The sequence below is a fragment of the Solanum lycopersicum genome, chromosome 9, assembly GCF_036512215.1.
Source record: "Solanum lycopersicum chromosome 9, SLM_r2.1".
Classification (NCBI taxonomy): domain Eukaryota; kingdom Viridiplantae; phylum Streptophyta; class Magnoliopsida; order Solanales; family Solanaceae; genus Solanum; species Solanum lycopersicum.
In genome coordinates, this window is record NC_090808.1 from 57,724,799 (window position 1) to 57,868,977 (window position 144,179).

A 144,179-nucleotide genomic window follows, 5' to 3' on the forward strand; every position below is an offset into this window, starting at 1 on the left:
ATATAATATATGAAATTATATCTTAATAAGGTGATAATATGTAGATGATGTGAACATGTCGTGGATGGTAAGTCTAAGCCTTTTTTTTTATATAAAAAAAATTGAATTGACTACATATTTGAATGTGACAAACGTTGCGGACGTATACCATCCAAATAAATAGTTTGCACTTTCTTAAAATATATGCGCACACCACAATTCAAAATCATAGCAATTCTTTTTTCATGGCATAACTATTTTCACAATTTGAGGACTTCTTGAATGTTCTCTACCGAATTTTGCACGCAACACAGATGAAATATTTCCCAAATAAATACGTTGATGGAGCCAAACCCCTTTGCAATATCCTTGTACAACAAAATAGAGAAAAATATTCACACCAAAAGAAAAGATCTAGGGTTCTTCATTTTTAAAAAATTGAAAATCAAAATTTAAGGATTCAACTTTCGATTTTATTGATTTAAAATAGTTGTTCTGGTACTAGAAGACATTCAACACTCAAAAATATTGGTACATTATACATGTCGTATACATTATTACATGGTTTTACACATATATACATCATATACATGTTATACACAATGTTTATACATCTAATTCATACTACTATAATACATACTATGAAATGATTTAGTTGATGCATAACGCACAACAATGTATATACATTTTCCCAATATATATTAATTATAAAAAAAAGTACAAGAAATATTTTGAAATTATATTAAAGTAAAAATTCTTACGTATGAAATAAATTTTAAGAGTAATGTCAGTTGATATGATCTTGAGTTGACTTTCTTTTAGTTGAAATCAAACCAATATACGAAATCAAGTCAAATCAAATTATTAGTCGAAATTCTTTATCAAATTTAACTCAATTTATGATTAGTCGATTTTCTTTTTCAAATTTAACTCAATTTATGATTTGATTTAATTTTGTCTTATTATAATGCAGAAGTTAAGATTATAATGGTCAATGTGACTGCATCTATTACTATTTGGATTCTACCCATTAATGACTTTAAAAGCTAAAACGTTTAAAGAGTTTTGCCTATACTGGGATAGGATCTTGGGTATCAGAACATGTAATTAATCTAGCCATGCTTCTTCATTATGTTTTAATAAATAAGTGGGTTCATTTTGTTTACCTCTAACATTTCATGTAAAAAATAAAAATATTTGACCAATCTGATTCAGGTGGAACCTCTTGAACCAATATAGGTGTAAAATGTGAGTCATTTTAGTATTATTTCATGCGAGAAAAAAGATGGAATAACTATAACACGAATTAGTAATACGTAAATATTAACCAACAACCAAAAAAGCCCTAAATTGTTGTGAATGTATTAGAACACTAAATAATTGAAAGACAATGATATAAGCAGAAGAACCTACATTCCTATAACTTTAATTTCAGCTGTAAAAACACGAAAACTTTCAAGAGAATCATCATTCTAATGCGATTAGCTAAGCGAGAAAAATGGAGGGAGTGCATCATATTATTTAATAAGTGTTGATCTGACACATTCTTTTAGTTTATTAAAATAGACAAATATAACGAAATTGAGCAAGTATTATTTCATATTTCTTCTGTTTCATATTAGTTGATTATTTTTTTCACATTCATATTAAGAAATCATAAATAAAAAGATAATTTTATTAATTCACTCCTTAAAAATTTTATTGAGAATTTTACAAAGAAATGTGAATATTTAAAAAAAGAATTAATTAAAAGGATGATAAAAAATATTAATTATTTTTTTCTTGATTTAATAAGATAAAGAATAACTATTTTTGAAAAAATTATCAACTAATATGTGACGAACTAACAAGTCTACACGAATTTTCAAGCGAATGAAACTATGAGCGGAGAGGGAGAGAGAGAAATCATTGTAATGTGTGCGGAATTTAAGAATGCTGCGTGCAATGTTGGCTCCTTTAACCAACAGATGAGATTCCATGAGGGTTTGGACCCACCCTGTCAAGCTTTTCGCTATAATCTCACTGAATAGATATTCATTCTTTACTCACTGCCAAATGATTGGTCACCAAATTATTACAAAAAACGGATCTAGTTTTCTCAAACTTAATTAGTTCATCCCTTAGCACTAAACTCATATTTCTAAAATTATATATAGAAAGATGCAGTAATATTTACAATTCACCAACTGAAAAGTGGTTACCAATGTCCATATTGTGGCCCTATGAATCAAAAATAACCATTATTATAACTACTTTACAGAGCAGGGGAAGATAAGGTAATCAAAGCCCAAGTTGGGATTAGTTTAATAAGGTATTCTAATCTTGCATAATGTGGCAGGTAAAGTTCATTACTGCTAACATGTGACACACACATCTTCACTGTGCAGACAAGTTCTGCCTAATCAAAAAGATAAAAGGATAGTGAGTGCTATCCCAATTGAAATCTGCAGACAAGCAGAGACAAGTGGGATTTACTAAAACACAGTATATGTTCCTTCACATGAACTCAACATACCAAAACCCCTACTGCATCCCCAAGTTCAGGTGTATTTTCAGTTCTTTCAACTATCACATATGCATTTGTACAGCAGTTGAAAGAAAATTTTGAGACTATTAAAATGACTTACATTCATGTAATGGAATCTATCTAAATTAGATCAAATAACGAGAGCAGAAATCGAGTCATCGTTCAATCCTTCTCCTGTACTTTCTGTTTACCAGTGGGAAACTTCTAAGCATTACAAGCCTTATCGTACACATTTAGGTGGAGTAAGTGGATAATCAGTTCATTTACATGTCTCTCTAGCATTCAAGAATAGAACATCAAAGTGACGAAGATTACAAAATAATTGATTGCTTTACTTCTCTAAAAGCATAAACTGCCGCACTACCTTAACAACTGGAGATGTAATTCAAAAGAACCAACTAAGGCTAATCTTCCCAAGCCAAAAGAGAAGAGGAAATTGAGCTAAAGCAATAAACAATAGGAGATAGTGATGGCTACTTGAATCGTACGTCCTCACCTCTGCAAAGAGAACTCTCTTCATCGTCTTCACCAAGAATATTCCCATGCACAAGCATGTCCACGGCATCAAAAAGTAGTAAGAATAGTTTGATATAATTGTTCCCAAAAGAGCTATGGACAATCCTGCAAAAGCATATCCTGCGTATGAAACAATGTCAAGGAGTGGAGCCTCTCCACTACCCAATGACAACAATGTCATCTTCAGCAATGAAACTTGTAAAAACCAGCCAACCAATCCCTTGATAAACAGCCAACTCAGAGCTTCTGGACTAAACCTGACAAGATATGACAAGATTAAGAATTAACACAAACAAAAGGAAGAGGGAATAATGCAGGGATCCACACTACAGAAGATATTGCAAGAAGGTGAAATGTCACAATTTGCAGTACACTGGGAACATAAAAAAAGAGGCATACACATGGGTAGAATAAGACTACAGAAACCAGAGTCAGTAATCAAGGAAACATCACCAATTGTATCTGACATGACATACTGAAAGCTACTCCTTTGTCCATAACTAACTATCCTATTTGCTGTTGAGTTGTGCACGATTTGATTACTTTCCTAAAGAACATTCTTTCATATACTCTTTGGCAGGAGTATGTTCTAATTAATAATTCAGTATTTAGAAGATATCACATGTCCTTTCTGTAAAGTTTAATTTCAATCCTACCTTTTGGACCCACTTCTATCTAATATAACAAAATTTCAATTGTTACCTGTCATTCTGTCCAACCGAAGTAGGAACCTAGATTGGGATTGAAGAGATGACCTAAAGGACATTAGCACAAAACGAAATCATCATCTGGTGTAGCAGATAGCTTCACACAAATAACTGAATTAAGTACTGTCGCTGAAAACATTTTAAAATTTCATACACTGCATGTTCAAGTACAAAATGTCATGCCATTTGGCACTTCAACAAATATGAGGTGAGAAACCATTACCAAATTCAACACAGATATTTGATGGGTAAAAGATCACGTACTTGTTACTATTACTAATAACCACATTCAAAGCCTAAATGAAGCTCAAGGAAACAATAAGCTTACCTCCCCTGCAGACCTAATGATAAACCAGCAAGAACAACATAAGTACCAAAGGCCATAAATGGAATGTATAAATCTGGAGCATTTATGTCATAGATAGGGGGCTTATAGGATAGCCTGCCACCAACAGGCTCTGTGATTCTTGTCCAATGACCCTGCAGACAGTTGAGAAGATTAGATCTAGGGGACCATAATGCTAAGATGATACTACAATGAGATCAAGGCTAACAAAATCTTACTCTGTGCAGGAAAGGGAAAAGGATAACTTTCAGTTTGTTTCTCACGTACTGGTCATTCACTTGGAAGTAGTACTGGGGATCAGAAAAATATCTACTTATCTGTTGACATAAAAAAGTTGCAAGATAGAATTCATTTCTACCAGCAAAGCTACACAATCAGTGTCATCCAAAAATAAACTATTATGGATGGAGTGGTAGGTGTTTTTATCTGAAAGAAGACAAGTATTATGAAACGGTAGATGTTTTGGGCACTAAAAATGTTGAAATAAGGCAGTTAATGGTACTATCGTCGAAAATATCTTCATTGTGTTGCACAACCTCATTTTCCAAACATCAATACAGACTAATGTGATTCCGTGAAATACATAAATATTTTTTTCTTTATTTGCAATAACGATGAAGAAAATAGGAGGGATAGCAGCGACTTAAGTGCAAGGAATAGAAGCATGTGAATGCTCCAGTAAGAATGTAATTACCATTTAGAATTATTTAAGCGAGAGAAGTATTTGCTGAACTCCTGAGTATTTCAGAAATTAGCTTTTAAGCACTTCAAAGGCGAAAAGACATTTTTGCGGCTCATGATAATACAGAAAAATTCCTTGAGCTGAGGGTCTTTCCGAAAAAGACTTTCTACCTCCACAAGGTAGTGGTAAGGTCTACATACTTTCTACCCTTCCCCAGACCTCGCTTGTGGGATTTCACTGGGTATCAGGGTATATTGTTGTTGTTGTAGTTGCTGTTGATAATACAGAAAAATTCCTGACGCACATGAGACTTCTGTTTGCTAAAACATTTTGAAGTACAAGAGAGGAAAAACTATATTTTAGAAAAGGAAGTTCTAAAATGCTGTTGCATTATCAAACCCTACAAAGGATGGCAATTTACTGAATTTCCACTGATGGCTTCCTCATTCTTTCTTTTATTTATTTTGCTCATTTCTGCATGATGCTTCAGTCACAAAAGCAACTCTAATTAAATCACTCTCTGACGAATACATATATCATTTATGAATAAAGCATCTATATCACTTGGTATGTGAGGGAAAATCTTTTTCCCTGCCTTAGAGCGTACTTTAATTAACCCAACTGTTAGCAAGACAAAATACCCTGCAGAATCTCTTCCCCTTTTCTGGCCACAATTCCACTTCCCTCAGCATTTTGCTACTCTGTGCCCCTTCCTAATCACCTTCTACTTCATTGATCAACCATCAGGGTAATTTCCTGGGTCAATATCATTGTCATTTGCTAAATAAACTATAATCACAGACTTATGTAATGTTACTTTCTTTTTTAATGGTGGTACCCAAGTCATTTGCATGCCTACTTGACTAATCCACAGGTACCTAATACAAATCAGGTAACTCCACCCAGCAAGGCTTAGGCAGATTGCGAAAAAATGAATAAGTAAACAGATTGCATATTGGAAACTCTTCACCAACTGTTGCCTCTATTAGGACTTGAATCTTCATTCCTCATTTTGCCCCAACTCTTAGAGCGCTACATCACGCCCTTAGGGATCCCAAATAATTATGTCACATCCAAGCGTTCACAATTTCAATAGTCGCCCTTGTTAACAATCATTCCATCCGATCTGGTACGCACACTTCACATCAAGACATAACGAGAATTCAAACATCAATGTGGAGGCAAATATATATTTGTAACGGTGAATCAGAAGATGGTGTAGTAATTTTCCAGATCTATTATTAGTTCCATCTCCTTTAACCACCTATTCCTCTTCTTCTAAGCAGAGGTCATATAGTCTTTTCCTCTCAGGTATATGTCAGTTTGAGTGATACTAACTCATGAATTGCAGTGATTAAGGAGTGGAATTTTCTTCACCTTATTTCAGAATTTCAATCACTATATGATGATGGACGGAAGAGCCCGTTACATCTGAAGTTCAGTTCAAAGTTCAAAAACTCACCTAAATCTCTGTATTAGTAACAATACCTATTGAATGATGTCATCAAAGTAAAGACAGTGTGCTACTTGCCCTTGGGAATTTCTCGGTTATATAAGAAAAATCGAAGAACAAAAAAACAAATTGAAATCTTACAAGAGAACTATTATTATGGTGGAATGACTCTAGATAAAAAAAAAGTAAATAAATAAAGTATTTTTCCTTCGCCTATTTAGGAACAACATTCCTTTGCCTACTGTTATGTCATTTAACATATGTTCCACCACCAAATGAACAACTATTAACATAAGAATCATTATTTTTAAGAAACCTATACAAATAAAATAAACTATGGAAAAACTTACATTGCTTTGAACATAATGAGAACTTGATCCAAGAATTTTTTCTCCATAAGCCCCTAATCCACCTCTAATGAACCCAGAGCTCGCACCAGAGAATGCATTTCCAAAAGGGTTCGCTTGTGTATTAGCAGACGATCCTCCAGGCTGTGCTCCAAGGTTATCATACATTTCTGCAATATGTGTGGTTTTTCCAACACAAGTGTCAGTAACTCAACATACGCAAAATCCTTTTTTGATTAATGAATTGGAAGCCATGAGCAGTAGCAGCTCTCTGTTCCACTTTCGGTCATTGATAGGATAGTGTTTAGAGAAAATTTTGCAGCTACAGGAAGTAAAGAAGTCGAAATTTCAAGCAGCAAGTGTAAAGAAGGTGAAGGTACAGCTGAAGTAGTTAGTATTTACTAATCACTGCTTCAAGTCTTCACCATACCTTCTAAACACCCCCAACTAAGGTTAAAGCTCAAGAGTAATAGCTGGATAGCAAAGGAAGTGATGAAAGAAGGAGGCTTTGAATTCGTAGCCCATCTTTTGCATGCAGGTAACAGCATCAATTACACACAAACTTACGCCTAGGATATGCCAGCTTGAAATGTGATATTGATGCTTTACACACCGAATAGTGGAGTAAAAGAAGGGCTGATGGAAACTATAACCAAATTAATTACCTAAAGTCATGCTTGGCAGGCAAGTTTGACCAGTTTATAGGAGTTGGTGAAAGATTAGGCCACGTCAAGAGTAAGGATGTTTATTGGGAGAGGCCTTGTTTGAACTGCCGTCAGATGATCAAGCACAAGGGATTGGAAGGGGGGAGGGAGCTGTCCGATCTCGAGTGATGATCTATTTGACATTGGAGAAGGGAGTAAGAAGTAAATTCCACCAGACAGAGTCCAAAATTCAAAGCAACTACGAGAAGATTGCAGGGATGACAAGAGAGGAACTGTCAATCTGCCACCATGACAAGAGACTCTGGGAATGTGCAAAAATACATGTCTAATATTTGCCTCCTGAGCATATTTCTGATCTCGGATGATGAAGACAAAACCCAGTACAGCTACTGGAAAGTATCAAAGGTACATGGTTTCCTTGATGGAGTCGGAATAGGAAGGGGAAAGACTGTTTGCTGGGTCTGAGAAAGCAGAGCTTTTGGAAGATTCTATAAATAAAATTGACAGTTTCGAGAAAGAAAAATACAACTGGCACAGATTGAAAGGAACAGAGAGACAACCAAAAGAAAAATGCTAAAATCACAGGTATCAACTTTCATGAGAGTAGTAGAGGTTGGAACTTAAAATATTTAGAGTGCTCAGTCATCTATGATGAGAGGAAGAGGAGAAAATCCATGGAGGTGCGAACAAGATGAGGGTAAGGAGATGATGCTTCTGTAACCCCGTGAATAATAAAATGCTATCATGGAATGTAACAAGTTTTAAATAATTACAACAAGAGATGTGAAAAAGGCACATTGAAAAGTTGATGTCCTGATGTTTTCTACATTCAAGAGACAAAAGGGAATTGATTACGAAGCCTATAATCCGAACTACAGAATCAATTAGGGGTGGGGGTAGAGGAGTTGCATATGTCTTCGGAGAGCAGCCTAGCATACTTTGGTGATTCGGGATAGCAGGATTTTTTTTTCTTTATTGAGATTATTATGATGCCACAGTAAATATCATAAACTTGCCATGCACTAATGTGGATTTTTAACGAGTCTATTAAAGAATGAATAGAGATATCAGGTGTAACAATACATGTAAAATAAAGTGTAATGCTAAAGAGTTTTATGAACTTTTATGTGTAGTGATGGCAGGTATCATCACGAAGACACAAATTAAGGTCATCTATCATATAGTTGTTAATTTGAGATGCTAACCTTACTGAAATAGTGCTGTACAAATTTAAATAAGTGTGCCCTGTTGGCAAAAGGCAAAGCTTCACGTAATTGTGCACTTGGGTTTTTCAAATATCTGCAAGCAATAAGCACTTTTTAAAAATAAAGATCTTTAAATATCTGTACTAAGAAACTGATTTTAGTTTGTTGACTTTTAGAATTCTCAGTTTTCTTTACTTCTTTCAATAGGAGTTCCACAGTTCCTTCCAATTTCAGAAGAATCTGTTTCATGAAGAAAGTAGGCGTGTCCAAACACACCTATTTCTAAATTCTCAGCAGGCCATATTACCTAAAATCAACAGTTTCTAATAATACAGACAAGGAACAAATTTTATCTTCCTAATTGTAAACTGCCAAGAAGAGCAAACCCTTTTTGCTAAACATGGGATAGATTGCATTCATTGAGGAGACTTAAAATTTTTGCATTGCCATCTTCACAAAGTGTAAACAACAAGCGTCATTTTCCAAGCTTCCTCTATCTCTTTCTAGCAGTACCGAGATGAATAACTGCTAAAGTTAGTTACTTGATCAAATCCTAAAAACTTCGGATCCCCACCCCCCACCCACTTTGGTCAAATATCAAATCCTAAAACATCAAAATCCCCCCTACTAAAAAGAACGAAAAAGTTGTTAGGAGACTTGGTGCTCAAATAAGTAGCCACTAAATGGATAACTGCAATCCAAACATATAATGAGAAAAGATAGGTGATTAATTTAGGTCTAAGAACTCTTAGAACTAGACAACTACTGTGTGATTAAATATAGCTGTGGAGAAAACATCCATTGTTCCTCGCGAATTTTATCATCATGCCATTTCAAATTAAATTGCACCAGCAAAATATCTCATATCTTGTTACACAAAAAAATAAGGGTGCAGGTTTTACAAGTTTCAAGAGCAGAAAGGGAACCCATAAGATCAATGTTTTCAAATTGCATTTAATATCTTCTGGAAAATGCCACGGATCCATAATACCAGTACTAAAATCTCTACAATAAATCATTCCCAAACTCGATTATAAAGCAAAGAACTTACTAGTATACAGAGAAAATAGCAATCAATTAAAAGAGAAAAATCACAATGCGAAGCTTTTACGAGGCAGGATCTCATATATATATATATATATATATATATATATATATATATATAATTCATTCGTTAGTTACAATAATTAATCTAAAAATTTCTCAGTTAGGAAGAGAAAATTTCACCTTTCTGAGAGATAAACCGGAGATGATTGAAATGTAGCAGTAATGGATGCAAGTTAAAACTTGACAAATAAGGCGTTGAAGGGCAGATCCAAACTTAGAAACCAAGATTGAATTAAATGGGTGGGCAACCATATTTTTATGACCCGACCCATATTCTATAACTTTTTACTAAAATTATTTTGGATTGACCAATAGGTTAAGTAACAGAGGAGGAATTTTTTTTAAAATAATACTTATAACTTTTGATAAAGGTGTTAATTATTGAAAGGGAACTTTCACCTATAACCACTAAAAAAATAGTCTAATTACTCTTTATAACTATAGTTTGATAATTACAATTCGTAGCTATATGTTATAGGGAGGAAAGAGGCGAGTGAGACTAGGAGAGAGAGGAGAAAGGAGAGAGAGCAAAAAGTGAGAGAGAGGTGAATTGTATATGTATATTGGTTAGATAATTGTATATTATACATATGTATTTGTGTATATGGCAAGCGAGATCGGAAGAGAGAGGAGAGAGGAGAGCGAGAGAGGGCAGAGAGTGGGAGAGAGGTGAATTAAATATGCACATTAATTAGATAATTGTATATTATACATATGCATTTATATATTCTAGCGAATTTTATATATACAAATGTAGTTAATTATATAAACTCGAAGTCAACACACATAATTAATGTATAATATTAGTCGTGAGTGGTAATTATAGCAAACTACAACTGTAATGAGTAATTAAGTAGTATAAGTTTTCTTAACCACATAATTTTCCCATTATTCAATGCAAAAGCCCATAAGGGTCATTTGGTAGGAGTATTATTATGAGAAATAATTCATATATTATATATGATATTATTTAGTACTATTTGGTAAGAATTTGGGTCTATGTATATATAATTGATGGATTTGTTATACACCTTACATTGTATTAGAAGATGCATCACTAATAGGATTAAATACCATTAGAGAAGTCTATGTAAAGACAAATATCTCTCAAATTATCTTAATTATGTGTTTCTTATATGTTTTATATTTTCTACTAGTAACTTTTTAAACAAATAAATTAGCTTACAAATTATTTAGAGAAAATTGTTTATTACTAAGTAAGTGTTTGGTCATGTAATACCGTATCACGATATGAAATTGTGAGATGAAATCAGCGACATGTGATATTACGTTGAATCAATCTTATGATTCCATATCATGAGATGTGATTCCATATTCTTCAAAATCCATTATATGGAAATTTCATATCATGATTTGAGATACTTTTAAGGGAAAAGAGTTAAAAATACCCCTCAACTTTGTTTTATTGGTTGATTATGCCCTTACCATTAAAACAAAGTTATTTTTACCCCTACCATTACTAATTTCATCATTTTTGCCCCTCAATTGAATGAAAATCCCCAAATAACTTAAACTAACCCGATTTCAATTGATATTACCCAATTATCTATTTTAACTCTAATCCAAAAACGACCCACAATACAAATATTTCCTAATTTTAAAAATCAAAATCATATTTGAGACTTAACTATGAAATTGATCGAAAATTGATGGCTGAAATTTGTCCACAAGTGAAAAGCCAATCCAATATCCCTTTCTTCCTCGCAAGTCGTAGATTTTGTCATCAGTTTTTTCAGCTACCGTTTAACCCATTTTTTCTTTAATCTTGATCAATTTTACTTGTTATGAAATTTGGATATTTGTTGTTGTCAAATGTGTGCTTGAATTTAGGGGAATGTATAGCAGATGATTCAGATTGTCAACTCCGTGAATTTGGGGTTTCCCCCTTTCTAATGCTAGGTTTGAGATTGAGGTGTAGTTGATAATTGTGATTTTTCGAGTCAAAATTCATGTAGGAAATTTGAACTTTTAATGATTTTCAATATGTGGATTCTATTAGTGGGCGGATGGTTATATTTGAAGAATTTCTTTTTGTATCATCAGAGCAATTTAGATTGAGTAATTTGTCTTTGAGACAAGAAGAACAAATCCAAACAGGAGATGAATTTGGATGTTTCATACATGGGATATTTGATGAAACAAAGTAATTGAAATATGAAATTTTAGTGTTTTCGCCATTAATGGTGTTTGTTACTGCAACTTTGCCTATGTCTTTCAAGGCAATTTTTGATGTCGTTGAAAAGGAGATTGAAAATGAAGGAATTGAGTGTTAGCTTCTAGTATAGTGGGTCGGGTTTGGTTAAAATAGATAATTGGATAATTTCAGTTGATATCGGGTTAATTAAACTTATTTGGGGCTTTCCATCCAATTGAGGGGCAAAATGATGAAATTACTAACAGCAGGGGTAAAAATAACTTCTTTTTAACGGTAAGGGCATAGTCAACCAATAAAACAAAGTTGAGGGGTATTTTTGACCCTTTTCCCTACTTTGAATACAAAAATTGATTCACAAATTATATTTGTTAAAACAACACCACATTTATATTCACTAACCATTTATTTATATGTAAATAAAATTTATAATCACATCATTACTTTTTAAAACTTATTATTCACTCTGATATAAAGTGTATTATCGTCACCAGCATATATATAGTCATTTTAACTGTAACGAATGTCACTACCAAGGGGTATCCCCTAGATGTAACACAGGGTATAGAACCCTGAATGACTCCACACAAATCGCTTTAGCTTTCATAACATAAGAATAGAGCAATAAAGAGTAAAATACATTTTTGAGTGTTAAAAAGTTCTGCATAAAAGAAAGCGAAAGTTTAGACTTATCTCAACATAGCCATCTCTAACAATACTTGAAGAAATTAGATTTGGACCATACATCATATCCAAAAAGGAAAGTAGAAGAAGTGGACACTAAAAACAACAATTTCATTCCCGAACCATGAGGAATCACCAAGATCAGAAATATATCAAGTTCAAGCTTTAGCCACTGGAATGGACACCTGTCTTTCGAACCCTACATTGATCCTCAATGTAGGCAAAAGTATGTGTTAGCATAAAAATGCACAAAGTATGATAATTATGCATAAAAATCATTTAAAACATGCTGAAATGGACCTTTCATTTCAAAGCATGCAATTTGCCAAGTTCAAACGTCATATGAGATATTAGAAATTATAAGTCATAATCATGGATAAAATAAGTTAACATCATCTTTAAAACCTTTGAACTCATTTACAAAGTTTCTCAAGTAACCATAGTTCATTAATCATGTTATTATTGTGGGAAGAATAGTCTTAACTGACATAGAGACCATGTGAGCTAAAACATGATCATCTGGTGTCTCCCACACCGAAAAGGATTGTTCTACTTGCCTAAGTTATAACCATGAACTCTTAGCTTATGTAGATCCACTAGCTAGGGAACCTATGGGATGCATAGGTTATGTGACACAGAGATTGCTACTAGAAATTCGGACTCAACTAATGTAGAAGGTTTCCATTGTCATATCCCGAAATCACACTCTAGAAGTTAGGGGAAATCTAGGATTGCAACTAGCGTACTTGATCTCTCGGAGGTCTTGTACAAGCCCTTACATATCATTCATCGCATATACATAATGAAAAGTAGTGCGGATTTAAAACTTTTCATAAAACATATCATAGTCTTTAAAAATCTCTTTCATATGAAGTCATAGGAAATACTAAGTCTCAATCTCATAAAACTTAAGACACGAGAATACTTTTGGGACACGACCCATATACAATACTAATATAGAAATACTTAGTCTATTACAATACTTCTAATAGAAAATATAAAATACATATATGCCCTCGAGTCAAATGAGGACATACTTCAACTTCTCTTGAACGATGCTACGGTCCAAGTCTTCCTTCCCAAATGCTCCTCACCTACCAACAATTATAGAGATATATAAAAGCATGGAGTTAGTACAACCACATGTACTAAGTATGACATAATGCATGAAAATCATGAAAACAGACATTTAGTAGAAATATGCATCTTTTAATTTAAAAATCATATTATAATCATAAGAAAAACATTTAACAACTTATAAACACATAAGATAACATTTAAACCAAATATCATAATTATTGAAGTCACTTTACAGTAACCTCAACTCACTGTTACAGTGAATTCCTTCACTGTACAGTGAAGTTGCTTATCTTTACCTTAGACATCTTCTAGTATGTAATCATCTCACTTAAAGCTATCCTAAGACTCACTTAAGCAACACAAAGAGAGACCGCCCATACAACGTCCCTAAGCGTGCCTAATGATCCTCAAGACTACTTATAATGAGTCATATACACACTTAAAAGACATCAAACATATCAACACATGAATAATATGACATTTCATCATCAAAGGCTATCAAAAGACTTACTTAAGTAGATCAAGAAGATAACGTCCATGATTGACCTCTTTAAGACTACCTAAATAATCATTAAGACTTCCTAAGTTTAGATCATGTCCACATAATGAACATCTTCCCTAAACTAGAGTCATTCTTAAGACTCATCTAGGTAAGATACGAAGTGACAATTTCTATGCCCCCTTCACACCTTAACTAGACAACCCTTAACTACTCTAGATATGGGTAATTCACATAGAGTAATTCATATTTAAGGTTCACATAAAAGGGTTCCATATCAAGTTCATAACTCAATTACATTTACCCTATCAAAGAGGTCTTCTAGGGTTACATTACAATGGCGACAAGAAGATCATGATGACTTTCCTAAGGTTTGATATGATGCCGTTCCAGCCAACCTTAAGTCCATCATTCCTTTGCTTTGAAGAATACCATTACGGCTTACTACTTCAAGATTCATAATCTTACCACTAGGTTCAAGGTTTCACATAAAAGACTCTCTTAACTTCATTTAAGGTCATATATCATTCATACATTCAAGACTAAGAGAATTTGGCATCCTAAGTCAAGACACCACATATCCACTTTCATATATACATCAAGCAAGGGACACAAGTCAACCAAGACAAGACACCACAAACTTCACTTTAACTTACAATAAATGTCATTCTAGAAACACATAGACATAACTAATCATCTTCAAGTCATCCTATACACTATCATATCATCATCAATGTGACCAACATAGACTTATATAGTCAACTAGGAATAACCAAGTATAAATCCTAAGACTATACACACAAGGTCAAAGTCATAGTCTAACATGATCACCTAACATGAATAGAAAAACACATATATGACTTCACATGTAGATATATATTGTCATACTTCACATACTCAACTACACAAATAGCCCTATTACTTCAAGTAGTTTGCCGACAAGGTCCTGATCATCATAATACATAAAGTAACGCGGACAAGGCCATATCAATTGCAAGTAAAGCACATAACACCACCACCATAAGTGGACCATAGCAATAACAACATAATTGAAGTCTAGTTAACATCAAAATAAAGGAAATAGGGCAGTGTACCACCACAACATCCTCAATACCTTAATTCGATGCTAAATCATCCAATTAAATACCATAAGACCCTTACCAATGGCCATGAACAATAATACAGTATAGAAACTATGATAATCAATGAAACTAGGTCAATTCAAAAAACATTCATCAATCTAGTACAACCTAGATATCAATTGAATACAATTTTTACATCATTAGATAACCCATAGGAATCTACACTAGAATTCATAAACATTAAGTCAATATCAAGTAACTCATAACTTAGTCAAAAAACTTGGGTTCAGAGGTAATTTAGGTTAATTATCAATACAATAACAATTTAATCCATAACAAACTTTTAAAAACAATTAATGCAAGAACTCATGGTAAAATCATAAAATTGGACAATTCAACTTTGAAAACTTTAGAAAACTTCTTGAGAGTTGGGCTCCTTGATGAAGAGAGTTTCAAGGATCAAAATTTATAACTTGATGAATCTAATTCTTTACTTTGATGAAGAATCTCTAATCAATTCAACAATCCAAGCTCTTCCTTGACTTTGGACTTTAATGGAGTCTTAAGGATTTCTAAGAGATTTTGGAGTTTTGATTTGGAAGAATGAAATCTTCTTAGTGTTAAACACTTATATACAAACTTAAAATACCCAAAATAACCTTAAGGAACCTCCAATACTCCTATTTGTAAGTGGGGTGAAATTACAACTTCACCCCTCACTTAACAGTAAAGTTTCATGCAGGACAGTTTCACAGATGGAAGGGCTATCGACGGCTCGTCCCTTGACCAACGGACCGTCCTGGTTGTCCGTGGTCTGGGAGTAAGGCTTGTTTTTGGTCCCTCCCTTCCCAGTCTAAGTCTCAAAAGAGGAGACCCAACCAACGGGCATTGATTGACCCACTGGGCATCGACTGCCTCCGTGGTTTGGTCTGTCTTGGGCAGCCTTGACACCAACTTTTGGTCCTTCCTCAAGGACCCTTGGATGGTCTTTGGAGATGTTTTCCCAGACCTTTCCAACCCAAACATGATCGTATGCGAGTTTAGGACCTCTAATAGTAATTTCATCCGAATTGAACTCGTAAAACTCAACGAAACATGCCTAGACACACGAGGTCGTTTCAAGACAAACCTTTCGAACGTCATGGACGTTTGATCTCCAAACTCCACTAAACTCAACACACTGCCTATATACATCATAATAACTCATTTAAGGACCTTATAACCTCATGAATTATACATAAACACATAAAACCACATATGAGGCACATAATAGGTGACTTAGTCGTCGAACGACTTAGTCGCCGTTTGACGTTTGACATCCAATACACCTAAACTCTTAGACACTGCCTCAATACCATATATTAGACCACTTTAGGACCTTAGACCAACATGACCAACTTTTTAGACTCTAGTTCACCTAAGTCATTTTCGAGATCTTACATCCATCTCATGAGACATACACGGGATGCCCGGACTCAATTAAAATAAAAAACTTCCATCTCATTTCAATATTCTCTCGGTATTAAGCAAAATTCCCACGGTATATTTATCAAATCTTATTTAACGCATGTCCCATGAAAGGATACTATTGTCAACCAATCCAAATTAGTTCATTATTTCATTGGGATAACTCTTATTGATTGATTCAATTATGTGAGAATAATCTTTCAACCTAAGAATCCTTCTAAGTGAGAAAACCTTTCATATCATGGTGATAAGTATTTCATGAGAATGATTTTAGATCAACATAACAAGACAGTCAAGATTGGAACTTTACTTTTAAAGCACCCTTAAAGCATTTACATATGTCTCATAAGATCATGCATAAGCTCACACTTTGCCCTTCCAAGGTTCAAAATCATTTTAAATCACCAAATCTAGAATTCAAGCATTAAATAGGGATTTCATCATAAAGTTATTATAATTCTATTTCTTCATGCTTTAGATCATAAAAACTCATGGTTCATGCTCAATAACCCACGTTATGAGACAACAATTTGGAAAAACATGGGGCTTTTCATTGGTTAATAGGGATAACATCATAAACGCATTGTAAATCATAAAATCATGCATATTTAGACATAATTAAATCATTAAAATTAATAATCAAAAGAACTCATGGCGAATGAAGAAAACTCTAGCTAATTAGGGAATTCTACCATTATAAATAGAGGAATTTGAGGACTCCATGGGTGAAAGGAACTCATGGATGAAAGCTATCACACCTCAAACCCAATTGCCCATCTTCAGGGGTGGGTGTTTGGTTCTTCTGTTCGGTTTAGTCAAATTTTGATTCTATTCTTTGATATTTGATTTTACAAAAAGTGTGCACCGTATTTCAAACCAAACTAGATCAGTTCGATTCAATATTTTCAACTTCGGTTTGATTTATTTCAATGTTTTTAAAAAGTTTTTTCGGTGCAAATAACAATAAAGAGGGAATTGATAAAGTAACGATTGTTATTCACTTCACATTTCAAATTTCAAAGTAACAACTAACAATCTAACAATAAAAAGTAATAACATCAATGTTTTGTTCATACTTAAAGTAACAACATAAAATGATAATATCATAAAGTAGAAACACCAAGTTGTTGCTCAAACTTGAAACTTAAAATCAACAAACTACTATACTGCCTTAGACTTAGAGTGTGATTTAAACATCCAGCCAATAAATTACAACTTTACAAGCTAACAAGTAACAATTGTAAGTCGGCAAACTTTGTGTAGCTGCTACCTGCTAACACCAAGGCTCCAACCAACAAATAACATCAATGGAAACAACTTTTTAATAGTCAATCACAAAATAACATCAATGCAAACTTTATACAGTTGTTGCCTACTAACATCAAGATTAATGTCCGCTAAGATCAAGCATTAGTCAAAAGGCAATAACTATTTTTTTTACAAGTAATAACAATAACAAACAATAAAATCAGAGTATTAACAGGAGCCAACACCCCAAAACTGTCTCTAAACATTTCTAAAACATAAGTCACAAAATTTAAAACATCACAAAACTGTAAATGCAATCCACCCGCCCTTCTTTGTTGTCTTGAACCATCACACAATATTTTCAAAATCAAAACAAATGAGCAAGATTTAGGAGATATGTTTGAACTTGAATTTAATAAAAATTAAACCAAAAGGAAGAAACTTAGAAATTAGAATATCTCAAGATACAAAAAGATATCTAATATCAAATAAATAAAGTATTGAAACTCAACATTAATAACGAAAGAGCAAACTATTATCATATGTAACAATGCAAGAATCTCTTCCATTGTTTGTCATTTCTAAAGATAATTTAAGTAAATGTCAAGCAAAATAAATAAGTAGGTTAGTTTTACAACACACAAACAATATGAAACCTCACCAAACTTAAGTTTCTCAAGATACTCCAAACTTTCTTTCACACAAATAGAATTAGGCTTTTTTCTAAGCCAATCTTGAGCACAAACAAGAGATTGCACACATTAAAGAGTCAAAGAAATTCTGAATCAATCAAGAATACGTCCACCGTTACTGAATGCACGTTTTAATGCCACACTTGAAATTGAAATAGCGAATACATCATGAACTAACTCTGAAAGAATAGAAAATCTTAGAGCATTAACTTTCAGCCAACTTAAGACACCAAAATCATCATGTTTGGGCTCTTGATCTTCTTTAAGTTATCCCTCCAGCTCTGACTTAGCAGCTCGACTTTCACTATTTTCCTTTTGTTTCTTCATCTGAAGTTTAATTCTCAAAGCTTTTGTTCTCGAATTTTGAGAACAAGAGCTAGATGAATCGATAAAGTATATCTAGATAGATATGATGATATTGAAATTATTTTGAATGTTTTCTTATATAATCTTCAAATAAAATTTCCATATAAGCCTTCACTTCTTTATTTACTTTCTTTTTGTTTTCCTCTTCGAATAGTTCTTCAAGTCCAAACCTAACATACACATATTTATTGTGAGGATGTAACACATATATATCATTGAGTTCATCTTATTAGGAGGAGTGCCCCAATATTTCTTGAACTTCTTCATCATCTCATCAAACTATATTTTTCAAATGAAGATCTTGACTTGTAAGACACAATTCCAAGTATATATTAAGCTCACATATATCCTTAAAATGAATACTAGATTTAACATAATGTGAACCTAATCTCATAAGTTTTTTCAAGAAATTTTACAATACTTTTCACATTTGCCCAATCGTCACATAAAACGCACCAACAATACTTTCATCTTCACAAACATGAGTAGATAGATAAGTTATATATATATATATATATATATATATATATATATATATATATATATATATATATATATATATATAAGATGTTCATCAAAAGACCAAATCTATCAAAGAATTTTTCAAAATTTTGTGCCGCTTCCAGCATCAAGTAGGTAGAATTCCAACTACTAGAAACATCTAGCAACAATGTTTTACTACATCATATATTTTAGACTTCACAAAATTTCTTTTCTTGTCGAAGATGATATAACATACCTCACCTTTTGCCTAACCTATTCGGCTGAAATATCAATTTCTTTCAAATCTTCTTGCACAATTATGTTAAGTATGTGAGTCATAAATCTCATATAAAGATGCTTGCCCTCCATTATGTTCGTTCTCCCACATATCTAATTGCTTAGATAATTCTGTAATCATAACACTATCTGAAGAAGTCATTGTCAACAGTAACATAAAACACATTATTCAAGCCCCAATCAAGCAAACAATTACCAATAGTCTCTGCATTTGTACACCCTTATGACTAGAGATGAGGCAAAAATTTAGTATTCTCTTATACAACACCCAAATTCTGTTAACGAAATGAACAATCAAACACGTGTAATTTAATCTTTGCATTGAGGTCCATGTTTCAGTAGAGAGACAATTTTTTAGTTGTATTTATCTAAAAATACTTCTTTGGATTGTATCTTAGTTCACTATATAGTGCATAACAATCCCTTGTTATTGTTTTACGAGAAGAAATACTAAATAGAGATTGAGCTTGACTCATAAACTTTTTAAAAACCTTCTTTTTTTACAAAGACAAAAGATAGTTCATCCACAATCATCATTTCAATTAAAGCCTTCTTAACTATTTATTGTTTAATTTTTTAAAGTGGTGCACGTGCATCAGACGTTGAATTTATCTTATATTGAGAAGTAATTTCAAAAATAGACTTATAAATAGAGCACCTTGCTAAGTGTTGGTTTAATGCAGTTGTACCATTAATGGAAGTATAGGTATGAAATTGGTGCGATACATGCATTTTGCTTCACAAATATCATTCTCAACAACCTTATCAAAATGATTCCAATGTTTGAATCTTGGTGCTATTTTTTTTCTTTATTTCTTAGGTTGGGTGCTAGCACTGTCAAGTGAGTCGTTGCTATCATTTTTATTATAAGATAATTCATCACTTGAATCACCAACACTAACTCTAGTTTCATTCTCCATCTAAAAAAAAGCTAAAACAGTAAGCAACACAAAGATTCAGTCGTTGCTACACTTTTTCAAAAATCCAATTCCCTTTTCATCAAAGATTTAGTTTTTTACAAAACAGAAGAAGTTTTAGCATTGAAACTAGCTCCAATTTTACAATTTTGCATAAATATCTGCATAAAATCTTTGTTTTGTTCTCAGTAAAAGGTAGCAGATTCATGCCCAAGTAACTGCAATAGAATCCACAACTTGGGTATTCAAAAATGCGTACCATTTAGCGTCGACAATAGTTCGAGGCGAGAAGAATGAAGACTGAAGTCACGACGCTTGGTCTTAGTTGAATAAATTGGATTTTCTTTAGTTTAGGTCTTTAGGTTTTACTGTTTTATCATTTAAATTTTTGTCATTTCAGTTTAGGCTCCACAATTTAAAAATTGAAATGGGCCAGGTAAAGTTAAAAATTGAAATGGGTCAAGTTAAATATTGTGAGTCAAATATATAATACTTATTAAGTAATATAATTTAAATATTTTTAAACACATTTAATAAAACTTCGATTCTTCGGTGCACCATAGATTCGAGTCTCTTACACTACATTGAACCCGAAAGATCAAAGAATCAAATTAGTTTAATTTGATTTTTTGATATTTATGTGATACGCTCAAACTTACTTCTCAAATAAGAAGTAAAACGGTTGTATCAAGTAAAGAACCCAACTAATGAGGTTGGGATCGTTTTCACGAGAAAAATAGTTCAGACTTAACTTTAATTTATTATTACTATTATTTAGTCAATTATTTCCTATGAAAACAAAAGACAATAAAATAGGGAGTTTTTATTTCTAAATTAATGAAAATAACTAACTAAATTAAAGTAAACAACTAACAGATTCAAATCTTGGAGTTTAATCAATTAATAAAAGTAACTAGGGTTTAAGTGTTCTCCACGGGTTCCTAACTTGATAATTCTAACTATAACAATTATTTCTTAGTATCTTGCATGCAAAGTGATAAGTTATGTATTTCTAAATCCTTGGTCCGGCATCTAGAAAATTTCACTCCGCATCTTGGTCCGGCTACGTGTGTTGCTATACTAACCCTTATCTTTACCTCATATTAAGCATTGTATTCGATATTTGACTAAGTTATTACCTCGTACCAATCAACACTAGCCTATTATATACTATACACTTAATCTATGTTGATGATTCTTTTCCTATTATCTACCTCCTTGGTCCGACAAGTAGCATTAAGGCGAGTTCTAACGTTGGTCATCCGTTAAAAAGACTTCAAAATGAAAGAATTATCAATACATGCAAGACACTATTCTGGAATTGTTATTTTAGTTATATTTTACCTCATTTTTCACCCATGGTTCCCACAACCCTAGTTATGTAGTTTAGTTACCCATAGTCATAATCACAATATTCATATATTTAATATAAGAATTTATGCACTTACTTTGATGAGAAAGAATAAAATCCAGAAATTCACTTGATTAATTGATTAATCAACAAAATCATCAACAATCAATTCCGGAAAAAGTGTAAAAATTGCTTAAATTAATCCTTCAATACTTGAACAAGAGAACTAAAGATTCTCCAAAAGTCTAACAATCAAAAAGTCTAATATCAAAGAGTCTACTTACAAAAAGTGTAACCCCAAAAATGAGGTTTTTCGAACTATTTATAATAAAAACAAAACTAATAAAAGAAGGATTCTAATTACTGAAAATCTGTCAAAACGCGGTTGGATCGACGGACCTCGTGACGGACCGTCGTGGTCACGACGGGCCGTCATGGCCTCCGTCGTCCCATACTTCACAAATTCTTTTGTTGCTCTATTCATTACCCTCAACGGCAGGTACCAGCAGGACAGACCATAGTGGCTATGACGGTCCGTCACAAACTTCCATAATCCCATACTGGGTCAGACTTTCCCATCTTCCTTCAGCAGCTTCTCTATGATGCCATCTACGGATCGTCACAGGCTCCGTAAGTTATCTCTTCTGCATTTCTCGTTCAAAAACTTTCGCGTTCATCTTTGGATAGATTTCCTGCAAATAAATAAAAACTTACATAAACATCAATACAAAAAGTCTTTTGGACACTCACTAAACTTAAGGAAAAAACATTAAAAATATCGTGAAGCCACGGTATATCAATGCCCATCCCTAGTACTTAGGTTCAATTACTAGTTGAATCTTCTTATTCTTCTTCAAGTTCTAGAGAGAGAATATTTGAGAAATAGTTTTAATTTTTCTTTTAGGACTTAGGGAGAGTGAACTAATTTGGGGTGAATTTGGGGTTAAAATGATTTATATAGGGGTTCTAAATGAGGGGAAAACGATATTATTTTAATTTATTTAAAATCAGAAAAGACCCTTAAGCTTTTAAAAATAACTGCCAGCCATGATTCACTATACCACAATCAATGGATCATGTATCCACCTACGGTTTGTCCTGGTCATTCTCGTTTGTGGTCAAAGATTTTTTTTTATCCAATCGACGGGAGGCTGGACCACGGACCGTGGTCCCACCTTCAGTTCGTAGATCCCCCTATGGTCCATGCTTGGACCTTTCCCAAGTGACCAACTGATGGGCCGAGTCGAGAGGTCGTGGTCTTACCCATGGTCTGTCCAGGTGAACCGTCGCTTGGTCATTAGAGACCATGGTTTTGGGATCCCTAACCTATGTCTAAGTGTCAACCCACGGACCACACCTATGGTCTAAGGTTTAACCACGGGCCATGGCTGATCTCTGTGGCTAGTACATGCAATCTTTCATAGTCTGGTTTGTTTCCCTCTTTCGGGTACGGGGTGTTAGAAACGATCCAAACTATCATTATTTATAAGAAACAATATGTTGGGAGTAACTTGTGCCCCACTCTCCTGCCAAAGCGGGATAGCGCCTTTAGGGTGGCGGTGCTCCAACGAGAGAGGAACATCAGAGCGGAAAGGCCCGGGGCATATCTTAAATAACATAAAGTCTTGTTTTCTCATTTTTCCATAAGTGTCAAAAGGAGGTGAGGATAACCTAGAAACCCTCAAAAGGCTGCTCTAGACCTGGGAAGGAAGGAGGAAAAGATTTCTAGTGCAAGGATGATGATAGCTTGCGGATTTCTGTCCAAATCCACCGTCTCGATGTTTGAATCGTGCATGAACTAATTCCCGCCTCGTATTAATTAAGGATATGGACATGGAGAAATCTATTAAGGAGTGTGAGGGTGCCACGCCATTCATGAACTTTGACGGAAACTCTATATATGCATAGGATTTATATAATATTTATATAAATATATATTGTGCCACTCAGAGAACAAAATTGGCTTGTGTTGCTACGGTAGGAGGGTGACTTAACAAAGTTGATGTCGTGGTTTCAAATCTCATTTGCATCTATTATTTTTGAGAAATTTTTGAACACGTAAGAAAAAAAGGTTACATGCATGGGAAATTGTTGCACGCGATCTTTTAAGATAAAAAAGGTTTAAAGCACGTTTTTTAAGGATAAAAAACTAGCACATTTTTTTTAATAATTGTTATTGAATTAAATTAAATTAGTTAAATTATTACTCTTTTGACTTTTCTTTTATTTGACTAAACACAAATAAAAGTGTTCTCTTTCTCTTCAATTATTTTCTAACCTTCCTTCCTCCAAGTTATAACTTCTCCAAAGTCTTCATTGCCCCATTCTGAATTGAGGTCACTTCTTGTCAGTGCCGCCCGTTGCTCACCGCGCTCCTTAGCATTCCATCTAGTGGCTAAGTCTCATAGGTCTGCTTGTTGTTGGGTTATATTATTTTCACTTTTCTCCATCCATTTACAAATCTTTTATAGATTGTAAGTTTGTAATTCTATTTTGGTAAGATTTTTTTATTTCTATATCTTGAGTCCTTTAAATTTTTAATGAGCTATGATTGATTTCATATTAGACAAGAATTTTGCTTTGATATTCTGAATTTCTAATGAACAGTGTTAGACATTATTGGTTAAAGTTGTGTGATATGAACCATATTAATTTGAATTAACTATGACTTACCCTATTAATTATTTGAATTGATTGTGAGTTGAACTAAATTTTGATTTTTGTAGGAAAGTGTTCTAGTTTTGTGAAATGAGATGGAGAAGTTTTTTACGAAATTTAATCATTCTCAATCAAATTCAAATACGAATGTCAATCCTTCTCATCTTATAGATGATCTTAATTTAGATTCACTTGAAGTCAATCCTGAAAAAGGAGTATGAATTTCTCACTATAACCCTCCAATAAAGGATGAAGTGAGAAAATATTATATTAAAAAAGAGTCTTGTCAACCTCACATGGATTCGTATCCTCCAACTGAAATTGGAAAAGAATGCTTCAAATTTGTAAAAGGTTGTTTGAAGGTCCTATTTTGAATGGCTGGAGTATAGCATGGAGAAAGATTTTGTCTATTGTCTAGGTTGTTATTTATTAAAAGATGATTTTTCTCCACAGGAGTATGAGTGAGTTTTACACAAAAATTGATTTTAGGAGTGGAATAGGGAACTTGAAAGGTTCCGTAAATATGTTTGTGATGTTAATAATATTCATGACAAGTATTTCCACAAGATGCTAGATTAGTTCAATCATCATCAATCAATTCAAGTTGTTCTAACAAACATTCTCAAAATTTAAAAATGAGTGTGTTTGGATGCCTCAATTGATATGTCAAGACTTCTTTACAATATGGATTACCTTTTCAAGGTCATGATGAAAGTGAATCTTCAAATTATCAAGGCTTCTTTCTAGGATTTTTGCTATGGAATGGGGACAAACATTCGGATGTAGGAAATGTGATATTAGCAAATGTCCCATAAAATGATACTTTGGCTTGCCCTGTGATTCAAAAAGATATTAACAATGCTTGTGCAAAAGAAAACAATAATTGGGGACCTGAATGGAGATTGCATTGGTCTATTAGTTAATGAGTCAAAGACATCTCTCACAAAAAACAAATGACTCTTGTTTTTCGTTTTGCTAAAAAGAATGTTGAATTAATTGAATGATTATCGGTCTTGTCCATGTTGGTGATACATCGACATGTTCATTGAAGAAAGTGATTTATTCTTCACTTTCAACTTGTCACTGGGTGAATTTTTCAGCACCGTGAAGGACAGTCAAGAAGGCTTGCACGACTCTTCTAACTTCAGTCCAACCAAACGTCCAAAGAATCTAAAGTAAAAGTCCACAAGCAAAGCCACAAAACAGAAAATAAAGGCAATAATGAAAGCAAGAAAGGCAACCAAGTTTGGGAGGCAGCAAGGCCAATTTTCCAATATTTTCCAAGAGAGAGCTTCCAAGAGCTTTTACAAAGTAAGAGGGAAAGTATTTTCTAACTATCTATCTGAAAATGCAACTTCTACAATATACAAAGGCTCCAAAAGTGAGCAAAAAACGTGTGGGCAAGCATTCAAAATTAAAAGCTCCAAGTGGCAGATTTTCTGAGGCTAGAAAGGAGGCAGCTTTGTCTTCACAGCTTTACTGCCACATGGCAGATTGCTTGCACAGAATTTTGTCCTTCACCCCTTGGCTGGCCTGGTGAGCATGGCCTGTTTTCTCCATGTTGGCAAGCAACCTCCAGCATTTGGGGAGGCAGTTTGACAAGGCATTTTGGGCCCTCCAAGCTTTGAGGAAGTGCTGTTGCGTTTCTGGAATTGACGGAATTTAATGTTCCGCCTTGCGGGGCGGGACACGCTCTCCCGCCTGAACTAGCGACGACCCCGACGCCACATAGCTGCATGTACGAACGTGGACAAAACTTTGATTATGAAAAATATTCCATCAGTATATTACATTAAATGTTTTGCTCATCGGTGCATCTAACACTTGTGGCTATTGCTAAAAAACATTTGGATGTCAAAACTTTTTTGATCATGTTAGTAATGTGCTGAATGTTGTTGGAAGATCTTTCAAGTGTAGATACTTACTCCGTGATCACCAAGACAAAATGTTAGAGCAGTTATTTGAATTCGATGAAGTTAAAAAAGGCCAAGGATTACATCAAGAACGTGGACTTTAAAGGCAAGGTGATTCTTGTCGGGAATTAAATTTCAAAACTTTAAATAACTTCATTGTTATTTTCTCGTCTTCTATTCATTTTCTTTAAGTGATTGAACTTAAAGGATCAAGTGAAAGAAATCAAGCGAAATATCATTTTAAAAAATAAAATATTTAAATTTCTTTTGTATAGTTCACTTGATGTTGAAAGTGTTGGCAATGTCAAAGAAGCTGAGTACGATTTTACAAAATAAGATCAAATGAGTTGAGTAAATTTTTTTTTTAAAAAAGATCAACATATTATTAATGTCGTGGAGTTTCTTAATATTACAAAGAAAAACTTGCAAGATATAAGGGAAATAAAAATCTCTGTTGGATGATGTTTTCTCATTTTGTAATGTTCATGATATATTGATTCACAAGTTTGATGAGTCTTATTTTTTCGAAAAGTCAAAACCTAAGTCTTCGGGTATTAGTTATGTGCACCACTTGCGTGTTGAAGTCTTTTTCATTGTCATTGATGTGAAACTTCAAGAGCTTAATGATCATTTTGATGTAGTAAGTAGTGATTTTCTTCTTGGGGTGGATAGCTTGAGTTCAGTCAATTCTTTCTCTAATTTTGACAAAGGTAAAATCATGTCTTCAGCAAAGTGTTATCCAAGTGAGTTTGATGATAAAATAATTCAAGATTTGAGTTACCAACTCGATACTTTCATTATATCATATGCGAAGCGATAACCTTAAGTTCTCCAACTTGCAAGGAATTCGTGATTTGCGAAGGCATTGGTTGGAGCAAATCTTGCGGAGACTTATTCACTTATTTATTTACTTGTAAGTTGAATTTAATTGTATATATTACTACGACAACTGTGGAGAGAATTTTGACAATGAATCACATAAAAATGAAGTGCGGAATAGCATTGATGATCAACATTTAAATGATTGTCTAGTAAGTTATCTATAGTGTGATGTATTAACAAATGTTAGTAATGATGTCATTATCGATAATTTTTAGAATATGAAAACTCATCGAGGAACATTGTAAATGAATGATGAATATTTATAATATTATTAATATTACAGAAAGTTTTAAATTTGTTAACCTCATTCTTTTAGTATGGAGTGTGGATTTGTAATATCTTATTATTAATATTTATTGATTAATCTATCATATATATCAGAAAGTGAATAATTTTATCAAATATAAAGTTAATTTAATCTATAAGACTATTTGGCACTCACAAAATTTAAATTATGGATCCACCACTAGCTATGAAATTGCAAAATAAGCACTAATGTGCTTACAAAAAACATTATAAAAAATCAAATTTCTATCTATTACATGCCCAATTGGGGCAAAAACAAAATCAAGGACTATGGGAATGGGAAGTGTCTTTGTCAGACCCATGTCCTCTAGGGATGTCTCACCGTTCCATGCATCACTCAACCAAGGGAACTGCCGAAAGTCCTTTGGCTCGAGCGTGGGAAGCTCCAGCAGGGGACAATGCAAGAGAAAATGACCTTAAGGGTCTTCCATATACGGCCCATCAGGCAATCCCTTGTTAAATTCTTCTTTATCTCTTATCGAAGGTTGTGGAGGAGCATCTCAACCTCAACGGCGTGAAGGGTGGAACCAAAATTGACGTGCTAGCTTGGGAACGTCTGAATTTCCTCCGAACGGCTGCCAGGTCCTCTCAACCTGAGAACTGGAAAGAGCGGGATGAGACTGCACAGGAAATGGATCATCGACCTTATCATCATCCTCTCCTTCATCGTTTGCCTCAGTCGTTGCCCTATTGTGACGGCCCCATCAACCTTTTTTCTCTTCCTTCCCTGGGTAAAGGGTTTCCTTATCAAAAGGGAATAAAAAGGGGATCCATAGGAAATACCTCATTGGTGTCCAAGAATGTCATCACCGCCTACTTGCACATTAATGTTATCAGCCCAGGCAAGAATATCTTCTTGTTGTCTGTAGAACATCTTTTACTTAGAGATAAAGGTCACATAGTTGTGATTTCTCAACAGGCGGGTCCTCTTGTAAACCAAGTGCAGTCACCTCTTAGGATCCAATGACCAGTGAGTACCGATGATGCCCTCAGTAGTAACCTAATAAACTTGATCTCGACATGCAACCTCAACTAGTGTGTCCCGCAGCAAACCTAGATCCATTTTCCTCAAATTGGCCTTGTACTCTGCATTAGGAACTTTTGGCACCTCGAGCACCTCATTGATGAACTGGGTGCTCAAGGGGATTTCAACTCCTTAAGTGAAAATGGTAAGGTGAGGATCCTCCCAACGAACAATAGGAAGAATGATGTAGAACTCCCTCACAAATCCAGAGTGTGCATAAGGGAAAGCTTTTGTCAGTGAACCCCAATCGAACTCTGTCAGCTGGGCTTGGAAGATGGGTGCTTTTTCGGCTACGCACAGCAGGTGGAACCCCTTCTCGCACAAGAACTTGGTGTTTCGGTGATCGTGGTACCTCTTTCGACTTCCAACATTCGTAAAACAAGACGAAAGACAAGTTTTCTTTATTTATTCAGCCATAGTAGACAAGCCTGCAAAAAATCATGAAAACATACATGTTATGACTTCATAAAATTAGTTAATCATGGGCTTTGGAAAAATAAAATTTTTATTTTGAAGTTGCAATGAAGGAGGTCGCCAGAGTGGCCTTCATCTCGGTGAACTCCAGGGTGCGATCCGCCCCATCGCCCCTGACCCCATTTTAATAGGTTATTCATCATATTAGAGTATCTAAAGTACCCTAGTACCTAAAAATACAACTCGTCTACCAATACAACCCCTCAATGATGCCCAAATCTAATTTTACACCATGAAACCCATTAAACTTCCCACCCATTACTGAACCATTTTGATTGTATTTCCACAAAATTTTTGCGCTCAAAATATTGTGGAGACATTGTAAACGTAAAGGAGGTGTCTATGCTATGTTTTCTAGAAAATCAAGCAACCTATTTTCATATTTTTGAAAACTATCCCAAGGCTAGTGTCATGCAATTGTAGTTAAGAACGACGTTCATAGAGAATCGATTGAGAGAATTTTAAGGAGTTTGAAAGTAAAGGTAGAATGAAATTTGAAACCATTCCACTTTCCCCTACTAAACTAACCGCGATCGCCCGCCTCAGCGAAATTCTGCTACTCTGGCGGGATCAGGCCAGGCGAAGGGCGCATCATTTTTCTCCATGTGTTGCCTCGTTTCCCTAGTCATTTTCGGGGTAAAGACCCTTTTGTGCTCACACTTTGGAAACCTTTATCTTTTTGTAGTTTCATGACAAGTCGACCTAATATTTTTTATGTACTCCAATTTGATTTGAGCTTACTCCTATGCTTAGTCATTCGAGGACAAACAAGGTGTAAATTGATATTTACTGTCATCGTTATTCATGGTGAGAGAAACGTTAAGAGTAACTGGGTCCACTCTTCCATCACATTGGGATGGTGCATTTAGAGCGGTCGCGCTTCAGCGGGACTGGGAGCACCAGAGCATAAGGTCGGGAGCAGAATTTAAATAACGTGAAGTTTTATTTTCTTATTTTTCCCCAAGTACCAAAAAGAGGCGAGGATCACCCCCAGAAACCCTCAAAAGGGTGCTCTAGACCTTGAAAGGACGGAAAAATAGATTTCTAACACAAGGATGACGATAGTTTGCTTATTTCCAGCCAAATCTGCCATCTCGTCGTCCGGAAGCCAGGATTGGAGCTACAATCCCTCTACAGCTGCTTGGTGTCCAGGTAGGCTAGGTTTACTCAATTGAATAGTCATAAATTCTTGTTCATTGTGTAATATGATGTCAATTGACGGTAAAATCCATGTTTAAGCCTTCAGGCACGGAAAATGGATCGTACATGTACCCTAGTTTCTAAGGATGATGTGTATCGTGGAAAGAAAAGTCTTGTCTTGTGAATTAGGGATAGATGATGATTCCAATAGATCTCAATACAATATTTGGTGAGTGTATGTGGTCTATTTCGGTTTAAAAGTACATGGTTTTTCTTTTTTAAATTGAAAATTGACATTTTGTGAGTGATGTATTTATTAAGATGTCAACTATTTATCCTCAAATAATTCAAGTAAAAAAATATCAAACATGACAACAAAATTGTTTTTCACCTAGCTAGTTAAAAAGTCATAAAAATAATATTGTCCAGCAATTATCTATCTTGACTTAATTACATAATAATAATCCAAGGGTATAATTGAAAAGAAGTTTTTTATAGAGTTTTAATCCTAACAAAAGATGAGATAGGAAACAATAAACCAAACATTTGAAAAAATAAATTTTGCATTACTAATTCATGCATTACTATTTTCTGCATTATTAATCTCTGTTTTATTTATGTTTATAGCAAATGACCCCTATGTTTTAATATTTACTTATTTTGTTCGAATTTGCCTATAAATACATTATATTTGTATTTATACACATCTTAGACAAATGTATCTCGTCTCACTACTCTCCCATCTCGCTACTTCTTTGTATGTCTTCTCATTTAGATATTGAGTATTCAATATGCAGTGATGAATTTAGTGTATTTGCGAATATTAATATCATCCAGTGTAAAGGTGTGCAAAAATAAATCTATCAGTAAATCGAATCAAATAAAATGTTATCGAGTAATTATTGGGTTATTGGATTATTGGGTTAATAGGTTTTCAATGATTTTATATTAAAAAAATAGATTATTGGTTTTGTTGTATTGGGTAAATTGATCACCCATTAAGACGGTTAAGGTTGTTCACAATCGATTTGGATCGGTTATTGATCCTAACCAAAACCAAGCCAATTTAATCAGTTTTTACATTATCAAACTAAATTAAACCAAACTAAATACAATATATATCTACCTGTTTGGTTGCTAACGACTTCGATTCAATTTGGTTCGATTATTAACAATACACAATATAAAAATTAAGATGATACATTCAAAAGAGATAAAAAGACAACAATTCTTTCGAAACGAAAAATAGTTAGAACGACTAACATTACAGAACTTTCGATCACTAACTTTATTGTGAATAAATCTTCAAAAATAATCACCATTTTGACCTAAGAGAAAGAGACCGTGACATACTTAGTCCCACCATGAATGTTATAGACACTCATGTACATAAAACCAGTAAGATAAATGTTCTCGTCTTGGACATTTTTGCTTTCATAAAATTATTATAAATAAAGGTTGTTGAGAATATATATAAGATAGTTATAATTACTTTTAAAAATAATATATTATGCATGTATAATAATAAAATATAACTATATGACTTATCGAATTTGGTTATTTCTTCTTTTTAAAAATAAAATCATAACCAAACTATATACTATTGATTTCTAAAAATCTAAAATCAAATCGGAACCAAACCGAACCGATTTATTTACTACATTTACACCTACATAAATATTAAATATTAATATCAATTGGTTACTACATTTTCCCTTTTAGCTTTCAATTCGCATTATTGCACTAGTTCTTTTATTTGTGTTGCAGTTATAATGTTCTTTTCAAATTCTATTTTATGAGCATTCTGTAAAGTTATATTATTGTCTTTTCGCGCCAAATTATTGGACAATTTATATAATTATTGTATGACCATTTCTTACTAATTTCACTGAAAATCAAACTGCTAATGACGAAAAATCGATAAAAATATATATTAATTTGGTTATTAGTTTAGCATAAAAATTGAATCAATGAACTGAACTGACAATACATAAAAATGAATCAAACTCAGCGATGTTAATCCTAATCCAATCTGTCCAATATCAAATATCAAATATCTAGTGTATTTAATATCACTTTCATGTATCCAGTATCAAAAATACATAATTGTATGTAATGTATCTTTCATACATATAGATTGGTTCTAAGAGGACATTGTAGTATCTGGTCTATTTGTGATATATAAAGCATAAATGTACATATATACATTTAGCTAGTATCAAATTACATGTATCTAATATCAAATTTGTGATGTATACAATGTATATTGCATTATATACTTAGAAGAAAACAGCGAGAAAGAAAAAGATATAATTATCTAGATACACATATAGTGAGCCTTCATGACTATCTAGTATCAACTATGTAGTCATAAGTCATTTATAAGTTCAAACCCAAAAAAGAAACTTACATTCATCCAATAAAAAAAATAAGATTGTAAGGAAATGGAGGTGAAGTATAGTAGGTTTGGGTGAGGTTAAGTTAGTTCGTTGGGTTTGGGTTATATTAGGATGGTAGAGTAATTTGGGGATTTCTGTCCAAAAAGGGTACAAGTGATACGTTTATTAACAGTAGGGACAAGAATAACTTCATTTTAACGGTAAGGGTAAAGTCAACCAATATATTTTTGATGCATTTTCTATTTTTAATCTTTGATATTTTTTACTTACATCACCAAGTTTTGAATATTTTAATTGTATTTTTGTGCATTTAACATATTTAAATTCGAGAATATATTGTTATTGCTTCTTCATGCTTTCATTATACCTGGTAACAAAAAAATGGCTAAAATTGTAATTGATTAGCATATTGAATTGCATATCATCACTATTTAGGGGGATATTGGGTCATGAAAAACAACGATCCAATTAATTATTTGAATTCAACTGATAATTGAATATTAAAAGACAAAACTAAAAAATGATCAACCCATGCCATTTCTTCTCCAAATTATTATTTCCACCGTCCAATGATATTTGTCTATTATTTATTTTGTATATTTTTAAAGAAATTATAAATAAAAGTACAATTTTACTATATCACCCTTTCAATATAATAAATATAATGTCTTGAAAAATAATTATAAGAGTAAATTAAAAAGTGTAATATTATTCATTGATTTCCCACATATTGTTGTACATCCTATAATAGTATAGTTGACAAGTACTGATCAGTAGACATGCATCTATTAGGAGTGTACATGACCGGATTGGTTCGGATTTTTCAAATATCAAACCAAATTATTTGTGTCAGATTTTTGAATTTATAAACCAAACCAAACCATTAGAACTCGGGTTTTTTAACTTCGGATTTCTTTGGGTTTTTTGGATTTTTTTGGGGGGTTTTCGATAAAGTACTCATACAAACATATAATTTACCTGTACTTCAAATATTTCTTTAGTCCTACCAATATGCAACTACCTAAGTTATTTCTAATATCCAACAAAAAATAATAATAAAATCGCGTAAAACAAATATTGCAAATTAATAAGTCATAATGAAATTGATCATAATTTAATGCTAAAATAAGTTTAAATATTAAAAGAAAATAAAATTAGATCATGTATTTTAATTGTCTAAATCTATGTAAAACTAAAAATACAAATATTCAATATTATTGTCATTCTTAGTGTTGAATTGATTTTTATTTTTTTTGTAGTAGTATAAATTTGATTTGTATTTAAACTTTATTATAATTACCGACATGTATGGACTATAATCTTTATTAGATCATTAAGAATTCTAACTTCCAAACATGAAATAAATATATTAAAAAGATAAAAACTATGAAAAAACACAAGAGATATTTAAAAGTTATATCTAAGCATTTTTACGTGTAAAATAAAATTTTTGAATTATATATATAATATCGAATTTGTTCGGTCTCGGGTTGACTTTCTTTTAGTTGAAAATAAACCAACCCAAATATAGTTGACTTTTTTTCTAACACCAAACCTCTAGTCAAAAAAAAATTTCGATTTAACTCAATTTGCAGTTTGATTCAATTTGTAAACCCTACTTTCTGGAGTGCGGAGCTAAAAGGGTAAAAAAAATTGTCAAAAATTTCAAAAGGGCACATCAATTTTTTAAAAAACCAAAACGGTAAAATCGCTCACGATGTAGCGACTTTTGCCTTCTCAAAAAGCGAAATCGCTGCAATAGCAGCGATTCTTAAATTTGCTTTTTTTAAAAAAAAAAATTAAATATATCGCTCCACCCGGAGCGATTTTCAAAATAATAATAAAAAAATTACTTTTGTTATAAGTCGCTGCTTCTGCAGCGACTTCCATTAAGTTTTTTAATTTTTTTCTTTATTTAAAAAATAAATTGATTCAACTTTTTTTTAAAAAAAATCAAATCGCTGTAAAGCAGCGATTTACACTTAATTTATATTTTTTTGAAAATTTAATTAAATCGCTGCAAAAAAAAAGCCGATTAAATTAAGTTTTCAAAAAAAAATGAATTCTTAATTAACACATTTTTTGGGACTGATCTTTATATGTGTTTATAAAATGAATTCTTAATTAACACATTTTTTGCTTTACACTTAAATTTTTATTTTTTTTTGAAAATTTAATTTAATCGGCTAATTTTTTTTTACAGCGATTTAATTCAATTTTCAAAAAAAAATTATAAATTAAGTGTAAATAGCTACCTTTACAGTGATTTGATTTTTTTTTTAAAAAAACTAATTAGAAATCGCTGGCAATGATTTTTTTTTTAAACAAAAATTTGAATCAATTTTTAAAAAAAAAAAAATAAAGCAAAAAATAAAAATAAAATAAAAAAATTAGTGCAAGTCGCTGCAGAAGCAGCGACTTATAAAACAAATTTTATTTTATTTTTTTTGAAAATCGCTCCGTGTGGAGCGATTTGTTCAATTTTTTTTATTTTTTTTTTTAAAAAAGCAAGTTTAAGAAATCGTTGTTATTGCAGCGATTTCGCTTTTTCAGAAGGTAAAAGTCGCTACATGGTGAGCGATTTTACCGTTTTGATTTTTAAAAAAAATTAATATGCCCTTTTAAAATTTTTGACAATTTCTTTTACCCTTTTAACTCCACACTCCTACTTTCTGTATGTCCTTGCTATACTCCATGTATGGTATACCTGAGATGACAATAATGCGTTGAACCGTTTGTGTAAAACATTTCCAAGTGAAAGTTGAAACCCCAATAAATAGTTTTAATTTGTTGTCTGGAACTAATTTAGCCTAAGCAACTAACAGCAAATAGCCTCCAGAATATGGTAATATAGTTTTCTATCCGAATCAGTTTCTGCTGGCAAAAGGATCTAGGTAAGTCCTAAATTTGGATTATTGTGTTATTTAATGTAACCTAAGTATTATTAAAGTTCAAGTTTGGTAGAAAATACTGCTGCATCAACGACTACAAAGATCACCAAATGTATGAAATAAAAAGAGCGAAACTCAAAATACTGTAGATTTCATTAAAACCACAACATTTACTGTTTACAATTTCACCACGCACTCTCCAACTCCCATGCGGGAGGAAAAAATATGAACACACAGTTGAATAAAAGAATACAACTTTCAAAATGCACATTCACACGATATACACGACACATGAAAACATTAAAATCTCTCATAAACAAACCTACAAGGAAATCCCCTCAAAGAAGCTAGCACACCAGCTAACTGCGGTTAGCATCTATGGGAGTCCCTGTTCTAGCCTGCGATATTCTATTTGCATAAATAGTCACCAATCTCAACTGTGTGCTGTTTAGCCCTTCCAAGTATGGCAAAAATGCTTTGCCCAGCATGATGTATATGTCAACTAAACAGAACACAACAGTCTGCCAGCAAGAAAATTATACATATCAGAAAACAGCTTACTTGATAAAACCATAAATAAGTAGAGAGTGTTATCTCTTTTCATGCTTCAACAGTATACAAGACGCTAATCTGATTATAAGCAATCCAATTTTGTTACGTCACAGCCTCAACGCTTGTATTACTAAGGTTAACTTGCATGATTTATTTATTTATTTTTCTTTTTCATTTCTTTTGGGGTTAGGTACAAGGTTTTATCTGATGACCATATATCAGTAAACACAATGAAATGATGACGTCTGCGGCTCAATGCAATCTAATAAAGCAATACCTATTAACTCTGAATGATTATATTGCAGACCTAATGCTACCAATCAACTATTACTGATTACATCCTTAATTCTAGAAGCTTTTCTGGGCTCTAAAGAGATAAGAAAGAAAACAGAGGGAAAACGTAATTGGCACCTTGCGAACATCTGCACTCTGGTTTCCAAAGGCATCAAACAGGGCAGGTAAGAATGAAGATAGCTGAGACATCAGTTCTTCCTGGGAGAACCTCCCCACAAGCTGAAATAAGAGGCACAAGTTCAAATCACTACCAATCACACCATAGCTTTTCCAAGTTTCACATACTGTAGAGCAATCACAACTATTTTTCACCAAAAAATAAACTAAACACAATACTCTAACGAGTTCAGGAGTCAGATACAATCAGCAAATTACCTTTGTCAAACAGTTAATACAGGTTACAAGAGTCTTCTCGTCTTCCGTGACAAGCAAAGGAACAACAACCTGTGACAGCAGCAACTTATCAGAAATAGGAATATCAAAAAGAGTAGGCCATGAGATCCGAGTGAAAAGAAAAGAGAAAACCCAGATATCTTGCTATGCAAATACAAATAAAACACCAACACTCACACTTAAGCATCTAAATGAATCATACTGAGACAACACCGTAGTTAAACAATGCTCAGCTTCATTTGAGACCTAGACAAATATAACAACACATTAGAAAGGAGGGACGGAAATTTTCAGCATAATAACTCATCCAAGTGAGAATTTACTTTTGGAGAAACGTCCTTGGTTACGTTGAGCAATTTCTCAATTACAACCTCGACTGAATCCTCCATAGCATCTCTCTGGAACAACAGAAAATAGATAACATAAAATGACATTAAACAAAAAGATTTAAAAAGAAGCAGACAACCTCTCTTATCTATAGCTAAAGGGATGGAACAAAAATAAATTTGAAAAGCGACAAAAGACCTGATTCTTCAGCATTTCAACTATCAGAGATAGGGCAAGTTCTCTTATTGATGACGCAGAATCATCTAGCACCTCGAGTACAGCAGTCAATATCTGATTGAAGTACTGCAGTGAATGAAAGATGTTACTTCATGATAAAATCCATATTTTTTAAATTAGCAAAATCAAAAATTGATTTTCACAAGACCTTTCAAATAAAAAGGTAACAACTGAACTCTAACTAGTTGGAATATTAAAAAAGGAACTAACTACATGCTATTCACAATGTTACATGAGGACTTAAAATCTACATAAAGGGACAGCAATAACAAACAGAATAAATCTGTGACTAATATACCTTGCTCCATATGGATTGATCTTTGGTAACAGCTTCAACTAGTTGTTGAAGTGCATCATGCTTGTTGGCAGCAGGACTTCCATCATTGCCATTACAAATCTGGAAAAGGTGCCAGAGAAAGCAGGGTAAGGATTGTGATAGTTTACATCCAAAGTTTTTGCACAAATAATTTGAGATATTTATTAACCAAGGAAGAGGAGAATCACAGACAATTTAATAATAAAGTGAAACTCGACAGGCATAGGTTGACCACAGAGAACTCACTGAATGAAGAATCTGGGGAATGCTTGGTTCAGTTGCTGGAGTTAAGTTTATCTTCAGAGCAGAAAGTTTCAGGTGATTGAGTCCCAAATCAGATTCATTATCAGCTGCAGCTAGATGCTCCGAGTCAACTAACCCATTAACCTCCAGACGGGTTGTGGAAGTGTGCTCCATGTTTAAGCTGTCATCATTGCTTTTCTGTGAATTAGCCCATATACCATCACTGCCACTTGCGGAAAGTTTTGAATCCTTGGCTTTTGAAACAGGAAAATCAGAGTTGGCACCAGCTTCAACACCATGATAGAAGTCTTGAGTATCATCCGACAATGAGTGACCTACAGAACTAGTCATATAGGTCGGGTCTGGAACAGAATTCCACTTTCTGGCACCATCACTATCAACTGAAGCAGCAGAATACCTTCCAAATAAATTATTTTTCTTTGAAGCTCCTACATATCCCTCTTCAGAAGATGTGCCAGTAACGTCATATGGATCGTACTTGGAACGTTGTCTTTCTTTTTTATTTTGCAAAAAATTCATCAAATCCACTTCTATACGAGGGGTATACTGTTTCAGAGCTCGTCTTAAAGAATTTTGTTCTTCAACTGATAAGCTAAGAATAAAATTCAAAACCCCTGTTCCATCAAAGTGTGTGTACACTGATATAATGCATGAAATAGCCGCTTCTTTCAGTTTGGTATTTTTATCATAGACCAATGGTGTCAACTTAGCGAGCCATAACTTGAGGATGCCACTATTTCCAGCACCTTCAGAATTTGAAGGATGCTTGTTAAAAGAGCCAATTGAGAACTCAATTACAGCAAGTTTGGCCTTGGGAGAACGTTGTTCATCCAATGAACGGAGCAAAGCTGGCAAAAGGGAGTCGATACCATATGTTTTGCTTACAATCTCTAATGTAGTTGAGCAAGGCTGCCTCACTGATTCCTTGGGATCAATTAGCCGTGAAAAAACATGAGGCAAAATCCTCTCCATGTAACTTTCAAAAGGTTTTCTACAAGCTGGAATAAGATCTGCAAGGGTTGATAGAGCAGCCTGTGCAACTTTATGATGGGGATCATCAAGGTGCTGGAAAAACAATTTCATGACCTTCTCAAAGCTCTGCATGATTTCTGGAAAACCTCTAGGCCCCTGCTGTAGCAAAGACTTGACATAATTAAATGCAGCAACCCTAGCATTCCAATCTGAACTAGAACTGAGACCCTCACTTAATGCGTCACTTAGTGAGGCAGGTCCCTCGACATAACTTGACATTTCTCCTAGCGGGAGCTGACTGTCATCAAAGCTCCTTCTCTTGCTAGAAGACATTCTTCCTGCTGTGTTCTTTCTTGATAAAGGACGTTGAAAATTTGGAACATGATTATAGTGAGAATCCCTAAAGTTAGCATCTTTGTATGGCGACTCTATGTATTGTCTGTGAACGTGTGAGTTCATTAATCGCCTGCCTTCCCTTAGTTCAGCATTATCTTCAACAAAACCTCTATCTGGTAGCTTTTCAGAAGCCCTTCTTGCCGAATAAGAATTAAGCCCTGAAAAAGATTCATGAACCGCACTGCCTCGATAGGATGATTTAGTTGAATCCTTTGAGGCCTGGATCTGAGTAATGATATCAGACAAACCCAACCCGCCATTGCGATTCTTGCCTTTAGAGAAACCAGATGGTGCATCTACTAAAGCGTTAGCAAGACTATTTGACGCAGGAACTGCAAGAGGAAATGGTGGATCACGAGACGATGGAGGGTCAACTCCTGCACTAGGGACAGGAAAAGAAAAATTAAGTTCATCAAATTTCATACATTATGGCTAGTCTTCTATTTTGAGAGAGAATATTATAGCTACAGGGTGTGTTTGGTACGAAGGAAAATGTTTTCCTAAAAAATGTTTTCCTGGAAAACAAGTATGATTTTAAACTTATTTTCTCATGTTTGGTTGGTGAGTAGAAAATATTCTCCGAAAATGATTTTGTGTTTGATTTATGAATGAAAAATGTTTTTGAGAGACATCTGTTATTTTTACTAGAGTAGAAAATAATTTATGAAGTTGAAAATATTTTTTAAAAACAATTTTTTATTTGGGGTGTTGGTGTTGGTGGGGGAGGAGGCAGGGGGAGGGAGTAGGAGTGAAAAAATAAAAATTTGAACTTCATAGTATTTTTAAAAAATAAAATTAATTTTTTGGGGGGTTGGGGGTGGGCTGGCTGGGGGGAGGGGGTAGGAGTTTTAAAATAAAAATTTGAAGTTGAAAATATTTTTAAAAGCAAAATTAATTTTTTGGGGAGAGGTGGGGTCGGGGAGCGGGGGGCTGGCCGGGGGTGGGTGGGTGGGGGTCAGGGATCGGGTAAAAAAAATAAAATTTTAAAATTGAATTTTTTAAAAAAAATTGCTGTTTTTCCCAAAAAATGTAATTTAAAATTGGAGAGGTTTGGAAAATGTTTTCCTTAATTTTTGAAGGGAAGTCATTTTCCTAATTTTGAGGAAAATGAGTTGATTTGGAAAAACATTTTCCAAAACTTTTGTCCCAGCCAAACATGAGAAAATCGGTAAACATTTTCCAGAAAATGTTTTCCTTCATACCAAACACACTCGCAGTCTTTTTAGTTTTCTTTCAGCATCCTTTTTGCCAACCAAATATTAGAAGCTGCATGTGAATGAACTTTTAAGGCTTTCACCTCGGCACTAAAATACTACACACAAGATTTTGATATGGGGAAGAAAAAAGGAAGAGGAAAGAATTACCTAGATCCAAACTAGAGGATCGACTTCTCTCAGACATATCCAGACCTTTGAGCAAGCTTTCTATAGCAGAAACTTTCTGTTTGCTGGCATGAAGTACACTTTCTAAGCTACGTTCTGTGCCAGTACCCACAGGTTTAGTTTGTGACAGGAGTAACCCAGTTGAGAGGGATGTGCCTGAAGGTAAACTGGAACTTCTATCCATAGCAACTATTGCAGATGTTCCATAACCAGAAATTTGTGAAGAAGCGGATGTTTGAGAACCAAGTGAAAAGTGCGAACTCCTCTCTCGAACAGAAGGTGAAGCATGCCGTCTGTGAGTTCCACCATCTTCCTCATTTATGATCTGCAGAAGTGTCCCCTTTAGTACATCATCCCAAATATAAAAGCAATTCAAAGTAATGCTAATCATCAGCGCTGGAAGACCAACTTTAAGAGAAAACAGCGCACCCTTTGGATAACAGGATCAAAGGACATAAACAAACGCCTGGATCGTTCTGGCCAAGTTCTTGCAAACATTCTGTACAAAGTTCTTGCAGTTGATCGTACCTGTTAAGTTTTCAACTGAGTAAACAATTGCAAAAAAAAGGGAAAAAAGATGTATTGCGAGTACAGAATGAAACAGAGAGCCTATGTGTCTGTGAATAAGAGGGGAGATTGAATGATGCATCTGATACATAGAATTCAAGGTACATACCTCACTCATTGCATCGCCTACACAACACTTTATAAGGTCCTCATAGAGTTCTGCTGAACGGTGTATCTCAGATGCATCAGGCCAATGTTCCAGGATTAAAAGTGCGTACTCACAGCATCTGTAAGTGTTGTAAATGAGGAACAGCATTGTCCAGAAATAAATCAGAATAGACATGATAATTGACAACAAAGAAACAAACCTTGCACGAAGAACTGCATTTCGATCATTCTTTGCACAATCAGCAATTCGAGGAAGTGCACGAGCAACTTTGCAGTTGCGCAACATCTGAAAATAGAAGTAGCACCACATGACTAACCAATATACCAACTATTACCAAGGGATGAAAGAGAGATGACTATAATGGCACATAAGGTGTTACCGTTTTTATGCATGTATCAGCAGACTCTGCAATTACGAGAACAGTTATCACAACAAGCTTGAAAAGAACCTGAAATTCAAATCAGAAGTCAGAAACAACATATGCCATTTAGTTTAAGATCATTATTTTCCCTAAATGAGATGAGAAAAGTAAATATCTCCAGACATTTGTTAGAAGAAGTTACTCACAGGAATGAACATCTCAGCACATGCCTCAAAATCTCCCAAAAGCTCTTTGGATAAGAAGTTTAATAGATGGCAAGCCTATCAACAAATAAGAAGAAAAAACCATAAAGCTAGTCCATTGGAACACTTTAGTCTACTTATATTTCTCCGTTTTCATGGAGTATATGCATATGATACACTAGTGAACTTTTTTTCCTCATCAATTTTTCAGGAAAAAAAATGAGCAGGTGAAGTACAAGCCGCCTAATAAATGTACTCGGACACTCCAGGTTCCTGTATGAGGAGACAATTTAGCTGGTAAAATCTAACAGAAAGGACAAATGTCTATACGTGCATACATTAGAGATTATGTGATACTCTTTAACCTAAGAATCAATAAGCAATGATGCAAAAAATGTCCACAAAACAATGGATAAATAAGTGCAAATGTGGAGATGCACTCCTTGCTTGCATGAATGCATTGTAAAAAGAGAGGAACACAATTCTATCTGACTATTAAAAGGCCTCTATGAAGATGGCAACTGCAGTGAGGGGAGCAAACAGCATTAGCAGGTTTTTTTGGATGTACTGGGATGTAATATGTTTGATATAAACATTCAAACTTCTAGTAGGTTTTCTGTATAGATCGATCCATAAGTAGGCAAATAACTCATTTGACACAGTACAGGTAACAACGCAGGAGGCAGAAGCGAATAATTAGAAGACAGGTAAGTTTCCAAAAGACACACTAGCTGATTTGCTACTATTATTTACTAAATAACAGACCTGTTTGACAATGGTGGATCTCCGATCAGATAACTGTGTACTCAAAGGGACAACAAGTTGCTTTAGAAGTCCACGAAAACAAGGAAAATCAGTTGCACCTGATTTGATGAAACAGAAGATGAGGCACAATATAAATTGGTCAAGACATGATAGGGAAAAAATCACTTCAATAAAAGGGGACATTGTTATACAGCAAATGTCACTATAGAAAACACACCTCCAATAACAAGAGCTTCAATTCTCTGCATAGCAGAAATACGGATAGACCAGTCCTTCTCTGGCACAAGGGTAGAGGCAATCTTCTCAAATTCCCTAACCAACTCCTTTTCTGAGTACACTTTAATTGGCTCGACAGGTTTCTCCGTAATATCAGCATCCCCTATACAAGAGTATAGACCAAGTAATTGATCAAGTATACAATCATAGACTGTTCTTATTATGCATTACGTGATCGCAAAAGTTCTCTCTTTTTGCTCAAACTACCCTTTAGACATACACTCATAGCAGTTGTTTTACACAGAAAAATACCCCTACACCACCAGCAAATGATTTCTCTATGTTCTTAGACCCATTGCACAATTCTGCTTTTCTCCCTCTCCCGCTTCATCCTCGTTCATTAATAACCCTTGAACCAGGAAAAAACATGCACAGAGGATATGCAATAACCTACAATTCTAGATAGGTTAAACCTTGAAAACTTTTATATCATGTAACATGACAATAGGATGCCCACAAAAGCTTAATAAAATAGAAGTTTCCAAGGCATATCGGGTGCATGTACTAACCTCCAAAAAGAGACACCTCTCTTGTTGAGTTTTTAGCCTTTGGGCTGCTTTTCTTGGGATTAAGACCAGTGGATCTCACCTCTGTAGCTGCATAGTTTCTCGATACTCCATCTGCTAAGGGATTTTTGGGCTCAATCTTCTCTAGTCTGGCATTAATATCTTTTAGCTGCAGCCAATTATCAAGTCAAGACACAGATCAAAAAGAAATTTTGCTTGCCCCATCACATTTTATGTCAACGAAGTTACATAAAATCTACAACTGGAAAACACAGTAACTTCATATGCTAGGAAAATATTTGCAAGAATGAAACAACTCAAGTTATATACATACCATCATGGTAGGAAGATGATGGCGCTGAAGTTCATCACGGAACTGAGGTCCAGCCTGTGAATACATCTCCTGCAATGAAGATAAAACATAGAGAGAGGAACTGTTAAAAGGCATTATGCTTAATCATGGAACTAGATATTTGTTGGTGAAAGGCAGTAAATCAACATTACATCATAGAATAATATAGAGCACGTATTCAGTAACGATGCACAAACATTAACAAGCAGCAATTTGGATCAAACAGAAACCAAATATTTTCAAACATTCATCACATTCCTCTCCTTCTTCAACTTTAACCAGCTACAGAGAAATAATTACCAAGTAAAACTAGTAACAACTAATCATTTCCACACAGCATATAATGGTTTTAAAATTGTAACATATTGATGAAAGACAATGAAAAAGCTATATGCTGGGCACATGAATAAAATCTATATGGCCACTGGGCACATGAATAAAGCTGATTATCTTGGTTACACAGTTCAAAAAAAGGTAAACTAAATTCTGGGAATATACTCTTATTTTTCTTTGAAGATTATAGTTTCATGTCTTTCCAGATTGAATAGGTGTTTATAATCATACACTGTGTCCTGCAACCTGGCTTTCAGATTGAATTGATCATAGGACTCATTCAAACAATCTTGAGCCTTTGCACTGTTAACCATAGATAGGTAAGTTTATTTTTTATTTTTTGTTGGTACAGATGGGTATGTTTAATCAATTAATCAATCACAGGAGACTTTCTTCATATATAGGCATAGCCATAACCAGACTGCGAGCTTGTAAGAGCATCAAAACAAAGAAGTGAAATTGGAGCATCTTTATATAACCAATTTATCATTGAAAGGAAAATAAAGACACTGAACCTCGAAGTCAGAAACATTCAATGACTTCAATAATGAAACTAAAAGTTGATTACGGAACAGAAAAATTGAAGACTTTAAAAGTCTAGGGTAACGACTAGCCTAATTCAATTTTTATTTTTTGATGACAAGGGAAACCCGCAGCGGCTACCCTTTGGGTGCGCACAGGATAAAACAACCACTCCTATGCAATAGCTCGCAAACATAGGAGAGGTAACCCGCACTAAGCAAGCCCGGTGGACGCCTAGCCTAATTCAATTGAGGAAATGAATATAAAAAAATCTCAGTAAAACAGTTGGAGCAAGGTGTAGGCATCCTTTTTTTTATCACTTGATAAGTGAGCCAGGTGTAGAAATATCAAAGAATATGAGCAAAATAGAGGTTTATTTTGTGTTCTTCATTCCCCCTCCTGTGAAGCGAGCCCTCGCCTTGCACTTTAAGCGCGCTTTTCCACGCTTTTTATAACACTACACGTCCGTACATTGGTACCTCGGTGGTGGGAGGTGACATACCAATGAAAATAATCGGAATCCGCACAAGTTGTCACGAACACCACATCAAAAAGAAAAAAGAGTAAACTAGCATTATGTTCCCATCCAAACTCCAACGTAATGCATAACCAAAACTCTATCGTATCTATATTCAAGCTATCATTACTGTATGAAGTATATTGGCCTCTTTCGCATGTGCACTCAAGGCATATTAAAGTAAGCAACTCCAAATCTTCGTACAATAATTTTTATTAAGTATAAAATCTTACTAACAATGGGCAAAAATAGTCTTATACAAACACACCCAATCTGAATATAAAAAAAAGGGGAAAGGGTCAAAATACCCCTCAACTTTGTTTTATTGGTTGACTATGCCATTACCGTTAAAACAAAGTTATTATTACCCCTGGTCGTTACCAAACTTGTCAAATATGACCCTCCATTGGATGAAAAACCCCAAATTAACAAAAATAACCCCCCATTTATTTGAATTAACCAAATTAAACCCGACCCGACCCATCTAATATATGACCCGAGTCCGATCCATCTAATATACTACCCGTTCTGTTCATCTTCATTTTTTTGATATAAACAAAAAGGCAAAAATCAATGAAGGAAAAATACATTTTTAAAGACATAAATAACATTTTCATAACCTAATGGGATTAAGTAAAATACATTATCAACAAATCTTTGTTGTTTGTTAAATTGAAAGATGAAGGCACATTGGAGGTAGTTGACACAGTCCCTCATGTTGAAGTTGTAAGTGATCTTTTTGTCTTTAGCTGAAGACCAGACAGCTTTTGGGCTGATTCAGCAAGATGGCGGTAAAATTCAGCTTACTAGTAATGATTGGAAGAGCCATTTTCTCAAGGGAAGTATTGTATTCGACCAACAAAGGGGACTTGTGCACAAGGTCTTCATCAACAACTATGTCCGAACAGAACGAACTTATGGATTTAGGGCATTGATTGTCATGGAAGATCATTCACTATTGTTGTTACAACAAGGTGCCATTGTCTGGAAAAGATAGAAAAGAAGGCGAAGAGGAGTATTTGATTGGAAGCTCAAGAAAGTGATGAAGATGAACAGTAGAAAACATGGAGACGAATAAATTAGGCTAAAAGTGAAGAACATATGTGGACTATAGATTAGACGGATAGGGTCGGATTAGAATTGGTTAATTTAAATAAATCGGGTTATTTTTGTTAATTCGGGGTTTTCCATCCAATTGAGGGGCATATTTGACAAGTTTGATAACGGCAAGGGTAATAATAACTTTGTTTTAATGGTAAGGGCGTAGTCAACCAATAAAACAAAGTTGAGGGGTATTTTTGACCCTTTTCCCTAAAAAAATTTATCAAGCTGCAAAATCTTAATACCAATTGGACAAAAATACCCATCTCACTTTTGCAATAAAATGCCTGAAATCTTAAAATGGTCAAAGTAATGAAGCATGTGGTCTTTTGTCTTTTACAATTTACCATATAGCTACAATTAACACAAACTGTCAAAATTAAAGGCGGCAAGTCATCGGCAAAATCAATAATGCAGACAATAATTACATACAACTTTAACAATTCAAAATGGAAGTAAAACCTATCTGCTTTCCTTTCTAGAGAAAATAAAAATTATTCACTCTACACAATACGACAAATACATCAAATTGAGATACAAAAACAGTTGAACTAACCTCAATACATGATATGGCTGCATCTCTAACACCGGGATTAGGATCACTCAACATTTGCAAAATCTGACAATAGCAGCAAAAAAGAAGGATGTTACAAAATTGGATTTAAAAAGGTTACTTATTTTGTATGACAACATACAAAAGAGCTTCATCAAGTATGCATGTTGATTCACATACCGGAGGAAGAATAGTTCGTTGAAGGGGCAGCTCAGTTGATGCAAAAAGACCAATTGCTGATGTAACAGTACGAGCAAATTCTTCTCGAACTCTGAAACTTCTGTGCATCCAAGCATAAGACCCTGCCCTCTCAACGATAATAGTTGGTGAAGAAACCTGCAGAATATGTATATTAATCAACCAAATAGATTTCTAGTTTCTTCTCCTTGAGCACAAGTTGAAATTATCTCATACTGGTTCTAGTTGTGCAACTTTTGCCCATGAGTTGACCACCATGTCTGTATATTTGATAGCAGGCCTATGGGCAGTGGATCACAGTGGCTGAAAATGTAACCAGTCTTCTAAACATACACAAAAAAAAATTTGTGCCAATACTTTACTTATTGTAGGTTTACTAAAGTAAATACAATGGTATCATTTTAGATTTTATAAATAGGTGCATTTGGATTGATGGTATTACTGAGAACTGAGCAGTATTCGACAACTTAAAAAGGGAGGTTAAGCCAATAGTAGCTCTCTTTTATGTGGACATGGTAGTCTTAGCTCTATTGTAATATTTTACTTGCGGTAACAAATGAATGCTTAATGAGAGTTGGCATTTGTGACGGATTACATCACCGCACTAGACTCCTAATATATTTTGCATATAAGCATTAAGTATCTAAAGGAAAGAAAACATGTAGTCACTTGAAAAAGAATGACTAGTAGAACTTAAGTTGCAGCATTTTTGTTTGCAGGTTGGACTTTTGCCGACTCTGTACTGCATAGATTGGCACCTCTTTGGGAGGGTGCCCACAAGTGGTGTTTGGGGAAGGTAGGATGAATTCAAACATTACCTCTAATTTTCGGGGTAGAGAGATTATATCCGATATGGTTGTAGCTGTGACAGCTAACAATATTTACATCTGAAAGTTAATAAAATTAACATTCTAAAAATCCCCTTGCAAAATAAGTACTCAATTTGTTAGGTGTCTTATTTAAATCTTTGTGACTATTGAATCTGGTACCTGTTGTTGGTGGGAAGTGGCAGGTATCCCATGGAATTAGCTGAGGCGCGCGCAAGCTGGCACCTCGTGGAGAAAGAAAGAATATCCCAGTTATATTATTTTCACACACTTGGTGGGATATGTGAGGTGGTTGTAGCACTTCACAGACAATGTCATGTACTGTGAAAGAGTTGATGTTAGGTTGGAAGGAGAAGAAGATGTAGCACATTGAATGTAGTTACACTGCGTTAACGTGAGTGGTATGGACAGAGAGCTTTTGAAAGGGTAGAGTTGGGTTCTCCTAGTTGAGGAGTTCTCCATCTCTCTGATCCATTTTATTTTCTTTCGGTGCACCCATGGAGCTTCCAATAGAAGATTTGGATTTTGTAAAGAATCAATTTTTTTACATTCTTTATCTTTTTGGTATACACCTCGTGTATGGTCAATTTTTTTGCCATGAAAATACTATTTAACCTGACAAGAGAAGACATCTTCATATGCTAAATTAGTTTTACATTTATTTATTTATCATCAAGTGAACATATTTCATATCATAAACAAGGCCATAAACGACCATATACAAGTGCACCAAAAAGAGGTAAAGAATTTGCACAATCAACTGGTTCTGTACAAACTCCACCCACAATAGGGGACTATCTGAGTGCAACAAAACAAAACAAGGGAGCAGAGGCTACTTTATAACCAAGGGAAACTCAACTCTACGTCTTCAAAAACTCTTCTATTCCTCTCTCTCTCTCTCTCTCTCCAGACAACCACCAAAAAATCCTCAAGGGTTAATGGTAAATGCTCCAAAAAGGGTCCACCCCTACCCTTCTCCATTTAAATACCAGGCTAAATCAGTTACATTATAGGCAACAATCATAATAACTTCATTGTTTTGCATTGCTTTTCTCTTTAGATAGTCATACATTTGATCAAAATTAACATGTCAAGGAACATGATCATTCGTAACGTTCTGCAGTCCACATATTGAATTTTCAGTAACAGAATGGTGAACTTAATCTTGCACTACTATCAATCTTTTCATCCATGAAAGTGTGTCGGGGCTGGCTAAATGCTAAAGCCACTAAAGCATAAGGTTTAGGCCACAAATTTTTTGAAGGCCCTAAATGAGTGAGCAATTTCCTAATGTTTAGTGCCCATCACTTGCTTCGTTGTGCCCTGTATGAGGAGTTATCCACTACACTACTACAAGTTCTTATCTTTCATTAGTTAGAGTATCATTTAGCTTCCAATTTGGGAATGCTTTTTCCTTGATCACATACATCCATCCTTTCCTGTTATAAAAAGTTCACTTTTCAATTTCACTTCAGCTTTTCTTAAACAAACTTATTATCTTCGTCACATTTGATTGATTCATAAATCAAAGAGCACGTCTTTTAAGGTTAAACCAAGATACTTCTATTTTTAGTATCAAGAATTGGAAGAGTTGTAATATAGTAGTGAAACTCTATAGCACTTTCCTCCTATTTGAACTTAATGTTTTTTCTAGCATATGGTGATTCATATAATTCTAGAGCTAATTATTGTTACATAATATCAATCACGTCTCAACAAATATAGATTAAATGGACTGGATATGTTTGTTATTAATTAAACAGAAATAATTTCTTTTTGAGAAGCTTATAATTGAAAAGAAATGATCAAAATAAATTATCAATTATACCTCAAAAAGCTAGAAATATAGCTTCAAATAAAAATGTACCTGAATTTGCAAAATAAACTAGCATTTGACCATAGATTTTGATCAAATTTTGAAAAAAAAAATCAAATATTTTGACCGTGAAATTTGATCATTTTAAAAATTATTTCCTAAAAAATTGTCAAGTTCCCACGAAAGAAATTAAAATTTTTCCAAGTACTCCCCTCCATTTACTTTTATTTGGGACTTGGCACTCCCATTAAAACAACGCATGTTATTATACCACGTTACCCCTATTAGTGTTTAGTATTAGGTCTTGAAAATGATTTGCAGAATAAGTAATTAATAGTAAGGAGGGCAAAAATAATTATTTTTTTTAATATGTTAGAAGTGGATCTATTTTAGTGAATATATTTTTGAAAAAGTGGACAAATAAAAGTGAATAGAAGAGTAAATGCATATTCAGAGACAACTTCAAGTTTCAAAAATCACAACTTCAAGAACTCAAATTGTCATCAACTTCAGAATATATGGCCAAACGGAATCTAAGTTTAAAGAATCACATTAGAACTTAGATTTACGTCACAAATTTTATTGAGCTGCATCTCACTGATTTTGGATCCTTTTGAAAATACTAGACATACCCCAATCAACTGGACTTCATATATATTAAGTATTTGTAACCAGAATATAATTGGGTCATATAATTTATTTAATCTCCACCTGTTCCAATCAAACTTCAATCATTTCTACCACCTCCAACCACCCTTAACCCTACACAATAAAAAAACTAAAAAGACAAAAGAAAAGAAATCTTCAACCATTATTTAGCATTTGAACCAATCCAACAACTATGCAACAATCCAAGGTTGGCTATATGAACCCTTTATACTGATAACACTTTATGATTAAAAAAAATAAAGGGTTCTTCAGAAATCTCACAGTTATCTCTGCCCTGTCTTACAAATCTCAACCAATCCAATTAATTCAAAATTTGAAGAAATTTTTTCTACGTTCGTGTGAGGTAGTACCAAATTAAATTTGCATAAAACTCACCTCAATTAATGTACATGAAAAAAAGAAAGAAACATAATCCAATTAGGGTATAATCACAGTAAAACGCGTTCATGCATAAGTACCTGCATCAAAGTAAGCAGCAATCGCCTGGCAGCATCTCTAACCGGCTGTTTAGCATCGCCCAATCTTTCTACAACGGCAGGTACAAGAGCATTGAAATGAAGCTTAAAATGTTCACCAGATAGAACAGCAGCGGAATCAAGTGATTGTAAAGCACCCTGACAGACCCTGAAGTTGTTGTCTTTAAGAAGATCTATGCATACATCAACAAGCGAAGTAACCTCAGAAGAAGAGAGACTCTTTCTAGAAGCTTCGAGAAGTTCGTGAAGTCTCTCCACACCGGCCATTCTCTCCTTCGTATCCTTGGCTCGCGCCAATTCCAGTGCCTCCTCCATCGCGGGGGGTTAGTAGGGTTCCGATCTGGTGCTATGAAGGTCAGATCTGCGGTGGATTTGGGAGGAAAAAGTGACAGAGGAGAGTGAACTGTGAAGAAAGAGAAAGGAGAGGGATTTTAGAATTAGTACAAAAAATTGAGGGGCTATTTGCTATATTGACGGAAGAGAGGATTTAGTATATGTAATGAGTTGTATGTATGAAAAAGAAGAAAGAGTATTTGCTATATCTGTGTGGTTGGAACAGTTGATAAGTGGCTTGGGAGTTGTGACAAAAATTACTACACTATTTTGATTAAACTTCTAAAATTAATTTCAAATTAGAAATAAAGTGTCAAAAACACATTCAAATTATTCAAAAAAAAATTAATTTCATATCTAAACTATTGAAAGTATGAGTTTTATACCTAAATTATCACTTTTTAATTTGAAAAACACACCTCAATGATGTGTATAATGCACTCTCTCTTTTATATGAAAAACTTTGATACATAACATTTCATATACATAAATTATTTTATCTAGATAAAAATTGAATAATAAAAAATTAATATTAATTAAAAATTAAAGATTACGATCCATAAAAAAAGTTAAATTATTTTTCTTATCTCACTCCACCACCTCCTCCACGTACCTCCTCCTCGCGACAACTCGGTCTTTTTATAAAAAAATATTATTTATAAAATATTTTTAAAAATTTCATATTTCATCCTCCCCACCCCCGTCCCGATAGAAATCGATATTATTTTATTTTAAAAAATCTACCCATCCTATTTATTTTTTCCCTCCTAATTTTTTTTTACGTTCTTCTTATTTTGTGATAGATATGCACGTACATATATTTTTAGCAAAAAAATCTACTAGTGTACCGAATATAACATAAACAACTAAAAAATATAAAAAGTCTTGGGCCGGAAAGTAAAAAATATTTTTGATATGTATATCTAAACACTGGGGGGGAATTGAAAGCGGAGGGTTAAGTGGGATGGGTAGAATTATATTTGTAAGAAAATAAAATAATATCTAAATTAGTATTTGATGAGGGGGAGGAGATCAAGGAAAAAAATGAAATACTTTTATAAGAGAAATTTAAACAAAATAAAAAACTTTAAAAAATGGTGTAGGGTAAGAAAAATATTTTACATTTTATTTTATTAAGAAAATATTAATTTTTATAATAGTATTTTAATTTTTAGTTTTAACTATACTAATAATTTATTTATTTATTGTCAATGTTGAATATTTTGTCCACATGTAGTGTGTGATGTGAAAATTCTTTAAAATAAAAGAGAGAGAGTATTACACATACCATGATGAGAGTGGTATAAAAGAGACAAGTGTATTTCTCAAACTAAAAAGTGATAGTTTAAAACGTGAAACTCAAACATTCAATAGTTTAGGTATTAAACTCAAAAAAAGGTATAGTTTAGGTATGTTTCTGACACTTATCTCTTCAAATTATAAGAAAGTATTTTGGTCAATTAATTTGGAAAACACTTTTATTTAATAATATTTATATTTGGTGAACTTTTAACATTACAAATAAGGACATATAATAAATTTACTTGATGTCTAATGTTACTATTAAGTAGATTAATAGTTCAAATATTGATTAAGAATAACTAGTTACAAATTCTTTGAATGTGAATATCCATTCATAATTTTTTAACTATACAATGTACCAATCAAAATATATATATATATATATATATATATATATATATATATAAAAGGATCATAGTGGAGGTGATGTGGCACCTCTCTATGACTTCCATTCATTTTTTCTTCTTTTACTTGATATTTTTTCTTATTTTTTTCAATTATTTTTTTCTTATAAAACTATACATCTTCAATTATATAAATTCTATTCTTAAATTAGTAATAGTAATATTCAAAACTCTCAAACATTTCATATTCATAACCTCTTAAGCCTTTCATATTCATAACTTCTAATTATTTAATGTGAAAGGTTACATTAACACTATAAAATCATACTAAAATTGTGTGTTATTTTGTAGTCATCTTTGGTTAGAGAATTAGCGAAAGACATGTTACAATATTTGTAAGCTTTGAGGTGCATCATTTTTTCAAATATTATTTCATATATTACTTTTAATTAGCAAGTAAGGTTAATATGTCAGTATATTTTTATTTCTTCTAGATAAATTATTTTGTTTTGTTATCTTTGAGATTCATTTTAGGATTAATAATTTATCTGTTATTATTTTTCTTGACTCTTGTATATAGGATGAAATGAAAATATCCAGGAGATGGAGATTAATGAATTTTAAATTATATAGTGATTATTCTTTATTTTTTAGGTTCTTAAGAAGTAACGTTTCTATTATATTATTTCCTTTTGAATTATTTATGTTTTGTCAAAAATGATTATACGTGTTTAAATGTAATTTTCTCCTTATTCTTTATCTTTTTCTTCTTTTGGTAGATAATTTTTTAACTTATTTATTCAAGATTTGCCGATTATAGGAAATATATATATATATATATATATATATATATATATATAATGAAAATAGTTAGACATTCTTGTACAATTTGAGTTTACAAGAAAAAATAATTTGATATGTCTGATGTAATTACAACTCTTTCTTTGTTGAATCATACATTTAATATTATATGTAAGTGTTCATGACGATAGAAATTCTGAGTTTTTAAAGAAAAATATTTAATTTATTCTCTTTAGACCTCTATATGATTCTTAGACAATTGAATTATATTATAATGATAACACTATTCAAAAATAATTATTTGTTCAGGTAAATTCATCTCTCACTGTTTTATTGATAATATTAGTTTATTGTGTTTGTGGCGTATAATATTTTAAACATAGAAGTAGAAAATGAGTAAATGATATCGATATGCTACTTAAAGAAATACGTACATATACTTTCATAGTCTGGTGAAAATATTTTTATTAACAAAAATAATAGAACATAAGAATGTAAAGTTAATTTATAATTTTTAAAATAAACATGATTTTATTAAAAATAAATTATTTATTAATATTCAAAATTGCAATTCTTAATTTTTATTTTTTAATAAAAGATTTCAAGTTGTTTATTAATAAGTCTTTATATTTTCATAATGTTATTTTTCGGGAGTTCTAAAGTTATTTCAAAATTGTGATTAATTTATATTTTTTAATGTGTAGTTGATTTTCTATCTTTCTATTTACTTATAATAAAATATTTGTCTCAATAACTCTAATTTGTTTGTCTTTTCATTTTCTATAATTAATGTTCTTTATTAGTGTAATAATGTACAAATTACTCTTATTATGTTACAAAAGTTCAAAGTCATATTATGTAACGACCCTCTTAGTCGTTTTAGAAATTTCAACCATTATTTTTATATTAACCTTTTTAGTAGATTTTATATTTAATTTATATGACTTATAAGAATGAGTGACATGATTTTTAGATTTAATAAAAGATTATTTTGTTGCTAATAATAATGGGAAAAAAATAGAAAAGGAATTAATTAAATAAATGAATAAAATAAAATATATAAAAAAAAAGGGGCAAAGTGCCCTAAATTGTCAAAAGCCTGTGACGGCTTACTTGAGAAAAAAAAAACGATTTGAAAAAGAATAAAAAGGCAGAGAAGAAAAGAAAAGAAAGGGAGAAAAGAAAAGGGAAAAGGAGGCGAAAAATCAATATTTTCATCTCAAGGCGTCAAGGTTATTATTTTCATCCTTTCTATTAAGTTTTTATGTAATTAAAAGTAGATTTTTAGATTAAAACGTGTATAATTTACACTAATATATGAAACTAATTTTTAATTTTTGTGTACATGTATGCATATGTTATTTAGCCTAAATTTCACCTTAGTCATTAAGTAATTATCACCAATTGTTGATGATCATGAAACAATTATTGGGAAGGGAGGTAAATAGACATGCAAGAAGCCTTCCGTATAAAAGTATTTCATGAAATATCTTTATTTTGGTGTTCAAATATGGGTGATATAAATTGTGATCAATTTGAGATCCTTTTAATAGTTTTCATATTATCATTTAAGTTTTGATATATTAATATATATAATTAAGTATTAGGTATATGGTATAAAGTGAATGTCCTAAGATTTATGACATTGAAAAGAAATTAAAAATTTAATCCTAATCTTGAAACTTAAGAACTTAATTATAAATTTGCGTGAGTTTTTCTGGTTTAGTCTAGACACGTGCAATATGTGTGTTGTTAACTTCGAAACCTTATAGTGTTTAATTATTTGAATAGGCTGAATTTAATTTGAAAGTGCAACAAAGGAGGAAGGCTAAAGTCCCGAAGTGATTGTTCGATAAATTGAGGCAAGTGGATTTCTAAACTCTTGTTAAGTGTATGAAATGCGTGTATGTCCTTGTGGTATATGTTTGGAAGTAACGGGATTGGTGATGGGTTGACTTGTCCACATTGACTAATTCTAATGATGAAAAGAATGAGGATAACAAAAGGCAATGTGATTAATTGTTTATGTGTGTTGTGTTGAGAAAGGGTTGAAGTCTTGTTGAATCATTGTTGATGTAACTTCATGTTTGTCTGGTTGTGAACTGTGCAATGTTATGAAAATGGTCATCTCCTCATTATTTGTGTGAACTTGTCATCTGCATTATTCTGAGGCATTGGTTGTGACAAGTGTTATGTGCATTGAGAAAGAATGGGTACTAAAGAGGATGTACCATTTCGAGGGACGTATCGCGCGCCGCGATGGATACTATATTTCGAGGGACGTATCGCGCGCCGCGATGGATACTATATTTTGAGGGACGTATCGCGCGCCGCGATGGATACTATATTTCGAGGGACGTATCGCGCGCCGCGATGGTTACTATTATCGAGGGTCGTGTCATGTGCCGCGATAGATGCATGGACAGATATGTCCCCCATGGGTCCCGGACTGAGAGACAGCGGGTGTGTATCACTAGGTCAGACATGCATCATTATACTTGACATTACATTACACATACTTATCATTGGTGAACTTGATATTGTGTTTTGCTGATCTTGTGATTGCCTTTCTGCGGAATTTGTGATTGATAATACTGAGCTTGTTATTGAGGATATGTAATTTGATAAAGTGTGATTGTGGAGGATATATATATAATTTGTATAAGTGTTGTTGTAGAGTACGTGCTATGTAAATATGAACTGTGAGGTTAGACTGAATTTTATGCAGGTTGTAGTTATGGAGGTTCGGTTGGGGAGGTAGGGGTACCCGTATTTCATCCCCTTAGCTTGTGTTTAGCCGTTTACTTGCTGAGTACCGTGTGGTTTGGTACTCACCCCTTGCTTCTACAAATTTTTGTAGGTTATGAGCCTAGATTTTTGTTGTACTTGTCATTCTCTTCTTTTCCGAGGCTTCTTGGAGATTGGTCAGGTAGCTGTTTCCATCGCAACATACTTTCTTCTCCTTAATTATGATCTTGTTCTATTCTAGAAACAAGTTCATTAGAGACTTGAGTTCTTCTTTTGAATCAATTATAATACTTTAGAGGCTTGTACACGTGACTACCAGGTTTTGGGGGTTTTATTAAGTTACTTATATTTTATTTCCGCACTTTATTGTAATGGTTGAGTTTTAGGCTGACTTGTCTTGATGGGATAAGACGAGTGCCATCACACCCATTTTTGGGTCGTGACAAAATCGTATCAGAGCCCCAGGTTCATAGGTCTCACGTGTATACAAATCGAGTCTAAGTAGAGTTTCGAGGATCGGTACGGAGACGTCTGTACTTATCTTCGAGAGGCTACAGTGACTTTTAGGAAAAATCTTCACTTCTTGGATCTCTATTGTGCGTACTTGGTCCCATTTTAATTTTTATCGCTTCACTTCATCGATTCTCATTTATGTGATGCCTCATATGTAGTTCCTCTGGTGAGTAGTTGGTGTGTCGTGTATTGGTAAAATATTTCTTTTGGTATTAAAGTGGAAATGATATACTTATGAAACGAATGCGTGACCATTTTTGAAAGAGTTGAGTAAGGTTAGTTATCATTGTAAAATAGTAATAATAAATATAGTACTTAGCTGGTATAAGCAAAGTATGGAGTGGTTCTACAATTAGAAGTTAAATGTTTGAAGAATTAACTAGATAATAAATAGTGTAACCTTGAAAAATACAATTGATATAGTTGTCATACCATTAATGAGTTACTCAACAAATGATGTTGCATCAATTCAGGTCAGAATCCCTTATGTGGTTTCACAGATTGAGTGTATACCAAAGAAGGTCATGATACGACTATTACAATGGTACTGATGGGTACTTGGTTAGAATTATGGAGTGTGTTACTTTTGATATTGACCTTGCTTACAAAAGAATACATATAGCTTCGGTTAGATACAAAACTAATCTGGTAATATTTTACAGCTATTTGATGGATAAAGTGTGTGACCTATTTGAAAATGATCTTCTCAATAGATATGATCTGTTCTAGTGGTGGATGTAACGAATTTTCATGATGTGTTACTAGTGGTACATGAAAACGGACATGTTGATTGTTAAGTGCAAATACTAACTACTTTAGGAGTTATCTATTGTATTACATGCTCATATGATAAGATTTGGTGTTGAATTCATATTCAAGATACCAACTAGCTTGTTAGTACGAGTGGATGTGTTAAGCATTATTTATAAGGAAGCTTTTAGTGGTGGATCTTTGGTATGATATTGATATGTTCAGGTTGTGAAATGTATTTTGTGGATGGTAAATGAGTGGTGATTCCATCGTAAAGTCCACGAAATTGGATCAATATGGATGATAAACTTATAAGTAAAGGAAGTCTCAAAAAGTATACTTGTGTGAATGTAATTGAGAATTTCAGTAAGAATGTGCATATAAATTGAGTAAGTACCTTGGATGGTTGGCATAACTAGGTTTGGATTGTCATGTTAATGGCGAGGCTAAATTCATAGTGAGGGAAATGACGAACTAAGCATGATGATTATTTTATGACGCATTATGATTGAAATGCAACTATATGATACGGGTGTTGGTCAAACTGATTTTTTTATGGTAATGATGAATTTTGAGTATCTAAGGTTATGATTGTTTCTATTTCATAAGTAGTGTGGTTTTATGGTAATGATTAAAAGGAGTTGGGATGTCATCAAACAAAAATTGAAAAGAGCTAGAGACATAATGGAAAGAATTAGTGGTTAATAGTTTAACTTTCAGAGCGAGGATAAAACTAGGTTATTTTACATTGTTTGCAAGGGTTGAGGATGTATCTTCAAAGGAATTTGGAGAATTGGGTTCAGAGACAAGTGATTTTACCTGTTTCATCCAGATTATGATATAATAGTGTCACAAGCTCAACAGATTGATTAAACAAAAATAAACTATTGGATAAAACTTGAGAAAGGAGTGTACGGACGTTCAACTCGAGTATGATGATTAGTTCTTTTGTGGTTTTGATTTGGTAAGGAGTACTATAAGATTTTTAGAAAAAGATATGGTAGGGTCAATGAAGAGGCGATCAACGATAAGTAAAATACGTTAAGTAATTTTTTTTTTGGTATGAGCTAATGTTGTAAGATAATGGGATTGTGTTACATGGTTGGGATCAAAACTTCAAGTTTACATGGCAAGTTTAGATTTGTGATAGTGTATCTTGTCAAGGTATGAATTGGTAAGGTCAAAAATGATCGATCACACTGAGTATGAAGCATTTAGAAGGACTTAAAATTGAGTAGTACATTTGGTTACTTTTGATTGTTATACATAAGGTTTCTCATATTGTTGGCCAAAAAAAAAAGACTGGTAAGTGAGTTAGCAAAAAGGAGAAAAATTATGGTGTATTGAAGAGTTCAAGTTATTTGAAATTTCTATCGTGGAAAGATTTTAAGAAAGGCAAAGGAACAATAAGACCTCTCGTACAAACATTGGATTCGGAGGTGATGGTTGTAGTGATTTCGCCTTTGAGTTTAGATATGACTATGAGATGTGAACTAGTTCGGCACCTACTTACTATGGGTTTATTATTAACTTTTCTAAATATTAAGTTTTGATTGGATTACAATAAATGACGTAAGGAAGATTATAAATGGTTATGTCGAGCTAGATTGTTCAGAATGTGATTAAGTAACAAATGGATGTTAATTAATGTGGACCTACAGTTTTACATGATTAATGGGGATTGGAGGGGATTAAAATTATTTTGTTGACGAGACAAAATTGATTGTTATAATGTGTTACATAGGCATTTTATGGTGAGTAGAGGTTATGAGATTATAGTATACATAAATATTGGAGTGATCAAGGGTTTCTTTGAGTTATCGCATGAGGTAAATGATGGTACAGATGGTGGTTGAAAATGGTATGTGAAAGTTTAGGTGAAGTTGACATTAAGTGTGACTTAATTATTTTACCCTAAAGGAGAAATATAGATTTGAAATTAGTGTTATCGGTCTTGGGTGTGACTTATATCTATTATGGGACGCTTAAATGGAAAGATAAGAAACCATGGTTCAAAGTCTTGGAGACGACAATGTGCTTGCTAAGGAGAACGTGATACGTAATGACGGTGTGAAAGTAAGGTAAATGGTTGGTGTGGTTATGATATTTGTTAATATTAATAGTGTTGGCTTTGATGGAGTACTGTGAGAAGTATGCAGGGTTTGGCAAATCCAGCATGTGTAAAATTGTAATGGAGATCAGACTGGTTGATTTTGGGTGGGAAAAAAAATTAAATAAAAAAAATAAATAAATTGAGGGATGTAATCAGATGAATGAAAATATTGATATGGGAATTATGGAGAAAGTATCTAGTGTTATTCGACCTTGATTCCGTATATTCTTAAGTTGACCACCTACTTCGTTTCGGACATGATTTGGAGTATGATTCATTGCATATGCCCACATTTTTTTTACATCTATGGATGAATTCCTAGTGGTGGATCGGATGTACCGATCCTCTTATGTCATCTTGATAAGGTCTATGATGGTTTGTGTAATAGGTGTATGTGATCGTTAATCTAGGTTCACTTTAGATTGTAGTGGGTATGGATTCAGAACGTTATCCTTGTTATGTAAGAAAAGATTTGTTGTGATGATTGTGTTATGTTCCAGTGGGTTTCAGTTTAGATTGGGTTCATTGGTTGGTTTATGGCGTGATATGTAAATCTTCCGAAGTTTTATTCAAAACATCAGATCTTGGTAGTTGATATTTAATGGAATGTGCTAAAGATGAATTGATCACTTGGAGAGATGAACACGACTTTGAAAATCATACCTCAAGTTTTTGGTCGTATTAATAATTCTTCCTTCTCCTATTTTATGTTCGAGAACGAACATGATTTTTAGTAGTGGATATTGTAACGACCCTCTTAGTCGTTTTAGAAATTTCAACCATTATTTTTATATTAACCTTTTTAGTAGATTTTATATTTAATTTATATGACTTATAAGAATGAGTGACATGATTTTTAGATTTAATAAAAGATTATTTTGTTGCTAATAATAATGAGAAAAAAATAGAAAAGGAATTAATTAAATAAATGAATAAAATAAAATATATAAAAAAAAAAGGGGCAAAGTGCCCTAACTTGTCAAAAGCCTGTGACGGCTTACTTGAGAAAAAAAAACGATTTGAAAAAGAATAAAAAGGCAGAGAAGAAAAGAAAAGAAAGGGAGAAAAGAAAAGGGAAAAGGAGGCGAAAAATCAATATTTTCATCTCAAGGCGTCAAGGTAATTATTTTCATCCTTTCTAATAAGTTTTTATGTAATTAGAAGTATATTTTTAGATTAAAACGTGTATAATTTACACTAATATATGAAACTAATTTTTAATTTTTGTGTACATGTATGCATATGTTATTTAGCATAAATTTCACCTTAGTCATTAAGTAATTATCACCAATTGTTGATGATCATGAAACAATTATTGGGAAGGGAGGTAAATAGACATGCAAGAAGCCTTCCGTATAAAAATATTTCATGAAATATCTTTATTTTGGTGTTCAAATATGGGTGATATAAATTGTGATCAATTTGAGATCCTTTTAATAGTTTTCATATTATCATTTAAGTTTTGATATATTAATATATATATTTAAGTATTAGGTATATGGTATTAAGTGAATGTCCTAAGATTTATGACATTGAAAAGAAATTAAAAATTTAATCCTAATCTTGAAACTTAAGAACTTAATTATAAATTTGCGTGAGTTTTTCTGGTTTAGTCTAAACACGTGCAATATGTGTGTTGTTAACTTCGAAACCTTATAGTGTTTAATTATTTGAATAGACTGGATTTTATTTGAAAGTGCAATAAAGGAGGAAGGCTAAAGTCTCGAAGTGATTGCTCGATAAATTGAGGCAAGTGGATTTCTAAACTCTTGTTAAGTGTATGAAATGCGTGTATATCCTTGTGGTATATGTTTGGAAGTAACGGGATTGGTGATGGGTTGACTTGTCCACATTGACTAATTCTAATGATGAAAAGAATGGGGATAACAAAAGGCAATGTGATTAATTGTTTATGTGTGTTGTGTTGAGAAAGGGTTGAAGTCTTGTTGAATCATTGTTGATGTAACTTCATGTTTGTCTGGTTGTGAACTGTGCAATGTTATAAAAATGGTCATCTCCTCATTATTTGTGTGAACTTGTCATCTGCATTATTTTGAGGCATTGGTTATGACAAGTGTTATGTGCATTGAGAAAGAATGGGTACTAAAGAGGATGTACCATTTCGAGGGACGTATCGCGCGCCGCGATGGATACTATATTTCGAGGGACGTATCGCGCGCCGCGATGGATACTATATTTCGAGGGACGTATCGCGCGCCGCGATGGTTACTATTATCGAGGGTCGTGTCGTACACCGCGACAGATGCATGGACAGATATGTCCCTCATGGGTCCCGGACTGAGAGACAGCGGGTGTGTATCACTAGGTCAGACATGCATCATTATACTTGACATTACATTACACATACTTATCATTGGTGAACTTGATATTGTGTTTTGCTGATCTTGTGATTGCCTTTCTGCGGAATTTGTGATTGATAATACTGAGCTTGATATTGAGGATATGTAATTTGATAAAGTGTGATTGTGGAGGGTATATATATAATTTGTATAAGTGTTGTTGTAGAGTACGTGCTATGTAAATATGAACTGTGAGGTTAGACTGAATTTTATGCAGGTTGTAGTTATGGAGGTTCGGTTGGGGAGGTAGGGGTACCCGTATTTCATCCCCTTAGCTTGTGTTTAGCCGTTTACTTGCTGAGTACCGTGTGGTTTGGTACTCACCCCTTGCTTCTACAAATTTTTGTAGGTTATGAGCCTGGATTTTTGTTGTACTTGTCATTCTCTTCTTTTCCGAGGCTTCTTGGAGATTGGTCAGGTAGCTGTTTCCATCGCAACAGACTTTCTTCTCCTTAATTATGATCTTGTTCTATTCTAGAAACAAGTTCATTAGAGACTTGAGTTCTTCTTTTGAATCAATTGTAATACTTTAGAGGCTTGTACACGTGACTACCAGGTTTTGGAGGTTTTATTAAGTTACTTATATTTTATTTCCGCACTTTATTGTAATGGTTGAGTTTTAGGCTGACTTGTCTTGATGGGATAAGTTGAGTGCCATCACGTCCATTTTTGGGTCGTGACATATTATTAATCCACTTAATTACCGTGACTTTTTAATCTTAGGAATTTATAATATTAAATGTAATATTTATTTAAAATATGAAATATACTTTTTAATATTTTGTATTTAAGCCAAATAAAATTAAAAGAAATAGGAATTTTGTATGTGTCATTTTCTTGAATCTTTTTTTGCATGGTTAATTCTTTCTTTTGTTCTCTTTTATGTTATTTTTAGATTTTACATTTTTTTTCAATATATGTTGTCCCAAAAATAATTGGATATAATAATAATAATAATAATAATAATAATAATAATAATATATGAAATTTTAGCTAATTAAGATTGTTAAACTTTTTTTAATTTAAAATTTAATTACTCATTAAAAAATTATTAATACAAATATTAAATTAATCTAACATTGTACAATAATAAAAATAATTAAAACATGTGATGATTGGGTGATGACGAGAACAAGTAATAGTAATTGTGGATAATGATTTAGAATATTGTTGGCTAACTATATAATCATGAATTCTAACTATTAATAGCAGTCCGAGTTAGACATTGCCCAAAAATTACTAAGAATATAATTAAAAAGATAACAAATAAGTATAAAAGAACGTCAGATTTCAAGTTTACATAATCATATATAAATTATACTAAGAAAATCTCAAATAAAAAAGAAAAAAATGATCACAAGTTCACATTTAAATAGTTCTAATATACCCAATTCTTATTATCTTCCTTTTTTCTCTATGAAATATATTTTTAATATTTAAATTTTCGAAGTTCACATATATTGATTTCTTAATAAATTTCGTCTTTCATCTAAATATTTTTCATAGCTTCTCTTTTATAAAATTATGCGATTAACAAAAATTCTTTTTATTAAAGTAATTATTGATATTGATATGTAATTTTATTTTAGTTCTTTTCATAACCTCGTGAAGCGCGGCTAAGTACACTAGTTATTAATAATTCATATGTTAGTAGAGCTGTCAACATGGGCTACGTTACCCCCATTCAGGTTAACCTGTCACGACCCAAATCGGACCGCGACTGGCACCCACACTTACCCTCCTATGTGAGCAAACCAACCAATCTAACCCCAATCGTTTACCAATAATAACAGAAAATAATGCGGAAGACTTAAACTCATTAATGAAAATCAATTAAATAACTTCTAAAAACTCAACAACTATTATTATCCCCAAAATCTGGAAGTCATCATCACAAGAACATCTATCTCAAATTACTAACCTACGAGTATCTAAGAAGCTAGAATAAGTATAAAGCTAGTCCATGCCGGAAGTTCAAGGCATCAAGACATGAAGAGGAAGATCCAGTCCAAGCTAGAAGCATTAGCTCACCCTTAAATCCGGTGTAATGAAGACTGGCTAGAGTTGCGGTTGAGTTGAAGACGACGGCACGTTTGCTGCACTCCACAAATAATCAAAAAGAAAGCATACAAGTAGGGGTCAGTACAAAACACAGGTACTGAGTAGATATCATCGGCCAACTCAAAATAGAAAACAGTATATATCAGATAATATCATAAAATCAACTACAATACTCAACATGCGGCATTTACAAACCATAACCCTTGGTCACAACACCATGCTCATCAATGAGGACTCACGCCTCCCCATCATACTCATTTGGGAATTAGGTTCATTAAATTGAGTATATTAACATATTTCAAGATTCATTCTCTTTGCTAATTCTGGTGCCGGAACGTGGCACTCCGATCCTCATATACTATCCTGGTACCGGAACGTGGCACCCGATCCATATACTATCCTGGTGTCGGAACGTGACACTCCAATCTTCATATACTATCCTGGTACCGGAACGTGGCACCCGATCCATATACTATCCTGGTGTTGGAACGTGACACTCCGATCCTCATATACTATCCTGGTACCGGAACGTGGCACCCGATCCATATACTATCCGGTGTCGGAACGTGACACTCTGATCCTCATATACTATCCTGGTACCAGAACGTGGCACCCGATCCATATACTATCCTGGTGTCGGAACGTGACACTCCAATCCTCATATACTATCCTGGTATCGGAACGTGGCACCCGATCCATATACTATCCTGGTGTCGGAACGTGACACTCCAAACCTCATATAATATCCTGGTACCGGAACGTGGCACCCGATCCCCTAATCTCACTACTTTCGTTCATCAAGCCTTCTTTTTACCAAGGCATCATCATTAACAAAGTAGATTAGGGTTTCTTTTTCAAGATTTAGGATTCAATAGCTTCATCATGCTTATTTTATCACAATTATATAATCACAACATGCAAACACATAATTAAGCATATAAAAGGGTTTATAAAACTACCCAATACATATCATTCGCTATTAAGAGTTTACTACGAATAGTATAAAAACCATAACCTACCTCCACCAAAGATTCGTGATCAAGCAAGCAATTTCCCAAAGCTTTGTTTCCTCTTCATTTCTCCTCTCTCTCGATCATTCTTCTCCCTCTTCTCTCTATTCTTTCTATTTTTCTTATTCCAACCCTCTTTATTTTACCCTAATTAACATATAATTAAGTATAAAATATGACAAAAGAACCCACTAATTAATTTAAGGTTATCTCCTTTAACCCTCAAGAAATTGGATTATTAATATTCAACCACCAACTTTATAATTATAAGCAGGAATAGTCCAAAACGTCCCTTAAAACATTTAAAGAAATCCTACCCAGCCTGGGATTACGCAGTCTGTGAAGGGCCGTCGTGCCTACGACGGTCCGTCCTGTTGAGTCGTCATAGAGTTTAGAGACTGAAATTTACTGAAGGATCTGTGACGGCCTGTCACGCCTATGACGGTCCGTCCTGCCATTCCGTCACGAAGTTCAGAGAGTCGATTTCAATACCCAAATTTCAGAATTCTAAGTGTTTTGGAACGAGACCCCCTCGACGGTCCGTCGTGGGATCCGTCGTCTCAGCCAGTTTTTCCAGAAATAAAATCTGCTGCTCAAACGACTAAACAGGTCGTTACAATAGATACCAATTTGCCCATCGTTCGTCCCCGAACGATCACCAGGAGAAAAACAAGGGCGAAAAGGAGTACCTGAATCTGTAAACAGGTGTGGGTATCATTCTTGCATATCTGCCTTCTTCTCCCAGGTGGCTTCTTCAATTTGTCGATTCTTCCATTGAACTTTGATGGATGCAATCTCCCTTGATCTCAACTTGCGAATTTCTCTATCTAGAATGGCAACAGGTTTCCTCCTCATAAGACAAATTCTCATCAAGCAAAACGGAATCACAACGGATAATGTAGTTTCCATCCCCATGGTATCTTTTCAACATAGACACATGAAATACCGGATGCACTCCTGACAGTCCTGGGGGCAAGGCTAATTCATAAGCCACCTCCCCTAATCGCTTAAGTACTTCAAATGGTCCAATATACCTTGGGCTTAACTTACCTCTTTTTCCAAACCGCATCACCCTTTTCATGGGTGAAACCTTCAGCAAGACTTGCTCACCCTCCATGAACTCCAAGTCTCTAACCTTTCAATCTGCATATTCCTTTTGCCTGCTTTGAGCCACTAAAAGCTTTTCTTGAATAGATTTCACCTTCTCTAATGAATCCCTCAAAAGATCAGTACCTCAAGGTCTAACCTCAAATGCATCAAACCAACCAATGGGAGACCTACATCTCCTCCCATACAATGCTTCGAAAGGAGACATATCAATACTTGAGTGATAGCTATTGTTGTATGAGAACTCTGCTAAGGGTAAGAAGTTACCCCAATGTCCTCCAAATTCTATCACACATGCACGAAGCATATCCTCCAACACTTGAATTGTTCGCTCAGACTGACCATCGGTCTGAGGGTGAAATGCAGTACTAAGGTCCAACCTAGTACCTAATTCAGCATGATGTTCTCCAAAACATAGAAGTAAACTGCGTACCTCTATCTACTATGATGGAAAGTGGAACTCCATGCAATCGAACAATTTCTGAGATGTAGAGCCTGGCTAACTTCTGTGCATTATAAGTCACCTTGACCGAAATGAAATGACCAGACTTAGTTAATCTGTCCACAATTACCCAAATAGAGTCAAACTTCCCCAATGTCTTTGGAAGACCAACCACGAAGTCCATTGCAATTCTCTCCCACTTCCATTCAGGAATGGGCATTCTCTGAATTGTTCCTCCGGACCTCTAGTGTTCATACTTTACTTGCTGACAATTTGGACATTTGACAACAAAATCAACAATGTCGCGCTTCATTCTACTCCACCAAAAGTGTTGCTTTAGGTCACGGTACATCTTGGTTGCACCAGGATGTATAGAATATCCAGAACTATGAGCCTCTTTAAGAATAGTGTCAATCAAATCATCAACGCGGGGCACACATACCCTTCCCTTAATCCTCAAAACACCTTCCTCATCCATTATTGCTTCTTTAGCCTCTCCTCGCAACATTATATCCCGAATTCGGCTTAGTTTCTCATCATCAAACTGTTTCCCATTGATTTTGTCAAGAAAAGAGGATCTCACCTCCACACTGGCCAAAAATCCTCCCTTCTCATTTACTTCTAACCTCATAAAGTCGTTAGACAGAGTCTGAACCTCTCTAGCCAATGGGCGTCTAAAAACTTGTAAGTGGGCTAAACTACCCATGCTCACTGCTTTTCTACTTAAGGCGTCTGCCACAACATTAGCCTTTCCTAGGTGATATAAGATGGTAACATCATAATCCTTCAGTAGTTCCATCCATCTCCTCTGTCTCAAATTCAAATCCCTCTGAGTAAAGACATACTGTTAGCTACGATGATCCGTGTAGACTTCACACTTAAATGCAAACACTACCGTAGCCAACTCTAAATCATGGGTCGGATAATTACGTTCGTGCACCTTTAATTACCTTGAAGCATAAGCAATTACATTCTTCTCTTGCATTAGCACCACACCCAAGCTAGAATAGGATGCATCACAATAAACAATGAAGTTCTTAGTTTCTACTGGCAAGGTAAGGATAGGTGCAGTAGTCAGCAAAGTCTTGAGCTTCTTAAAGCTTTCTTCACACTCGTCCGACCATACAAATGGAACATTCTGTTAAGTCAAGTTCGTCAATTTGGAAGCAATGGAAGAGAACCCCTTGACAAATCGACGGTAATAGCTAGCTAGACCAACAAAGCTCCTTATTTTTGACACATTAGTAGGTCTTACCCAATTCTTCACTGTCTCAATCTTAGAAGGATCCACCATCACTCCATCCTTAGAAACTACGTGCCCCAAGAAGGACACAGAATCTAGCCAAAACTCACACTTAGAGAATTTGGCGTAAAGCTTTTTCTCCCTCAACATTTCCAACACAATTCTCAAGTGCTCCTCATATTCCTTCTTGCTCTTTGAGTATACCAGTATGTCATCAATGAATACAATGACAAAGAGATCCAGATATGTCTTGAAAATCCCGTTCATCAAGCTCATGAAAGCAGCAGGGGCATTCGTAAGCCCAAAAGACATTACTAAGAACTCATAATGCCCATACCTGGTCCGAAAAGCAGTCTTGGGCACATCTGCTGCTCGTATTTTCAATTGATGATAACCAGATCTCAAGTCGATTTTTGAGAAGGTACAAGCACCTTGTAACTGATCGAACAAATCATCAATGCGAGGAAGAGGATACTTATTCTTAACCGTTACCTTATTTAGTTGTCTGTAATCTATGCACATCCTAAAACTTCCATCCTTCTTCTTCACAAACAAAACAGGAGCACCCCAAGGAGATGCACTTGGTCTAATGAAGCCTTTGCTCAACAACTCCTGAAGTTGGGCCTTTAACTCTCTTAACTCCGCGGGAGCCATTCTATAAGGAGGTATAGAAATGGGGTGAGTACCCGGTTCAAGATCAATGCAGAAGTCAATATACCTATCTGGTGGCATACCAGGAAGATCTGCAGGGAACACATCCAGAAACTCACGGACTACCGAAACCGACTCAATTGAAGGTACTTGGGTAGTGTCATCCCTGAGGTGTGCCAAGAAAGCTAAACACCCTTTATTAACCATTCTCTTAGCACGAAGAAAGGAGATGATACGAACCGGATTGGAAGTGTAGTCACCCTTCTACACTAACGGATCTGTCCCAAGCTTGGCTAACGTCACAGTTTTAGCATTACAATCCAAGATTGCAAAATTTGGGAAAGCCAAGTCATACCCAGAATTACATCGAAGTCAACCATTTCTTGAAAGGATTTTGCCGTAGCCGCTACCTGTAAGGCCGAAATCCGTAATTCTGACCTAAACCCCTTCACAAAACGGCGAATCCGTGGACTGAAACAAAGTTGGGTAGCATACCTGGATAATGCATGAAACTTAGCCTCATATGCAGTGACCGACATCGTACCTTGCTCTAGGCTCAAGATCTCATCTCTTTTCCTATCCCTCAAGGTCCGGGGGATATACTTCTCCATAAACAAGCTAGAGAATGATGACCAAGTCATAGGTGGTGCCTCTGTTGTTTGACACTCAACATGTGACCGCCACCACATTTTGGCGTTCCCTTGAAACTGATAAGTCACCAACTCAACACCAAATCGTTCTACTATACCCATCTTGTGTAGTAGCTCATGACAGTCAACCAGAAAATCATAGGCATCCTCAGATTCAGCACCCTTGAAGACTGGAGGTTTCAACTTCAAGAACTTACTAAAAAGTTTATGTTGATCATTTGTCATTATAGGCCCTGTAGTCAGACGAGGAAATGTGCCTATTTCCAATGGAAAATCCATGCGGGGAGCCGCAGCAGTTGCCTGTTGTACTTCCGGACCCTGAGGTGCTGGTGCAGAAAACACTGGAGGTGTTTGACCTTGATCAGATAACCCACTAAGATAAGCAATAACCTGATCTATCATTTCTGGGGTAGGTTGGGGTGGTAGTTCCTCATTCTGCACTTGCTCAGTTTCCCCTTCCTCACCCTCTCTTACTACTTCTTCAATCGGTGGAGGAGTCACCGCCCTAGTATCAGATGGGCTAGGTGCTCGTCCTCTTCCTCTAGAGGACATCCTCTTACGACCTCTACCATGGCCTCTTGCCGCTACTCTTCCTCGAGCTACAGCCCCAGTGGCTGGCTCAGACGCTTCTTGTCTTGCCGATGTTGGTGTTGGTGCAGTCGTTGCTCTAGTTTCTAACCATTTGCGAAATAGAGTGAAGATGGTCAGATACCAATTTGTATCACCTAGATACCAATTGGATCCAAGTAATAACACGAAATAAAAAAGGAATGGAATTTTCCTAAAGTCTTATAGCCTCTCAAAGAAAAGTAAAGGCGTCCCCCTACCGTTCCTTAAGACTCTACTAGACTCGTTCTTGTGTGATGAGACCAACGAACCTAATGCTCTGATACCAAGTTTGTCACGACCCAAATCGGGCCGCGAATGGCACCCACACTTACCCTCCTATGTGAGCGAACCAACCAATCTAACCCCAATCGTTTACCAATAATAACAGAAAAAAATGCGGAAGACTTAAACTCATTAATGAAAATCAATTAAATAACTTCTAAAAACTCAACAACTATTATTATCCCCAAAATCTGGAAGTCATCATCACAAGAACATCTATCTCAAATTACTAACCTACGAGTATCTAAGAAGCTAGAATAAGTATAAAGCTAGTCCATGCCGGAAGTTCAATGCATCAAGACATGAAGAGGAAGATCTAGTCCAAGCTAGAAGCATTAGCTCACCCTGAAATCCAGTGTAATGAAGACTGGCTAGAGTTGCGGTTGAGTTGAAGACGATGACACGTTTGCTGCACTCCACAAATAATAAAAAAGAAAGCATACAAGTAGGGGTCAGTACAAAACACAGGTATTGAGTAGATATCATCGGCCAACTCAAAATAGAAAACAGTATATATCAGATAATATCATAAAATCAACTACAATACTCAACATGAAGCATTTACAATTACCATAACCCTTAGTCACAACACCAAGCTCATCAATGAGGACTCACGCCTCCCCATCATACTCATTTGGGAATTAGGTTCATTAAATTGAGTATATTAACATATTTCAAGATTCATTCTCTTTGCTAATCCTGGTGCCGGAACGTGGCACTCCGATCCTCATATACTATCCTGGTACCGGATCGTGGCACCCGATTCATATACTATCCTGGTGTCGGAACGTGACACTCCGATCCTCATATACTATACTGGTACCGGAACGTGGCACCCGATCCATATACTATCCTGGTGTCGGAACGTGACACTTCAATCCTCATATACTATCCTGGTACCGGATCGTGGCACCCGATCCATATACTATCCTGGTGTTGGAACGTGACACTCCGATTCTCATATACTATCCTGGTACTGGAACGTGGCACCCGATCCATATACTATCCTGGTGTCGGAACGTGACACTCTGATCCTCATATACTATCTTGGTACCGGAATGTGGCACCCGATCCATATACTATCCTGGTGTCGGAATGTGACACTCGATCCTCATATAATATCTTGGTACCGGAACGTGGCACCTGATCCCCTAATCTCACTACTTTCGTTCATCAAGCTTTCTTTTTACCAAGGCATCATCATTAACAAAGTAGATTAGGGTTTCTTTTTCAAGATTTAGGATTCAATAGCTTCATCATGCTTATTTTATCACAATTATATAATCACAACATGCAAATACATAATTAAGCATATAGAAGGGTTTACAACACTACCCAATATATATCATTCGCTATTAAGAGTTTACTACGAATAGTATAAAAACCATAACCTACCTCCACCAAAGATTCGTGATCAAGCAAGCAATTTCCCAAAGCTTTGTTTCCTCTTCATTTCTCCTCTCTCTCGATCATTCTTCTCCCTCTTCTCTCTATTCTTTCTATTTTTCTTATTCCAACCCTCTTTATTTTACCCTAATTAACATATAATTAAGTATAAAATATGACAAAAGAACCCACTAATTAATTTAAGGTTATCTCCTTTAACCCTCAAGAAATTGGATTATTAATATTCAACCACCAACTTTATAATTATAAGCAGGAATAGTCCAAAACGTCCCTTAAAACATTTAAAGAAATCCTACCTAGCCTGGGATTATGCAGTCTGTGACGGGCCGTCGTTCCTGTGACGGTCCGTCCTGCTGAGTCGTCACAGAGTTCAGAGAATGAAATTTACTGAAGGATCTGTGACGGCTCGTCACGCCTGTGACGGTCCGTCCTGCCATTCCGTCACGAAGTTCAGAGAGTCGATTTCAGTACCCAAATTTCAGAATTCTAAGTGTTTTGTAACGAGACCCCCTCGACGGTCCGTCGTGGGATCCGTCGTCTCAGCCAGTTTTTCCAGAAATAAAATCTGCTGCTCAAACGACTAAACAGGTCGTTACATAACCCATATATGCTTTGATATTTTACGAGTCAGGCCGGGCTAGCCCGTTTTTTGTGTGGGCCAGAAAATGGTCTGCCCAACCCTCAAGTACGTGCGTTATAGGCTTGCCGGGTCAGTCCAATTTTTTTAAAATTATATTATTTTAGAATTATTAAAATAAATTATAAAATATAATTTTAAAATATTATCATTAATATCGACAAAAACTATATTACATGATGTTAATGTTACTACTTTTTAATCAAATCCACAAATAAAATTATCTTTATGATATTTATTAAGTTTCTTTTTTAAGTAATAGTATAAATATCTAAGTAGAAATATTAACCTAATTGTTTTAAGTTTGGACTCTCTTTGATTTTAAATTTTAATATCATATTATATTTTTTCATTAATTTTTATTGCCCACAGGGTGGCCCTATCTATATTTTTCAAGCCCCACAAATCAGCAGGCTTATTCAGGCTGGGCTAAAAGTCCTTTCTCAAATGGGCTGCAAAAATCGTAGCCCATCTCTATTAATTCCTTGTTAGGCTAGGTCGGCCCAATAGGCCTAGCTCATATTGACGGCTCTATATGTTAATAAAATGAAGTTTCTATTCTTATATTTAAGAAGTTGTTATAAATTTGCTAGACTAAGAGCCTGTTTGGATGGACTTAAAAGTTGGTCATTTAAAAGTCAATTCTTGACTTATTAGATTGTTTGACAATTATCAAAGTGACTTATTTTAAGTAAAAAATAACTTATTTTAAGCCAAAAGTTAAAATTTAGGTAAGAGGTGCTTTTATTTTCAATTTAAAAGTCATTTTATGTTGACAAAGTATATTACATTTTTGCCCTTAATTCTTTATTATTATTATTATTATTATATTTATTATTATTTATATTTATTATTATTATATTATTATTTATATTTATATTGTTATATTTATTAATATTATCATTATTTATTTATTTATATTTATTATTATTATTTATTATCATTATTATTGTTTATTATTATTTTTATTTTTATTATTATATTTATTATTATTTATATTTATTATTATATTTATTGTAATTATTTATTATTTATATTTGTTATTATATTATTTATTATTATTATTATTATTACTATTATTATTTATTGTTGTTATTATTATTATTATTTATTATTATTATTATTATTCCCCTTTTTCTAATTATTATTACATTTATTATTGTATTATTTATTGTTGTTGTTGTTGTTGTTATTATTATTTTTATTAAGTTGCATATACAAGATTAACTTAAATAATAAATTTCTGTTCCTCTTATAAACGATTTGTGATGATAAGGAAATATGTGAATGATAGGAAATAATATTACTTATGGATGTAAAATATAAATTAATTTTGATTTAAATTTTTTAAGTATAAAAACCTTAAATTAATCAACTTTTTATCATGTTAACATCTTTAAGGGTATTTCAGACAGTTTGATTAAAAAAAGTGTTTAACAGCATTTATTTGCAAAACACATCAACAACTTTTTTTCAACTGCAACACTTTTATCCAAACACATTATTACTTATTTTAAAAATAAGTTTCAGCACTTTAAAGTATTTTTTTTAAAAGCTACATTTTTTAAGTCAATGCAAGCGAACTCTAAGTGGATTGTCCAGTGAGTTTATCCATAAACTCATGTACTTATCATTTATATGTATTCTCTAGATTCTATGAACCTTTTTGGATAAGAATGTATCTATTTAATATGGTACTTCATATGGTGACTTTTAAAGTGATTTCTCAACCTATAAATAGGGTCCATTCACCGTTATGAGACACACATGAGACATGAATACATTTGAATAAGATGATCTCTACATTCTACTCCCCATATCTTTGTATATATTTCTTGTAGTATATTATACAAATATTATAATACGTTATCATCACAAGACTGTAGCCAATTGAGGTTGAGTTTAAGTTTTTCTTTAGTTCATGTTCTAGTTGATCTCGTTTTGAGAATCAGAAGAAAAATTGATAATTGCTACAATCAAGGTATTATATGCATAAAATCGGGCACCTACTATTGGCTGAATATTCTCTATTCCACATAGTTCGTTAAATGGAAGAAGGTATAAAGTTTTTGTAGCTTGAGTTTGAACATTATTTTGATTATATTTTGTGAATTTTATTTCAATATTTTGAAAGACTCAAAGGGTGATTCATATTGTACTTCAGTCGATTATAGCGTTGGTTGAGGGTAAGACGTGGATTCAAGTCTTATCACACCATAAGGGTGTAACGACCTGTTTAGTCGTTTTGAGCAGCAGATTTTATTTCTGGAAAAACAGGCTGAGGCGACGGACCCCACGACGGACCGTCATGGGCACGACGGACCGTCGCAGGGTCTCGTTTTAAAACACTTAGAAAAACTGAAAACTGGGTACTGAAAATTGACTCTCTGAACTTCGTAACGAAATGGCAGGACGGACCGTCACAGACCCTTGGTGGAAACTTGGGTCTCTGAACTTTGCGACGACCTGCAGGACGGACCGTCGCAGGCACGACGGCCCGTCACAGGTTGCGCAATCCCAGTCCGGGTCGGATTTCTTTATACGTTTTAAGAGACGTTTTTGACTATTCCTGCTTTAATTATAAGGTTAGTGGGTTAATGTTAATAAGTCTTATTACTTGGAGGTTAAAAGAGGTAACCTTAAGTTAATTAGTGGGTCATTATTGCCATCTTTTACACTTGATTATATGTTAATTAGGGTAAAAGAAAGAGGGTTTGAATAAGAAAAATAGAAAGAACAAAGAGAAAACAGAAAAAGAAAGAGAAACGAAGAGGATAGCAAGGATTTTGAGAAGATAACTTGTTGATCGCAATTCTTCGGTGGAGGTAGGTTATGGTTTCTTTTACGATATTCGTAGTAAACTCTTAATAGAGAATGATATGTATTGATAATATTGTAAACCCTGCTATGTGCTTAATTGTATGCTTGCATGAATGTAATTATATAATTGTGATTGTATAAACATGATGAAGTTATTGAATCCCAAATCTTGCAAAATCTTAATCTCTTTGTTAATAATGAGGCCTTGGTATAAAAGAAGGCGTGATGAACTAAAATAATGGGATTGATGATGCCTTGGTAAGAAAGAAGGCTTGATGAATTGATGGAAGGAGATTAGGGGATCGGGTGTCACGAACCGACACGTAGAATTAGGGGATCAGGTGTCGCGAACCGACACGTAGAATTAGGGGATCGGGTGTCACGAACCGACACGTAGAATTAGGGGATCGGGTGTCATGAACCGACACGTAGTATTAGGGGATCGGGTGTCACGAACCGACATGTAGTATTAGGGGATCGGGTGTCACGAACCGACACGTAGTATTAGGGGATCGGGTGTCACGAACCGACACGTAGATTTAGGGAATCGGGTGTCACGAATCGACACATAGATTTAGGGGATCGAGTGTCACGAACCGACACATAGATTTAGGGGATCGGAGTGTCACGTACCGACACAAGAGGATTAATGAATATTGAGGGAGCGGAGTGTCACGTACCGATACAAGAGAAATAAAGATAATGAATCTTAAAAGATGTTAATATACTAAATCTAATGAACATGATTCCCAAATGAGTATGGTATCGAGGCTTGAGTCCTCATGTGTGAACTTGACGGTAATTGTTAATGATATAGTATTTGTTGTTGCTACATGTTGAGTATCATAGTTGATTTTATGATATTACCCGGTATATATTGATTTCTATTTTGAGTTGGTCGATGATATCTACTCAGTACCCGTGTTTTGTACTGACCCCTACTTTTATGTTCTCTTCTTGTTTATTTGTGGAGTGCAGCAAATGTGCCATCATCTTCAACTCAACAGTAATTCAAGCCAGTCTTACTACATCGTAAATTCAGGGTGAGCTAATGCTTCTAGCTTGGACTGGATCTTCTTCTTCAAGTCTTGATGCCTTGAACTTCCGGCATGGACTAGCTTCTTATGTATTTTTAGCTTTTAGAATACTCTTAGTTTAGTCATTTGATCGTAGATGTTCTTGTGATGATGACTTCCAAATTTTGGGGAATAATAGATGTTGAATTTTAGAAGTTAATGAATTGGTCTTTATTTAATGAGTTTAAGTCTTCCGCATTACTTTCTGTTGATATTATATTGAAATGTTAAGGTTAGATTGGTTGGTTCGCTCACATAGGAGGGTAAGTGTGGGTGCCAGTCGCAACCCGGTTTGGGTCGTGACAAACTTGGTATCAGAGCATTAGGTTCGTTGGTCTCATCACACAAGAACGAGTCTAGTAGAGTCTTAAGGAATGGTAGGGGGACGCCTTTACTTTTCCTTGAGAGGCTATAAGACTTTAGAAAAATTCCATTCTTTCTTTCTTTTTTCGTGCTATTACTTTGGTCCAATTGGTATCTAGGTGATACAAATTGGTATCTGACCATCTTCACTCTATTTCACAGATGGTTAGAACTAGAGCAACGACTACGCCAACACCAACACCAGCACCAGCGGGACAGGGTGCGTCTGAGCCAGCCACTGGGGCTGTAGCTCGAGGAAGAGCAGCGGCAAGAGGCCGTGGGAGAGGTCGTGGGAGGACGTCCTCTAGGGGAAGGGGACGAGCACCTAGCCCATCTGATACTACGGCAGTGACTCCTCCACCGACTGAGGAAGTAATAAGAGAAGGGGAGGATGGGGAAAATGAACAAGTGCAGAATGAGGGATTGCCACCCCAACCTACCCCAGAGATGATCAATTAGGTTCTCGCCTATCTCAGTGGGTTGTCTGATCAAGGTCAGGCACCTCCAGTGTTTTCTGCACCAACACCTCCGGTTTCAGAGGTACAACATGCAGCCACTATGGCACCTCGTATGGAAGCCTCATTAGATATAGGCACGTTTCCACGTCTGACTACTGGGCCTATAATGACAAATGATCAGCATGAACTTTTCAGTAAGTTCTTGAAATTGAAACCTCCAGTCTTCAAGGGTACTGAATCTGAGGATGCTTACGATTTTCTGGTTGACTGTCATGAGCTACTACACAAGATGGGTATTGTAGAACGGTTTGGTGTTGAGTTTGTGAGTTATCAGTTTCAAGGGAACGCCAAAATGTGGTGGCGGTCACATGTTGAGTGTCAACCAACAGAAGCACCACCTATGACTTGGGCGTCATTCTCTAGCTTGTTTATGGAGAAGTATATCTCTCGGACATTGAGGGATAGGAAAAGGGATAAGTTCTTGAGCCTAGAGCAAGGTAGGATGTCGGTCAATGCATATGAGGCTAAGTTTCGTGCACTATCCAGATATGCCACCCAACTTTGTTTCAGTCCACAAGAGCGGATTCGTCGTTTTGTGAAGGGGTTGAGGTCAGAGTTGCGGATTTCAGCCTTACAGGTAGTGGCTACGGCAAAATCCTTCCAAGAAGTGGTAGATTTCGTGGTAGAGGTGGAAGGAGTGAAGCCAGATGAATTCACCATTTCATCGACATCAAAGAGGTTTCGAAAGGGAGGTGAGTTTAATGGTTCTTACTCTAGAGGACAGGGTTCCGGAGGTTACTCAGTTCGACCAATTCAGTCTTCGCTACAGACTGTAGTTGGGGGTCCACCTCAGACCGGTCAACACTTTTTTGAGAGGCCTATGCTTGACTCTAGAGAGTGTTATGGATGTGGGGAGACTGAACATAATAGGAGGAATTGTCCCAAACAGAGTTATAGACCCCCAATGGCTAGAGGTAGAGGTGGTCATGGTAGAGGCCGCTATTCTGGAGGACGTGGTGGTCGAGGTAATGGTGGTCACTAAAATGGTCGAGGTGCTGGGCAAACTGGAGCCACTATATCACAACATTGTAGGGGCAATGGACAGACAAACGATAGGGCCCATTGTTACGCTTTCCCTGGGCGGACTGAAGCGGAGGCATCTGATGCTGTCATCACAGGTAATCTTCTGGTTTGTGATTGCATGGCTTCTGTATTGTTTGATCCTGGATCCAGATTTTCTTATGTATCTTCCTCATTTGCTAATGGTCTAGACTTACATTGTGAATTACTTGATATGCCTATTCGTGTTTCTACTCCGGTGGGTGAGTCTGTGGTAGTTGAAAAGGTATATAGGTCTTGTTTGGTGAACTTTGTGGGGAGCAATACTTATGTAGATTTGGTTATCTTAGAAATGGATGATTTTGATGTAATTCTGGGTATGACTTGGCTTTCTCCGCAATTTGCGATCTTGGATTGTAATGCTAAAACAGTGACGTTAGCCAAGCCTGGGACAGATCCGTTAGTGTGGGAGGGTGACTACACTTCCAATCCGGTGTGTATCATCTCCTTTCTTCGTGCTAAGAAAATGGTTAGTAAAGGGTGTTTATCTTTATTGGCACATCTCAAGGATGACACTACCCAAGTACCTTCGATTAAGTCGGTTTTGGTGGTCCGTGAGTTTCTGGATGTGTTCCCTGTAGATCTTCCTGGTATGCCACCAGATAGGGATATTGATTTCTGTATTGACCTTGAACCGGGTACTTGCCCTATTTCGATACCCCCTTATAGAATGGCTCCCACGGATTTAAGAGAGTTAAAAGCCCAACTTCAAGAGTTGTTAAACAAAGGCTTTATTAGACCAAGTGCATCTCCTTGGGGTACTCCGGTTTTGTTTGTGAAGAAGAAGGATAGGAGTTTTCGGATGTGCATAGACTACCGGCAGTTGAACAAGGTAACCATAAAGAACAAGTACCCTCTTCCCCGCATTGATGACTTGTTCGATCAGTTACAAGGTGCTTGTGTCTTCTCTAAGATTGACTTGAGATCCGGCTATCATCAATTGAAAATACGGGCAACGGATGTGCCAAAGACTGCTTTTCGAACGAGGTATGGGCATTACGAATTTGTAGTGATGTCTTTTGGTCTTACGAATGCCCCTGCTGCATTCATGAGCTTGATGAACGGGATTTTTAAGCCATATTTGGACCTCTTCGTGATCGTATTTATTGATGATATACTGATATACTCAAAGAGCAAGAAGGAACATGAGGAGCATTTAAGAATGGTGTTAGAGTTGTTGAGGAAGAAGAAGCTTTATGCCAAATTCTCCAAGTGTGAGTTTTGGCTAGATTCAGTGTCCTTCTTGGGACACGTGGTCTCTAAGGAGGGAGTGATGGTGGATCCATCTAAGATTGAGACAGTAAAGAATTGGGTAAGACCTACTAATGTGTCAGAAATACGGAGCTTTGTTGGGTTAGCTAGCTACTACCGCCGATTTGTCAAGGGATTCTCTGCTATTGCTTCCCAACTGACGAACTTGACTAAGCAAAATGTTCCATTTGTATGGTCGGATGAGTGTGAAGAAAGCTTTCAGAAGCTCAAGACTTTGTTGACTACCGCACCCATTCTCACCTTGCCAGTGGAAGGTAAGAATTTCATTGTCTATTGTGATGCATCCTATTCGGGTTTGGGTGCAGTGCTAATGCAAGAGAAGAATGTGATTGCTTATGCTTCAAGACAATTAAAAGCGCATGAACGTAACTATCCAACTCATGATTTGGAATTGGTCGCGGTAGTGTTTGCATTAAAGCAATGGAGACACTATTTATATGGGGTTAAGTGTGAGATCTATACGGATCATCGTAGCCTACAGTATGTCTTTACTCAGAAAGATTTGAACTTGAGACAGAGGAGATGGATGGAACTACTGAAGGACTACGACATCACTATTTTGTATCATCCGAGGAAGGCGAATGTTGTAGCGGATGCTTTAAGCAGAAAGGCGGGAAGCATGGGAAGTCTAGCTCACTTGCAAGCTTCTAGACGCCCATTGGCTAGAGAAGTTCAGATTCTGGCTAACGACCTTATGAGATTAAAAGTAAATGAGAAGGGAGGACTTTTAGCTTGTTTGGAGGCAAGATCTTCCTTCCTTGACAAGATTAAGGGAAAGCAGTAAATAATGATGAAAAATTGATCCGAATCCGAGATAAAGTATTGCGAGGAGAGGCTAAGGAAGCACAAATCGATGAGGAAGGTGTTTTGAGAATTAAGGGCAGGGTATGTGTACCCCGCGTCGATGATTTGATCAACACCATTCTGACAGAGGCTCATAGTTCAAGGTATTCAATACATCCGGGTGCAACCAAGATGTACCGTGACCTAAAGCAACACTTGGAGTAGAATGAAGCGTGATATTATAGATTTTATTGCCAAATGTCCAAACTGTCAACAAGTAAAGTATGAACACCAAAGGCCCAGAGGAACACTTCAGAGGATGCCCATTCCGGAATGGAAATGGGAGAGAATCGCAATGGACTTCGTGGTTGGTCTTCCAAAGACGATAGGTAAGTATGAATCTATTTGGGTGATTGTTGATAGGTTAACTAAGTCTGCTCATTTTATTCCGGTTAAGGTGACTTACAATGCCGAGAAGTTAGCCAAGATCTATATCTCAGAAATCGTTCGGTTGCATGGGGTTCCACTATCCATCATATCAGATAGAGGTACGCAGTTTACTTCTAAATTTTGGAAAACATTGCATGCGGAATTGGGTACTAGCTTGGACCTTAGTACTGCGTTCCATCCTCAGACCGATAGTCAGTCTGAGCGAACGATTCAAGTGTTGGAGGATATGCTTCGTGCATGTGTGATAGAATTTGGTGGTCAGTGGGATAGCTTCTTACCCTTAGCGGAATTTTTATACAATAATAGCTATTCGAGCATTGATATGACTCCATTTGAAGCATTATATGGTAGGAGATGTAGGTCCCCCATTGGTTGGTTTGATGAGTTCGAGGTTAGACCTTGGGGTACTGATCTTCTGAGAGATTCAATGGAGAAGGTGAAATCTATTCAAGAAAAGCTTCTAGCGGCTCAAAGTAGACAGAAGGAGTATGCAGATCGGAAGGTTAGAGACTTGGAGTTTATGGAGGGTGAACAAGTCTTGCTGAAGGTTTCGCCCATGAAAGGGGTGATGCGGTTTGGTAAAAGGGGTAAGCTAAGTCCAAGGTACATTGGTCCCTTTGAAGTACTTAAGCGAGTAGGGGAGGTGGCTTATGAGTTAGCCTTGCCTCCAGGGCTGTCCGGAGTGCATCCGGTATTCCATGTGTCGATGTTGAAAAGATACCATGGGGATGGAAATTACATTATCCGTTGGGATTCAGTTTTGCTTGATGAGAATTTGTCTTATGAGGAGGAACCTGTTGCCATTCTAGATAGATAAATTCGCAAGTTGAGATCAAGGGAGATTGCATCCATCAAAGATCAATGGAAGAATCGATCCGTTGAAGAAGCCACTTGGGAGAAGGAGGCGGATATGCGAGAAAAATACCCATATCTGTTTACAGATTCAGGTACTCCTTTTTGCCCTTGTTTTCCTTCTTGTGATCATTCGGGGACGAACGATGGGTAAATTGGTATCTATTGTAACGACCTGTTTAGTCGTTTTGAGCAGCAGATTTTATTTCTGGAAAAACAAGTTGAGGCGACGGACCCCACGATGGACCGTCATGGGCACGACGGACCGTCGCAGGGTCTCGTTTCAAAACACTTAGAAAAACTGAAAATTGGGTACTGAAAATCGACTCTCTGAACTTCGTAACGAAATGGCAGGACGGACCGTCACAGGTGTGACGGACTGTCACAGACCCTTGGTGGAAATTTGGGTCTCTGAACTTTACGACCTGCAGGACGGACCACCGCAAGCACGACGGCCCGTCACAGGTTGCGCAATCCTAGTCCGGGTCGAATTTCTTTATACGTTTTAAGGGACGTTTTTGACTATTCCTGCTTTAATTATAAGGTTAGTGGGTTAATGTTAATAAGTCTAATTACTTGGGGGTTAAAAGAGGTAACCTTAAGTTAATTAGTGGGTCATTATTGCCATCTTTTACACTTGATTATATGTTAATTAGGGTAAAAGAAAGAGGGTTTGAATAAGAAAAATAGAAAGAACAAAGAGAAAACAGAAAAAGAAAGAGAAACGAAGAGGATAGCAAGGATTTTGAGAAGATAACTTGTTGATCGCAATTCTTCGGTGGAGGTAGGTTATGGTTTCTCTTACGATATTCGTAGTAAACTCTTAATAGAGAATGATATGTATTGATAATATTGTAAACCCTGCTATGTGCTTAATTGTATGCTTGCATGAATGTAATTATATAATTGTGATTATATAAGCATGATGAAGTTATTGAATCCCAAATCTTGCAAAATCTTAATCTCTTTGTTAATAATGAGGCCTTGGTATAAAAGAAGGCGTGATGAACTAAAATAATGCGATTGATGATGCCTTGGTAAGAAAGAAGACTTGATGAATTGATGGAAGGAGATTAGGGGATCGGGTGTCACGAACCGACACGTAAAATTAGGGGATCGGGTGTCACGAACCGACACGTAGAATTAGGGGATCGGGTGTCACGAACCGACACGTAGAATTAGGGGATCGGGTGTCATGAACCGACACGTAGTATTAGGGGATCGGGTGTCATGAACCGACATGTAGTATTAGGGGATCGGGTGTCACGAATTGACACGTAGTATTAGGGGATCGGGTGTCACAAACCGACACGTAGATTTAGGGAATTGGGTGTCACGAACCGACATATAGATTTAGGGGATCGAGTGTCACGAACCGACACATAGATTTAGGGGATCGGAGTGTCACATACCGACACAAGAGGATTAATGAATATTGAGGGAGCGGAGTGTCACGTACCGACACAAGAGAAATAAAGATAATGAATCTTGAAAGATGTTAATATACTCAATCTAATGAACATGATTCCCAAATGAGTATGGTATCGAGGCTTGAGTCCTCATGTGTGAACTTGACGGTAATTGTTAATGATATAGTATTTGTTGTTGCTACATGTTGAGTATAATAGTTGATTTTATGATATTACCCGGTATATATTGATTTCTATTTTGAGTTGGTCGATGATATCTACTCAGTACCCGTGTTTTGTACTGACCCCTACTTTTATGTTCTCTTCTTGTTTATTTGTGGAGTGCAGAAAATGTGCCATTATCTTCAACTCAACAGTAATTCAAGCCAGTCTTACTACATCGGAAATTCAGGGTGAGCTAATGCTTCTAGCTTGGACTGGATCTTCTTCTTCAAGTCTTGATGCCTTGAACTTCCGGCATGGACTAGCTTCTTGTGTATTTTTAGCTTTTAGAATACTCTTAGTTTAGTCATTTGATCGTAGATGTTCTTGTGATGATGACTTCCAGATTTTGGGGAATAATAGATGTTGAATTTTAGAAGTTAATGAATTGGTCTTTATTTAATGAGTTTAAGTCTTCCGCATTACTTTCTGTTGATATTATATTGAAATGTTAAGGTTAGATTGGTTGGTTCGCTCACATAGGAGGGTAAGTGTGGGTGCCAGTCGCAACCCGGTTTGGGTCGTGACAAAGGGTAAGAATTAGGTAAAGTTCGCATGCACCATAATGAAAACATTTGAGGGTAAGACGGTAGATTCATGTTTTATCGCACCAACAGGATAAGACATAAATTTGAATTTTGATGCACGTTAATGATAAGAATTTGGTTCGAGTCTCATAGATTTATGGCCTAATATGTCTTATATGGTTAAGACATTGAGTTTAAGTCTCAGTGCACCATTGTGATGATACAAAAATGACTAAGACTTTGATGAAAAATCATGAAGTCTATCCCATTGAATTTGCACCATTCCCTAAAGCGAATGTGGTAGTAATACTGATAAGTTTGAAATTAGTCCAATTACTCCACTCTATTATATGAATTGATATATGAATAAGTGCATTGATGGACAAAATGACAATAGTTTATTATTGTAGTAATTATAATAGGAAGAACGCTATGGGTTCTTCAGATAGTCCTTGAAAATATGAAGGTAATTTTTATCATCATAATGGTATGAAAAGTCATTAAATCAATCGTCGTTGTGCCACCTAATAATTTGATAAATATACGAATATTCTCCATCAAAAGAAAGGTAGACAAAGTAGTAGTACACTTGACCTTTCAAAGTGATGATGAGGTGGGTCATGCAAAGGCATGACAATATGCTTATAATGCAAATTTATGAAGCACATATAAATGACTATTTCATTCCTTGAAGAAAATGTAGCTTGTGATAAGTATCATGAATGCTCGATCATTCTGAATATTGATTGATAAATCATTATGGGTTGGATATATGAAATCACTCACTTCTATGAGCAACACATGTATGCATCAAGTCAACAAGGTTTCCCCGTCATAATTGATTTAGAGTCAGAAACTAAATAATTTTCATCTAAAGTTTGAATATGTTGTGTCTGATTTAATGCTTCACCGTGCATAAGATGGACCTCCAAACGAGGTTGGGTGAATTCTAGTTTTTCTAACATTAGGGAGAGAGATGATTGACAACTTAAAATTATGTGATGAATTATCTAGATCCTCACTTTTTTTAAAAATAATATAAACTTGAAGTTCAAGAGATAATTCATTTGCATAATGTTGCAAATTAATTGTCATATGAATTTATTGGTCCTTGTATTATAATTCGACTGCAAATACTCCAATAAAAGACTTTAAAAGACAGAGTTTATGATACACTTGAAGCGAAATAGATCAATCGATTCCAAATGAAAAGGTATTTAAGAAAAAAGAAGAGTAAATGATCAAGATGGTCATGATAATGTGGCAAGTGTTTGCACGACGGCATAATATTTCATTAAACATTGATAAAGGTTTAGGTACCTAAAATAATGAAATATGAAGAAATCTTGATAAGTTATGTCGTATTGAAATCGAGTCAAAAGAACATCGACGGTATCTTTTATATAAAGTAGCGCTCAATATCATAGACGGTGACGGGGATCTTGAATTTGAATATTTCATATGGTGTGGACAGATAAATGATTGGATAAATAAAATGCACAATTTAAATGTATTATGTTTCACTTTGAAGAGTGATGTTTTAAAATTATAGTCCATGGATCAAGATATAATGTCAGCGGGGTACTGTGAATCATTGTGCGTAAGTATAATTGTAAGATATAAAGTACAGTATGTGCCTTAGGGCATAAAATGATTTCCGCAAAAGTCCTGACATTATTAAATGGGATATATTCTCTTGTAGTGGATGCAATGATATCACGATCCGAGCCTACACCTTGTACATTGTCGACACTCAAGAACCATTGTTGGTCCCAAACGAACCTCATCTTGGCTGACTACAAGCGAAACACTAACTTTAGCATACATAAGCATCAAACCAAAAAAAAACATTTGAAAGTTTACTAAACCTCATAACTTACTAATATATTAAGTATGAAACATAAGTTTTAAATCAAATATCTAAAACTGAAAGACTGTTCAAAACTCTCAATCTATGGAGCCTCTACTATATAAAGATGAGTGTTGAGACAAGACCTATGGCTCTTCAAAAGAGCTACTACTAACAAATCATAAACTCGGAGTCCTTTAGAAGTAAGGAAACCTCACTCGAAAGCTGACAAGAAGATGAAGTGATCTCATCAAACTCTTGTTCAGGATCTTAAGAACTAGTATTTGCATCACTAAAAATGTAGGTCGAATGACATCAGTACATTGAATGTACGAGTATGTAAGATAGTTGAATAATAAATAACTGAATGAAAGGACTGCAAAAGATGTAGATATACTCAACTAATGTAAATAAATAAATAAGTGAAATCATTAAAACTTTATAAAAATACTTACACATCACTAAACTCAACATATTAAATAATATAATAAAAAAATACACTTTTAACTCTATTTTGGATATTCTAATTGACAACCATCACTATGAGCTATGTGATGATACCTTACCAGGATATAAGACACCCCAACTAAATGGATCCACTAAGTTACACTTAAAAAACAAGGGAAATACATCAAATCCCCCCTGAACTTGGCAACAAAATTCACTTTATTACTTTGACTTTACGAGTGTTTAAATACTCCCCTTAACAATTCTGAACTTATTAAATACCACCCTAAGAGCTGATGTGGCAAAGTGAATGTAGTCATTCTCCTCAAAGCGCGTGAAATAATAATAAAAATTAAAAATTGAAAGGTAAAATTATGCATATGACATTTTTTACCAACCAATACTTAACTAATATTTTTTAAATTTTTTTACAAGTTAAAGTTAAAAGAATGTGAAATTTCTTTTATAGAAGTAAATGGAATTTGTGGGTTCAATTATTTTTGAAAAATATTTAGTTTTTTTGTTCTCTATTTATTTTGTTGTCTTCCCCAAATGTCTTCTTTCCCATTGAAGCACTCCTTATACATTTCTTCTTTCATATAAAATTTTTCCCTTCATCTTCATCATTCATATCACACGTCCTTCATTAATCACAAAAATTCAAGATCCAATTCATATTTATTGAATGCAAACTTTCTTGAGTTTCAAGTAACCCATTTTGAATTCTATTAGTTGTGATGCAAAAAAATGTGGGTCTACCAACTTTTTTACACAATCTTCAATTTTCATGTAAGTTGTCAAGAAAAAAAATAATTTTAAAAAAATATTATTCTCCAATGGGAAAATTTGTGGAAGAGAGATGGTTCGAAGAAGAAAAAGTAAGTATTTGATGAATGTTGAAGAAGAAAATAACCATTGAAAGATGAAAATTCGGAAAAAAAAGAAGCTAGTGAAGGTTGAAAATGGTGAAAATCAAGAAAGAAAAAAAAGGGAAGGGGGGGGGAGGGTAGAAGAGAAGGGGTTGAAGAAGATGTGACACTTTTGATTTTAGAATGTATTTTTAATCAATTGATTAGTGTAATGAGTTTAAGAAAACAAAAGGGTGAATAAGTAAAAAAGTTTTAAAATAATGACATTGGTGCTTACATGGCTGTGATGTGGTGCTTACATTGCTACGTTTTGGCGGGTGAGAGTGGTATACCACTCTCAGGGTTGTATTTTAATACAATTCAAAGATGTTAAAGGGGTATTTAAATGTCCGTATAGTTAAAGTACTAAAGTGAGTTTTGCTGCCAAGTTCAGAGGGTATTTGATGTATTTAAGGAATCATCTAAAAGTATGACCCTACCTATGTTGACAAACATGATTGATGAAGATTTTGAGTTGTCTGAACTCATCCTCATATCGGTGCTCAATACTGTTCCAAACAATATATACACTCATACTAATATGTTTAAAAACATAAATCTTCTTTTGATTTTGTTTGAGATGATGCTCAAACTGCCCACTTAAAAGAGGTACTAGTCTTGAAATATCTTTTAAACTCATAACTCATTTAGAATCTCAGTTTTTCTTTTATCAATGTAAAAATTAATACATCTAGAAATACATAGTCCTTTTGTACTCTTATTCAACTCATACTTGAAAACTCTTTCTCAAAACATATCAAAATTACATTATAGTATGATCATTAATGACTCTGGAAGTCATACTGTATAAATTTTGATGTTATATCTAGATACCATACTGCGCATACATTGATGACATACTCGAATGTCATACTAATCATATTTCTAAAAACTCTTCTCTCAAAATTCATCTTTACTTTTTCAAAACTCAGTTTAAGAACTCAAGTGTTTGACTTTAAAAACTTCTCAGAATTAATGACTCAATATACGATTATGTTGAATTATAGACATGAACAAATCAACTCAATGATCTCAATAAAAATATAAAAAATCAATACTCATAACTTAAGGACTCAAAAACTCAAAACTTTACGGTACTTCTCATCTCAAGAATACTAATCAAATCTAGGAATAAAATCCTAGATCACTCTTTTACTGATTTGAAAGTAGATGTAGGACATGAGGACGAACTAGTCTAATAGCTTTACATACCTAGAAGAACAAGGTTCATGAAGAATATTGAATAATCTTGAAGAGGAACTTGATTAGAAGCGTTGAAACTCTAACTTGAAGGAGAAAAATCAAGAAAATATTTTCTTGAGATTTCTTCAAATAGTTTCTTGAAAATCTATAGACAAGAATTATGATTTTCACAAGTGATTCATAATTGTATGAAGGAATTTGAGTTGGAAAGAATGGAATTCTTGAAGAAAGACTTACCTTGAAAAAGAATCTTTAAAAAGATGGAAAAACATCTTGAATGGAGTTCTCTACTTTGATTTTTTCTTAGGATTTTGCCTTAGGGGTTAAGAGAGAAGAGAATGATGGATTAAAAGATGAAAATCTGATTATTTTTTAGTCTTTAATTAGTCAAAAATTCTGTTTATGATTTTCTTAGAGGTAGAACGGACAAAAAAAAACCTTTTTTAATGTTTTCTCGTCGCCTAATTCGTCACTGCACTATATCAGGTAACTTGGATTTAACGTGAAATTGGTGGCGTTGGAAAGAAGATTCAACAACCTTCATTTGATATCTTATGAGCCACCTAACTCATCTTCTACTAAAAGTTATGATCGTTTAAAGTTGACCGAAAACTTGAAAAACTTATTAATGGCATAAATGAATTCTCTTTAGTTCTTTTTGAAACTCAATGTGCTACATCTACTGACCTTAATACATAAGAAAATTTAAATTACTTGATAAAAATCTTACTCACAACGAAGTATGACTCGAGTCTTAACTTAAAATTTTCCAGGATGTTACATTATCTCCCCCTTTGGATCATCGTCCTCGAATGACGGCAGAACTGGATACGGAATGGGGTTACTCTTACCATATTATCTGACTTATGAACTTACCTACTAACACTGGCTGGACTAATTCATACCAAGAGTTGGGACCTTCTATAACACCTAAATCAAGAACGATGTTGTTGTGAATATAAGCACACTCTCTAAGGTTACCTTATCTGAAACAAAGAAAGTCTAGGCTTGAAGTAGGAATAGAAATACCATGGTTAATATGACTGCTAGTTGTTAAGCTCAGTCGGTTTGATGAGACACTTGTTGAGAATGTACAAACACTATTTACAACTTCTATTCAAAATGGTCAGGGAGATTTCAATCTAGTAGCATGATTCTTGTTGTATCTTGTAAAGAACAAATTTTCCTTTCTATCATTCTGTTTTGCTGAGGCAATTTGGGTGAAGAGAAATTTCGGTGAACCTATTTTGAGCACAGAAATATTCAAAGGCTTTATTCTTAAATTCGTCACCATAATCGATGTGGATATTGTGATGAAATAATCCATCTCTTTTTGAACTTTTCTACAAAATACTTCAAAGTTAGCAAAGGCTTCATTTTATAAGTGAGAGAAGTCATGAACAATTGCAAAAACAGATCGTTTACCTCCAATATTGGCAGTTCGAGTAGGACCAAAAAGATCAATATGAAGAAACTGAAGAGGTTAAAGGTACTTACAATATCCTTTCCTTTAAAGGACGAGTGAGTTTCCTTACCTAATTAACATGCATCACTGATATGATTTTTCTCAAAAATTAATTTTAATAGACCAATGACTAGTTCAAGTTTAGATAATTTCTCAAGAGCATGTATGCTTGGGTGTCCAAAATTTCGATGCAATAGCCAAGGATCACTTGAGACTGCAGTAAGACAAGTAAGAGAGAGAAAATTGACATTATTTAAAACATATATATTGTTAACTCAATCTCCGATGAGGGTGAGCCTTTTCTCAGGATGTTTTTGATAATGCAGCTTGTTGTATTGAAAGTGACTTGAAATCCGGCGTCACGTAGTTGACTAATGTAAAGGAGGTTTTGGTTAAGTCCTTCAATCAAATACACTTCAACTAGATCGCATGATGAGCTGAGAGTGATATTTTTAACTCCGATTACTTCCTTTTAGAATTGTCTCCAAATCTTACAAACCCTCCATCGATATTCTTGATGGTTTTGAAATTTTCTTTCTTCCCAGACATATGTTCTGGAGCATCCACTATCAGGTACCCACATCCTCTTTTTATAGTTTTTCTTAGACACTCATGCAGAATAATAAGATTAGCTTATTTTGGGTACCAAAGTATTTTTGGGTCCTTGATGATGTAACTTTTGATCCTAAAATCCGCTTTTCAGAAGAATATGTTATACAGTTAAACCATTTATGACCAAGATCACCACAAATATAATAAGTAGTTTTAATAGAAGTTTCAGAAGAGTGATAAGGAGAGTTAGATATAGATCTGATTAGGAGATCTTGTTTAGTTAAATGTAAATCTGTTAGATTTGACAGAGCTATGAGAAGGAGATTTTTTGATATTGTACAACTACATTTTTACTTTCTCCAGTTCATCCGCAAGTAAAAGGACTTCAATTTGATTTACTTTTATAAGAAACTGTCAATCTTTCTTCTCTTGAACAATCTTATTGTATTCATCAATGACTTTCTATGATTCATTAATTACCATATCCAAAGAATTTTTTAAGTCATTATAGTTAGGATAATTAAAAGGTCTTACCTCACTTGTTTCATCTAGTTTCATGAAGCATATGTTGGTTGTTTCATCATGATCATCTTAGGATATTTCTCCTTGATACCAGGCTTCGATTTGTAACTTCATTTCTTCGATTGTTTCTCCTTTCTTGTTCAGAAAATTTTGTTTAATATTCTTTGGTTTACACAATTGTAGCAGCAATCACCATTTCTTTTGAATTCATTGTTCTTGAATTCCTAATGAGGTCTCTATCTTCTTTGTTTGGCTCCTTGATTTACGAAAGTCATTTCTTCGTTTTGATATTCATCAACTTCTTCATCGACCTCTGAGTTTATATTGTAAAGGTCACAATTTTATTTTTATCATCTTTGTTGTACCCATTAATATGATTTTGTTCATAGACCATTAGGTTTTCACGAAATTTATCGTAAGTCATTTTCTGCAGATCTCCATCTTCAAGTATAGCAATTTTAGTCTTCAAGCCTTGAGAAGACTTCTGATGAGTTTTCTAACTTCTAATCCATTTGAGTACACCATCCCAAGAGATTTGAGTTCGTAATTTTTTTTGCTAAATCTCAAGAACATGTCTTCTACGTTTTCATTTTCGGCTATCTTAAATAATTCGTACTTGTTAACCATCAAACTGATCTGAGCTTCTTTTACCTTGCTGGTTCCTTCATAAGTTACTTCTATTATGTCTCATATTTCTTCTACAATTTTACATGTTGAGATATTGTCGTATTCTGTATTTATCAGCCGACTCACCTGCAAGTTAGTAATACACTTATAAAATAATAGTAACAGCAGTAAGTATACAACCATAGAGTTTTATGCTGATTCGAAACACCGATGTGGTGTCTACTTTCAGTCCACTTGGATTTCAAGGGGTTCCTTAAGAGCTTGAAGAGAATTGGGTGGTACAAGGTATTTCAACTGTAAATCCTATCTGATGTGCAAATCAGATTTTCAACTTTGACATAACCTCAACTCGTATAACCTATCCTCAGTTTCTTCTTTCTCTTTTCTTTTTCAGTTGTATACTCACAAGAATACAATACTTTTATGAAAGACAACAAAAGATAATAGAAAAAGCTCAAGTGAAGTGTGTACTTCTCAACTAATGTAAAAGCAGGTTAATATAGGTAGGTGTATGCTCTTTGAAAGGAAAATACAATGGGTATTTCAATCAAGGATATTGATGGATTCCTGATTGAGGCGATTTGTTGATTTGTGTTCATATTGAATATGTGCATGGTAAAATCGCTTTTCTTGATTGAGTGATTTGTTGATCCATGTCCATATTAGATATGCGTATGGTAAAATCACTTTTGCTTTCTTCTTGTGATAATCTTCTAGATTCTTGACTTAATTGTCTCTTGTGATTGCTGATCTTCAGATTTCTTCTTTCTTCAGACAGTTTTGCTTGTATTCGTGAATTAGATTGTTGATCTTCAAAATTGATTATGAATCAAGATGGAGTGATTTAACCGTTGCAAAGCTGTGCAAATCCATATCCCTTTGATTTAGAGATCATGTTTCTTTTTCGTTGTTCCTTTCTTTTTGGATTTCTTTATCTGCGAAGAGCATAAATAATTATTAAGTACCGTTTATCAAAATCAACTTATTTTATGGAGTTAGCACTTGAGTCATTCTACTAATTTAGTTATATTGATTTAAGAATAAATACTTGTAAAAAAGATAAAGGACTAAAAACAAGTTCTATAGAAGTACAAAATCAATTGATCTCTACTTAATCCATGTGATTATCAGTACTTACCTAATCTTCTTTTTTTTAAATCATGAATGTGACTTGTTAACCAAGTCATGTTCCTCATATTCTCTCTTTTCGTTTGGAGATAGATGTGGATTCGGACCACAAACAAATTTTCAGTCCAATTGAACTATTAGAACAGATCATATGTGTTCTTTAAATCTTTCCTACTTTAGCTACGAAGCATCTACTACGTAACAAACAAATTATAATTAGCAACCTTCCTAAGGTTACGAAACAAATTATTTTAGAATTAATAATCTCAACATTGTTGTTTCATTTTCATCGTGAGATAAAAATAATATTACAATCCCATTGTCTCAATCAATCATAGAATAAACTCATACTAAAATTAATACCACTTATCCATTATACCAAATGAGCCATTAGTTTAATTCTCATTCTCATGCATGCGCATCTCTTCATACTCCCTCTGTCCCATATTAGTTAATTATTTTCCTTTTACACGCATAGTAAGACATCATAAACAAGAAATAGTTTACTAATTCACCCCTTAAAACTTTTCTTGGATATTTTACAAACTAAGCACTTTCAAAAAGAAATAATTGCTGAGAAAATATAAGAAAAAATTAATTAACTTAGTTAGGTGGACAATTAATATAAAAGAAACTATTTTTAGTAAGATGATCAACTAATATGAGATGAAGCGAGTATTTAATATTCACCTAAACTATCTATGTATATTATAATAAAGACTAAAATCCTCAGGATATTATGTACGTAACATCAAATCCACATAATTCAACAAGTAGTTGTACGTGGATAAGACGAACGTCACAATTAGTATATGACACAAACAGTCTAACCGCAACATTGATTACTAGCTTTACCAATAACTAATTATCAATATTTTCTGAAGATTAATTAATGGCTGTTACATTAGGACAATCACAAGCAAGGGCAAAAATATAATGGCAGACCCACTTTCTTGACATAGCCAAACCACCAACTTCTTTTAAGACAAAAAAAATTAATGATATTTTAAAAAGGTATTTATATATTGTTTTCTTATGGGGAAGGTTAATTTCATTAAAGAAAGCAATAAAGTTGTCCACTTTAATTATAATCATGAAGGGGTTCCTCCACTTTCCAATGTAGGACTTTAATAAATTGCATAATTAACGAGGTTGACCTTTACAGGTTGGCAAATTGAGTTAGGCTTAAGCATCAATCAGCACAAATGACAATGCTTCAAGCTTCTCTTATCACCGTAAGGGTCGTTTCGTATAGTGTGTTTTAGGAAAAATACCGTTTGCAATTATCTTGTTGGTATTTTTTTAATATATGTATAACTAATGCACTATATTGTGTATTATAATATGTATTTCTAATATTATGAATTTTAGATATTAATAATGCAATGACTTTAATGTATGTATTTGCTTGATCTATTTTTCAATGCATCAAAACAAATAATGCATAAAAAAAAAGTATGATTTAACATAAATCACATATAATCACTTAAAATTTTTACCTTCCGAATACATAAAGAGTATCTCATATATATTATAACATAAACCGGATACATAATATATAGTTAGGATACATTAAAAATTAGCTTGAATATAGTAAACACTAGATCAGATACATTATAAAATAAACTGAATACACAATATGTAGCTTGGATACATTAAATATTGTCTCGGATACATAAATATGTAGCTTAGATACAATAAATACATTAGGAGAGAAATAAGGGATTTTAGAAATAGAAGGAGATATTGAAAATAAAAAAAACATAATGTGTATTTTTTAGTAATTTTTCCTAAAAAGAATATTGTGTAATTAACGGAAATATAATTAATACACGCATTGCCAATACAAGCATTACTAATACACTTTATTTAGTATTATTCTTATACACTTTATCAAATGACTCCTAATAATGTAATTATGACCGCTTATAATTATAAAATAAAATATGAGAAAAATTAAACTTGGTATTCGGTATGATCAATGATAAAAATATTTACTAAAAAATGATCCTAGCTCAAGCAAATCTTATTATAGTTTTAGTGGTCGAATGAATTTTTTTAGATTTAATAAGGATTGATAGTGATATTAATGTTTTAGCGTTGGTGAGTGACGTATTCAAAGTTAAGAGTCTAGATGGTTGTGTAAGAAAAATAACTTATTCGAGAGTGAAGTAAATCATACTCCATTCGTTCAACAATAGTTATCTATTGTATCATGTTAAAAGTCCAATAATACTTTTTCATTTAATGAATAATTCTATATTTAGTTTCTAATTTATCCTTATCGTTAATTATAGTTATTTTTTTACTAAATTTTTTTCTAGACATTATATTTATTATATTCAAAATGGTAATACGGTGAATTACAAATTTATAGTTTCGTAAAAAATATGTAAAGTCAATGACGGGCAAATATTATTAGATAGAGAGAGTATTTCCTTATTTGGTGAGAAATACTTATTGAAAATCAAACACTAAAAAGTTAACCTTTTTCTTAAGAAATTTTCTAGAAGATGTTTGTTGGGAAGTAGGAGAACATATAAAGTAGTTTTGATGATTGATAAAGTGAAGACATGGTTCATTATTTGTTGTTGTATGTGTACTCTATCTGCAGATGATCTGTACAATTATGAGAGATTGCGGTAAAAAGCAATAAGGAATATGACGACAGACTTGAAGAAAATACATATACATACAAATGAGAAAAAGGAAATCAAGCAAAACGTGTGAAATCAAGCAAAACTTGTTAATAGCCAAAGTTGAACAAATAATGTTGAAAGTTCAAGTTGAAACGAATAAGGAAACTTGAAGTCGTATATTGCTGCTCAGTGTAATATGGTTAGCACGTTCTTGATAAGCAAGTTTTGATGATAGACATATACACACCAGTGCAGAAACCACAATGCAGAAAATGCATATACACATAATTGTAAAAGAAGAAAACAAATATGGAAAGAAATAAAGAAGGAAAGAAATAAAAAAAAATTAGCAATTTAAGTCAAAAAAGAAAAGAAACAAAGAAGTTATAATTCAAGTCATATAAGGAAAGAGGTAAATATAGACAAATTCAAGAAGGAAAAAGATTTGTAATTCTTTTCCTTATAGAAGTTGAAGACAAATCAAATCTATAAAAGGATGAAGAAGTTGAAGGAAAACAGCGTCTTGCATAAACACAAATCGAGAGAATTTATCTTATCAGCAAAGCCAGAACAATAGCCATTGCATATTCGAGAAATATGTTATCTTGAGAGCAGTATTTACTGGAGAAAAAACGCAGTCACAGCAACGTAAGAATAATGTTCACCTTCATCACAACAACGTAAGGACCAGGTCCACGTATCTGTTCCACTCAGAAATATTGAATGTTGAAGTCTGATCAATTAAAGTCTAGGGTTATTAGTTTTTTTTTATTTGTTCTAGGTTTATTATTGAGTTGTAATAATTCATAGATAGTGTAACAAGAAGTGGGTTTGACTTCTTGAGAGTAGTCTTGAAAGAATTGTAACAAGAAGTGGGTTTGACTTATTGGGAGAGGTTGTAAGAATTGTAAACAAGAAGTGAGTTTTGACTTCTTGGGTGGTTAGAGTTAAGAAGACTTGAGAGTTTTTGTAAACAAGAAGTGAGTTTGACTTCTTGTTGAGTGGGGAATTTTCGATTATAGTTAATCGGGTAGAAGTTTAGAGTTAGATTCATTGATTAACTGAGTTGTAAATCTTGAATTAATATAAAACTTCGATGTGATTTTTTCCTTCCTTGAGTTAGGAAGATTTCCACGATAAATTTTTATTTTATTGTGTTGCGACAGAATTACAAGAACTTGATTCTTGTATCGGGGTAAGATTTTCTTCAATGTTTATGGCAATACAAACACAAGTTAATACTAACTTATAACTGTGTGAAATTTACTCCATCATGATTCATGGTGAAGTACTTCACATGGTCAACCAATCAAAAAAGATGAAGGAATCATCTTTTTACTTAGCTAGGTGTTGTATTAGAGGATTTTATTTAGTAAAAAATACCTTTATTGGGGAGATCTAAAATCTTAATTAATTTTAACTTCTTTAAAAAAAAAATACAAAGTTTAACAATTAATAAAAAATAGGAAGAACCTTATCGCTAGAGAGAAAGAAGATTGATTTAATTGAGTAGGACCATTAACAAAAATAAGTTTCATTCATGTACCAGCTCTTTTTAAAAAATAAATAAATAAATGAATGTTTCTTTTCTTTTTCTTTTTCTTTTTAATGAATTTTCGGGCAGAGTTATTGTATTTGAGGATTGAGGGTGGGTCTAGCTTTGTCCTATGTTACCTAAGCATTAGTGTAACATTTTAATATTAATAAAAATATTAGATGTCACATTATGTATCATTGCTATGTTTATTGATGACTTAAGTCATCGTTTGCTCCTCAAAGATGTTCACATGATTCACTTAGACACCTCAATTAAGACTTGTATCTATTAAACACTTAAATTGTTCAAAACATGTACCTATTAGACACAAAATGCTGATATGCTGAAAAATGTGTACTGCACTTTCCTGAAGCGTGTAAAAAAACTTAAAACAATGTCTATTTTTTTTTTACATTTTTTCTTCTTTTATTGACACTTGGCATTATAATAAACTTAATTTTTTTCTTCTTCTTCTATTTACACTTTTTTCAAAAGAGGAAAGCACCCCATTCCCTACCTATCATATTCTTCATAATTTAGTTTAAAATTTTTTCTTCATTTTAGCTCCAACATTGTTTTTTTTTCTTTTTTTTTATATACAAAAAATTTATATCTTCCAAATATGAAGATAAATGAAAATCAATTATGAAGATTCTGATTTGAAAGAAAGTCTTCGTATGATTTATTTCAAATCTCATAAAAATAAGGAACAAATATGAAGAAGATAAAAGAAGATAAAATGATTTTTACGTGTAAAAAAAGTTAGCCGATATTTATTTATCACAATTTTTTAACAAAGAACTTTACTCAAATTCATATGCATTCATTAAATTTATCAAAAATGATATCAAAAAATTTGAAAGAAATAATTTTGAAGCTATCAATTTCATTTTATCATCGATGTAGAGTTGAATAATTGCCAACAAAATTTTTCTTTCTTCTTCATTCTTAGTATGAAATATATATATATATATATATATATATATATATATATATATATATATATATATATATTTCTATTATATAGAAGAGCCATGAGAAGGACGATCAATGACATTTTAGTAATTTTAACATCATTTAAGGGCAAAATAATCATTGTGTAATTAATGGTCAAAATGAAAAATCTAGAAGAATCCATACATTCTTAATTTTTGTTATGGGCCCATAAGGATATTATTGTAATTTTGTTAAAATGAAGAGTCTCTATTAATTAACTTCTTGCAAACAATAATGAATGTTAAGCTTGTTTTACATATTTTTGAAAGAAATTTTGAACTAATTAAAATAAAATGTGTTTGAATAGTTAATATTTTGTTCCTAAAAATACTTTAAAGGATTATTGCGTAAGATATTTTGAATGTTATGTTACATAATATGACCATTAAATTTGTATCTTGATTATATTAAAATAGGTTTTTGTATTATATAGAAGAACCACGAGAAGGACGACCAATGACATTTTAGTAATTTTAACATCATTTAGGGGCAAAATAATAATTGTGTAATTAATTGTCAAAATGAAAAATCTAGAAAAATTTATATACGTCTTAATTTTTATTATGGGCCCATAAGGATATTATTGTAATTTTGTTAAAATGAAGAGTTTCTATTAATTAAATTTTTACAAATAATAATTAAATGTTAAGCCTGTTTTTACATATTTTTGAAAGAAAATTTTGAACTAACTAAAATAAATATGTTTGAATAGTTAATATTTTGTTCTTAAAAATACTTTAAAGGGTTATTGCATAAAGATATTTTGAATATTATGTTACATAATATGACCAATAAATTCTTATCTTGATTATATTAAAATAGTCTTTTAAATGACGTATCATTATTTTTTAATTAATTTGAAGAAAATATCAAATTTCGTGACTAAAATAATGAACAATGTCTAACTATCAAGAAATCAATAATTTGATAATGTATTCATTGAAAGATTAAAATATATAAAATTTTCATTTCTATATTTTCTTAATATCATATATGATAAATTATTTAACGGAAAAAATTTGACAAGGAAAACGTTAATCTATATTTAAATTCTTATGAATATTAAAATTAAACTAAAGAAAAATGAGTAGTTGAAAAAAAACAATAAAAGAAAATGTCGATAGAAAAAAACTTTGTTGAGAAATATAGAGGAAGGAAAAAACTAATAGATAAATAAATTAGGAAAAAACAATCGTAAAAAAATATATTGGTTATTTTGTGGGGGTAAGATTTAGAGTTTTTTTTACGACATAATATTAGGACCGTAATATTTATTAATGATTAATGTAATTTAAAATTTAACATTACGACAATTATTATTGTATATAGAAATAAAGTTTCTTTCATGATCGTTTTTACTGTTGTGGAGTTAAAAATTACTTTTTTAACAAATACTTTCAATATTTAGAATATAACATTACAATAATTGTTATTGTATATAGAAATAAAGTTACTTTATTGATTGTTTTTATTGTTGTAAAGTAAGAAATAATTTTTTTTAGTATTTCTATTTATCGAAGACAATAACAAAATGTATCACAAAATTCATCGAGAAAACCACTTACAAACACAGTATACTTAAGTTGAAGCAATAGGGATTTGAAAGACTTTAAATCGATCTTTACGAATTGATTGTTCAATGATTAATATTTTATCATATGCAAAACTTATGGTGCAAAGATTACAAAACAAAGATAATAATATTTTGTGGAAAATAAGTACCACTTGTAAATATATATGAAGATCGGTGAACTTTTCAAAGACATCAGCATTTTATATATTCCTCGCAACGAAATGTTTTAACTCATAATCTAACACAATTCTTTATTTTCTTGCTGCATAGAATTTTTTTAGAATTCATTTTTTTTCAATTTATGTTGATAAACGACACATTTATGTCGTATGACCATTTGAAATAGATTATAAATTAATATATTCAAGTTGTTTACTAAAGTAAATGTAACGACCTGTTTAGTCGTTTTGAGCAACAGACTTCAATTCTGGAAAAACAGGCTGAGGCGACGAACCCAACGACGGACCGTCATGGGCACGACGGACTGTCGCAGGGTCTCGTTTCAAAACACTTAGAAAATCTGAAATTGGGTACTAAAAATCGACTCTCTGAACTTCGTGACGGAATGGCAGGACGGACCGTCACAGGCGTGACGGACCGTCATAGATTGTTCAGTGGAAATTGACTCTCTGACCCTTGCGACGACCTGCAGGACGGACCGTCGCAGGCACGACGGCCCGTCACAGCTTGCGTAATCCCAGTTGGAGTCGGATTTCTGGTTAAGTTTTAAGGGACGTTTTTGACTATTCTTGCCTTAATTATAAAGTTCGTGGGTTTATATTAATAACTCAAATTCTTGGGGGATAAAAGAGGTAACCCTAAGTTAATTAGTGGGTTATTATTGCCATCTTTTATTCTTAATTATATACTAATTAGGGTAAAAGAAAGAGGGTTTGAATAAGAAAATAGAAAGAACAAGAAGGGAGAGAGAGAGAAACGATCGAGAAGAAGAGGAAAACACCAAGCTTTGAGGATTAACTTGCTTGATTTCAATTCTTCGGTGGAGGTAGGTTATGGTTTTCATGTTTCATAAGTAAACTCTTAATAGTGAATGATATGTATTGGTAGTATTGTAAACCCTACTATATGCTTAATGGTATGTTTGCATGAATATGATTATGTGATTGTGATAAGATAAGCATGATGAAAATATTGAATCCCAAATCTTGAAAAGAAACTTTAATATACATTATTAATGATGATGCCTTGGTATAGAAGAAGGCTTGATGAATTAAAGTAATGGGATTGATGATGCCTTGGAATAGAGAAGGCTTGATGATTTACAGAATGATATTAGTGGATCGGAGTGTCACGTTCCGACACATAGTATTAGGGGATCGGAGTGTCACGTTCCGACACATAGTATTAGTGGATCGGAGTGTCACGTTCCGACACATAGAATTAGGGGATCGGAGTGTCACGTACCGACACATGTAGGGGATCGGAGTGTCACGTTCCGACACATAGTAGTAGGGGATCGGAGTGTCACGTACCGACACATGTAGGGGATCGGAGTGTCACGTTCCGACACATGTTGGGGATCGGAGTGTCACGTTCCGACACATAGAATTAGGGGATCGGAGTGTCACGTTCCGACACATAGAATTAGGGGATCGGAGTGTCATGTACCGACACATAGTAGTAGGGGATCGGAGTGTCACGTACCGACACAAGAGGAGGAAAGATAATGAATCTTGAAAGATGATAATATACTCAACTTAATATACTTAATTCCCAAATGAGTATGGTGTTGAGGCTTGAGCCCTCATGGATGAACTTGATGGTACTTATTGATGATTATAGTACTTGTTGTTGCTACATGTTGAGTTTTATAGTTGATTTACGATAATATTTGATATATACTGTTCCCTATTTTGAGTTGGCCGATGATATCTACTCAGTACCCGTGTTTTGTACTGACCCCTACTTTTATGTTTTTCTTCTTGTTATTTGTGGAGTGCAGCAAACGTGCCGTCATCTTCGACTCAACAGTAACTCAAGCCAGTCTTCGTCACACCGGATCTTCAGGGTGAGCTAACGCTTCTAGCTTGGACTGGATCTTCTCCTTCATGTCTTGATGCCTTGAACTTCCGGCATGGACTAGCTTCTTATGTATTTTTAGCTTCTTAGAAACTCTTAGAATTAGTAGTTTAAAGTAGATGTTCTTGTGATGATGACTTCCAGGTTTTGGGAATAATAGATGTTGAATATTGATAGTTATTGAATTGGTTTTTATTAATGAGTTTAAGTCTTCCGCATTACTTTCTGTTTATATTATATTGAAATGTTAAGGTTTAGATTGGTTGGTTCGCTCACATAGGAGGGTAAGTGTAGGTGCCAGTCACGGCCCGGATTTGGGTCGTGACAGTAAAAAATAGTATTAAGTACAAAAATCTCATGTCTTTGGAGGTTAATTACATTATATCTGGGAAGTTTTTTCAATTACAAAAACAATGAATTTTTCATTACTCTCAAATATGTTCCTTCGTTGTCCAATACATTGCATATGACATATTACTTTGGGGGAGGGATGTATTTAAGAGGGGCTTTGTATGTATCCGAGTAAAAATAGATGTATTCAAGAGAAAATAGGGAAATAACCAAGAGAGGATTATAATATCTTAAGTTGTGAATTTATATAATCTTTTCAACAAAATATGTGAAATTATATTGGGCACGTATCACGGGCCTTAAATTATCTAGTGTGTGTGTGTATGTATGTGTGTATATATATATATATATATAAAAATTAATCTTGAAGTTATTGAAAAAGAATAAAACTTTGTAATTTGAGAAAGAATGTGTTTTGGGAAAGAAGATGAAGATGAAGATGAAGATGAAAGGGAGTTGGGGTGGGGTGAGGTAAGGTGGGGTAGAATAGGTTGACATTTTCATTTTTTCTTTCTCTTTTTTAAAAAATTAGATATGAAATGTGTGTGTTTTTTTATAATTTTCGGAATCCAATGCCAAATGTTATTTTTTAATTAGTCATTTTGCCACGTCACCGCAAGTGTATCACACACTCGTCACATTTTTTTGATAATTATAAAAGAATGTCTAATAGGAATAATTTTTGTATAGGTAAAAGTGTTCAATTGGTACTAGTCTTAGTTGAAATGTTTAAGTGAATTATGCAGACAACTTTAAGGGGACGCTGATGACTTAACCCTTTATTGATAGACATTATATTTGTGTCTCTAAACTCTTATAAATACACTTTGTCAAGTTAAGGAGTGTGCCACACTTCTCTCAATTTTCATGTTTCTAGGAAAGTTTGAGACTACTAGTTATATCATGTGACATATCAGAGATTTATCAATAGTCTAAGAACAAAATTAAGTTTTGACCGCTAAAATTTTATTCATTTTGCCATTGTTTTTTAAGAAAATTTTGTCCGATTTGGTCCAGCTCTGCCCCAATACAAAATGTTGATAATCCAAATGAAGCTATGATTGGAATGTTTCTTTTGTCAAATAGATCACTTCGACAAGTAAAAAAAGTCTTGAGTAATTTATTAATTTAATCAAGGATGCATAAAAGAATGTGACAAAAAATAGTTGCTTTGAGCAGCTCAAAATGCATGTGTACTTGCATATATACAAGTTAAAACTTTGTGTTAAAGAGAGCTCAACATCTCTTCCACTATTCCTTTGAAGAACAATCCCACGACAACTCACGTCACTTCAAGTCTTAAATCTTGTTGGGTGCATCCCCAAAGAAAAACAATTTGAGAACAGCTCATATGATGGTTGTCACCCTCAAAGCATTGATCATCCTCAACACCCCACGCTAACTAAAATAAACACATATGGAGTATTATGAAATATAGACCTATATGATCATTTTGTAAGTTGTGATAAATGTACAATTCATAGAAGCATGCCTCAACCATACAAGTATACCTCAAGTTTGTCTTCTCCAGTCATTTCTTCAACATATTCCTTAATACTGAAGATCGACTCAATAAATTGAGGGTTGTACGGTACATTGATAAACTTTAATGACGCAATATCTCCAAAACTGTCTGGGATGTCCATAAGCTCATAGCATCTACTTATATCTAGTTTCTCTAGCATGGGAAAACATTTCTCTGCATCAACATGCCATTCAGAAAATTGCATACTAGCCAATTTTAGAGATTTTAGATTCTAGAAGGTAACATCTTCCATGCTCCATTCATTCCCCTCCTCGATCATTGTGTCTTCTAGAATCAGTTGGGTAGTCTAGCAATTCTTGAAAGTGTACCGGATGTCAAAATGAGCCCTTGCAACCTCATTTTCTTCAAGCTCAAAGGGAATCCGTGTGTATATTCATCGAATGAATCCCAATAAGAAGATAAACGGAGTTCTTCAAGTTCGTTAAGGACATCCAATCTTGTAAAAAATCTTCTCTTTTGAACATTCTCATATGATAGAGACACTAAGGACTTGAAGATTAGGAAACCTTTTGAAAATATCCTCTGTGTATTCTAAACCGAGAATGTATATCTCATTCATTGATGTACAAATCAAAAAGTGAGAAATTAGGTCTTAGGCCTAACTCATACCCCAAAAACTAGCTTAAAGGGATGAGGATTGCCCAAGACTTATAAGGAGTCCACCCATCTCATTTACCACCAATGTAGGACTTTTGTCATTCACAAAACTTTATCGGCACATCTCGTAGCTATGCAACGCTCCAAAAACAAGGCGATAGTACCATGCATGATCTCTCCAGGTTATTCACCACCAGAATTTCTAGATTGCAGAGGTTTGAAAATGACGGAGGAAGATCTTTTGCATTCGTCTGAATAATTAAGTACTTCAAATGAACGAGCATACCAATTTCATTCAACAAAGAAACTGGCAATGTTATGCCCTGCAAATCCAAACTTTTAAGAAAACTCAAGTGTTTTAGGTGACTGTTGGAGGAAAGATGATGCTCATTATCAACCTTCAGAGAGAGGAGGCATTTAACACAAGGATTCTTCATTTCTGGATCAAACACCACAAAATTTTCATCGATATGACATAGATATTTATTAAAACGAAAGATAATTCCGTGTGGCATAAGATTCAAAGAAGAACAGGAAGATGGAGCTTTTGAACCTCCTAGAAGTGAGGCAAACTTTTCCTTTCTAGATTCTATATGACAAAAGTCATGCACAAGATCATGAATTTTGCAAATAGAATTATCGAAAGGTATTACCAAGCTACTGGAAATTAAGTCATCCAGTACTTATTCTGCACTTTTCATCTCAATCTGCGCCACAAATCCTAGACCAATCCATAAATCTTTCAACACAGAGATCCATATATATTCGTCCTTTGGATAACTTACAAGGTAAACCAAACACGGGTTTACGTAATCTGACACATGGTCATAGCTTAATTGTATAACCTTCACAACTTCCTCTTCATCCTTAAAAATAAAGGAACTCAAATTATTCAGAACATTAAGCCACGAAGCCTCTCTTTTTTCCTTTCTTGAGATGACTCCATTGATTAGATCAAGTACTAAAGGAAGACCATCACACTTTCAAGCTATCTTTTCCCCAAGATCCTCTAGTTCCTCAGGGCAACATTTTTCTCCAAATACCTATTTCTCTAATAACTCCCAATTTTCTTTTGATCTTAGCAATCGAAGACAAAGAGGATTGCTGTGGCATTTTCCATGCAAAGCAACTTCTTTTTTCGACTAGTTAAAATCACTCTACTTCCTTTCTGAAATTCAGGAAAAGGTCTTGTTAGCTCATCCAATGTTGCAGTATCCCACATGTCATCCAAGAAAATAAGGTATCGCTGTCCACATAATTTTTTTCGTAGCTTATCAGCAACGTCATCATCTATATTTTCTGCAACAATTTTTTCTCATTTCGTTCCTGGTCAATTGTGCACCAAGTACAAACACGAAATGATCAATTATGGACTTATCATTATACACCCTGTATGCCAAAGTAGTTTTTCCAAGCCGTGGCATGCCAACTAAGGAAATGACATCTACCTCAGCTGGTCCGTTGTTGAGCTTCCTAATCATCCACTCTATCTCTTCCTCAAAAACTACGATTATTCACCAATTGTATTCGATGAGTTTCATTCAACCAGGTTGTTGGGAGCGTTTGCAACAATAGTATCAATGCTCTTGGGGATCTTCTCTTGTACCTCTTTTTTGACAAGCTTGATTCTTTTTTATAGTAACGGGAAGTATGAAGAGAAGTTGCGATAGACCATGATCTCGGGCAAGAATTGACATAGTGACATGTTCCGCCTCATATGCTGAGTCTAGAACATGCAGCCAAAGATCTCTATGAAACTCTTGCTCAACATACCGAAAAACGATCTTATAGTTTCCAGGTCTTCTTTCACCTGCTTAATTTATTCTTTTTATCAAAGCAACTGAAGAAACATTAGATTGACCAAGTCGTTTAAGTTTGAGAGTAGAAGAGTCATGAAGAGCGGTCCATTACTCATGGGGAAGCGAAGCCGAGATGAGTCTGCACGGGCTATCAAGAAAACATTCTTCAGATCTTCCTTGAGGAGTTCAATATTTTCCAGCAATTTTAGACCTGTACCGCTTGTTGCGTTCATATTCTCTTCTAAGAGTCTGCTTAAAAGCTGGTCAAACTGTCTTAAAAGCTGGTTTTTGACTTTGGCAATACTTAAAATAACTTATTTTAAGTTTTAAAAAAACTTGTTTTAAGCCAAAAGTTAAAAGCTGGGGTAGGGGTGTTTTTTTTTTAGCTTACAAGTTGTTTTAAGTTGACCACATTTTTACCTTTTTGCCCTTAGTATTTTTATACAATCTCCAAATTATCCACATAACCCTAACATCTCTTTCTTCCATTTTTCCCTTTTCATGTTTGGCATAGCTGCTGAACTTCTTCTTGTTCTTCCAATTTGAAGTGAAGATAAACCTTGAAGTAAGTTTTTTCGATTATTTTTTTATTAGCTTTCTTCCTTTTCTCTCGATTGATGCCGATAATATGTTGAAAAATAAAAATTTATATTCCTCTTATAAATAATTTGTGATAATAAAGAAATATGCGAATGATAGACAATTATTATTACCTATGGATGAAACTAAAATAAATCTTAAATCGTTCTTTGATCTATTCAAATTATATATCTTTAAAATCTATAATAACTTTATATTCCTCTTATAAATAATTTGTGATGAGAAAGAAATATGTGAATGATAGCAAAATATAATTATTTATGCTGTAAAATATAAATTAATTAACTTTTATTATGTTAACAGCTTTTAAGGGTATTTCTGACATTTTGATTTAAAAAGTTGTTTATCAGCACTTATTTGCCAAACACATCAACAACTTTTTTTATAACTTCAACATCCAAACGCATAACTGCTTATTTTAAAAATAAGTTTTAGCACTTCCAAAAGTACTTTTTTAAAGTTGCTTTTATTAAGCCCATCCAAACGGGCCCTAAATTGTGATAAAGAACAAATACCTCCTTAGTAAGTTTTCTAACACGTTCTCATTGCCTTAAATGTCTCTAGTTAGTTAAATTAATATTTTTTTAAAATTAATTTCTTAAAAAACGTTGTCAACCAGATAATAACACATAATATTTTCAGATTTGCATTTTCAATCAAATTTGGATCAACGTTACAATTATTATTCATTCCAAAATTTCACTATTATTTTCAGATTGCTTTCAACGTATAAGTCATTTTTCCTAAAAATTCAACAATATTTTTCATAGCTGTATATTTCACTTTGTATTTTTTAGTAACTTGATAAATTTTGGCGTACAATATATGTTTCCATTTAAATTATAATATTTATTTTCGTATTAATTTTGTATTGAAAATGTATTGTGTTTGTTTAATTGCAGTATTATATAGGACAGTGAATGATATATTAACTGTGTATGAAGTGTGTATAAATTATATGAACGGATTATAAATTTATGTAATGTTAAAGTTTGAATTTTTTTTAATAGTGTATGAAGATAATTCGAAACGTGTATCATTTGTGTATGAAAGTCCATTTTTTTTTCAAAATTACAGTATATGTTTCTAATGAAATTATAATATATGTTTTTTATTAATTTTGTACAGCGGGTAGACCAAAACTTGAAAGATGAAAGGGGTTTGCTGACGTGAAATTCAAAAGGACAAAAATGACTTGCAGTAGATGCCGTCAAGTTGGACACAATAGAAAGACATGTTCAAATTATCATGTGCAAAAATAATGATTTCGTAATGTTACATTTGTTATTGTGTTGTTTTGAATATTAGAAACACGTTTTGTTTTATTGAGTGCAGTTGTTATCATTGACATTTTTTGATTTCGTACAAAATTGTCATATATATATCATTTATTTCTGTTACATATGTCAAAGTTCAATATGACATTCATAATTTATACAATGTTTATACATTATAAATATGCATTGAACTATACTGCCATTCATAAAATGTTCATATAGTATTAATACAATGTCATATATGTACCATTTGTTTCTGTTACATATATTCAAGTTCAATATGGGATTCATAATTCATACAATGCTTATACATTATATATATATATATATATATATATATATATATATATATATATATATATTGAACTTTATTGTCAGTCATAAAATGCTTATATAGTATTCATACAATGTTCACACAATATTTATACATTTTTAATACAATGTTCAAGTCTCTAAACATGCTTATGGCTTCCCAGTCAGAAGAATTCTGCATGTATTCGGAAATCAACGTTGTCCAAGAAATAGCTATTTTAACTTTCATTCGATCAAAAACTCACCTTGCAGTCTTAACCTCACCACACTTCATATAGAAATCAATAAGAACATTACTCACCGTAACATTCATTTTCGCTCCCCGTCTAAGCACATAACAATGAATTTCCTTTCCTCCTTTAATATACTTAAGCGACGAACAAGCACCAAAGATATTCGAAACCACATAATTATCAGGTACAACATCAGTCTCCAACATATTCCTTAATAGCTGCAATGAAATTTCACTCTTCCCCACATTAACACACGATGCAATAATCGCAGTCCAAGTAGCCGTACTCTTCACCAACAAATCATCAAAAACTCGCCTCACTGACCCTACATCTCCACCCTTCGAGTAAAAATCGATCAAAGACGTCCCTACATACACAACGATGAATTATGTATATAACATTATATATACCTTTCTTAAACATTCTATGTGAACTTAATGGGGAACTGATCTGAGAGAGATGTTTGTGTTTTGGGATGAACTGATCTGAGAGAGAGGGATAATGGGGAAAATGATTGAGGCGGAATTTGAGTAAGATCAAAAAAATGATTGCATATTGGAAACTGATCGCGCATGATGGGAGAGCTGGAGTGTATTGAGGGAAGATAATTGTGTATTGGTTGAGATGGGGGTGGATAGTTATTGGATAATCGTATAATAGGGAATTAACTAAAATCAAATCCCTATTATTTAGACTTTGTTTTTTTGAAAGATAACTATATAATGTGAAGTTTAATTAATATTTAATTAATAATAGTTTATTATTTATATTAAAATCTTTAAAAGGTAATTGATTAATAAGTAAAAATTTAAAGAGTTTGATTTATAAAAGGTAAGTGAATAAATAAAAGTAATTTTTTAAACATATTTTATTATTTGAATAATAAATTAATTTTTTTAAATTAATATATTATTAATTGATATCGTATAACTTGATAATAATATGATATAAGTAGTTTATTTTTAAAGAGTATGAATTAATTTTTTTAATTAATATATTATTAATTGATAACTTAATAATAATATGCTATAGGTAGTTTATTTTTAAAGAGTATGATTATAACTTGATATTTATCATCTTAAATGTGTGTGGAATGTTAATTTCACTAATATATAACCTTAATATATTATTAACAATAAGTGTTAGACTGTCAGCAAAATATATATACCATTCACTTTGTAATATTAATAAAATATTACATTTGGATTTCAAACGAAAACAGGAAAAAAAAATGGTTGTTCGTGAATTAAAAAAAGGTAAAATCTTTTTTTGAAAAATAGTATAGATAGGTAAAGTTTTCAATAAAAAGGAGTAAAAATAAATCAATAGGGGTAAATGTGTAATTTACTATTATAATACAAGTATAGCTAATATATGCATAACTCATTCCACCTTCTACCATACATAACTCATACATAGATTTCCTCATAAGTTATGTTGGTATTAATTATGTAAGACTACAAAAAACACAACGAAACACTACATAAAGTTAATACACGAATACCTTTTATACAATATTTGAAATATTACCAACCAAACATTGTACAAATGGAATTTCCCTCTTTTTCCTTTTTTTCAAAAGAGAAAGTAGAATTTTTAACAAGCTTACAAACAAAAAAGAGGGAAATTCCATTTGTAGACATACCATCCCTTCTCATGGTACATAAAAAGTATACGTTCTATTAGGGATGACAATAGGGCGGGGTTGGGCAAGGCGCAGGTAGTGCTTGATCCGTAAAAATTTTAATCTTCTTTGCCTCGCCCCACATTAGGTTTTAAAAAAAATCCAGTTCAACTCGCCCCACATCCCTCTCTCCTCACACAACCTTAAATCTGCCCTGCATTCCTTCCGTCCCGCACAACCTTAAACCCACCCACCCACTCCGCACTGGTCCCACCCCTTTACCATCGCATATCCTGATTCGTCAAAAAGTAAAATTCTTACGTTGATTTGAAAAATCAATTAATTTTTCATTGAATCTCAAGCTTCATTAGCCAAATGATCAAAATGTCTCTTTTTGATAATTTATTAGCTGATACAGAACAACAGATGAAACGTAAAACATGACAATCCGGAAGTAGTACAAGGCACATAATCTTCGATTGCTACCAGCTATAATTTTGATCCCCTGAGAGTACATGTTTTATTGATATCAAAAAGTTCTGAGCCCATAGTTTGATCTACAGAGAATCGATTTCCATAATGGTACTTAAATTCATAGGCGACATGTACTCGTCCGAACCAGTAAAAATAGTTTTAACAATGATCTTGTTTGCCTTTTCTGTTGGATGGAAAGCATCCCAAAACGCGTATTCATCTCTGTTGGTGCATAGATTTGATGCAGTCGTGCATAGTCCAAGTCCGTTATAAGGTCCTTGTCCACAACATGCTATCTTTGATGTAACAAAACCTGTAACATAATTTGTTAATTAGTCAATTTACTTGACGATTATTATTAAGGTAATAGCAATGTGTATATATGTACCAAATTCTTTGGGTTTGTTGATGAAATCATTCTGCAGTTCCATGGCATTGACGGCAACAAAGATATCAGAGGAAAGTTGTTGATTGAGGCGCGTTACCATTTGGATTAGGAGTGGGTTGAAAATTTTTGTAGCTTGTTGAAGTTCGTTAGCACATTCCCCATTTGAGCTCCACAAGGCTAGCTCTGCTGGGACACAACCAAGTGGTCCAGTTCCTGTAACTAGCACTCTTCTTGCTCCAAGATCATGTAGTCTCTGTATATTTCAAATCATCAATTTCTAATTTTCATCAACTACAAGTCAAATTAAAAGATGACTAACCGTCAAAATCTTGCTGTACTCATTAATAACGATACGAGAGTAATCTTGGATGTTGTACTCAAGTTGTCTAACGGAAATTGGTGTTAGGAAGTAGTTGTTGACAAAGTCATTGCCACCCAGAGTAATAAGGACAAGCGCACCATTCACTAGCCGTTTAGTTTGTTCAGCTCCTATTAGACCACTCACACGTTGCTGATATTGTTGGAATAAGTTTAGTTGATCATAGATTCTTAATATATTCACCTACAGATAACCATTTTTATCAAAATCCAATTACAATGTACTTTCAAACCAAAAAACAAATATAAAGTAAATAGATACACTGTTTTAGTTTGTTTCTTTGATTTTGATTTGATACAAAGTTACCAAAGCAAAAAAGACTTTTTAAATCTTTTACTCGTATACTAGGCTAGCGTTTGGTTTCAAGTTCTCAAATATATCATGTTTGAGTGAAGATTCATCATGTGTTTGGTCCCAAATTTGACTATTTCAAATATATATAATTTATAGCCATAAGTTTTAAAAATTATTTAAAATGTCTGAATAGTTATATTATTATTTTATAATTATGTTCCACTAAAATTAACCTTATAATATAATTGATAACAATCAAAAATAACAAAATAACAATATAGACAAGACAATACATTAATTACATACTTAAACTTGTCATTGATTCTATTATATTTATAACCTATTAAACACAAATTGTTCCCTTTTCTCAATTTTATCACTCAAATTAGAACTCAAACTTTTTAGCAGGAAGTAGTAACAAATATTAGTTGGAATTGATAAATAATGGATATTTTTTATAAAAAAAAAAAAGTTTGTGGTAATTTTAGTTATTTTAAAAATTTCCAAATATTGAAACTTGGCCCAAATATTAATTTCTTTTTTCTAGTATTTTCAGGATATTTGACAAATATATTTGTCAATTTATATAACCTCCTACAATTTTCCTAAATATTCTTGGGATGAAACGAATCTTAAATATAAGTTAAAATGTACCAAAATACCATTTTAGTGGTAAACCAGGTTTTCAAATAAACTATAAAGATAGTGAGAGTCTAGACAAACTTTTTCTTTTCTTTTCTTGTGGCGGTCGATAAAAAAAAAATTCATTTGATGCATACTTAATTGAATGGGTTGGGAAGATTAAACAAATATGCCAACCATCCTAATTAAAGAAGTTACTAGTTTACTACTTACATTAACGGTGCATACCATTTATTGGTCCCTTTGACTTATGCTTAGAGGATCAATTTTGCTATTCTCTCAAAACAAACCAAAGAAAAAAAAGAAGTTGAAAAATAATATTTAATTTTGACTTACAAACTGTATCCCAGTATCGTTAAGTATTCCAATTCCAGCAGAAGCAAAATTTGCTCCCACTAGCAATTTGTCTCCATCAAGCGCAGGGTCCAAATACGGCAATGTTAGATCAGCGCCAAGTTGTTTGCCTGTTAATTAAAAATATTTTCAACATATTGTTTCATTCTCCCACTTATTGGATCGCGTTTTTAATTTAATTTTCGTGGTACTACAGTGTCTCTTTTAAACGAAATTATGAGATAAAACATGCAGAATTTAGCTAGCGTTTGATCATAGATTTCTAAATATTCTTGATAAATATTATTTGGGTAAAATTTCATCATGTATTTGACCATAATATTTTGGAAACATGTTTCACTTTTAAGAAAATATGATTTATACCCATAAGTTTTAAAAACTATCAAAACTGACCATAAAATTATATTACAAGTCAATTGAATCTTAATTACAACAATTAACAAGTAGTGTCCATGACACTAGATTAATATGATAGTGACTGCAACAAACATCATTTCATATATCATAAATTAAACAAAGCACATGACTTTGTTACCTTGAGCCGATTGTTTATCATTTTCATCAACAATCATGTCATCACTTTCATATTATCTCATCACTACTTTGGTGTTCACGTAAAAAATTATGTAATACAACACAACAACTACTATAGAAGGTGTTTTTGTAAATGGTTTAAAATTTCAATTTTTAAAAGGTCCCGAATAATGAAATTTGATTCAAATATTAGAAAAAAAAATTATTATTAAGAAAGTCAAAATATTTAGCAAATAATGACAAATTGTATGAAATAATACTATTTAATAAATTTTCCCCCAAATATTATTTGGAAAATCTAAAAGAGCCTTTAATAATGTCACAAAAAAAGACAATTTTCACACTTACTTATAAGATCAGCAATGTTTAATCCGTTGGAGAAACGGCCAGTAGGACGATGAGTTGGATAATCAACACCATAAGGAGGAGAATCAGCTCGAGCAGTAGTTGCCAAGAAGTTGTTATTGCCATTGTCAACAAGTGAGTCTCCAAACACAAAAAAAGCACGAGGTGCACCCTCAGAGTATGTTACAAAAGTAGTTGTTATAACAATGGCTACGCAAATAACTAAGGTGATAGCAAAATCTGGATGACCCATTGTGAAAAAAAAAAAAAGACTACACAAAAATTTAGTGTAAATGAGTTGAGCAATGAGGCATTTGTTTATATAGGAAGAGTATTTGGATTTGTTTTTGTTGTTGGTTGAAATATAATAAATAGGTGAGTGAGTAAAATATGGGGTCAATTGAGCAAAAGAACAAGAATTTTGACTATTGAGTTCAATTTTTACACCTTGGGAATAATTTCATGTGTATACTAGAGAGCTCTAAGGATTTAAAGTTCATGTGCAGGTGGCTGATCAATCTCCACCGACTCTTCAAATTTGTTTTGTTTTGTTTTGCCATTTGTGCGTTAAAACTACAAACTATAAGTTTTACGCGTGAATATTGTAAAAGATGGATCCGGCTCTTCATTCTCATTGTCTCTATTGTTGGAGTTCTTATTCGAATATGGGGTGTTAAATGGACAAGTTGAGATGAAATTAGATAAATTAAAATAAATTGAGTTAATAAATAGATTGGATTAAATAAGCCTAAAAGTTACTTGGATTGAAATAAATTAAACTGAAATAGCTAAAAAGAGGCTAGTGTTATAACATGTATTACGGTTAGCCAAAAATACAGAAACAGAAACAAGATGAAATAGACAGAAAAACTTTTAATTCGAGTCCACAGAAACTATTTTTTCTTACTTAAGAAATTTGATCCCCTCACTATACCTGAGGTTGCAGATTAATTTCTAGGATAAAATGAATTAACCTATTAAAGAAGTAGCGGTACCTCAAACTTCAATAACTTCAACAAACTAAGAACAGTAACAAGCCAAACACAGATTCAGCCGTTTGACACTTTTTGTTTATAAGAGAAAATGTATGCAGAGAGAAGGAAAAATTTTCGTTGTTTGAAAAACGAAAACTGTTTAGAAAAATCTGTTTAAGTCTGTTTTTTCCAGAAAGTTGTGTCTTTTAAAAAAATAACAACTTTTTGGAAAGTGTGTCTTTTGAGAAAAAAATAATGACTTTTCAAAAATCAGATTGTTATCACCGTTGCAACGAATTTCAAATAAATTTCGTTGCACCAAAATTAATTATGTTATTTAATTAACATTCTAAATTAATTTATAAGAGAAAAGAAATTGATTAACAGAATTGACCAAATAAATTTTGTCCACAAAATTTATCAATCAAATCATTTGTCAAATGTCAAATGCCAAATGTCAAAGCCGAAGCCAAGGCCAAGCGAGGGACGACGACGGCGCGAGGGGCACCTTCTTCTTAGCCCTTTAAGAAGTATAGGAGTTGTTTCTTATGGGAAAAATAACTTTTCATTTGTACTTTGCAAATGACTTTTCATTTTCCCTCCAAAAATTGTTCCTTCACTTTTCCATTTTTCTCTTCTCTTTTCCCATTCACATTTTGCTAAAACCCAACAATCCCCCACATGAATGGGGAATGACTATTGTTAAAACATATGTATGAAAAACTTGTATGTCTTGTAAGTAAGGGTTAATCACATCTGGATAAGTAGGTTTTCTTTTAAACTTTTCGTAGTGAACATATGCCGAATATACTCGGTCAATCGATAGATTTGATATCTTTGAACCGTCGAGCTTTGGTGTATACCTAGACAACATAAGTCACACAATCAACCCTTGAACTGTTATTAGTTCTCATTGTTTTGTCTGTTTCAGCCATGAACACATCTCGGTTAGTAAGTGCTTAGAGAAGTGGCCTTAACGGATTCTCATCGAAGCGGCTTACACTTCACACTCACATAGGTGGTTTCTACATGTGTTATCCCGTGGATACACTATTGATATACCATGTATCAAACTTAGAAACCATTAAAAAATCCTTATGTCTCCATTCCTCTATGTAGAGTTACCACCACGATGACTTGTAACCCCCTGAACATACACCAAATGCATAGCTCAGTAGTATTGGGGGTTCAAGAATCTGCCTTGAGGCACGTGAGGTTGCGAGTTCGAATTCGGAAGGAGGTAATTTTTTATCATCTATATATTTTAGGCGTTTTAATTGTTTTTTAAAATAATAATGAAATCAGAAATTGCTTCTTTTTTTAAATAATAATGGAATCAGAATTTGCCTTTTTAAAATAATAATGGAATCAAAACACGATTTTAGTTCCAAAAAATTAAAACCCTCATAGGAAATTTAGGTTTATTAGTTTAATTACTAATTACAAAGTTAAATATTAAAAACCCTTTTCTTCTTTTAGGATTTTTCCATGTTTTATTTTTCATCGTCTCTTCTTTCTTGTCGTTGGGCGTTGGGCGTTGGCGGCTGCTTGTTGCTTCTGTTGGATCGATCGTTATTGAAAACTTGATCTATTTAAGTTTTAGATATATTATATATTTTGTCCGACCCATTTATATCTGATTCGACCCATTTATTTATGGATATTATTTATGTGATTTTTTTTTAACCCCCTAGATGAAAATCCTCCCTCCCCCACTGTTGAAGAGCTAAAAATGGTGAAGAAGGATGAAGAAAGAAGTGAGAGGGTGGGTGGGGGCTGCGTATGGTATAAAATAAAAATGGGTCAACGTTTTTAATTTTAATTTTAGAAAATGCATTTTGAATTAATTAATTAGTGTAAATTAATTTTAAAAAGTGTCAAAGAAAAATGATGAAAATAATTAATGACGTGGTGTTGATATGACATTGTTGCGGCACTTACATGACTATAATGTGACAAGTGAGAGTGGAATAATAATCTCATGGTGGTTTTTAATTCATTTCAAAAATGTTAAGAGGGTATTTAAACGGCGGTGTAGTTTAAGTGCTAAAGTGAATTTTCGGACCTAGTTCAGGGAATTTTTTTTTCCTTTTTTGAAACCGTGAAGTCCATCAATTTTTTCCATGATATTGTGCATTTGATATTTTCATTATTTGCCGTTCGTTTTTTAGTTATCATTGTTTGATTTGACACATATATTAAAAAATAGATATTGATATATGTATTTTATTATATTATCTTTACTAACTAATATTTAATATTGAAAAATGATATGGAGAAAAGTATTTAAAGCCAAGGATAAACCATAGAAAAAAATAATTATATTTTTTTAATATGTTAAAAGTAACAAATAAAAAATAAAAGTTTATTTTAAAAATAATGATAAGTAAAAGTAATGAGAGGAAATAATATGCACATACATTTAAATGTAAGTTCTCATTAAACAAAAATTTATAGTTCCTGTCGAATTTAACAAATAATTTTTCTGTTAAATACATATTTAAAAGACCATTTTTGTTAGCTTATGATAAACTTAAAAGGATTAGAAGTGTTAAATGCATAGTTATGTAACTATTTTAATTGCCAAACACATAAACCAATTCCTAAATTTGTCGAGGTTTTTCCTTGAACTCAACTATGTCATTTTTTCATTGGATACTTGAATCATCCATAATCTGTTTATTTTTAACACTTTGAGCTATGTGACACAAAACTTTCGTAAATATTTTCTGTTGATTGTGTGCGTGAGATCCACCTTTCCTACGTGAAAATTGAAACCAATCAAACTTCAATTCATTTATACATCAGCGCCACGTAATCATTTTTCAAACCCAAAGCCACTTCATTTTCCCCGAGAACACTTCTGATTGAAGAAGAAGAAATCGATGAACAAGATAACTTCAACATTAGAACTTGATGATAAAAAATAAATCAATGGAACAAGAGATATATTCTGATGAACAACTCCAACTTATTGATGAAGAAGAGAAAGAAAAGAGGAAAATAACCGAAAAAAGGAGAAATTAGGGTTAAAGGGGAAGATTAGCGTTGGTCAATGGTTCATGGATTCACATCAGCGCCTTTAAAACGTCTTCACGTGCTCAACTAACGTGAGATCACAATTTGTGTTATATCAATCTACAGTATTTCTAAAGAACAAATAATAGATGGTTCAAAGATTAAATAGAAAAATAAAGTAGTTAAGTTACATAAGAGGAAAACCCACAAATTTCGGGAAGTGTTTATGAGTTCGGCCTAAATTAAAAATAAGATCATATAAAAGGGATAATTTTGTTATTTTCTCTAAAACGATGACCCAAAAAGCAAATATTTGTGCACTTGCCCCATAATACCTGGCCCAATAATTGTATTTTACTTAACTGAAAAGGAAAACAAAAAGTAAAAAACAAAACCTTTTGCCAGCTCAATCATCATCATCCACAGTTTTTTGCTTGACCAAAAATGTACAGAACGAGGAACAGAGCATAGAGGGAAGCAATTCTACAATTATTAGGGTTTCTGTGTAGACGGGGAATCTCAGAATGCCAACGCCATGTTGCCAAGGTTTCACCGCATTCCTTTTGAAATTCCTCAATTTCTTACAAGCTTTCATTGGGGTCTCCATCGTCATTTACTCTGCATATATGCTTAACCACTGGCACCACCACCATCACAACGATGTTCATGACGCCCAATTCCACAATTTCGTCTCAGTTGACGTTTCAAATTCTGTCGTCTCCGCTTTACCAGAGTTGAACAAAAATTCGCTTCCAGCTCCCTGGTAATGTTTGTTTCCTGTTTTTATTTCTTTACCGAATCAGGAATTTGATGTTTGAGATTGTATTTGTAAAAAATTGGAGTGGCGAAGGGCGTAAGGGTTTAATACATCGGGGAGTTACGCTAGGGAGAAATGGGGGAGGGGCAGTTAACCAACTCAGCTATTAATATTTTCCTATTCAAATATAACTGAACAATTCTTTTGGCGAATCATTAGCTATTGAAATGCTATTTTTGTTTCTTCAGGTTTATATATGCCTTCATGGGAATTGGTGTTATCTTATGTTGTATCACTTGTATTGGGCATGTTGGTGCTGAAGCTGTTAATGGATGTTGCCTTTGCTTTGTATCCTTTTTACTCTTTTGTGTTCCACTGCTTATTGTGTGTGACCTATAATGCATAACTTTTGGGTTGATTATGTAGCTGAAAGAAACTGACATGCTAGTTAGAACTTACGTGCATTAAGCTCTGTCATAGGTGGATGCTTATTTATTTGTTGTCTCTGAATAGGAGTTGCATGATATGAGTAACTCGGCACTGGAGTGTTTCATTCTTCACACTAATCTGTTTGGAGAGTATATGATGAAAGGGATATTTTTTAAGAAGTAAAAAACTAAAAACATGAATTGTCTTGAATGTATATTCTGATCTTAGTAGGGAGCTTCCGGGTTTCCAGTTTTTGACTATAGCGGGAAATGCTAACTTCAACAACAACATACTCAGTATAGCACCACAAGTGGTGTATGGCGAGGGTAGAGTGTACGTAAGCAAACCTTACCTTTACCTTGTTAGGTAGAGAGTTTGTTTCCAAATGACCCTCGGCTTAAAGAAGCAAAGACACAACATATGAAGACGGAAGCAATAGCATGAAAGTAAGAAAGTAGAGGCGTATGAGACAACAAGTAGTAATAGAAAATAATAAGAATATGGACGTGGTAAAATAATATAAATGTCGAAATTAATACCACTATTACAAGCCAGAGAAACTAGGCGTAAAACTATCTACTAGTAGCCTTCTGCCTTCTACCTGAATACTCGACCTCCATACCCTCCTATTATAAGTCGAAGGATTTCCATGTTTTTCGAGTTACCATGTTTTGCTAATTACCTCTCTCCAAGACTTCTTTGGTCTACCCCTATCTTTCTTCAGTCCCTCCACCATCAGCCTATCACACCTCCTCATTGGGCTATCCATGCATCTCCTCTTGATATGTCTAAACCATCTCAGTCTAGACTCTTGCATATTGTCCACCACGGAGGTCACTTCCACTTTGGCTCAAATATCTTCATTTTTTATGATTTTATCACATCTTCCCTAGTAAGCCTACAGATTCATCTTAACATTCTATTTCCAAAACTTTTATCTTTTGGGTATTGAAGTTCTTGACTAGCCAACACTCTTGCCTCGTTCAACAAAGTCGATCTTAATAATATTGAGTAGAACTTACCTTTAAGTCTTAGTGACACATTTAATCAGATAAGACATCAAAAGCTAGTCTCTATTTTAACCATCCCGCACCAAAAGCTAGTCTCCATTTCAACCATCCCGCACCAATACAATGTGCGACATCCTCGTCAATCTCTCTATTGCCTTGAATAATAGCCCCCAGGTACTTCAAAATCCATTTTTCGGAGATGACTTGAAAATCTAACCTCACTTCCACGTCCGCTACACGAGGCAGATCAATGAACTTGCACTCCACGTACTTTGTCTTAGTCCTACTCAGTCTGCAGGGTTTGTCTCCATACACAAGCTTGTCGTTAACTCCGCTATGCATCTCATCAATCAGTACATGTCATCAACAAATAACATGCACCAGGGACCTCTCAATGAATGCGACAAGTCAGAGCATCCATTGCCAAAGCAAATAAAAATGGGCTAAGAGCCGACCCCTAATGCAATCCCATTACCACTAGAAAGTGACCAGTGTCTCCTCCCCTTATCCACACATGGATGTTAGCCCCATTATACATGTCCTTAATAGCCCTAATGTATAAGATTGAAACACTAGTCCCCGCTTCTTCATAAAACCTCTCTCAAACTGTCATATGCTTCTTCAAGATGAATGAACATCACATGAAAGTCCCTCTTCCTTTTCCTCTACTGCTCCACCAATCTCCGTACAAGGTAGATGACTTTCATAGTCAATCGCCTTGGCATGAAGAATTGGTTCTCGGAACTAGAAACCCTCCTCCTTACTCTTATCTCAACCCTTCTCTCCAAACTTGATACCCTTAGAGTTATTGCAATTTTAAATCTTCTACAACAAAATAATAGTACTCCACCTTCAATCCTAGGGCATCTTTGTAGTCCTAAAGATGACATCAAACAATCAGGTAACCATTCTAGCTCCGCTCTGCCTGCGCTTTTTAGAATTCCATCGGAATCTCATCCGGTCTGGTCACTCTACCCCTGCTTATCTTATGCATAACCCCTCTACTTCTTCAAGCTTAATGCGCCTACAGTACCTAAAATCTCGATGGCTCTCAGAGTGATCTGGATCCCCCAACACATCACTCTTGTTCTCCTCTTCAATCAAGAGTTTGTGAAGTATGTCGGTCAACTTTGTCTGACAAGTTCATCTGCCACCTGTACATTGCCCTTCTCATCCTTGGTGCACTTCACTTGGTCTAGATCGCGGGGATGATTAACTTCTCACTTAAAATTTCATTGGCTTGGATTTTATTGATGTTCTTGGCTATTAATCTGCGCTCATTGATGAGATGCCGACATAGATAAGACGATATACCCTTTGTCATGCTTCAAAAAAAACAAGTCAAGAGGGAAGGGTGTAGAGGAGACCGACACAAAAAGCTCTTCATGTTCTCATTTTGTGAAGAGAAGGAATTTGGATCAATCCTAAGGGAAAGCAAGTCTCTAGACTCTCTTGAGGTTACTATTATCATAAGTCTTCCCCCTTAATTTTACTATGTCTTTTTGTTTCTTTTCCGACATATACTATGACCAAATGAAAAATAAAAGTTAAGTTGTCCCATTGGTCATCATTATACTTCTTCAATTAAGTTCTAATTCATGAATTGATATAGACAACTATTAACTGACTGACTGCTAGCCTTGACCACTTAAAAATACTAGTACTCTCTGCTAATGATGACTTTAGTACTCCTGGAAGTAAGTCTGGTAGCATTTGTTGCAATTGATCATCATTGGGAGAAGGTGAGCTGTTTGTTTCAAATCTACTCTTCTCCTGGTGTAGAGTTTCTATCCTGGTTTACCTGTTAATATTTCAAATTCGGACACCTGTTTTGTCTCTTCCTAGGATCTTCCGACGGACCCAACTGGAGAACTTCACAGCCTCCGCATCTTTATTCAACAAAATATGGATGTTTGTAAGTGGATTGGCATTGTTGTCATCGTAATACAGGCAGGTTTTCTTTGAACTTGAAGGTCTTCTAAGATTTTATTTTGTGTTCCTTGTTTGTTTTTGAATACCTTCATCCAGATTTCAGATTAGGTGATGCTTCTCGTTAAGGTGGAAATTGAGAGAGTTGGGATTACTAATGTATATGCTGTCTGGAACATGCTTTAGAATAGGTAGAATATGCCATTATTATTTTTGAAAAGGTGTTGCATCAACTTTGACTGATTTTATATTAATCAACTTAGCCTTTGGCCAAGGAAAGAGGATCAAAAGATCTTGTGTACAGATAGTATGTTTTCTTTTGCTGGGTAAGGGACGTGAAATTCCCTGGTATATACTATATGATACATGCTAAAATTTGTGTTTTTATCAACTTATGAGCACGAGTGGTGGACAAGAATGAAAGACATGGTCAAAACAGTTGTAAATCAACCCACTTGTAGTTTCTGGCTTGTGCTCTTGTGATTGATTTAGTATTTTAAAGATTCTTCTAACTGTTCGTTTGGTTTATGGTCCATGTTGTGCTAAAATCTTATTCTTACCATCATTTCCAGGCATTCTCCTTGTTTCTCGCAGTTGTTCTCAGAACTTTGGTTAGTAGCCCTAAACTAAATGATATGGAGGGAGATTATGATGTTGTTGGAAGAACAAGGGAGCCACTGCTTGATCCACGTATAAGCCAAACATCTGGGTTGGCTAAAGGTGATGCAAGAGGTGGCCATTCTGACATCTGGAGTTCACGGATGAGGGAAAAGGTAAGTTCTAAAGATGTATAATATATGTCTGTCATCTTCCATTGAGTTTTCAATGGAATGCATTAAAGGGCATCAATTAGGCTGGTATTTGATTTGCTTAGCAGCCTTCTGGCTAATCTTTGAGGTTTTTATATATATATATATATATATATTTGGTGCAAAAAAGGTGACAGTCATAGAGTCACTGTCTGTCATTTTTTGTAAAAATAATAAAAATGACGGATAGCATTGCATTTTGAAACGATACCGTCCATCATTTTCTTCCTCGTCATTAGTAATGTATATGAGATATGTTAATTTTGGAACATGTGAACTTAGGTGCTTTATTGCATTGCTGAGTACTTATGAACTTCATCTGCCTTTTCTTCTTCAACAAGGCTGTTTATGTATGTTCTGTTGATCCAGTCTTTACACCAGACCAATTTATATTTCTGAAATATTTATTTTCGTTGTTGATCTTTGGAATCCAGTATCATTTGGACGGAGAAGCAATACATCATATACCAAACCCAAATCCATCATGAGGATGTGACGTTGAATCTCATGGATTAGATAAACTGGCAACACGGCTGAGAATGAAGCCTTTTTCAGTGATTGTGTGTGTACCATAAACTATAGACCCTTCGTTTGTTGTCTGTTTATGTAAGGCAGTGTACATATGTCTGCAGAAAGACATTGCAAAGCTGGCATGTAGAGATATACTTATCTCGCTTGTTAATATAACATTTCCTTTGTTGAGAAGCACTTTACTAGAGTGCATTTCTAAGTTTAGTGAAATTTGATCTCTCTTTTAAAATTCTTCCAAATGTTGCAACAATTGTGTACGAGTAGAGATGTATAATTTTCGAAGCCTGATTGATTCACTTATTTTTCGGAAATACATATATACTTTAGTGTTGGCTGTATGCAGCATCACTCACATTCTCACAGAACATGATAGGAGTGAGGATCCTCAAATGTTTTTTTTTCTTTTTCATATTTAGAATTATTGTTTTCTCTATTTGTAAGGAAAAGGACAGTGTGCATATCTTGGCAATTGCAATTGTGGAAGGGTAGATAACATTTTAAACTTTTATTAAGGTTCATAAATTTCATGAAGCATCTGTAGGCATGATTCCACCAGACATGTCCAATATTAGTTGGAACATTATGCTCAATATATAAGGGATATTATATTTACTTGAAACGTCATCTCATAAAGAGATCATAATAAAATGTTGTCTTTCTCGTAAAAAGCCGTCTTGAATATCTCATAAATTATTGAGTATTCATAAAGATCAAGATTTCGAATATTCATAAAAATCATATCAAGGCGTGATCGAACCCACATATTTTAAGTTACTGCAAACAACACCTTTCAGCAACCCATCCCCAATTATTTTAATTTATTTAATAAAGAAAAGAGTATGATATTGTAGTTGGTATGCATGTGATGGTTCTAGATTTGGTTGTGCACAGTGCAGTGTCACTTTCATAGAACTGCACATACCATGACAAAACATCTTTTTCTTGCTCATATCTTGTCGGTGTTCCCGTTCATTTTTCTAGTTATTCAAAACAACAATAATTCAGTTGAACAAATAGTCAAAAGAGTTGTTCAGCTGCCAGTCACAACATTTTTCCTCCTCACTCACCCTTGTTTTTGACTTGTGGTTAAAAATATCTAGCTGGTAAATTTGTACTGCAAATACAAACAAGGAACATCTTCTTTACAGCTAAGAATATTCTAGTGGTTAATAAACAGAAGACACATCTATGTCTTGACTCAGGAAAGTCAAAACACCAATATCTATCTATCTATCATATGGTTCCCCTCAAAGCATATATGTATATACAAAATAATTTAAGATATAGATCAGTACAGATTTTCATACACTTCACAAAATTAAACAAATTACTTGTAGGCAGTGTTATTTGCAAATACAATAATACACAAACAACAATAATATTATATAATTGTGAAAGAAAAAAAGCAAAAACAGAAGAAGAATTGGACAAGGGTCATCACATTTTACCTGTCAATTCAACGACGGATTCATTCACAAGCTCTTCGAGCAACTTCTCTTCAATTTCGACTCCTACATTGTCTAATTCAATTCTCAAGTTTCCAAGCCACATTTTGCCCATCACCTCCTTCCCTACCATTTCCTCAACCACCAGGCTGTTTAAGTCCCCACCATCAGTAGACAGATATTTCATTTCACTAGAAAACCATTCCTTCATCCAGTCCCACACTTGTTCCAATAATACTAGTCTAGTTGTTCCCTGTGGTAGATTATTATGGACCCCCATATAAGGTATGGCTTTTTGGAAGTTGTCTGCCCCATATTCTGCAATTTCTAGTAAAGCTGCATTTACACAATCGAACACAAGCTTTTGAGTTGATCTCCTTTGCCTTCGCTTAGACTCGTGTAGTGTCTCCTTCTCATTCAGATCAATGTATTTTTCTCTGAGTGATGGGTCCAAAGGGCTTTCAGGAGAATGCCATTGCCACATGGTTGAGAAAGCATCAGGCTGCACTTCATCAAGGCCAGCCACGGTTAGTAATGTTTGAACAAAAGAGAACCATTCACGTTCTACTTCCTCTGTCCTCTGAGTGGATGATGATGGTCTTACACAAACTGAACTGGCTGTATCTGCACAAGTATCATCCCATGACAATGTACGTGCAATTGATCCTATTGGAGGAGATTTGTCAATCAAATTGGACCTTAAAGAGTGAACAGATAACTCGGCACCTGTTAATTTGATAGGGGTGGGAGGAATAGATTTAGTTTTATACCAAGAAAGAAAAGGAAAGCCAAGAATTATGGGAGATCGTTGACATTTACCATGACGGTCTGGCTTGATACCTCCAGATGATATACATGCTAGATGGTCATCCTCTTCAAATGGTGTCTCCAAAACTGATATAGGACTTGGCTGATCCTGGTTCTCACATAGGTATCTAGCGCACACAGATCTTGATCCAGAGAACACAACCTACAAAAGAGGTATAACATAAATTCGCTTTGAACTTCTTAAGTAGTCATCTTGACGCTATTTGAGTTCTCCATTTTCAGACAATTCCCGCACATTAAAAAGAAAAAAGAGAATTTTCTTAAAGCCAGCACAGAGTGATCTCATAAAATATGCAAGAAATTGTAAATGCATATGACGTAAAAGATGTGTAGATGGAAACCACAAACAAAATACTGATGTAAAATGCAAATGAACCATTTTCCAACTTGCAACAGTAATAGGAAGAAACATCAGGTAACTGCTTTACCTCAGGAGAGATTGTGGTTTGCTTCTCAACCAAATCTTCGCAAGTTAGTGCACATGATGATTCACGAAGATTGGTTCTTGAGCACTCAGCCCCTGGATCATCAAGGAATTGACCACTGTATTTGTCAATTTCTGATAGAGAACGTAAAGGCTTTGGACCAGAGTGCAAGTCATCATTGGATTGCAGACACTTGGCTCTATCTTTGTTTGGCTTTTTGGCTCTAGAGAAAAAAAGATTTGAGAACTTCCCTTTCAATGATGATTTTGTACTTCTAGATTTTGTTGTATGCTTGGAAAGGTCATTTTCTCCTGTCACAGTTTCTGGGGCACCCACATTCAACTGTGAACTGAATGCAGTAGAGGATACAGGAACAGACATAGATCTCAAAAGATTCTTTGGTGACTTGTGGTTACCTTCATCATCTTTGGAATTACTCGGAGAGTTGGAATTTGAAATCTGGGGATCTTCTTTAATATTGTCCTGCTCTATGCTTCTGGTCGTCTTAATATCAGAAAGAGCAAGCATTTCACCTAAAGTGCTGCTGTTGCTTCTTCTCATTTGTCTTTGTTCTTGACAACTGCCATTAGATGCCACCATCGCCCATCTCTCCGAGAGTCGCTTCTTGGCTTCTCTGGAAACTGAAGATTCATGGGAATAAGAAGCACGGCTCAAGGAGGAACAAGAATAAGGGCTGCCAAACCTATTGATATATTCCCATGAGTGCCTAGAAGCTGGTGACATGACTTCAGAATCACTGACATTTCCAGCTGCATATTGTTTTTCAGATTTATTAAATGAGCTTTCATCACCAATGTAGCCATTTGCAAATTCAGAAGAAAGTAATGTTTCATCCCTTTGATGTCCACCTATGTTTACTCGCATGTGCTGTGTAATAGCCTTTGCCACTTCTCTTGATTCTTGAGCTTCATCAACCTCCATGTGGACAAAACTTGTTTCAGTTTGTGATACTCTTGGTGATGCAGATGGAGAAGAACTTGCATCAATAAAGTTGTGAGTCTTACCAAGACTTGGTTTTAATACGACTATCCGTGTAGGTTGAGCATGATTTTCGTGAATGTTCCAATTTGCTATAGGAGGAGAAAATGTCATATGAGATTTGGCCTTGTTGCCCTGGACTATATGGATGGCTCTGCTTATATCTTTCTCATTTTTCTTCACTGATCCACTAAATTTACAATCATCAATCATCTTTGATGGTCTTAGAACAGTTATTCGCTTCGTCTCAGGAGGAGGAGGTATAGACTGCAAATTGGATAAATGCTGAGTAAACATTGGATTTGGTTCTTGCAGAAACTTGAGGAACAGATCCGTGTTGGAACTTAAGACATCCAATGCATCTTGGAATTCCTTAGACTGGCGAAGTTGTTCATCTATGGATAAACATTTTGCTTCAATAAACTTCTGACGAACAAAAGCTGACTTCTTTTCAAAACTAATTTGATCATCGTGTCTTGCCTTTTGTGGGGATTCACTTCTCACAGAGTTCATTTTTGGGGGGTGCCGCCAAACTTCATAAACATCTTTATATTCATTCTGCTCGGGGTATTGATGTAATTCTTGCTGCAGTTCTTCCGTCAAGGATTCATTTTCTTCCTGGCAATAGCTGAAAGAGGAATCTGTATGACACCGTGAATGACCTCCAAAATGATTTCTTATAGCTGGAACAGATTTCTGCGGAAAAGCATCAAGCCCCATCAGCTTAGCAACAACACTAGGTGGATTATGACCAGAACCTACTTCCTTGGACATTTCTTGGGCTATGAGCATCTTCATTGGCATTCCATTTGATTTCCTGTTTGAATTAGTCCTCTTCAAATCCGAGACAACCTGCATGCACCATATCATTAATATTAAGCCAAACTCTGCAGAAAATCAGCACCTTTCTCTCTAAATAAATGTCACCTGGATAGAGGACGCACCATTTTTTCTTCTACTTGATCCTCAGACGATGGTGGCAACCTCACCAGATCTGATTGGCTCCTTGAGAGTGAACCTGCAATAAGTTGGACCAGCTCAACACGCAGATTCAACCTCATGGTAATAAATAGTATAAATTACAGGGTCAAAAACTGAAGGTAGCATAAAGTGAAATGAGATCAAGACATGCTTGCAGGCAGTTTGACGAATCATAGGTCATATCTTCTATAATTGAAATCAAGATATTTTTCAGCACAAACTAAATGACACAACCGTGATTTGTTTACATTGTTTTCAATGCTCAATGCATTCATAGGATAAAAAAGTTGTCGATATTCCACAGAAACAAAATTCATGCCAACGGAAACAAAAACAGGAGACAGATAAACATAAGTTGCATAGAGTTTCACCATCACGATGTGGTTTATCTGTAAGCAGCCTGTTTCCTGTCACCCCTGAATTTAAATCAAAAAGGTTCACCATTCGTCCCAAGCATCCTGGAGAAGGTTTATCATGGGTATGAATCCTGCCATTCTGAAATCCATTCATCTTAATTCCTGAGATTGCACAATGAAGAGCATAAATCCCAAAGTGCACATCAAATAGTCCCTTCCGAAACTACAAACGTTTAAAATCACCAACAATGTCTCACCTCTATTCATATCTACAGAAAGAGATAGGCATTCCACATATGTTTAATATGGAAAAAGGTATGCTTTTACAGGTATAATGGCATTCAAAAATTTGAAGAGTTTTTCAACAGAAAATTTTCACAATTTTGCATAAAAATGCTCTTCAACCAAACGCCATTGATCGGTGTTAATTTATTATAGTTATAACCAAACGCCACAAATGAAAATGTTTTCAATCTTCACACGACTGAAAAACTGCTCCATAGTCATTTTACTAAACAATTCCTTCAAGAGAAAGACCAAGAAGTATATTTAAGATCAGACAAATTTTCTCACTGAAATACACTCCAAAAAAAGAGAGAACACACCTTTGCACTAGTATCATTCATAGCAAAGATACAATCTATACCATTACATTATTTATACTTGTAAAGTCACGTTAGAAATTATATTTTCTACGTGTACTCTTAATCATGTTTTTAATCATTTTAAACTATTGATATATGTTTGAAATTTTGTATTATTATATTATTTTATCATATTATAAATTAAAAATTCAAAGATCCACTTGACCCATGTTAAGCAGAAACGCCCCATCTCATACCCCGCCTTTTAAAACACTGATACAGATCAGTCGCAGCTAAGGCACATAAACATGGATTACAGATATAAGTAATTTCAGAATGAAGTGTTGGGTTCACTATTTTGCACTAAGTAAGTTTCTTTACAACACGTAAATCATGGAAAGAAGAAACACAGAAAATGATGAGCTAAGTAAAAATCAGACTAAAATTCGGATATGTATTCACTGGAAACGCACAATTACGCAAAAAACGAAAGAAAAACAAAGCAAAAGATGTATGTAGAGAGAGAACGGTTCAATTTACCTTAGACAAATGAGATCGAAAGGGATTGCAGAAAGCGAAAACAGAAAAAGAACCAGCAACTCCACTTGAAGCTTCGCGGCTAAAAGCATCAGAGTGAAGTCAGATAAATGCGATGTGCGTTTGCTTAAAGGTGTTTACCCCTGTAGAGTGGTCGGTGGAATCGAAAGACTAACGTTCCGGAGAAAATGTGGCCGTGTATCCGGGTTTCGAGGACTGTTAACTGAAATAATTTTCACGGCAGAGTAGTTGCCGGTAAGGTAGAACTGACATTCCGGCGAAATGTGACCGGAGATTCAGCTTCACCTAATTCTTAGATAAAAGTGCTTCAGTCGAGTCTCAGATAAAAGTGGTGTTTCCAGTCGAGCACACGCCGACGTCGGGAATATGGCCGGAGATTCGTTCACCGACTAACGGACTTGACTAGTTTTTTGTTTTATGTATGATTGATTATTAATGAGTCTGTTTTTGCAGAGAGAGAAAGTAAAGGAGAAGTGAAATGAAAATTTTCTTCATTAATAAGGACAGAATAAATAAACATTTCTAAATAAAGTAAAAGTAATTTATTTGATAATGCGAAGTCCGATCCTTATTATTTTAGATAATTGTACTATGACCCACATTATATATTTCTCATTGACATTTGCCCTCCACACCAAAAAAAACCTCTATAAATTAATATTCGATAATTAATAATCTCTCTAAAATAATATTTTTTTCGATTTCGAGTTTAGACAATTAAAAAGAACATTAAGTACATTAAGTTCATTAAGATAATAAGATAATATATTTCTAAAATACCCCTATATAAATTATGGTCTCATTAATATCATAAATTAATAATTTTTTAAATTAAAAATATATCTAAGATAATTTATTTAAATATGATACTATTGTGTTCTATTTTTTCTTAAAACTTAAATTTAGTTGAAACTCGTCTCTAACTTTTCTTATTGCATCTAAGAGCTCTGATGTTGTCTTTTTGAGTTGCACCATAAAATTTTGAAGAGTTCTAGATGTGATAATTGTTTTCTTATGCGTAACTGGTTTAAAATGTATAGTATCATCTTCAACTTCATCATCAACATTGCTTTTTCCGATGGTATCCAATTTTTTTCTAAGCTCTGACCCTCTGAACATGTATCATTTTCACCGGATAATTCAATATGTTATTGACATCCATTTTATTGTGGTAACCGAGATCATTATCATGATTTCGTGTTCATAAATGACATTTTCACCTATTGGTTCACTCAAATTCTCTGAGATTGCATCCCCCAAACGAATTTTGCAGTGTCGAAAATAATTTTCTGATGTCGCTTGTTGAGTATTTGTTGTCCAAGTAGGAATTACAAGACTGATAGCATCCAAAACGTTAATCTTTGTTGGATCAATTTGTCCCAATTCATAGTCTTCTAACAACCTACGATAAAATATATTACGATAATACATCTTGAATGATTTTATTATCCTAGCATCGCAATGTTGAAATTAGTAAAATATAATGATTTTGATGTATTCATCGTACTTTATGTATAACATTTTTTATGTGAAATCAATAAATATGATTCATAAATTAATAAGATACAATAATTTTGATATAATAACAATCAACTTTCATTAAATTTCAAATTGTTCTTAAATTTATAAATATTAATATATCTATTAAATAATATCTCTGTAAAATAATAAAATTTCATGGCCACACCTATATTAATTTATTGAGATTTTACTGTATAAGTATTCTTGAAAATTGTACCAATATATTGTATTATGCTCATATATATGCAAAGGACCTAAAATATCCTTTGATTATTTGTGTTGCTATCAAATTATTTTTCATCTAGAACTATATACAAAATATTGAAAATTGAACCTATTTTTTTTAGTAATATGACATTTGATAATTTCGTATGGTATTTGAAAGTAAATTTTTAGAGTTACGATATTTGAGTTTGGTCTTGATATGAGGCACTAGAATTATCTGGTATTCAATATATTTTTTTTCAAATATCGAATTATTTACATAATGAATTCAACAAGTTCTTAACTTATTAGTACAAGTACAAAGAGAAAGTTTAACACGAAACATAAACAATCTTAAATACATATGTCTTTTAGTTGTGTCAATTTTTAGTTCTCTTAAATCTTCTTATTTGTTGATCTTCTATTATATCGTGCATCTTCAAAGAAAATAAAAATAATTGGAGCAATAATATTAACTTTGTAATGCAATCGGCTATAAATTCAATATGGTATTATCAAATACCATCCCAAATCGAAGTTTGATTTACTGATTATTGAACCAAAATTTAAAAGCTTGGAATTTGATATTTGATATCTTCTTTTAACTAACAATACTGAATTACCGAATTCAAATTTTAGAAATCTCAAAACGAATACTAAATGTCCACCCCTATCCTTCATCCACCTTTCGACACCCAAATACCATAACATCAACTTTTTGGCTTATCTAACTATCCACACTCATAAAGTGTATGGAGTTAGGCTCTTCTCCATTAAAATAATTTGAAATTATTTATACACGAACTCATATTATTGGTCTGATTTTGAATTTTATGGTAAATAAAATTAAAAAGATTAATCACCAACTATCTACACTTCCCTCCACCCCTCATTTCCCCTCTCTTTCACTTTTTCTTTTCTTGGATTTTGTACACCGTTTAACATTATAATTCTTTCAACTAATGATAAATTAAACAAGGGGAAAAATGGAAGAAAAGTGAGATAGTATTCGCTTATAGATAATTAGTTCAATTAAAGATGATTCAATTAAGCAACTATTACATATATTATATTTTTTTATTTTTGGTGTACTCAAAATTCAAAATAAAATAATAAAAATAACTTTTTTTTCTATCCATACCCACCGTGAAAATAATACAAATTAAAAAATATGAACATAAAATTTATTTCAATTTGAATCCATGATATTGTAACTAAGAATGAGATATTACAAAGAAGAATAGAAAGAGGAATGAACAAAACAATTGAATTATTGATTATTTTATATTAATAAATAATAATAATCTTTTTTAAGATTGACAATCGAATTAGGTGAGTATGAATTATAGCTAGATTTCATATGAATTGACTATAATAAATTGAGCTTAATTTAAAATAAGTCAATACGAATATCTTGAGTTGATTTAAATTAAGTCAATACGAATATCATGTAATAAATATTATTTTGAATATTATTTTCAAGTGTATTAGGTAAAAATATGAATCATAAGCAATTTTTATTTATTTGAGAAGAATATAAATTTGGACCAATTACATCAGGCAACACAATAAATAAATATTTAATAATTTTATTTTTGAAAAATACAAATATAAACCGAAAATTTATATCGAAGATATTTTTTAGTAAAAACTTAAAGGGTATTTATATATTAAAAAATGGATGAAGAATAATTTTATATCAATCAAATAGTTGAAGAACATTTTAAATCCTTCCCTACTTGTATTGATTAAATCAATTAAAAGACCAATCTAATTATACTAAATATACAATCCCATAGATAATAAATGAAGTTATTGAGTGAGGTAGGATAGGTTTTATTTTTTTTCATTTTCACTTAAAGTATTCGGATTTGAATTTTAAAAATATAATTATTATTACTTTTAGTTAAAAATATATTTACTCTTAAATAGAATCTACCTTATTTGAATATAAATTAATCTGATTAGTAAATTTATGAATTACAAATGGATATACCTCCAAAAAAGAGAAAAATGGTTAATGAAGTCATAATAGAAATAGTTATTTTATGATTATCGTCGTAATAGAAATAGTTATTTTATAATTATATACGGGGTTAAAACTGTAAATTTAAATCATAATATTACAAATTTAAATTTAATTAAAAAATTATCACTAATATTAGTTGGTCCCCCGCCGCCACTCCTTTATAAATTATAATGGGTAATGATAATTTAATGTTGTGACCAAAATATTAAAATCAGATTAATGCCATACCATCTTGAATATAAAGTTAGGTGTATCCATAACTGTGGAATGACTTCCACAATTTATCTTTAGCAATGCATGAATTAAGTTCAATTTTGTAATGAGATTGTACAAAAAGTGAATTAACTTTCAAACACATTTAAACATTGATTGAATTTTTTCTTTTTTCTTTTATGTTCTAAAATGATTGTATAAATGAAATCATAATTGATGATCTCATGATTTTGTGAAATGCTAGTTGAATACACTTTCGACTAATTTCCTTAGATATGTTATATAGAGTCTTCTATAATTTATTTTTTGTGGGCGTGGCCTTTTATCAACTCATCAACTACCTACAATTAAGAGTAGTCATGCCAAATCCATATCATATCTTGACTTTTCTAAAAAAATAAAATGTCATAACATTTCTGTCAGTAATAATATTATACCACTAAAAGTATATTATTAGTACATAACATATATAAAAAATATTATTTGAATTCTGTTATCTTAAATAAATACGTTAAATAGGTGGATTAATTAAATTAAAATGAGTCAAAATAAATTGAGTTAATTAATAATTAATTATCAATCTGCTTAAAAATTTCTTGACTGAATCACTGAAATAAATTGAATTGAAATGAACTGTTTTTGTCACTTCTAATTTTAAAAATGATATGTCATCTTAATTTTTTTAAAAAGTGAAATGAGAATAAACTTAGAAATAAGTATGTAACTTGAAATGATATTTTTTAAAAAAGAATTGGAATTTCACAAACTTAATCAATTATCTTCTTTTTTTCTTTCAAAAGGTTTACTCAGTGTATTTACCTACTTTATTAGGCCCCTTTGTCCATGAAAATTTTTAAAAGGTAATTAATTGCAAGATTGTGTAACGACCTGTTTAGTCGTTTTGAGCAGCAGATTTTATTTCTGGAAAAACAGGCTGAGATGACGGAACCGATGACGGACCGTCATGGGCACGACGGACCGTCGAGGGATCTCGTTTCAAAACACTTAGAAATTCTGAAAAGTGGGTACTGAAATCGACTCTCTGAACTTCGTAACGGAATGGCAAGTGGGACCGTCACAGGTGTGACGGACCGTCACAGACTCTTCAGAGAATTGAGTCTCTGAACTCTGTGACGGAGCAGCAGGACGGACTGTCGCAGGCACGACGGCCCGTCACAGGCTGCGTAATCCCAGACTGGGTCGGATTTCTGTAATTATTTTAAGGGGCGTTTTGGACTATTCCTGCTTTAATTATAAAGTTAGTGGGTTAATGCTAATAAGTCTAATTACTTGGGGGTTAAAAGAGGTAACCTTAAGTTAATTAGTGGGTTATTATTGCCATCTTTTATTCTTAATTATATGCTAATTAGGGTAAAAGAAAGAGGGTTTGAATAAGAAAAGTAGAAAGAACAAAGAGAGAGAGAGAGGATCGAACGAGGAAGGGAGAAAACGAAGAACAAAGCCTGGGGAAATTGCTTGCTTGATCACTAATCTTCGGTGGAGGTAGGTTATGGTTTTTACACTATTCGTAGTAAACTCTTAATAGCGAATGATATGTATTGGGTAGTGTTGTAAACCCTTCTATATGCTTAATTGTGTGTTTGCATGTTGTGATTATATAATTGTGATGAAATAAGCATGATGAAGCTATTGAATCTTAAATCTTGAAAAAGAAACCCTAATCTACTTTGTTAATGATGATGCCTTAGTGTAAAAGAAGGCTTGATGAACGAAAGTAGTGAGATTAGGGGATCGGGTGCCACGTTCCGGTACCAGGATAGAATATGGATCGGGTGTCACGTTCCGACACCAGGATAGAATGAGGATCGGAGTGTCACGTTCCGACACCAGGATAGTATATGGATCAGGTGCCACGTTCCGGTACCAGGATAGAATATGGATCGGGTGTCACGTTCCGACACCAGGATAGTATGAGAATCGGAGTGTCACGTTCCGACACCAGGATAGTATATGGATCGGGTGCCACGTTCCGGTACCAGGATAGAATATGGATCGGGTGTCACGTTCCGACACCAGGATAGAATGAGGATCGGAGTGTCACGTTCCGACACTAGGATAGTATATGAGGAGCGGAGTGTCACGTACCGACACGAGGGGAATAAAGATAATTAATCTTGAAAGATGTTAATATATTCAATCTAATGAACCTAATTCCCAAATGAGTATGATGAGGAGGCGTGAGTCCTCATTGATGTGCTTGGTGTTATGACCAAGGGTTATGGTAATTGTAAATGCCGCATGTTGAGTATTGTAGTTGATTTTATGATGTTATCTGATATATACTATTTTCTATTTTGAGTTGGCCGATGATACCTACTCAGTACCTGTGTTTGTACTGACCCCCCTACTTTTATGTTTTCTTCTTGTTATTTGTGGAGTGCAGCAAACGTGTCATCGTCTTCAACTCAACCGCAACTCTAGCCAATCTTCATTACTCCGGATTTCAGGGTGAGCTAATGCTTCTAGCTTGGACTGGATCTTCCTCTTCATGTCTTGATGCCTTGAAGTTCCGGCATGGACTAGCTTTTTTATGTATTTTAGCTTCTAGATACTCTTAGCTTTAGTAATTTGAAGTAGATGTTATTGTGATGATGACTTCCAGATTTTGGGGATAATAATAGTTGTTGAGTTTTTAGAAGTTATTGAATTGGTTTTTATTAATGAGTTTAAGTCTTCCGCATTACTTTCTGTTGATATTATATTGAAATGTTAAGGTTTAGATTGGTTGGTTCGCTCACATAGGAGGGTAAGTGTGGGTGCCAGTCGCGACCCGATTTGGGTCGTGACAAACTTGGTATCAGAGCATTAGGTTCGTTGGTCTCATCACACAAGAACGAGTCTAGTAGAGTTTTAAGGAACGGTAGGGGGACACCTTTACTTTTCTTTGAGAGGCTATAAGACTTTAGGAAAATTCCATTCTTTCTTTCTTTCGTGCTATTACTTGGATCCAATTGGTATCTAGGTGATACAAATTGGTATCTGACCATCTTCACTCTATTTCGCGGATGGTTAGAACTAGAGCAACGACTGCGCCAACACCAACATCGACAAGACAAGAAGCGTCTGAGCCAGCCACTGGGGCTGTAGCTCGAGGAAGAGTAGCGGCAAGAGGCCGTGGTAGAGGTCGTGGGAGGACGTCCTCTAGAGGAAGAGGACGAGCACCTAGCCCTTCTGATACTAGGGCGGTGACTCCTCCACCGACTGAAGAAGTAGTAAGAGAGGGTGAGGAAGGGGAAACTGAGCAAGTGCAGAATGAGGAACTACCACTCCAACCTACCCCAGAGATGATAAATCAGGTTCTTGCTTATCTTAGTGGGTTATCTGATCAAGGTCAAACACCTCCAGTGTTTTCTGCACCAGCACCTCAGGGTCCGGAAGTACAACAGGCAACTGCTGCGGCTCCCCGCATGGATGTTCCATTGGAAATAGGCACGTTTCCTCGTCTGACTACAGGGCCTATAATGACAAATGATCAACATAAACTTTTCAGTAAGTTCTTGAAATTGAAACCTCCAGTCTTCAAGGGTGCTGAATCTGAGGATGCCTATGATTTTCTGGTTGACTGTCATGAGCTACTACACAAGATGGGTATAGTAGAACGGTTTGGTGTTGAGTTTGTGACTTATCAGTTTCAAGGGAACGCCAAAATGTGGTGGCGGTCACATGTTGAGTGTCAACCAACCGAGGCACCACCTATGACTTGGGCATCATTCTCTAGCTTGTTTATGGAGAAGTATATTCCCCGGACTTTGAGGGATAGGAAAAGAGATGAGTTTTTGAGCCTAGAGCAAGGTAGGATGTCGGTTACTGCATATGAGGCTAAGTTTCGTGCATTATCCCGGTATGCCACCCAACTATGTTTCAGTCCACAAGAGTGGATTCGCCGTTTTGTGAAGGGGTTGAGGTCAGAACTGCGGATTTCAGCCTTACAGGTAGCGGCTACGGCAAAATCCTTTCAAGAGGTGGTAGACTTCGTGATAGAGGTGGAAGGAGTGAAGCCTGATGACTTCACCATGGCATCGACATCAAAAAGGGTTCGAAAGGGAGGTGAGTTTAATGGCTCTTACTCTAGAGGACAAGGTTCAGGAGGTTACTCAGTCCGACCAATTCAGTCTTCACTACAGACTGTAGTTGGGGGTCCACCTCAGACCGGTCAACACTTCTCTGAGAGACCTATGCTTGACTCTAGAGAGTGCTATGGATGTGGGGAGACTGGACATATTAGGAGGAATTGTCCAAAACAGAGTTATAGACCCCCAATAGCTAGAGGTAGAGGTGGTCATGGTAGAGGCCGTTATTCTGGAGGACGTCGTGGCCGAGGTAATGGTGGTCATCAAAACGGTCGGGGTGACGGATAAATGAGAACTACTGCAGCGCAACATGGTAGGGGCAACGGGAAAGCAGGTGATAGGGCCCATTGTTATGCTTTCCCTGGGTGGTCGGAAGCAGAGACATCAGATGCTGTCATCACAGGTAATCTTTCGGTTTGTGATTGCATGGCTTTTGTATTATTTGACCCTGGCTCTACATTTTCATATGTATCTTCCGCATTTGCTAATGGTCTTGATTTACATTGTGAATTGCTTGACATGCCTATTCGTGTTTCTACTCCGGTGGGTGAGTCTGTGATAGTTGAAAAAGTATATAGGTCTTGTTTGGTAACTTTTGTGGGGAGCAATACTCATGTAGGCTTGGTTATCTTAGAAATGGTTGATTTTGATGTAATTCTGGGTATGACTTGGCTTTCTCCAAATTTTGCGATCTTGGATTGTAATGCTAAAACTGTGACGTTAGCCAAGCCTGGGACAGATCCGTTAGTGTGGGAGGGTGACTACACTTCCAATCCGGTGCGTATCATCTCCTTTCTTCGTGCTAAGAAAATGGTTAGTAAGGGTTGTTTAGCGTTCTTGGCACATCTCTGGGATGATACTACCCAAGTACCTCCAATTGAGTCGGTCTCGATAGTTCGTGAGTTTTTAGATGTGTTTCCCGCAGACCTTCCGGGTATGCCACCGGATAGAGATATTGACTTTTGCATCGATCTTGAACCGGGTACTCGCCCCATTTCTATACCCCCTTATAGAATGGCTCCCGCGGAGTTAAGAGAGTTAAAGGCACAACTTCAAGAGTTGCTAAGCAAAGGCTTTATTAGACCAAGTGCATCTCCTTGGGGTGCTCCGGTATTATTTGTGAAGAAAAAGGATGGGAGTTTTAGGATGTGCATAGACTACAGACAGTTGAACATGGTAACTATTAAGAACAAGTATCCCATTCCTCGCATTGATGACTTATTCGATCAGTTACAAGGTGCTTGTGTCTTCCCTAAGATTGACTTGAGGTCCGGTTATCATCAATTGAAGATACGGGCAACGGATGTGCCAAAGACTGCTTTTCGGACCAGATATGGGCATTACGAATTTGTAGTGATGTCTTTTGGTTTTACGAATGCCCCTGCTGCTTTCATGAGCTTGATGAACGGGATTTTTAAGCCATATCTGGATCTATTTGTGATCGTATTTATTGATGATATATTGGTATACTCAAAGAGCAAGAAGGAACATGAAGAGCATTTGAGAATGGTATTGGAAATGTTGAGGGAGAAAAAGCTTTATGCCAAATTCTCCAAGTGTGAGTTTTGGCTAGATGCAGTGTCCTTCTTGGGGCACGTGGTGTCTAAGAAGGGCGTGATGGTGGATCCTTCTAAGATTGAGACAGTGAATAATTGGGTAAGACCTACTAATGTCTCAGAAATAAGGAGCTTTGTTGGTTTAGCTAGCTATTACGGTCGATTTGTCAAGGGATTCTCTTCCATTGCTTCCAAATTGACGAACTTGACTAAGCAGAATGTTCCATTTGTATGGTCGGACGAATGTGAGGAAAACTTTCAGAAACTCAAGACTTTGTTGACTACTGCACCAATTCTCACCTTGCCCGTGGAAGGTAAGAATTTCATTGTCTATTGTGATGCATCCTATTCGGGATTGGGTGCAGTTCTAATGCAAGAGAAGAATGTAATTGCTTACGCTTCGAGGCAATTAAAGGTGCATGAACGTAACTATCCGACCCATGATTTGGAACTGGCTGCGGTAGTGTTTGCATTAAAGCAATGGAGACATTATTTATATGGGGTTAAGTGTGAAGTATACACGGATCATCGTATCCTACAGTATGTCTTTACTCAAAAAGCAACACTTTTGGTGGAGTAGAATGAAGCGTGGTATTGTTAATTTTATTGCCAAATGTCCAAACTGCCAGCAAGTAAAGTATGAACACCAGAGGCCCGGAGGAACACTTCAGAGAACGCTCATTCCTGAATGGAAGTGGGAGAGAATTGCAATGGACTTCGTGGTTGGTCTTCCAAAGACATTGGGTGAGTATGACTCTATTTGGGTGATTGTTGATAGGTTAACTAAGTCTGCTCATTTCATTTCGGTCAAGGTGACTTACAATGCAGAGAAGTTAGCCAAAATCTATGTCTCAGAAATTGTTCGGTTGCATGGGGTTCCACTCTCCATCATATCAGATAGAGGTACTCAGTTTACTTCTAAGTTTTGGAAAACATTGCATGCGGAATTGGGTACTAGGTTAGACCTTAGTACTGCGTTCCATCCTCAGACCGATGGTCAGTCTGAGCGAACGATTCAAGTGTTGGAGGATATGCTTCGTGCATGCGTGATAGAATTTGGTGGTCATTGGGATAGATTCTTACCCTTAGCAAAGTTCTCCTACAACAATAGCTATCACTCAAGCATTGATATGGCCCCATTTGAGGCACTGTATGGGAGAAGATGTAGGTCTCCCATTGGGTGGTTTGATGCATTTGAAGTTAGACCTTGGGGTACTGACCTCCTGAGGGAATCGTTAGATAAAGTGAAATCTATTCAAGAAAAGCTTCTAGCGGCTCAAAGTAGACAGAAGGAGTATGCAGATCGGAAGGTTAGAGACTTGGAGTTTATGGAGGGTGAACAGGTCTTGCTGAAGGTTTCACCCATGAAAGGGGTGATGCGTTTTGGTAAAAGGGGTAAATTAAGCCCAAGGTATATTGGTCCCTTTGAAGTACTTAAGTGAGTAGGGGAGGTGGTTTATGAGTTAGCCTTGCCTCCAGGGCTGTCCGGAGTGCATCCGGTATTTCATGTGTCTATGTTGAAAAGATACCATGGGGATGGAAACTACATCATTCGTTGGGATTCAGTTTTGCTTGATGAGAATTTGACTTATGAGGAGGAGCCTGTTACCATTCTAGATAGAGAAATTCGCAAGTTGAGATCAAGGGAGATTGCATCCATCAAAAGTCAATGGAAGAATCGACCTGTCGAAGAAGCCACTTGGGAGAAAGAGGCTGATATGCGAGAAAGATACCCACACCTGTTTACAGATTCAGGTAATCCTTCCCGCCCTTGTTTTCCTTCTTGTGATCATTCGGGGACGAACGATGGGTAAATTGGTATCTATTGTAACGACCTGTTTAGTCGTTTTGAGCAGCAGATTTTATTTCTGGAAAAACAGGCTGAGATGACGGAACTCACAACGGACCGTCATGGGCACGATGGACCGTCGAGGGATCTCGTTTCAAAACACTTAGAAATTCTGAAAAGTGGGTACTGAAATCGACTCTCTGAACTTCGTAACGGAATGGCAAGTGGGACCGTCACAGGTGTGACGGACCGTCACAGTCTCTTCAGAGAATTGAGTCTCTGAACTCTGTGACGGAGCAGCAGGACGGACCGTCGCAGGCACGACGGCCCGTCACAGGCTGCGTAATCCCAGACTGGGTCGGATTTCTGTAATTATTTTAAGGGGCGTTTTGGACTATTCCTGCTTTAATTATAAAGTTAGTGGGTTAATGCTAATAAGTCTAATTACTTGGGGGTTAAAAGAGGTAACCTTAAGTTAATTAGTGGGTTATTATTGCCATCTTTTATTCTTAATTATATGCTAATTAGGGTAAAAGAAAGAGGGTTTGAATAAGAAAAGTAGAAAGAACAAAGAGAGGGAGAGGATCGAACAAGGAAGGGAGAAAACGAAGAACAAAGCTTGGGGAAATTGCTTGCTTGATCACTAATCTTCGGTGGAGGTAGGTTATGGTTTTTACACTATTCGTAGTAAACTCTTAATAGCGAATGATATGTATTGGGTAGTGTTGTAAACCCTTCTATATGCTTAATTGTGTGTTTGCATGTTGTGATTATATAATTGTGATGAAATAAGCATGATGAAGCTATTGAATCTTAAATCTTGAAAAAGAAACCCTAATCTACTTTGTTAATGATGATGCCTTAGTGTAAAAGAAGGCTTGATGAACGAAAGTAGTGAGATTAGGGGATCGGGTGCCACGTTCCGGTACCAGGATAGAATATGGATCGGGTGTCACGTTCCGACACCAGGATAGAATGAGGATCGGAGTGTCACGTTCCGACACCAGGATAGTATATGGATCAGGTGCCACGTTCCGGTACCAGGATAGAATATGGATCGGGTGTCACGTTCCGACACCAGGATAGAATGAGGATTGGAGTGTCACGTTCCGACACCAGGATAGTATATGGATCGGGTGCCACGTTCCGGTACCAGGATAGAATATGGATCGGGTGTCACGTTCCGACACCAGGATAGAATGAGGATCGGAGTGTCACGTTCCGACACTAGGATAGTATATGAGGAGCGGAGTGTCACGTACCGACACGAGGGGAATAAAGATAATGAATCTTGAAAGATGTTAATATATTCAATCTAATGAACCTAATTACCAAATGAGTATGATGAGGAGGCGTGAGTCCTCATTGATGTGCTTGGTGTTATGACCAAGGGTTATGGTAATTGTAAATGCCGCATGTTGAGTATTGTAGTTGATTTTATGATGTTATCTGATATATACTGTTTTCTATTTTGATTTGGCCGATGATACCTACTCAGTACCTGTGTTTGTACTGACCCCCCTACTTTTATGTTTTCTTCTTGTTATTTGTGGAGTGCAGCAAACGTGCCATCGTCTTCAACTCAACCGCAACTCTAGCCAATCTTCATTACTCCGGATTTCAGGGTGAGCTAATGCTTTTAGCTTGGACTGGATCTTCCTCTTCATGTCTTGATGCCTTGAAGTTCCGGCATGGACTAGCTTTTTAATGTATTTTAGCTTCTAGATACTCTTAGCTTTAGTAATTTGAAGTAGATGTTCTTGTAATGATGACTTCCAGATTTTGGGGATAATAATAGTTGTTGAGTTTTTATAGTTATTGAATTGGTTTTTATTAATGAGTTTAAGTCTTCCGCATTACTTTCTGTTGATATTATATTGAAATGTTAAGGTTTAGATTGGTTGGTTCGCTCAAATAGGAGGGTAAGTGTGGGTGCCAGTCGCGACCCGTTTTGGGTCGTGACAGATTGATGGTCCGATGATGCATGATCATGTTTTCATTTTAAAGTGAAAATAATATTTGAAGATTGAAATTATGTTTGATCATAAATATAAAATAAATTTATCTTTGAATCATTTTAAGTATTTTAGGCTGAAAAAATTTAAAACAACTTTTTGATATTTACTTAAAATTTTATAATTAGACATAATTTTGAAATTCAATCCCCAAAATAAAAAATATTTTTGGTCAAAACATTTATTGTTAAGAAATTGCTGGTTATCTTAAAAAGCAGAATTTGAATTTTTATAATGATTAGAGTATTTTATTTACTTTTGGTAAAATAATGATGGTTACCACTTACCAGCTTGTGTTGGATAATCTATCTCTGTCATTTTCAATTTTCAATTCTTATCTTAACCAAAAAGAAGGGAAGCCAGCATGGAAGTCAAATTTATCTAACATCAAAATGAATGTAAATAATTATTAGAAAAGACTACATAACTAAACATATTTCACTATTATATACTTATGTTATATTTTTAAAATATTACATATTTTATTATTAATTAATTTTTTTTATTACATTAAAAAAAATACATTTAAATATATGTATTTTCGCTATAAAATACATTAATATAGGGAGGAAAATGAGTGAAATTCGTTATACACACTAGATGCATGTATTTGTATGTATCCGATGTGATTCCCGTGTACCTAAGATATCAAATACGTAGGAGAGAAGCAAGCGAGATAGAAAAAGATTAAAAAGGCGAGATATGTTATGTATCCTAGATTCATGCAAATCTACCGTATAGAATGTATCTAGAATAAATTGTACTTACTTTGATCCATGTATTTCAAGATACATGTATCTGAATGTACCAAAAATTTGATAAAATACATAATATTGCAAACTATACTATATCTAAGTAATTAGTATAATGTAATTTGTGTAAGTTGGTGCAAGTGTATGAGTATATGACGATTGTACCATTGTAATAAAATAGTATTGATTCATCTTGACATATTTTTATAGGTCTAATGAAATGAAAAACACATATACAAGCTTTTCCTATGACTTGGATTTATATAAATGAGATTTTTTTATTTGCTTACTTTACTCGAGTCTTGTCTTTGTCCGTGTGCTCTCAAAATATGCCATATATATCAAACGGTTTGAAATCCCACCCTTTATTCTTTATGGCACTCTTTTCAATGTGACCAAAGAGAAAGCCACTTTATCATTTTCTCAAAAATCAATTTCCTCAAAGAAGACAATACATATTTGAGTTCATCCACAAAATCCATTAATTATGCACTATTAAGAAAAAAAACAAATATATTTTGAAACTATTATAAATAATATATATAAATATCCTTTGTCATACTTATTGATCATATTTTGAAGACTACTCCGATACTATTCCTACAGAATTATGTCTGATTTATTCTTCTTGTTATGTGTATCGATCATATTTTGAAGACAACTCCGATACTATTTCTACAGAATAATGTCTGATTTATTCTTCTTGTTGTGTGTCATTTGTTAGATTTCATCCGTATTTCATCGCATATAATATTAATGCACGTAGTACTATAGCAATAAAGTGATAAAAAATGTATTTTATATTTGTTAATTATAGTTAAGTAAAAAGTATGTTTAAAACATACCATTTGTTTTTCTAATTTGATTTGAGTACATTTTTTTCAAGGACTTGTTCCTTTCCATTTGTTTTGGTTGAAGTAAAAGGAAAAGGGGGGAGAGCAGCTAACTACTCAATCGGACTTTTGCTTGCATATTTTTCTCAATTGGAAACCATACTTATTTTTAATTTACTTGGGTAGCTGGAGATTCTTCTCCATGGGATAAATCCAAATATATCCTTCATCGATCATTAAGTTAGATATTTTCTAAAATTTTATGACTCTTAACGCTAATTTTTATTCTTGGATTAGATTTTCTTGGGTGTAATTTTATGGGAAGGAAAATATTTTTCACCAATCTTGAAAAATATACCTTTTTTTTAGAAAATAGTTTTTATTAAAAATTTAATGTATAAATGAAAAAAATATTATATAAAAATAAAATTTAAATAAACAACGAATGGTAGGATAAAGAAATTTGTATCTAATTTGGGTGAACATATGAATATGGGAATTGAGGGTAGAGAATAGGGGTGTGGAGATGGAGGCTATGAGGTGTGTGTTGGGGTGAAGTGCAGGAGAGAAAATCAATATAAAAAGTTATTTATGATTTTTTTATTAGATAAATTAATTTTCCGTTTTTAAAGAATTTGTTTTCATAACTAAGAAAATACTTTTGAAAGAATCTGATCAAACATGAAAAAAAATTAAAAGTATTTTTCACCATATCTAGCATATGTGTGTAAGATATATACCGGAAATATT

At 34.1% G+C, this 144,179-nt stretch overlaps 6 protein-coding genes, 2 long non-coding RNA genes and 1 pseudogene across 17 annotated transcripts; 2 read left to right on the forward strand and 7 right to left on the reverse strand.

Annotated features, from left to right (window-relative positions):
• Positions 1-2,744: 2,744 nt before the first annotated feature.
• On the reverse strand, positions 2,745-9,792 carry LOC101264971 (uncharacterized). 10 transcript variants are annotated; one of them, XM_010328025.3, is made up of 6 exons: positions 9,655-9,792; positions 8,428-8,521; positions 6,561-6,727; positions 4,294-4,365; positions 4,058-4,209; positions 2,745-3,279 (listed from the first exon to the last, which is right to left on the reverse strand). In XM_010328025.3, the coding sequence occupies exons 3-6, from the start codon at positions 6,723-6,725 to the stop codon at positions 2,892-2,894; spliced, it is 777 nt and encodes a 258-aa protein (XP_010326327.1). In that variant the 5' UTR covers positions 6,726-6,727; positions 8,428-8,521; positions 9,655-9,792; the 3' UTR covers positions 2,745-2,891. The 10 variants fall into 10 exon arrangements, with proteins under 10 accessions (XP_010326327.1, XP_010326324.1, XP_069144910.1 ...); XM_010328022.3 differs by having other exon boundaries at positions 4,294-4,392; XM_069288809.1 differs by having other exon boundaries at positions 4,294-4,429.
• An 8,736-nt stretch (positions 9,793-18,528) lies between these two features.
• On the reverse strand, positions 18,529-20,874 carry LOC138338203 (uncharacterized). Its single transcript, XR_011211629.1, has 3 exons — positions 20,782-20,874; positions 19,565-19,716; positions 18,529-18,995 (listed from the first exon to the last, which is right to left on the reverse strand). It is a non-coding gene; the product is annotated as an uncharacterized lncRNA (long non-coding RNA).
• A 14,817-nt stretch (positions 20,875-35,691) lies between these two features.
• Positions 35,692-51,417, reverse strand: LOC101265274 (CLIP-associated protein-like). Its single transcript, XM_004247063.5, has 21 exons — positions 50,827-51,417; positions 47,039-47,194; positions 46,862-46,924; positions 43,815-43,883; positions 43,484-43,649; positions 42,916-43,077; positions 42,699-42,796; positions 41,937-42,011; positions 41,749-41,817; positions 41,569-41,654; positions 41,370-41,487; positions 41,123-41,221; positions 40,676-41,018; positions 37,926-39,688; positions 37,662-37,760; positions 37,325-37,429; positions 37,123-37,197; positions 36,977-37,045; positions 36,782-36,850; positions 36,524-36,625; positions 35,692-36,081 (listed from the first exon to the last, which is right to left on the reverse strand). Exons 1-21 carry the CDS (start codon positions 51,157-51,159, stop codon positions 35,920-35,922), a joined length of 4,281 nt encoding a protein of 1,426 aa, XP_004247111.1. The 5' UTR covers positions 51,160-51,417; the 3' UTR covers positions 35,692-35,919.
• Positions 51,418-103,669: 52,252 nt separating this feature from the next.
• Positions 103,670-105,626, reverse strand: LOC109121144 (putative late blight resistance protein homolog R1B-16; annotated as a pseudogene).
• Positions 105,627-105,815: 189 nt separating this feature from the next.
• Positions 105,816-107,339, forward strand: LOC138338307 (uncharacterized). Its single transcript, XR_011211748.1, has 2 exons — positions 105,816-105,902; positions 107,066-107,339. It is a non-coding gene; the product is annotated as an uncharacterized lncRNA (long non-coding RNA).
• Positions 107,340-107,676: 337 nt separating this feature from the next.
• LOC138338614 (pentatricopeptide repeat-containing protein At4g39530-like) lies at positions 107,677-108,182 on the reverse strand. The gene is made up of 3 exons (XM_069289593.1): positions 108,170-108,182; positions 107,772-108,126; positions 107,677-107,701 (listed from the first exon to the last, which is right to left on the reverse strand). Exons 1-3 carry the CDS (start codon positions 108,180-108,182, stop codon positions 107,677-107,679), a joined length of 393 nt encoding a protein of 130 aa, XP_069145694.1.
• A 1,527-nt stretch (positions 108,183-109,709) lies between these two features.
• Positions 109,710-113,119, reverse strand: LOC101252220 (GDSL esterase/lipase At4g28780). The gene is made up of 5 exons (XM_004247256.5): positions 112,797-113,119; positions 111,897-112,024; positions 110,565-110,807; positions 110,246-110,498; positions 109,710-110,170 (listed from the first exon to the last, which is right to left on the reverse strand). Exons 1-5 carry the CDS (start codon positions 113,044-113,046, stop codon positions 109,941-109,943), a joined length of 1,104 nt encoding a protein of 367 aa, XP_004247304.1. The 5' UTR covers positions 113,047-113,119; the 3' UTR covers positions 109,710-109,940.
• Positions 113,120-117,122: 4,003 nt separating this feature from the next.
• LOC101265767 (tetraspanin-20) lies at positions 117,123-122,479 on the forward strand. Its single transcript, XM_004247065.5, has 6 exons — positions 117,123-117,548; positions 117,791-117,890; positions 120,643-120,723; positions 120,827-120,931; positions 121,483-121,683; positions 122,154-122,479. The coding sequence occupies exons 1-6, from the start codon at positions 117,310-117,312 to the stop codon at positions 122,205-122,207; spliced, it is 780 nt and encodes a 259-aa protein (XP_004247113.1). The 5' UTR covers positions 117,123-117,309; the 3' UTR covers positions 122,208-122,479.
• A 1,012-nt stretch (positions 122,480-123,491) lies between these two features.
• TRM17/20B (TONNEAU1 recruiting motif 17/20b) lies at positions 123,492-128,965 on the reverse strand. The gene is made up of 6 exons (XM_004247066.5): positions 128,409-128,965; positions 127,300-127,446; positions 126,892-126,965; positions 124,952-126,799; positions 124,515-124,665; positions 123,492-124,421 (listed from the first exon to the last, which is right to left on the reverse strand). The coding sequence occupies exons 2-6, from the start codon at positions 127,436-127,438 to the stop codon at positions 123,688-123,690; spliced, it is 2,946 nt and encodes a 981-aa protein (XP_004247114.1). The 5' UTR covers positions 127,439-127,446; positions 128,409-128,965; the 3' UTR covers positions 123,492-123,687.
• Positions 128,966-144,179: the final 15,214 nt, after the last annotated feature.

Coding starts and splice junctions, on each gene's coding strand:
- LOC138338614 (XM_069289593.1), bottom strand. Junction 107,702..107,771: donor GGTGAGGTTAAGACTGCAAG/GTGAGTTTTTGA, acceptor GAATACATGCAG/AATTCTTCTGACTGGGAAGC.
- LOC101264971 (XM_010328022.3), bottom strand. CDS start 6,725: ATGTATGATAACCTTGGAGCACAGCCTGGAGGATCGTCTGCTAATACA. Junction 4,393..6,560: donor CTCATTATGTTCAAAGCAAT/GTAAGTTTTTCC, acceptor TTATGTCAACAG/ATAAGTAGATATTTTTCTGA. Junction 3,280..4,057: donor TCATTAGGTCTGCAGGGGAG/GTAAGCTTATTG, acceptor ATATCTTGTCAG/GTTTAGTCCAGAAGCTCTGA.
- LOC101252220 (XM_004247256.5), bottom strand. CDS start 113,046: ATGGGTCATCCAGATTTTGCTATCACCTTAGTTATTTGCGTAGCCATT. Junction 112,025..112,796: donor AAACATTGCTGATCTTATAA/GTAAGTGTGAAA, acceptor TTTAATTAACAG/GCAAACAACTTGGCGCTGAT. Junction 110,499..110,564: donor AGTACAGCAAGATTTTGACG/GTTAGTCATCTT, acceptor TGAAATATACAG/AGACTACATGATCTTGGAGC.
- LOC101265274 (XM_004247063.5), bottom strand. CDS start 51,159: ATGGAGGAGGCACTGGAATTGGCGCGAGCCAAGGATACGAAGGAGAGA. Junction 47,195..50,826: donor TGCTGCTTACTTTGATGCAG/GTACTTATGCAT, acceptor CATATTCTGCAG/GTTTCTTCACCAACTATTAT. Junction 36,626..36,781: donor GTATTAACTGTTTGACAAAG/GTAATTTGCTGA, acceptor CTCTTATTTCAG/CTTGTGGGGAGGTTCTCCCA.
- LOC101265767 (XM_004247065.5), top strand. CDS start 117,310: ATGCCAACGCCATGTTGCCAAGGTTTCACCGCATTCCTTTTGAAATTC. Junction 117,549..117,790: donor AATTCGCTTCCAGCTCCCTG/GTAATGTTTGTT, acceptor TTGTTTCTTCAG/GTTTATATATGCCTTCATGG. Junction 120,724..120,826: donor TTGATCATCATTGGGAGAAG/GTGAGCTGTTTG, acceptor GTCTCTTCCTAG/GATCTTCCGACGGACCCAAC.
- TRM17/20B (XM_004247066.5), bottom strand. CDS start 127,438: ATGAATGGATTTCAGAATGGCAGGATTCATACCCATGATAAACCTTCT. Junction 126,966..127,299: donor AGATAAACCACATCGTGATG/GTGAAACTCTAT, acceptor AACTTATTGCAG/GTTCACTCTCAAGGAGCCAA. Junction 126,800..126,891: donor ATCAAGTAGAAGAAAAAATG/GTGCGTCCTCTA, acceptor TGGTGCATGCAG/GTTGTCTCGGATTTGAAGAG.